This window comes from Sebastes fasciatus, chromosome 18, assembly GCF_043250625.1.
Source record: "Sebastes fasciatus isolate fSebFas1 chromosome 18, fSebFas1.pri, whole genome shotgun sequence".
Lineage (NCBI taxonomy): Eukaryota > Metazoa > Chordata > Actinopteri > Perciformes > Sebastidae > Sebastes > Sebastes fasciatus.
In genome coordinates, this window is record NC_133812.1 from 7,679,895 (window position 1) to 7,824,073 (window position 144,179).

At 40.6% G+C, this 144,179-nt stretch overlaps 1 protein-coding gene and 2 long non-coding RNA genes across 5 annotated transcripts; 1 reads left to right on the forward strand and 2 right to left on the reverse strand.

The window, feature by feature from the left end:
• The first annotated feature begins 14,356 nt into the window (after positions 1-14,356).
• flrt2 (fibronectin leucine rich transmembrane protein 2) lies at positions 14,357-70,470 on the forward strand. 3 transcript variants are annotated; one of them, XM_074614811.1, is made up of 2 exons: positions 14,357-14,915; positions 63,357-70,470. In XM_074614811.1, the coding sequence occupies exon 2, from the start codon at positions 63,814-63,816 to the stop codon at positions 65,794-65,796; it is 1,983 nt and encodes a 660-aa protein (XP_074470912.1). In that variant the 5' UTR covers positions 14,357-14,915; positions 63,357-63,813; the 3' UTR covers positions 65,797-70,470. The 3 variants fall into 3 exon arrangements, with proteins under 3 accessions (XP_074470912.1, XP_074470911.1, XP_074470910.1); XM_074614810.1 differs by lacking the exon at positions 14,357-14,915 and adding an exon at positions 60,409-60,553; XM_074614809.1 differs by lacking the exon at positions 14,357-14,915 and adding an exon at positions 60,418-61,085.
• LOC141755704 (uncharacterized) lies at positions 16,690-21,730 on the reverse strand. The gene is made up of 3 exons (XR_012591323.1): positions 21,340-21,730; positions 20,175-20,330; positions 16,690-18,039 (listed from the first exon to the last, which is right to left on the reverse strand). It is a non-coding gene; the product is annotated as an uncharacterized LOC141755704 (long non-coding RNA).
• Positions 31,000-121,015, reverse strand: LOC141755703 (uncharacterized). Its single transcript, XR_012591322.1, has 3 exons — positions 120,633-121,015; positions 31,286-32,060; positions 31,000-31,155 (listed from the first exon to the last, which is right to left on the reverse strand). It is a non-coding gene; the product is annotated as an uncharacterized LOC141755703 (long non-coding RNA).
• Positions 121,016-144,179: the final 23,164 nt, after the last annotated feature.

Here is a 144,179-nt window from a genome sequence, read left to right on the forward strand (position 1 = left end):
ACAAAGGGAACTGTATACTGTATACAAAATACATACATGGAAATAAGATTGATTGGATTATATTCACCAGAAGTATAAAACATTACATGTCCCTTATAAATAAAAAAGAAAATACCGCTAATTTGTGAGGGAAATGTCTTTATTCTTTGATTTTTGGTTTGCTTGAATAAATTATTTAGATATTTTCCAAATTAAAGTCCCTAGAATTGTATGATTCAACTTTTTCCCATGGTCTAGTGTTAAAAAAGTTTACAAAAATCGCAATATCGAATCGCAATACTTGTAGAATCGCAATACTTACAGTATCGCAATACTTACAATGCATATCGAATCGGCACCCAAGAATCATGACAGTTTTGAATTGGGACATAGGTGTACCGTCCGAGCCCTACAAATTATAGTTTGAAAATGTGAAAATTGGGATGATAAATGTATTTGCCTGTTTTGACTTTTTTTTCTATTCAAAATACCTGCCCACATAACATTAATAAGCCCCCCTGAGCTGGAGCGATCTAATAACTGTGGTAATGTTTCTGCAGGTAGTAGCGATAAATTTCATTCTGAGGAGTGACCTTGCCCTGTTTCAGCCCAGCAGCTGCTCAGTCTGTCAGGCTTTTCTCTGTGCGCCACAGCAGCAGCTGAGGAGCCATTTTGGGGCCTGATGCATTCAGCAGCTGGTGGTGCCAAGCCCAGGGTGGGCGTAGGAGGTGGAGAGAAGGGGGGCTGGGGGGGAGTTGGAGCGCGAGGTCGTCTGTCTATCGAGCCGTGGAAACATGGGACGCGAAGCATATCGGACGACGGGCGTGCAGCCAAATGGCAAAACAATGTTTGAGGGGAGGAACGGGGAACGGCACTTCACAGTGCTGACCTAAAAATCACATTTAAACTGCAGCTATAAGCGTCCCCATCACTCAGAACTACTGTGTAATGCATGCCATGAGAACACCGCATGTAAGTGGCCCATATGCTGCATGTTTTTAGGCAACGAGACGGCGGAGCTGGCTCCGGTTCACGGCACCGCTCCCACTATGCATGGGCCAGGTATGCATGTGTTGCGCACGGTAAGATAATGCACCGCTTGTGCATTTTTTGAGACCCGAGCTTCACTTTACAACAGTGTGTTCTTACGATCCAAGGATGCGTTTACATAAAACCAACCTTAGCGGTGTCAGGTAATGGAAAACTCTCTGCCGGTTTCAATGTTTACAGACACTAGAGGATGTGAGAGAGGGAGTCGGATGACCTTTGTCTTGAGATATCTCAAACCTCTAGCTGCACTTCACTGTACTGTTGATACTCATCCACAGCCAGATGTTCAAAGCCCTCCCCCCTCCCCTCTTTTCTGGTGCTGTTTGGAGTGTTGCGGTGTGCATATAGAGCATCAGTTTGGTTCAAATGTAAAGTAGAGAGTATGCCACATGAATGGGGATTTTCCTGTTAAGTTGTTTTTCTCACATGTAGCTTAAATCATCCCGCATCCCTGAACTGACACTCGGGGAAGAGTTTCTGCCGCGCCTTTATGTTTCGCTCAATCACACAACCTGCTGTGTGTGTTGTGTGTTTGAGATTCCCTATCTCCCTACACATTAAGCGCTCTGTGTACTCTTTGTGCTGTCTGTGTGTGTGTGTGTGTGTGTGTGTGTGTGTGTGTGTGTGTGTGTGTAAGGGGAGTCTGCAGAGATGACAAGACAGCTGAACAAATGAAGAAGGAGATAAACATTTGGACAGGACGCACCAGGTGGATGGTTGAGTAGTATCCAGACGGCACCGTGACAAATTCAGACGGGGAAACGTCGATACAGTTTGATGCGTTTCCCTCTTTGAACTGGAGTCTATGCAATTAACGATTTAGAGGAAAACTTCGACTGTAGGAATTTAAACTACTTTGAGATGTTTTGGTTTTAATAAGACCATGTATATTTCTCACCAAATCAAATGCATATGCAAGCCTTGGTTTTATCACAGCGTGATTATCTGGGAACAGGCCTTCCGATCAATAATCAAGCCCATGATGCCGCTTCGCAAACAAACCTCAAAAGAAAATGAAGCACAAATGGCCACTTTCATTAGTTTGAACCTAAATTTAAAATCTTAAATCAGCAACAGATTGCTGCGAATTAGCTTCTGCTAGGCACCTTATCATCTGTTGCATTACTTTTTCTTACATGTTCTTACATTGCAGTTGCCAAAGAAGGAGAGAGGGGGTATGGGGGGGGGGGCGGGTTTGGCCCTACAGTACCTGAGTACTACTATATAGCTGCAAAACTAAGACCATTGATTCTTTGGTGTAAGCCTGAATATGATGCAAGCTGGAAAAAAAACATTGCATTATTAATATCAGGTGGACCTGTACAATCTTTGTTGGGCTGCCCATCTATTAGCAAAGACTCGATATCCAGAGTCCATGGGTTTATTTTTCTTCTTAAGGTTAGGGTTAGACTTTGTGAAGAACTTTCATAACCAGAAAGTTTTTTTTTTTTTAAATTACAAATTTTAAAGCAGCATAATAAGATTTAAGATATAGATAATGGATAAGGAATGGCACACATTGTAATATTCCTTAGTAAAGGATGGATGAGGAATTCCAGTCTATCTCACAAAAATATAGTTTAGAGAGATGAGATCTTTATAGAAACAGTGGAAACCGCTTATAGTGATCACGGTTACAGTGATCAACCGCTTATATGGATCAAAAAGCTTGGGACAGAATCCTTCCATATACAAATGCTGTTTAAATAATTTGTTTACAGTAATCAAGTAGTCTGCTTACAGTGTTCATATTGGGTCTTGTTGGGTCATATTGGGCTGATGCCTCAGGTATATCCACATTGATATCATGACGAGAAAGAGAAAGTCATTTTCTCTGAATAAAAACAAATGCACACGGGGAGAGCAGCTGTGGTCGAAGGCGCCCTCATCAAGTACGAACCGGCTTTGCGGCACACATGAAGATCGGCGCCCGTCTCCTTCCTTTACACTATCGAGTGAGGGAATGAGCAGCCCTGGCAAAGGGGCGCCGTTCTGCATGCCTGCTCGCACTGCAGAGCCGACCAAAAATGGCAATGCCTCACCCTCGGTGAGGGAAAAGTCAGAAGAATTGACAGCGAGCCAGTAAAAAAATCAAAGCGGTCCGTTTCACTACTTTGTATTCATGTAATAAATATACAAATGTCAATTAAATGGTAATCTGCATGAGAAATGATGTACAACAACAAAAATGTGGTTATAAGAATCATCCGCTTATAGTGATAAATTTGACCCAGACAGACAATAAGCGGTTTCCACTGTACTTGCAAATGTGTCACTATTGTGTAAAAAGCGATGAAGGGACCGAGCGAGGAAGAACCCTCTGATGTTACACAGATGTTTATTAAAGCGTAGGCCTACAACTCCAAACCCACCAGACGGATCATTAGGGACCTGTATCCAAGTATATTATTCATGAAGAACAACTTGACAGACTACATGAAGCAAAAGTGTGAAAGAGAACTGGTTGTCTCTCTCTCTCTCATCATCCACACTCAGATGACTATAAACTCACAAAGTTGGAGAGACTTTTGATGGAAGACCCGTGTGAGTTTTTTTCATAACCCCAAAAATCAAATCAAAACAAACTGGACTTCAGAACCAACGCTGGAGGCAATGTGCGCACTTAAAAGGATAGTTCGGATGTTTTGAAGTGGCGTTGTTTGAGGTACTGATCCATCGTCAGTGCATACCTTCAGTGGATGACGGTCGGCAGCCCCCAACTTGGAGAAGCACGGGAGCAAAGTGATGTACTGCTGTGGACGGGGGCAGCAGCAAGACATATTTTAGACACTAACTATACGCTATGTTTAGAATATTTTTACAGCTTCATCTTGCCATCAGACAGCTCTTTCAGATGGGGAACTGAAGCCATTATCTATGCTTTCTACAAAGCCACCAGACTCCTTTGACAAAAACAGTAATTTCACCTCGCAGAACACGGGAGTTGCTGGTCTACCGCTGCCTCGTTCTGTTAGTTTGTTTGTGTTGTAGCATGGCAAAAAACACAGGACTCGTGTCCCATCTGAAACTTGCCTTATTTTAAGACAATGTTTAAGTTACTTTACGTCACGTAGCCTACTTAAACTTGCGTAGCCTGCTTAACAACGTAACAAACGTACTTATTTTAACCCAAACCACGATCTTGTCCTTAACCTAACCTAAGTATGGAGGATGGAACCTGCCAAAATAAAAAATAAATGAATAAATAAATAAGTGACTAGATAAGTAAATAAATATGTCATTAAATATTGCAAAAATAAAAAAGTAACATTAGAAATGTGTAAAGAAATGTATAAAGAAAAGAATACATGAATACATAAGTTTGGGGGAATAAATACGGGGTGAATGCAAAGGGAAAATCATGCAGAAATTAATAAAGAAAGGAAATGCATAAATACATAAATTTAAAAATAAATATAAAATAAATAAAAAATAAATACAAAAATAAAATAAATGCATTTAAAAAATTTATTAATATAAATACATAATTGGTCAAATTAAAGAGAAGAGTAAAAGAAAAAGGGAATTAATACAAAGATAAATAAATAAATAGGCAAATTAACAATTTGATAAATTAATTAATGGCTACATTTATTTTCAATATTATTTTAGCTATATTTAAGGACATCATTTCAGGAGTCATTTTTTTATCTTGGCAGGTTCCGTCCTCCGTAACCAAGTCGTTTTATTGCCTAAACCTAACCAAGTTGTTTCGTGTGAACGCGGAAGTTTATTTTGAAAAGACGTGTATGCATGTAACGAGCGGAGGGGGGTACGTAGAGTATCACAGATTGAAACGTAGGGCCACTGACCAAGCTGACGAGTTGAGAGTGAGAACATGTTGGCATATGAGAGGCAAACGTATGTGTCTCATGGTCGACTTGTAATACACTATAATTGTACTTTATTCCCTGCATGATATGTTAATATTCACCCATATATTATTGTACTTCGAGCAGGTTTTATTATAGCCTCTTTCAAATGTAGCTTGAATTAAAAAGATAAGATCCTTCAGTAGATAAGTGAAATATAATAAGTGCAGTAGACGCCAGTGGGAGTCGAGGTCTGCTCCCCATCTCTCTAATCAGTAATCGTGGCCTTATTGCAAATACAGTACCTATCTGCGTATGTGGTGTGTATTTGGATGAACCATCAACCTCGAAGCAATGTTTCCAAATATGCAGCTTGAACAAATTCCTCTCTGTTTTCTTCATTTGGACAGATAACCCAGTGGAGGCTCGGTTTTATGATGGTTCACTGCGATTAACCTGCATTTCCACGAACACTGCTGTCGTATCCTTATTTGACACACTATACACCTCCTCTGGTGCACCCGAGGTGTGCCAATGAATATTTCAGCGAGCCAAAATGGATATTACTCCTGAGTCAGACGTGCTGGCACAGAATGCGGTGCTACAGGTGGGGCATTAGTGCCAGGTATGCTCCGAGCACAGGGGTAATGTATCGAAACATTACGGGCTCGGGTCACTTCGGTCTCTTCTTCTGTTCTGATAAGAGAAGGCCGCATATGGAACATTTAGCTGCAGTTTAAAGAGGACTTCAGAAAGGATTATGACAGCTTTTGCTCAGCTACTGCGAGCATCTGTAGCTCTATAACGCCATCATTTTGTTTCCATCATTTGATGTTTGCCAAAGATTCCAGTGACTCCAGATCTGGACTTTCAGCTAAATTTAGTAGGGGTGGGGAAATTAATTGATTCACTTATGTATCGTGATTTCTTTACGACTTTGAAATTGATTTTCTAATGCCAGAATCGATATATTTGTTTCATTTGATTCCATGCGGAGGAAAAAGGAAGATACCGCTTTTATTGTTGTAGTCTGAGTAACGTGACGTCATATCCATTCCGTATCCGTCAAAGACCGAAACATACGACCTGAACCCTTATATATTCAATCCAAAGTGGTAAACACTACACAAACAGTAAAGTATGGAAACACTTCACACATTGCCAGGAAAAGCAGAGCTAGACATCACGGCTAAAGCTCCATGTTAACTCTGTCATTGACAGGAAATGTTATCGAATTGCAGTAACGTCCGGTCAAGCCGGCCGTCACTCTCATCTCCGTGGTCAAATCAGCCGACGCTTCAACTGCAGAACACCCATATACTGACATTTATGTTAAATACATTCAAACGGCCCCGATGGAGCTGACCATGGATGTATAAAGAGAACGGAGCTGACGGGAGAGTTAGAGACGGACTTGGTGAAGTTAGCGGAAGTATACACGTGTTACTACGTCTGATTTTCAAAATAAGATGTTAACAAAGGGAACTGTGTACACAAAATACATATATGGAAATAAGATTGACTGGATTATATTCGCCAGAAGTATACAACATTACATGTCCCTTATATATAACAAAAAAACTAATTTGTGAGGGAAATGTCTTTAGTCTTTGATTTTTGGGTTGCTGGGAAAAGAATGTAATAAATAAATGCCTGACAATAACTGATTTTTTTTTACTTCAGGACATCTCTGACTACATAAATGCTGAAAATCAAACATTTTTACTGTATTAATTTAGATATTTTCCAAAGTAAAAGTCCCTAGAAGTGTATAATACAACTTTTCCCCATGGTCTAGTGTTAAAAAAGTTAACAAAAATCGCAATAAATCGTAATACCGAATTGCAATACTTGCAGAATTGCAATACTTAAAAATCACAATTCATATCGAATCGGCACCCAAGTATCGTGATAGTATCGAATCAGGAAAAAAGTGTATTGTCCCAGCCCTAAAATGTAGCATAACGTCAGCACAGTATTCCTTTGAATTGACTAGCATGTATGCTCCCCTCTTAAGGATTGTGCAAACCTCAAATGCTTTATGTTAATATGGGCTATCCTCGTTTCCCTAAGCGCTCAAAATCCCACCTATTCGCTTATGTATGATTAAAATATGGTATAGTGTGCATGCTAACACTGACTTGAAGCTTAGACTGCAGGTTACTCATATCCTAGCTACAGCTGCTTGTGTGTCACCCAGAAGGTTTTAGGCAATAGAGTCCTCACATGGCTCATCAAAAGATAAGCTCCTCTTTCAGTTCCTGAATTCCAGCTGAGACCTCTCTTCCCACAATTATAAAGCCGAGCACAGGAATTGCCTTTAACCAGTTCACTGTACAAATACTTGTACGTAAACCACGCGTGGAAGAGCTTACTTCTTCCCCCAGCAGTATTTAATGAAAGAGGAAACGTGACACTGTGCGTCTATATAAATCCCTAAAATCAATGCGGGCTTAACAAGTGATAACATTGGACTTGTTAAACTGTGTAGCCAGGATCTTATAAGGATGTGCAAAGCACAGCAGCCACTATTTGGACATGAGAGGCACATTATCCTTGGCTGCCAGCTCTGCATTTGCAAGAGGCACTCTGACTGCAGCTACAAAGGGGGCTACGAGCCCTATTCAGGGTTTTACTCATCCCTTTCGAAATCATTCATAACAATGCGCCTTATCGTCGGGTATCCATCTCCTTTCATGCCTGTCCTCGGGGACCAAAACCAGTATCATGAGTAATGTGCCATGCATCGAGTGTGGTTTTGCCAATTTATTTTCCATAAGACTATGTCAGTCAGGCTCAAAAGTAATAAGCCGGCGCCGCTGGTAAAGACATTTGCAAAGTAAATAAGGCCTCCTTTCTGACACCGCAAATGTGTGCCTGCGACTGCTGTCGCCATGGTATCGCCTGTCAGCATCATTGTCACCGGTGTCGTCATGCCAGTGTGGGCTGATGGTAATCTTTTCTGCGGGTGTGACAGCTTGTGGTCGGGCAGAGTGGGGACTCCAGCAGGGGTGTGGTAAACGTGTCAGTCAGATACTGTTCAGGCAAAGGACCAGGACAAAGTCACCGGGCAGAGGATGGAGATTTGAAAAAAAAAATGTCTTTTATTAAACTTGTAGAATAAAACTTTGATTGACAAAATTGTAGTCCACTTATTTATTTTACTTTTTCTCGCTGTGTCTTTTCCTTTTTTAGCCTTGCTAGTGAAATGTATCTAGGGATGGCAATATCGGGATGTTGGGATACTGTATTGATTCTCAAAAACACTATAGATTTTCAATTAACCTCTTAAAAACTCAGAAGGCCCGCCATTGGACCCGGCCGCTATTCAATCTTCCAGAGGTTGTAGTGGGCTCAGTTTTAAAGCTACAGTGAAGATACTGGCATCATATGAGACTTGAAAAACGTAAAGAATCCAGTAAGATCAAGTGTCATACTAGCTTGCTGCGAAGGAGGCTAAATAACGCTCCAAAGTTACGCTAAGTTTCGGCAAGGAAAAACTGGCAGGGCCATTTTCAAAGGGGTCCTTTGACCTCTCACCTTTAGATATGTGAATAACATTCATGGTCTCCAGAGGATGAATCATAATGACTCTGGTGATCCTCTGACTTTTTTTCTAGCACCATCAACATTTTCAGCTATCCAGTATAATATCTCAACATCAACAAGATGGAGTGACACAAATCTTTGTACATTGGAGATAGACATTTATGGTTCCCAGCAGTATCATGTCTACATTTGTGTTTTTTGTTTTTTTTGTGAAATATCTCATCAACTATTGGATGGATTGCCATGACATTATGTACAGACATTCATGTTCCCCTCAGGATGAATTATATCCCTTAACTTTATATCTTGTGCCATCAATATGTCAAAATTTGGAGCACATGCACAAAACACAAAACCACAGCCAAAGTTTTTTGACTCGGTACTGATCTATGCACAAAAATCCCTTTTCCCTCCAGTTTAACTCAAATGACTTAATAAACATCACACTTTTTGTGGATATTATTTAGCATATTCTGAATTTTCTATTTGGCCCAGATGTCAAGCAAACATTGGACTTCTGCAGAAATCCAGGTCAGTCCTCTCCCACTCATGTTGCCCTGTTGTTTACCGGTGTCCATCTCAACAAATGCCCACGTAGGCAACCTGTAATTGGTTCACTCCCTGCCATTGGGTCGGATTATGTTCCCACTGCAATCAAACCGTACTAGAGTTCGCAAGTGGTCTCGAACCGGCTGTTTTGGCCCACACCAGAGTACGATTACTGCTTTTACAACTGCCCAAACGAAACCGCACCAGAGTTCAATTAAAACGGACTAAATATTGGCTTGTGAAAGCGCCCCTTACTCCTGTAGGAGCGCCTTGAACTAATGTTATTCATCCAGAGAGGTAACATGGTTATTATAAGACAAGAGTCCCTTGTAAACCATTGATAGTGATCAGTTGGTGTTCTGCAGGAGCGGTGTCAGAATATGAAAGAAATCTTTCTTTTCTCCACCTCTTTTCTGTTTGTTCAGTTTGCACCGTTTCTCTCTCCGAGGGGGAAACAGACCTGAGCATGGGACACATGTTGGACTGGGCAGCTATAGTAGGTCTGGCCTGGTCTAAACGTGTGTATGTGTGTGTTGGATGAGGGGTACCTTCTGTAGTTTAGACTGGGTGCTGGAGAGAATCATTACTGTTTTCTTTTTCAGTAGCGTGCCCTGAGCAGGTTTACATTTGTAGCCGTGCCATATGCTCTACAGAGGAAATGGGCTTTATTAATACATTTAAGAGCACGTCAGGCTCTGGTGACTTATGGGCTATGTAAGCCGATGTGAAGGTGCATTGTCGGCAACTTTTCACAAATAAAGTCTGGGTAAAAGGGGGGGTAAAAAAAAGACGGAAAGAAAAACATTCTCTAGGGGCCTCAGTGGAGCAGTGGGACCGACTGGTTTCAGGCCTGCCACGGGGGAAGAGGGCTGTTTCAGCTGAGCCTCTGCGTTCCAGGTGTTGCTTTTTAATTGGCAATTCCGCGAGCAATAAAGCATTTTGCGTACTTTCGCTTGTAAAGTGCTTTCATTCCATCTCCAAATGATGTAATTACCCCGCCGTCCCAGGCGAGAGGGCGGCGGGAGAGGAGAGGCGTTTGCTCTCCCGTGCAGGCTCGCTCTTCGCAGCGAGCAGCCTGGTGAAGGGTTTCCTGGAGTATGTTTTCATTCAGGAAGCCAAACACCATAAAAGTGAGCTAGTCGTTTGCACAATAAAACGTACACTTTAATTTCATTTCAAGCTCCCCCAGCTCTGTGTGTGTCTGATATTTATGAAAACAAAAATATATATATATGTGTTCTCTTTGATGTGTGAAGGACGGCGGGGGACGTTTGTTCTTTGTTCCTGGACACACAGATGGCGATTGATTTTTTTTTTTTTTTCGTCCGACATTAATTAACTTGGTTTTCATAAAAGTTGCAAGAGCATATTTTTTGATTTAATCACAGTTTGAGATTGACTTTTTAAAAGAACAAGTCAATGTTTTTATACATTTCTGCTTTCATTTGTGCTGCCACACATTGCTTGTTCACAACTTCATCAGCTGATCCAATGCCAATGTCAATAAGTTTCAAAACTTCACTGCTCTTCACCCTTGTAGAAGCGTTTTAGGCCTACACATATATAAATATATTTAAAAATGGATATTTTCCTCTACGTTTTGGCCTCTCATCCACACGCAAAAATGTGATTATTCAAATAATTCCCAGTGATTTTCGAATAGTATTTTTTCTTGTAATGTACATCCCTAGTGTGGACGTTTAAAACGGAGCGTTTGGGACACAATGATGTAATCTCCTCATTTGCGCATGCCCAATGTGGTTTTGTGTCATGAGCATGCGCCAGAAACGAAAAAACAAAGTTTTGTAAGCGCTGCTCGGACTAATCACTACTTTACATTTGAAAAATAGTTCCATTCACAGGAGACCAAAGCAGGGAACACATTAAACATGTCGAGGTCGAATGGTGATTGAATGAGCTTTTGGGTGATTTGGGTGATTGAAGGTCATGCAGTTCGACCATTTGGAGGTCGTTTGGAGTAGGGATGTTAATAATTAACCGTTTAACCGACATTAAGAATTTTAATTGATTAATGCTATTGGTTAAACCGTTAAAAGAAATGTTAAAAATTAATTAAAAACCTGAGCAAAACTCAGAGGAGCGGTTTGTCAAATTTAAGGAGAAAAGCTGGTCCACCTTAACAGCCCACCTTAAAAGAGTCTGAGCAGAGTCGCAAGATACAGAAAGTCGGCTCGGGTCTTGAGCTGAGGAGTTGTAGCATTTATTCACCGACAAATAATCTGTAAACACACTGCTACATTCACAGCTATAATGCCACTTACAACCCCACTGCGCACCGCTGCATGCAACGCACTAATCTTGTCGTTTAACGGTTAATAATCAGTTTACGAGGGACGGTTATCGGTTAAAAAAAAAATTCTAAATTAGCATCCCTAGTTTTGAGAGATATTTTGTAAATGAAGGTCGTGTGTTTGTTTGTTTTTTAAATGCAGGGGAAATTATCCATTTTTAAAAATACCTGTATACGTGTAGATAGGGCCTTAGTTAAGGACGAGAGGTTTACAATTACAAGTATGCTAATGAAGTCAGCTAACCCGTGGCGTGATGTTATCATTTGGAATTTTATGGGAAGGGGAGATTTTAAAAAACTTTATTTTCCTGTTTATCTAGTGTGGAAATTCCCTCTGAGACGCAAAAGAAGGTCAAAAGCAGAGCCAAGTGTCTGCCGGCCAAGCGTGTGGAGACGTGTAACACTAACCTGAAGTCATTTGACTAAAGCGGATCTCGTGATCCACCTGAGGATTGTGAACCCTCAAGAACAAGTTCAGCCTGTCAGCTCGTGGCACAAAGCGAGCTCCAGAAAACACAAACACCGTTCGATCAGCATCGCCCCACAGATAAGATGCATTCCACTGAATCTGCATGACCAAACAACTCGGCATGGATGAAACAACACGGGGGGGGGGGGGGGGGGGGAGAAAGTCAAAGAAACATTCTTTTCACATAAAGTCTACCTGGCTTCGTTTTTGCATATCAGACCTCCCCAGTGCCTGTCAGTATTCCAGCAGTGGCAACACTGCCAAAAAACACAAAAACAAGCTGTTCGCTATCACTGCCGTTCCCATGGGAACAGGCCCCGCGGAGGGTGTGCCCGCTCCGACACTCATCTGCACAAACAGTACGCAAGCCGACTCCCCAGCAGGCTACACAAACCAGGAGGTGGGGAAGAAGAGGAGGGGGTGTTCTGCACAGCCTCCGCCACCCCTTAGCCTCTTTTCTCCAAGAACCGGGGCCTCATGCAGAACCCTGCTATCAGTGTAAGCGATTAGCCGGCCCCGCTTGTGAAAAGTGCCACAAGGGGGAAAAAGGATCAAGATTCCTGAGATGTTGGGCCTGCAGTGCTCATTCGCACACTTCCTCCCCTTAATAAAGACCACACATTCCCAGCGGCTGGAGCAAAGCACCGAGCCAGCGAAGAGCGGCAGTTCAAAGCTAGCTGGAGATGGCAGAAGAGAAGTAAACAGCAGGAAGTCGACTGGCTAAACAATAAACAAATAAATGCCAGGCCGCTCGGATCAGCCAGTTGTTTTAGTTACGCTGCGGTAGAGGAGAGGGAAAGTCAGTTTGTCATCTTTTTTAAGGCATGACTTTGTTCTCTGCCTTTTTTTTCCAATTGGCTTAATCATCAAGTTAGCCATCAGTGGGAATTAGCACCCTCCTCACACCTCTGCTGCACCGCCACAGGTGGCACACACACCATGTAATTAGTCTAGACTCTAGAGTGTACCTGCATCACTTTATGGAAGACAAAAAAAAAACACAAAGCAGGTGCAAGTGACGGGTAGGGATGTCACGAGAACCGGTACTTCGGTACCAAGTCGATGCCAAAATTTAAAAAAAGTGACGGTACTCTTTTTTCTACAGTACCGACGGTACCGTACGATGCCTGTAATGTTCATTGGTAGGGATGTGACAGTGAGGAAAATTTTCAGGAGCTAGCTAACGTTAGCTACCTGGCAGTTGTGCACTGAAAGGTGAGGGGGGCAGGGATTAGTGACAACTACACTACCATGAAAAGTGACATTATAAAAGAAAAGCACACTTTTAAAAAATAAATGAAATCTGACAATTTGACGAAGTGGACAAACGGTGGAATTACAACTTCCGGGTCCGTCACATGACGTCTGTAAATCAGAGGATCGAAATCAACTTCCCAGTACGAACACTTAAAAGGAACAATGTGAAACATTTCAGAGAATCTATCAGCAGAAATGGAATATAATATTCATAACTTTGTTTTCATTAGTGTATAATCACCTGAAACTAAGAATGGTTGTGTTTTCGTTAGCTTAGAATCAAAAGTTAATGTCTACATATGGAGCGGGTCCTCTTCACCGAGTCGGCCATGTTGCTCCGCCATGTTTCTACAGTACCCCAGAACGGACAAACCAAACACTGGCTCTACGTTACCTGAAGGCCCCCGTAGTTCTCTGACACGCTTGTGAAACCGTGGTAACGTCAGTGCAAAACCGTGGTACCGCCAGCGCCGTCTGACTTCTGTTGTTCCTAAAGTAGTGTTATTATGGTAAGGATGAGCGAGGCGAACGGCGTTACCACTATCTTGGAAACAGAAGAGCGAGCAGAGGGGTACTCTGTTGGTTGCAATCTGCAACCACACCACTAGATGCCACCAAATCCTGCACACTGTACCTTTAAATAGCCCAATCATTAGGGTCCTAAAAGTTGAATCAAGAGTTCGCTCTTAAGAATTATCTCTCGGCATAATGAACTGCCATTCATATGAATGAGCCGAGACCAAGCGGCTGGGAGGTTGGGGTTAAAGGTTAAACGCTAACCACCTAGAAAATCTCTGTGTTCCTTCTTGTAGGTACTTTGTTGTCCGTGACACATTCTTGCTTTTAGTGAGAACCTATTTGTTCCTGGTTTTAATAATTGGATTTAATCTAATTATCTCCATTTTACTGCAGTTTTATCATGATTGTAAAGCACCTTGTAACACTAAATGTACTAAATGTGTGCTATGCAAATACAAGTATTATCATGCCTCTTTAGTTATGTACCCTTTTGACTGCTAAAATGTGAAAACTCCACAAAAAAAAAAAAAAAGGCTTTTCTCCCTGAGGAAAACACCCCGCTCTCTAAGTGAGCAATAAATCTGGCACTTAGGAAAGGTTGTCTGTGTGTGTGAGTGTGTGCGTGTCTTTGAGCGTGTAAATGTACTCCCATGTCTTCAAGTCCATAGCCTCCAGAGCTGTCAAATGTCGCCCGGCCCCTGCAACATCCGTAACCCATGACCTCTGTAACTCCTGTTTTGTTCTCGGCACTCCAGGCCCCTCAGATATCACTCCACTGGAACTCCCCCCAGATGACAGACATCCCTGTCCTCTCTGTTCCTCCACGCTGCCCCGGTAGCCTTTGACCTTCCCAGCACCTCTGCCTCTCTCTGCGCCGCTGCCCCTCGCATTCCAGTAAAAAAAAGGCGCTGAAACCTGAGCCCGCGGTGAGCTCATCGCCGGGGCCGCGGAATCAAGAGTTAAATGATACCAAAAAACAGAGAGAGGGGAGAGAAAACTGAGAGAGAGAGAAAAAGAGGGGGGGGAGAGAGGCAGCCGTTGGTGCAGGACAGGTCTGGAACTGGTTCTGTGTGTCTGCTTCGCCGGGTGCTCCTCGGGGGGTTAAGTTACACCAGAGCGAGCAAGGAGGAAGAGGAAGAAGAAACTGCTGGCGTCTTTGAATTCTCCCTTCTTTTGTCTGTCTCATCCACGGGGCCTGACTGACTGGTGCCTGCCAGTTTCCTCTTGACACACTCCGGCGAGCCCGCAGCCGCCGTCTCTCCATCCGCGCTTTCAAGTTAACGAGCCCCGTCGGTCTTGTCCTCGCCTCTGGGAAGCCGGGCTGGGGATGTGAGTGTAATGCAGTGAGGTCGCGCTCTCCACTCTCCGCTGTCTTCTGTTCTTCTCTGACCCTGCCGTGACCACCAAGTGTCCACAGACGGTGAGTGTCCACTCTTTAAATTGTCTGCCAGTGTGTGTGTGTGTGTGTAGTTTGTGGCTGTGTCTGTGTGTTAAAAAGTGCAAGTAAAACAAGAACTAAAAAAAAAAAAAGCTATTTTTCCAAAGCCCAAATGTCACATCTCCAAATCATTACGATTCACGTCTCATATTGTGAGGAGTACCATTAAGATGCTTAATCACTGCAAACATAATTAAACCAATCAGTGTCTCTCTCTCAAGCTGAGTTCGGAAGGACGACTGCAGGAAAAAAAAAGGGGGCTTTTTAGCCAAGAGCATCTCCTGAGCTGAAAGCAAAAGATCAACTTTTAAAAGTTTTAAGAGTGCCATTAGATAAACCTTTTAAACCATGCATTATTCATGGACGCCATGTTCCTTTCTAGTTCACTGCCTTGTTGTTCGCCGTGTCTCTCTCTTGACCTTGTGCACTTGTCTTGTCAACCTTTGGGGTGACAAATCCCTCTGAAGCAAAAGTTTTGAACACGGGTGAGGATTTTAATGGGTGGCCTACAGGAGACACCAAATAAAGGTTGAGTACACATTATGATTTAAAAAGAAAAAAAAAGGAATAATAATAATAAGAACAGCGTAAAGGGGCCGGTTTACATTCTGAAATCTGCCACACGCACTTTCTTTTCTAGCGGAAAGCAATTTAAAATAATTGTGCGCGTTTTCCAGCAATAACTTTGAAAGTGTCTTAGGTGAAACGGGAACAATTATCTTTTTGCAATGGTCTCATCATTTAAATGGGTGTGAAGTGCTCCATTGCTCCTCACAGGTAAACACGCCGTGCTTCTTTGGAATATAATGACATCTCTATGATCCAAAGCTTTGAGAAAAGACAAAAAATTGCCAGGGAACGCTGCCCCCTGAATGCACCCCTTCGATTTACAAAGTTGTTTTATTCACAGGTTCGACTTAACACACTGCCAGCGCCAAATCCCAGACCATGACTGCCAATGGACGTGATTAATGAGAACAAATAAATGCATAATTATTCAGTATTTTCTGGGGGTTTCAGTTGATGTTGTTTTTCCACAGCTACATGCAAAAACATGATTACAGAATTGATTTCTTATCCAAAATGTTGAGTACAAAGTGACTCGTACAAGCAAGGAAGTCATGGGTCAGAACTGAAAGTCTACACCAGTGGTTCCCATCAACTCCAACCATCATGTTCCAAATGTGTTCATTTCAATTGATTTAAAAGTGTATCCATTAGTTAAGCTAATTATCTCAACCATTTATCCATTACTTTTAGCTTTTTTAACTTCTCTTCTTGCTTGCTAACTAGTTTTCTGTATGGCAGGTGTCCCCTCACAGGGGAGAAACTTTTCCAAGGTCCCCATCTTAATCGTAACACTGATTAAGCTCACCCTAAATACTTTAGACCTGTTTCACAGTGATACACAGAAACACATTTCAATTTTGAATCATGTTAAAATAAGATAAGATGAGATAATCTAATTTATTAGTCCCACGGTGGGGGAAGTTTGCAATGTTATTGAATGTTAATACCACTTATGTACCTTTATAACGAAGGGTGATTTTATTCAAATTGCATTTTGGACTCAACTGGACAGCATTTAGAGCCTACATTTCAAATAATTGATCTTAAAGGCGTTCCGAAACTGAACAGTAGCAAGACTGGCATAGTCCTAACAAAAGCTGAGTTTCAGTAAGTGCTTCAACTTTAAAATAAGGAACTTATTGCCGTGTCACAATCAGAGTTTCTAACAAGGGTGGCAGTAACGGACACAATATGCTTTGTTTTATTGGTGCAAATCGTCCCCATCTGTAGATATGCACTTTTTAATGATACAGCACGATTTTATCATTTATAGCTAGTTATTTCACGGACCCCCCTGACAGAGTGCCACGGACCCCCACTTTGAGAATCACTGCTCTAAGGCAACATATGACTTTAATGCGTTACAACTGACTGCTTGGTGCTGTGTGTCCGGTGCAGTCAGACTATTGTTGCTGGTAGCTTCCTGGTTACTGTGACAGTACATTTACTAAAGAGCAGCATCAGTCCAAAATCAATCAGATCCTTTTGCTTACTTACGACATTGATTGACTAATTAAAAAAAGTGATTATCAGATTGATCAACAAGGCAAAAAAATAGTTGGTTGCAACTATAATTTATCACATCATCTCACATTTTGCATATATATAATCTTAAATCTTCAAAGCTAGTAGCCATACGTTTTTAAATAAATTTAAGTACAATATTTTTTCTAAGATTTAGTGGAGTAGAAGTGTAAATTATGAACCCACCAGAGGTGACATTTCCAAATCTTTTCATGCATCATTTATGAATCAATTCTGAAAATATGCCACTAATGTGTCAGTGAGGGTGACAGCTCAACAGGCAACTTTTTTAAGCGCTGAAAGTGAGCTCTTTCACCTATAATAATTGCTTTAGGGGACAGGCCGGTAGTCAGAAACGGTTTTATATAGAAGTACATGAACGAACACATTTGACAGCTGGAATGTGTTTTTGTACGGCGCGGAGGGGGGAAGAAAAAGAGGCACCGATTCAAGTCCCTGTTTCAGACTGTCCATTTTAAGACATTTATTAGCGAGAGGTAAAATCCTTATTTTGACAAGAGAATGACTCACTGAGTCTGAATGTATCGGAAATAAATTATAAAGACTATAAAGTAGGCTGTGATAGGAATGAAAATACTTATTTTGGCCTTGTACTTTTAATTATTAAACTGTTCTTATTTATGCACACTTACAGTACACTGGAATTGATTAGCGTCCTGGCAGGATGCTGAATCAAACCTCCAACAAGCCCAAACCTATAGTACTATAGAGTCAGCTGACCGCGGCAGCCAACTAAGGGCATGAATCAGACGTTGTCTGACGCTGGACATGGCCAGGGGGCACAGATCAGATATGTAGCGAGAGAGCAGGAGGAGAGAGCGTGAGGAGAGCATTGAGAAAGATCCGAGGGGTGAGGAAGGGGAGACGAAGAGAGAGAGAGTAGACCATAAACTGCTTCTCTAGCCAACTGGGAGCTCCAGCACAAGGAGAAGCTTGTTCTTGCGCTGCCTCGCTGTTCTCTGGGCATGTATAGCAGGAGGACACGGCCTCTCTCGGATGAAAGAAAAATAGAGTCAAATACCAGAGGATAATGTGATTACAGGCAAATAGGAGAATGAAGGTTAATTGGAGTTAAGTGTCTATAAAAAAACGTCCCTATATATATACATCTGCACGTCAGCCTACATTCTGCCAATAGGGCTTGGATTCTTCCTGCCTCCTTTAAAATAAACACAGTCGATAGTTCAGAAGGAATGCAGCCGGTGTATATTTTCGGAGGATAATACCTGGACATTTGGAGTGCAATCATTATCAGATTATAGTCAATGGCTTAGACGTGGGATTAGAATAACATGAAGACCGATGTGAAAAACATGGAGCTGCCACAGTGACCTCGCTAGTAGTAAGTATCTCACACGTGTCTGGAGGTCGAATGGAGCGATTCAAACGCCACCCGTGATAAATCGCACCAATGGTTGTTTTCATCAAACACTCGTAATCTCCCACTCGTGACCATTCGCACCTTGTTTATGTGTGACCTGTCATTCAGAGAGACAGCCGATACCCTCACAAAAAGGTAAACCTCAGTTACAACCTTGACCTCTACAAGACGACCAGAGAGAAACATAGGAGGAAAAAAAATGACTTTTGCCGTACGACAGCTTCCAGGCAGTAACATGTGGTGAAATAATTGCCTGGGTAGGCAGTGACCTATTAGTGTGGCATATGGATATATCTACAAAATATAGTTTAAAATATAGGCTAAATTATATATATTAGGGCTGTGCCGAATGTATTTTTTTTTTACATTCAAAGCTTCTATTGAGGTTTTCGAATGATGCTTCAAATGTCCGTCGTCATATTTTAGGACGTCAACACCCTAAACAAATGAGAAAAATATGATTTTGTGTTATTGTGGTTGTAATTTATGGTGCTGTTATATTGTGACTAGACCGCCCCTTTTATAGCAGAATATTTTGTTTGATAAAAACCACAACCATGACCTCTAAAAGACGACTAGAGCAAAACATGGGCGGAAAAAATGACTTTTGCCGTATTTCAGCTTCCAGGCAGTAAGATGTGGTGAAATAATTACCTGGGTAGGTAGTGACCTATTAATGTGGCATATGGATATGTCTACAAAATATAGTTTAAAATATAATCTACATTAGTTAGGGAGAGAGAGAAAGAGAGAGAGAGAGCAAGCGCTTGGTGACAGTGCACCAGTAGAAAACAGCTCCTACAAAATGCGTAAAAGCGCACGATAACCACACACAAAGAGCGTCTGGCGACGGCGCACCAGGATAAAGAAAAAACGAGACAGAAATCTTGGTGTCAGCGCAACAGTAGAAACCAGCTTATTCACTCCTACAAAATGCCCAAAAGGGCACCGATAACCACACACAATGAGCGTCTGGCGACAGCGCACCAGGATAGAGAAAAAAGAGAGAAATATTGGTGTTGGCGCACCAGTAGCATAACATCAGACAACATACACAAAGCCAATAACTAAATTATATATCTATCAGGGCTGTACCGAATGTCATTTTTTACATTCAAAACTTCTATTGAGGTTTTCGAATGAGGCTTTAAATGTCTGCTGTCATATTTTATGATGTCATCACCCTAAACAAATGTGAAAAACATGATTTTGTGTTACTGTGCTCATAAATGTAATTGACGGTGCTGTTACATTGCTGCTAGGCCGCTCCTTTGTGTGCGACAGGACGGAGAGCAAACCGTTTTGGGCTGCAATGAAAATGTTGTTTTTGAAAGGCTAAATGCCAAAAAATGTGGATAGAAGCATAATATTTCATTGGATAAAAGCATGTTGTGAATGTTGGAAGAGATTACATCTTTCTTTTTTACAATAAATTTGAAGACTTCAGACTATTGGACTGAGACACTACAGCGGCGAGGACTGAGCGTTGCTCACTGTGTGTGTGTGTGTGTGTGAGAGGGAGAGCGAGACAAGCTGGAAGGTGTAGGCTACCGTTGCACGCAATGTTTCTGTAAGTTAATAATAATTTGAATATCAACATTATGAATGAAGCTTCGAACTATTCGGGACAACCCTAATGAATGAATGGATGGATAGATAGATAGACGGATAGACAGATAGATAGACTGATAGGTGGACGGGTGGATAGATAGATTTGTTTGTTTGTTTTAAAAGGAGGCACTTACTTTATTTGTAGACGAACTCCATGCGCCTATCCCTCTGGACAAAGATGTCGATGGCCAAGGACGAATGCCTGTTCTGTTCCATTCTGTTACGGCTGTAGGTCTCTTCACAGACGTGGTGGTAGGAGGTAAAAGTTTTGTGGCCTGTTATACGGTCTCCTGCAACAACAACAACAAAAAAGTGAACAGCTGTACAGGCGTCATTCCTCGGGATTGTTTGTGAACATGATAATCCCACCAAATCAGACTTAATCTAATCAGATCAAAGAATTTTGCATATCTGGACATGGCTCTTCAATTTTTCTACAAATTTCTTACAGTCAGCTAAGCCAAAGAAATCGAGCTCCTCTACATTCTTTTCCTCTCATCTCTAACAGGTGTGTGGTGGCGGGTCTCCTTATTTATCTGTTTTAATTCATTACTTTTCTGTTCAAAACGATCATTTTAAAACTGTCAAAACCGCCTTGCTTTGAAGAAGACTAACAGCGCATCGGTCGGGTTAAAAATGCCATTGTATGCCATCTGGAGAAAACAGGTGGATGCTTTTGAGAGACAGAGATCACATTCTGAGGCCATAGTGAGGGTCTCGCCATCCCAGCCAATTTGGCGGAGATCCGGTAAGTGTTGGAAGATAATGTGCCTTCAAATGGGGTCGTGTTTACCGTGTTCATGAGAAGAGTCCATTTGAATGCTGCCCCCCCATGTGGTATTCACAACCTCGTAAGTGGAAAGTTTCTGAAAGCTAAGAATTCACAAGTTAAACATGTTTGTTGACGTTGTCAGAAATGGCAGAGGCAATAGAAGTTCATTTGTCGGTACATAATAAGTGAATATATTGTAATTTTAATCGGTTATTGTTTCTCTTTGTAAATATGTAATATGTCGGAGGAAAATGTTGATATTCCCGACGGCCTCATCTTTCTCCTCTGTCATTATGCCTTTGCATTTCCTGCATTATGTTACCCGCTTGCTAGCTTGCTAAATTGGATCGACTCTGTGGCTTCTAGATGCCGGGAGTAACGTTAATATTGCCGTTGCTTAGCAGCGGTGTTCTCACGACTTGACCACTTGAACGGCAAGTATATTTGTGTACACACGACTTTCCATGTTGTAAACACAAGCTCACGAGTTTCATTTGAAGGCTCCCATTAGTTTATAGCCTACCAACCTAGAACTGGAGTTCCATGAGACAGATGAGGCTCTCGGGATGCGGCATTTAAACAACTTCATCCAGTAAACGTGTGCGGTAGGTAGACTTGCAGTGAGCCCTTCAACAGTAGTACACTCTGGAATGCATTTTGCTGATTGTGAAAGCACCAAATTCCATTTATGCGCAAAGCAATGCCTTAATATGGCTTCAAGCACTTCCTCTTTGATTTTGGCCCACAGCCCCTTTAAGCTCTGAGGTCATCACTGCAGCTCCATCACGTGTTTGTGCTGTCAACTTCTCCAAACAATTAATTTTTGTAATACAAATAGTACATACTCTGATATATTCCCTGGCTGTGCACTTCTGTCATTACTCACCACGTCACAATTTACCTCTCTTGTTGACATCTGAACGCCGCTGATATTTGAGCCTTGTTTGAGTGGTCTCATCCACTTCCACTGCAACAAACGATGCTGCCTGTATGACATGTTTATATGACTTCCGGTAACCTCCTGTTAAAATGACAGCGCCCCTACAGCTAGCCGCTATAGGTCCTACTGCGACTGCGAAGGACGCCGAGTGGCGCTGGGCCGCAGCGAGAGGGAGTGGGTGCCACGTGACATGCAGGTTGGCTGCGGCCGAATAGTTAAAAATTACTTCCTAACGTATTTTCCTAACTACCTTTCCTTGACATCGATGGAAAGCTTTGTAAGGTCTAGGAAAGATGCGAAGGGGGATTCATAAGGAAAAGACAACTGCAGTGGCGGATGTTTTCTTTTTTTTTTAAAGCAACTTTATTTCTATAACACATAGGTCCTGTTCAGACCTGGTATTAACATGCGTCCTCAGTGATCGGATCACAAGTGGACAGCTTTAAGTATGTCTGTTCACACAGGTCTTCAGTGGCCCCACTCTATATGCAAATAAACACTTAGTAAACACACAGCTAATACAGCAGACGTTGTGACGTAATATTATATGAGTGTCAGTAGTAATATCCCACATATTCGTGAATTCTGGTACATTTTATTAACATAAAAATAAAAGGTAAGGTCCCCACAGGTCCCCGGGGACCTCCACACCGCTGCTTTTGCCAGACAACAGCGGGGTGAACAGCAGCGGAACAAAAACACCGACACATCTCCGACAGTATGATAAATAATGCACTTTTCGTGCCTAGTCTGATAGTCTGTAGATATGTAGCCTATAAACAAGTTATATTTTCATAAAATACAGTTGTACCGACAGGATACAGTAGAGCAAAGAGGCCGTTTCCATGCCGACAAGCGCCGTGTCTGCCTGATATGCACCTGAGGGGCACGGTGATCCCGGTCCTTAATGTGGCCAGGACGCATTCACACTGCTAAAAGAATGTGGCCATATGTGGCCCTGACCACCTCTGAATGTGGTCTGAAAGATCCAATCTCAATGCGTCTTGAGTGCGTTCACACCTTTTCTTAAAGCTGTCCACTTGTGATCCGATCACTGAGGACGCATGTTAATACCAGGTCCGAACAGGGCCTTAGAAAATGAGTACAATGACAAACTGGATGCTGTACCATTCAGTTAAAGCTTCCTGTCCAAAACAAAATCACACATCCTAAGAAGGATGTTTTCAGTTTATCCATAATGTACAATTAATCGCTTTAAATGTTGCTGCCGCAAGCATACTTGCTAACCTTGAGACCTCAAAAATAGGAAGGATTTTAAAACCACAGTGGGGGTCTGGGGGTCCTCCAGAAAACTTTGTTTCCTGCATTCTGGTGACTTTTAAAGAATGAAAATGACAAAATAATAAGAACACTGAAACAGCATTGTTAAGTAAAAATAGGTCTACTTTTAATTTTACTTTTAATTCTCAGGAAAGAAAACTGAATAATATGCCTCTCTGGCGTGAATTTGTTTGAATCTCTAGCATGAATTAATATTCAACAATTTTTATTCATTTATTCATTTTTTGCCCCTGCTTTAGTATTTCTTTCCGCCTATTTGCCTTTTTTGGCAAGTACATTGACATTCACAGCTCTATGGTAAATGCGTCTCAACATCAGAGGTGACAAATATTTTGTTGTTGTTTTTTTCAAACTAATCACTCGACATTTACCGGCACCTGGACTGTTCTTTACAGAGCAGTATAAAAGGAAAATGACTGATTTGATTGCTGCAGTAACAATATTCTGAAAAAGACCTGCAATTCAGAGCGCAAAGAAGCCCCATAAACATTCAAAACGGCCATTTAAATCTGGCTCGCCTGCCAAGAAATCAGACTGGTTATGACTGACAATGTGGGAACAGTCATTTGTCGGTACAATGTCTGTGTTGCCGGGCACTGATGACTTTTTTCATAATATCTCCTCAATTCAAATGGACACACAGGCAGTCAACCAGCTGGAGGGTGGGGGGGGGGGGGGGGGGGGGGGGGGGCAATGCTTTTAACCCTTGATTCATTCCATCTGTAATTTGAGCACACAATGTTGCCACTATCTCGCTAGAACTTTTAAGACCCCTTTATCAACTTTTCTTAATTCTTTTTTTTTTTTATGGAAAATTATACATCATATCCACAGTATCAGTGTAGTACCCCTTAAGCTAGAAGATACTGGTATCATATAAAACTAGAAATCCAAAAGAATCCATTGGTACCAACCATGTCATACTAGTTTGTCGGGAAGTTTGAAAATTAATGCCACTAATTTCCGCTAAATTTTGGCGAGGAAAAACTAGCATGGCAATTTTCAAAGGGGTCCCTTGACCTCTGACCTCAAGATATGTGAATGAAAATGGGTTCAAAGGGTACCCATGAGTCTCCCCTTTACAGACATTCACACTTTATGATAATCACATGCAATTTTTTGAATGCAGTACAAATGTGTTATTTCCGCCTATTCTAAAACGGTGTGTTTGAATATTTCTGCAGACTGGGGTCCCTAAACAGTCTTATAATTGTATAAATCGGGTATCACTGCAAAGCTCTTGTGGATCCAATGAGCCCAACTGTATTCATGTGTGATGACGTTAGTCCCCAAAGTAGACATTTATTTGCAGTGAGACCAATTTTTTTTTTACTTGACCTCAATGTATAAAATGACCTGACCATGACCATAAAACTTTACAGCCACAAACTAGAGACCTAGAGCATTCAGAGGGTGGATGGCTTTCCTACGTAGATTGACAATGAGGGGGTTTCTGAGCAGTTCCCAGAATAGAATTGCTCGCCAATGTAATCGCCAAAAAATGCAATTCTTGCAGAAATGTCAAAAGTTTTTGTTACCAAATCACAGCATAGCTTTTTCTATGATGTTCCTCAAGATCTTTGTGTCTTAATGTGGTATTTTTTAGGGATTTTTGATCATTTTTATCAATTCTCGAGTGGTAAAAAATGGTTAAATTTAGCACCAAATTTGTTGTAACAAATGGTATCTCCCACAATTTGCTACAACAACTTATGAGACATAATAGAGCATGTGAATGCCCATCATATACTTCCATCATAGTGTTCTAAACACTTGTACATGTTTACAATTTACTTTAATTAATTAATTCATGTTTATTTCTAAATCATGACTAGAACAACTTGACACACAGTGCTGAGCTGCATCTCAAAATGAATCTTCAGGTTCCCAGCTTTCAGATGATGTACACCACTTCTATGTGACATCTACTGTTGACCTGCCATCTCCCCCTAAACACCCCCTAAAAAATACAAAAACGAGTCTATTGAGGGTTAATATTTTACATTTAGCTTGATAAGGAAATGTAGAAATGTCCTGCCATTTTTGTGAAGCACGGCGCTGTGTATAGTATGATTGAGTGGGCTGACACACAAGTTTTACGGCCCGCAAGCACGGCCATTCCTGTTTGCTTTGGATCCTTCTGAAAGCAGCCAAAAAAGCAATGGCTAATGCCAGCCAGAGCGGCTGCCAGCAGGCGTATACAGTTCAGCACACAACACAGATTTTCTGCTCCAACCACACTGAACTTTAAAGAAGCTTGGACCCAACCAACCTTCACCTCTGCCCTCATCTTTCCCCCCTTATCTTACATTTTTATGTTCACACCTCATAAAAGCTCAATTTGTCTCTTCAGTCTGATCTTTAGGACGGAGCCTCTTTTTTTTGTCATTTACAAGCGATGTTGCAGTTTGTGTTCAGGCGTCGTAAAGCTATCGAGATTAGTTTTGCGGTAACAACACTGCCGCACGTATACTCTGTGACTCATGGAGCATTTTTCTAGAATGACAGCGACACAGCGAGCTGCAGATTGGATGAAGGATGGAGATGTGTGCGCTCACACTTAATAGTGGCGTGCAGGCAGCATCGGGGACGAGGAAGGTTAATGTGTGCAGCCATGTTTCATGTGGCAGCTGAGGTGGAAAGTAACTCCTGTTACTCATGTACGTAGGCCTGATGCACTGTAGGTACTTTCTACTTCTAGTCCACTACACTTCAGAGGGGAGTATTATATTATCTTTTACTATTTAATCCAGCACATTTATGAGACGGATAAAGTTGCTTTGCAGATTAAGATCCCAACCCTTTTTGGCCTGTGACCCGTCTAGATGGGGCTCCTTGCCATGTTTCAGATGTCCATGACTTATTTCAACAAAGAGTGATTTCTTCTTTAACTGTGCCAGATGGTTTCATTTAAATAACTCGCTCAGAGAGAGAAAACCATGAATACAAAAATCAGAATCAGATTTATTTTGCTAAGCACATACATACAAGAAATTTACAAATAACAGCTAAGAACAGGGACAACAAAGCTGGACAAATAAAGATAAGGAGTAGATAGGACTGTTATATAAACAATACAAATATTATCTAAATATATATAAAAAGCTCCAATGACACAATATGATAAGAATAAAATAATAAATTAAAATAAAACATCTATAAACAAGTCAAGTCTGTTCTGTAAATACATAAATACTAAATGGATATACGTGGACTGGATGAGTATGAGCTGTATCGACATGTAAAGATGACTGTGAGTACAGTGGGTAGGATTTATAATGGCAGTGACAAAATGAAAAAAATAAAATAACATAGTTTTGGTGCTATATCAATCGCAGAACCCATCGGTCTGATGACAATTTAGACTATGGGGTCCAGATGTAGCAAGCTGATATCCAGATAACGGATTATGGATATCCAAAGGCCAAGACTTCCTCTTCTGTGCGCCGGTCATTGTTTACAGGCCAATTAGCAACTTCCACGTCTAGGCGACGTCTTGACTAATCTCTATAAACAGATATCTGCATATGGATGAAGATAAATCATATTTTAATAAAGCTAATCATCGTTAGACGATAGCCGACGGGTTCAGAGATTACATTTCAGCCAATGCGTTCAGCCCATAGACTGTACAGTATATAAAGATGGACGACTCGTCTCCACTTCCTCCCACTGTACAAAAGTGAAGCCAAAATATCCCAGATACTGGATATCTTGACGCCTCTTGCTCTCCACACAGACTGTTGTAGCAGCATGCAACCAAAGGTTGCACGAACGTAATTTGTCAATACTACTTGGACTACAAACGGAAACAAGAACCCTTCCGATACAAAACTTTATTTTATTTTAATTAACCTTTATTTTTCCGGTATATTCCCATTGAGATTTAAAATCTCTTTTATAAAGGAGTCCTGGCCAGGACGGTAGCATAAAAGTTACACATAAAAGCACAAATAACAGGCTATTCTCAACTGGATGCAAATAGACACTTTTTTAACCAGTGATTTTTTTTCTCAGATGTATCTCCTGATCCTTGGGAAGGGGTGCGATCCTTAGGTTTGGAACCTCTGGAATAAACTACCTGACTCTATGTAAAGTAGTTGAAAGTATCTCCACGTCGACAAGCTGTACAGTAAACAGTAAAATGCCAGTATTAACAACTTTAAGTACATTTTGCTGATTAAACTTCCGTAATTCTACTTACTGTAAGTTTTGAATGCAACACTTGTAATGGAGCTGTTTTACATTGCTGTATACTGGCACTTTCACTTCGGATCTACTTTCCACCGCTGTGCAGCGGTCACAGCCAGATGTGATGTCACCGTCATATGTTCTGTGTTATGGTCCGCGAGTGACGTCTGAAATCTGATTGAGTGGCTAGGCTGAGTCGTTTAAAATTTGATTTGAGTCGGATTTCAAACCACCTACAGTATACGACTTGTCTCTTTGCCATCCACACTTGACAAAAAGCAATCTGATTCCAATGTGGATATGCCAGAAATCAGATTTAGGCTGTCAGTCTGAACACAACCATACTTTCTGTTTCTTTTCTTTTTTTGTATCTCCCCTCAGCATCTGTCTTCAACCCTTTTCTTCACTCGCTCTGTCTCTCACCAGACGCTGTGACATCACCCTTTAGTTTCATTGTTGCAAAATTGTGACTCGGGATGCGAGTTGGATCAAATGTCTGGTCTAGTCAACACAAAACACCGGCTACCACTTCCAAACCAAACACCACATAGACGTTATGCAACTCCCTGGACTTCCTGTTATTGCTCACCTTAAACTTTTCCTTTATTAAACCTTCTCACAGCCTGATATCATGAAATGAAAGAATCCTTTCATGTGGGAAAAAAATGTAACCATTCTGTTTATATGTACTGCTTTAATACCAGATCCACTCTGAATAAAACATGCGTATCCAGGCTGAGACTTAATTCCCTGCCTGCACGGCTGGCTTAAGGCATAGGGCGTCCGCCTATATACTGGCCTATTTAAAGGCCTGATAACAGTCCAATCGGGTGCCCTGACATGCTCTGTCGGTGGCTTTGACAGCACTCACAGGAGTCTGAATATGTGTTTGCATGTTCACCTCTTTGGATATGTCTTTTTTCTTTGTGTATGTGCCCTTCGCCTGTCTGCACGAATTGTTTTCTTTCCCCTACTTATGTGTTGCCTTCTTTTTCTTGTTTATTGTATGTCCCTGTGTTGTATGGATGATCTTCTCTTCTAGCACTCGACACCATTATTTTCCTATTTTGCATGTCGCTTGTTGAGTTGTTGTTGAGTTAGCTCCCGCTGTCAGCGTGCCTGCTGAGTGATCCATTCGCCTCCATCTAAAAAGCCTCTCAGTAATTGCTGGGTAATTGTTTGTCCAGTAATGCAGAGTGCAAAAAAGCCCGGTCTCTTATTATGACTGTTGAAATTTTTTTTTTTGTCGAAACAATAACGCCGTCAAAAAAAGAAAGGAGAGAGTTCTGCCTTGTGGCAAGATTTTGTCACATGTTTCCAAAGCCAATTATTCAAATAACCTGGACTGCTATTGAAACAGTGAGGAATAATCCCTCCCAGGTGGCATGCAGTTTTCACTTTGTTTTAAGAAAAATAAGCTTTCTCGACTCATAACAGCCTCTGGCGAGCGTCCCGCTCAGCCACATTTCCACTTTCACATGACCTTCTAGCAGACCTGGCCTGGAGCGGGGAGCCACATCGTCCGTCCCTGAACACACCTCTGTTTGACTGGCCCAGATAATTCAAGGCATGCTTATCTTTTTCTTCTGCATCCTCCTCCTCCTCCTCCTCCTCCTCTTCCTCTTTCTCCTCCTCTGTGTTTACAAGTTTGACTCAACTCCAGAGATGCAATTGGCTTGTAAATTTCATTTATGTGTATTTACAGTTTTGTTTTACGAGGACAGATACGTCCCCCGCTCAGACGCTGGAAGCCTTTGAAATTCATCACAGTGTCGGGGTCGTGTCAGGTGTTATTCAGTCTGTCTGCGGCGGGGCTGAACATATATTGATGCTGTGTTTAGACAGTTTTAATGCGAGCAATCAGTCAACTAGTGCTGGAAGAACTAGTGGATTTTTTCAAATTGATTAGTTGCTTAAAGGATTAGCTTGAAATACGCTCATTTGCTTTCTTGCTGAGAGTTAGGCGAGAAGATTGATACCACACTCAGACATGTCTGTCTTTTGAATATGAATCTACCACCAGCAGCTGGTTAGCTTAGCTTAGACAGCTGCTGGTGTATATACTGTAAATGTAAATAAAAAGTGGACGTATTCACAATGACGTCGCCCATTGAAGCCTTGAGTTCAGCATTTTGGCTGTTGCAATCTTGGTTTTATTGAAAAAGACTTGAAACTAGTGATTGAGACCATAAACTCATGTTTACAATGTTTAATGACTTAATAAATCAAAGTGAGATGTAGGCTCATTTTCTCATAGACTTCCATACAATCAGACTTCTATTTACAACCAGAGGAGTCGCCTAACCTGCATTCAATTAGATAGAATGCAGGTTTAAGGCACTTCCACATTGGTTTCACTTTTCAGAACCGGAGGTAGCCAACTGGTAACAAAATCTGCCTACCACCAACTTTAAAACTTGCTAATGGACATGTTATATCTTGTGGTTTTACACGGCATGACAGTGGGACAATGCCTCTGTGCTTCAGTTTAAGTATTAACAAAGGAGATATAACATGCTAATAAGTGAGCTTTAGAGGTGCTGCTGGTAGGCTGATTATTTTATCTTTGGGCCGAGCCAGGCTAGCTGTTTCCCACCTGTTTCCAGTCTTTCTGCTAAGCTAAGCTAACCAATTACTGGCTGTAGCTGTATATATATCCAGATATAGGGGTGGTATTCATCTTTTCATCTAACTCTCTTCGACAAAGCGAGTAAGCAACTTTCCAAAAATGTCGAACTAACTAAGGAAATGGAAAATGTCACCAAATGGCTCCTGTCTCACTGTAAATGTTGGAAAAACTGTAACTATGTACTTCTCTAACAGATACAAGCTTGTCCTGACATTTGCGACTTAATAATGTGGAAGATTATAAATACTTGTGTGTCAGTCTTGATCCATTTTGATTTCAAAATCAATATTAAAAAGCTCGGTAACACACTAAAATTTTACCTTTCAAATTTTTGACATAAGAAACTCCCTGACAGTTGAGGCATCAAATACATATTAAAATTCACATTTGTCATACTATTTGACAAGTTGGTCTTAGGCAGGTAAAACAACCATATGACCACTTGAATCATTCAATACAAATACTCTTAAAATTCATGATTAAAAAAAATATGTCAATATATGTGCTCTTTTACTATCAAATCTTCTTGTAATGTCTAATTTTTCTTACTATTTTTATTATTCTACCTATACTGCCTCGGGACTACGGGCAGAAAATAGCAATTTGCTAAAACCAGGTACATTATATCTCGACTTGTTTTATATGAGGTTAATGCTCTTTGTGCATTGTCCCTGTTCAAATAAAGAAACCTAACACTTTTAAGGAATTCATCAAGCAAACATGCATAATATTCACTGATTTCAGCTCCTCAAATAAGAGGACTTGCAGCTCTTCTCTCTTTTTAAATGAAATATCTGGTTGTTTTTTGATCTACCGTTGTCACCTTTCCCTCTGGGAACTTGACCTTTCACAGATTAAATAATTTAGTAATAAACACCACCAATAGATTGCTGTATAATGACCATGAAAAAGGATCATTATATTTGCAACCCCGCCACCAACTGCACCAGCAACCCCTCCGTCTGTTCTCGACTTCCCGGGCTGAGATTTTTATTTACTTTCCGGATAACAGGGGAGAGCTGTGAGAGCTAGCTTCTAAAACAGGAAATGGAATTGGCTTTTCGCAAATGTTGGTGTGTGTGTGTGTGTGTGTGTGTGTGTGTGTTTGCATTAAGGAGTCAGAGAGACAGAGCCACGCAGCACTTTAATATCCCCAATAACGTTGGAGAGACGGGGCATCTGTTTGAGAATCCCACATCAAACGAGACGGCGTGTCAGCGCAGGGTTATGCATATATTTCGCTTGTTCTTCCCATCCAACGGGAGCGGGCGGGTGCAGGAGCTGATGAGTGGAAGGAGATACTGTTTTGATCAAGACTATAGCAAGCGAGGATTGTAGAAACCAAACAGAGAGAGAATTCTCGAGTAAACACATAGACACAGTCAAAACAGCTATGAGAGAAATCAATTACGTTATCAAGGTTGGGTGTTCTGTTCTCGTTCTGCTGGCGGCGCTGGCGGGGGATGTTGTTTTCCTTCGAGGGCATCTGGAGGAGATTAGGGTCCGGCCTGACATTGCAGCCCCAGTGAAACATGACTCAGGGATGAATGGAGGCTTTTAGACCAGTGTCTGTCTTCCCACACGTTGTTCTGCTATTCTTTATTTGTCCGTCACCCAATAAAACACGCACGGCGTTATCTGATACCCGCACGCCCGGCGAGCAAACAAGCTTCTGCCAATCTCATTCTCTTCTTTAAAAACAAGGCGTTTTTTTTTATCGTGTAAGAAAGCAAAGCCTCGGAAAAACAAGACATCACCGTCGATATTATTGGTTTCAAATCAGCTGTCGGGGCGCAGACTGTACATCATTGTGAGAGAATGTAATTTGTAAGGTCAGCAAATGTCTGTTTTTTCTCTTGTAGCAGCCACAGAGCAGAGCGGGCGGCGTGAGGGAATGTAACAGAATAACACGAGTTTAGGCCCAGCTGAGACCAAATTACCTGCAAAGAGAAGTGCGTATTCAGAGCCCTTGTTTGGATACTACATCGCTGCGGGTTGGACCCTTATTAGATTCGGCCTGCGTTTCCACTTGTGGCTCAGACGAGGCCCTCTCCGACAGCCTTTATCCAGTTACGTCTGGGCCCACGGCGCTCCGGGGGGTGCTCGCATTTGCTCCTCCGTTATGGACTAATGCATGTCACCGAGGCCACCTGCAGTTAGAGTGAACAAGGCTTACCGCCACTCAGCTGGGCAGCAGAAAAAGAGGGGAAGTTAGAGCATTAAAGTGGGGAGTAGGCAGAAGGTTTTTGGCATTATTGAGCATAAATTTCATAATAATCTTTCAGCATATTGTAATTCAAGTGTTCTGAGAGAAAACTAGACTTCTGCATCTCGTAGGGCTGTCAAAGATAATAACGTGTTAACGCAAATTCGTTTTAAGGCCATTAATTTCTTTAACGCATTAATGCCATCTATCTTTCGGAGGTTATAGCTGGCTCAGAAACCAGAAAACCTAAGGAATTCATCGGTACCAACCATGTCATACTAGCTTGTTGAGAAGGAGGCTAAATAACGCTCCAAACTTACACAAAATGTTGGCCATTAATGGCCATTTTCAAAGGGGTCCCTTGACCTCTGACCTGCAGATATGTGAATGAAAATGGGTTCTATGGGTACCCCTCATAGTAAAGTCAGCACACTGACACACTGACAGCTGTTGTTGCCTGTTGGGCTTGAGTTTGCCATGTTATCATTTGTGCATATTTCTTATGCTAAATGCAGTAACTGTGAGGGTTTCTGGACAATATTTGTCATTGTTTTGTGTTGTTAAGCATATTTGCCCACTCCCATGTTGATAAGAGTACTAAATACTTGACAAATCACCCTTTAAGATACATTTTGAACGGATAAAAAATGTGCGATTAATTGCGAACACTCGTGCGACTAAACTTGATTAAATATTGTAATTGATTGACAGCCCAAGCATCTCCTCATGGCTCTGTTTTCAGACTTTAAAAAAGTCTAGCCCATAATGTGAGACTTTGGCCAATCACAGGTCATATTTGCTCCAATCTTGCCTACTGCAGCTTTAAGGCCGTCTTATTACATCGCCTAACGCAGGTCACTTAGCTGAAGGGTATAAACACGTATATATATATATATATTTCATACATTGTAAGGACTTCTTGTGGCCGTTTTATGCTGCAGTTAGACTTCCATATCTCTGTGAAAGCGGTTTTGTTGCCTCCATAATTGCCACACTAGATGCTGCCACTGCTGCTGTTGTCAATTGTATTTTTACATTTTATTGTGAGAGAATATGCGAGCCGAGGTAGCGACTTGACACGTTAACGTCGAGGCGTATCTGTCGGTATGCGTGCTCAGCCTCGCAAACACTTTTCTGTGGCCCTGAGAATGACTGTGTGAGAGAGAGAGACAGAGATTCAGGAATTGTTTCCATTTCTTTAGTCTATAGTCAAAGGCAACAAGACTACATGGCGCTGTTCTCTTTGAGCGCACGCCACCGTCCCGTTTCAATTTCAACCCCCTCAGCACATCGGCGACGCAATTGCTTCCTACTGCAATTTATTACGGCTGAAATTGAAAGATTCCAAGGTGTGAGTCAGTTTGTGTTGGCTGCGAACGCGCCGGCTGGTTGCTTTCACCGCTTTCCTCCGTCTCTTTACACGGCCAGAGCTGCGGATTGTCCCCCCGTCTAGGTTTGTGAGAGCTGTAGTTATTGTAACCAAAGGAAAGAGAAAGAGAAAGAGAGAGTGAGAGAGAGAGAGAGAAAAAAAAGGCTTTTCCAAAGCAAAGAGGGAGGATGGCAGTGGTCCCATTAGTTGACCCCCAGGCGAGCTCTCTGGAGGCATATAGGCTTACCAGCGTCAAAGCATAAGAATATGCACCGGGCAGCATCAAAGCGGCGGCGCCGGGGCAGCCGATAGCTTGTGGTGACATTGTGCTTTGGGGACGGAGAGCACTCTCCGACCGTCATTACCGTGGATCCCTCACATCGTCTATTTATAATCAATTTTCCATTCTCCCATATGGTGTCGGGGAAAGAAAAGAGACGAGGGACAAAGAGGGGCTGAACAGGGAGCCGGTGGAGAAATTACACAACGGGGACTGTTCACATAAATGGACCCAGACGTGTGAAAGCAACGGCGGTTTAGCGAGGCCATTTCTTTTAAAAAACAGAGCTAAGGCGAGGAATAAAAAACATTCGATTCCTACAGTGGCTGCTGTGGCTCAGAGGGTAGAGCAGGTTGTCCACCAATCGGAAGGTCGGTGGTTCGATCCCCGGCTGCTCCGGGTCACATGTCGATGTGTCCTTGAGCAAGACACTTAACCCCAAATTGCTCCCGGAGGCATAGCCATCGGTGTGTGAATGAGTATTTAGATTAAATCCTGATGGGCAAAGTTGGCACCTTAGTAGCCTCTGCCATCAGTGTATGAATGTGTGTGTGAATGGGTGAATACTGACATGTAGTGTAAAGCGCTTTGAGTGGTCGGAAGACTAGAAAAGCGCTATATAAGTCCAAGTCCATTTACAGTGCAGAATGGTCCCCATTTAAATTAGCCAATAAAGTGTTTAAATCATTATTAGCAACAAAATGGCCTCATTTACAGGCACAAATTGAAGCAGTGAATGAGTATTGTTCCGCTGCTTCTATTCGTCCCCGATGCGTTTTATTATCAGGGGGCTTTTTACACTCTGATTACTCAGAGTGGTGTATTTTTACAGTTTTTTTTTTGTGTGTGTGTGTGTGTGTGTATTGAAAATGCACTCATGAGTGGAATTTGTTTTGATTTGGTTAAATGTCAAAGGAGCCACACTGTCAAAGGAAGAACGCCGCACATCTTTGTATGCCCAGATGAGAAATGTAGCCGTGTGGGAGTGTGTGTGTGTTCATTCCCCTTCCTGAAAGCATTCTTGATGGAGGTGATGAACCCACATCGCAATGACATTCTGCCTAAGTGTGTGTTTCTGCGTGCCTGCGGTGTTATGTTTTGTCTTTGACACACTAAAGGAAGTGGAATTCAGCTCGGTCTCGAGGCTGCGACAGGGAAATATGACCAAACGGAGACAATAGGGGTCAAGTATTCTTCTTCTTCTTTTTTTTCTCCCCTTGCATCCTTAATACCCAACGCTCATTCAGGGACACACGGATGAGGTCCTTGGCCTTGCCGTACCACTTTACACCCACTTCCCCCCGCGGCGACGGTAATAAGTCTGGAAGTGTAACCAGTTTCAGAATTGATGCGGGTTAAAGAAAAGCAACGGCGGGACTGACCTTTTCGTTAATCCCTCTCATTTTTCTGCTGCTTCGGGTCCACCGACACCATCAGACACACGGTCCAAAGTGGCATTACGGCGCCCTCCGAGTCTTGCAGCGTTTTATTAATGATAAAGTAATAATCTGTGACATTTGCTGGTAATTTGCTGCTCTGTTTTGAAGAGAGCTTTTGCTGCGTTCTCTGATGTAAACACGGTGTGACAAGAGGACCCAGTTCTGGGGAACAAGAAGTGATGCAAGCTAATTCCAAAGAACGTATGTTGCCAAGAAGTGAAAGTCAATTGTTCGTTCCTTCAGCGCCCAGCAGGAAAGCTGCAGCACTGCAGCACTTCCACCATTTTGGACTTAAAGCGACTACCGGACGCCAGTAAAACAAAATTACTTCTATTCTATTGTCATATTCTACCGAAATGACCTGTGTTGAAGAGTAAAATATTATAGATATAATACGCGTTTTCAGTCCAAAATGGAGGCAGCGGCTGTTGTCAAAAAAACACCGGAGTTTCGTCTTAATTCTACTGTTAATTCTACAACCTATTACATTTGTTACAGTTACACTTACAACTGTCTCTCAGTAAACAACAGCAGGTAGGAAGTAAAGTTACGCGGTCAAATGAACAATAATGGAAAAACAATTGCTCGTCAAGTGACAAGTGATAAAAACGATAAAGAATGATATAAACGATAAAAAACAATAAACTGATAAAAAACAATAAAAAACTATAAATTGATACAAAAAAAACAATAAAAAAACGATAAAAAATATAAAAACGATAAAAGAATGATAAAAGGATTAAAAAACTATAAAAAACTATAAAAACAATAAAAGCAATTAAAAAAATAGAAAATACAAGAAATGATAAAACTGCTTAAAAAACAATAAAAGTGATAAAAAATAAATGAATAAGATGACTAAACATAAGATGAGCATAAACCCAATATGTAGTGAATACATTAATAACACATTCCAGGAGGAGGAACAGCAGTTTATCACAAAGAGAAGAACTGTGTAGCCACCAAGAGTAATGTCAACATCTATGATTGATCAGACAAAATAATAGAACTCATATTATATATAAAAAAAAACTCAAAAATCAGGGACATAAAATCCAAGGCACAAAGCCATCAGAGTATTGGACACATTTGATTGATTGACAGATGATCTCAGGGGTATCGCAGGGTAAAAACAGAAAGCTCGTCTTCAAAGCTATTACTAAAATAAAAACACAACAATAAATATAAGGATTATTATTTTTTAAAAATCAATCAAAGTCCCATCAAACGTCTCGCTGACGTGCAGCGTCGTCAATGTAAAACCGTCATTTAAAACGGAGCATGATCGCTGTTATAAATATGGAGACTAAACCAAACTCAAGTCAAAGTAAACTTTAAAAAACAATGTGCAAAATGAGTCACGGAATAGTTCTGCTCTGTTGACCTCGCTGGTAATTTAAAGAACAGATGAGTTTAAAGAAAAGAGAAAAAAAACACAATAGCGTTCTAAAAAAGTGTGGAAATGATTCAATTTATAAACAGAAAATGACTCCAATTTACAGTAAATGTTTAAATGGTTAAGAGGTATTATTATGGGTGCAAAATACAGGGAAACATTTGGAGAAAATAACCTGAATGCTGATGATTTCTACACAGACAGAACTAAGACATCCACCTTGCTTTGCCAAAAACAATTAGAAAGCTTTTGAGGTGACTTAACACCGCCGGACAGCTTCACCACGGATTACTCAGTTATAGGAGATCATTAATATTTTTGACACGGCACTTATTATTCATGGATTAAATTTGCATTAACGAAGTAAAAAAATTTTCAAAGGATATTTCCTTCGGATCTCTCCCCTCAGGACGTGACAGGATTTAGTTCAAAATGTTCCAATAATAATGATAATCAGTAATAATAAATATACTATAACTCAAGACTTTTTCAGAGAGATGAGTTGAGTGTAAGAGGAGAGAAAAATCAGCATGGACTCCATCTGCTAACACTCGTCGTAGCCGCGCTTCCTGGACTCGGAGGCCCCCCCTCACACGCTCTGCCTATATAGTCTGGAATTATGTGACCGGTTGATGAGTAGTTGTGTCGAGTTGGAAGGTCCTTGGCGAGAGGCCTTGGGCACCACTGGAAGACTATCAGAGTGCAGAGTCATTAGAAATCCCTCATTCTCACTCCGCTGTGTAAACGGCCCGGCGGCCTCCATCCGAACGGGCCCCGAGGAAGGATCACCTCCGTCGGGCTGAAATTGGATCGTGCACAGAGGAGAGGGGAGCTGCGGGAGCTGGGCGGGGAGGGGGGAAAAAGTTATGTGTTCCTATTTATTGACTCGGCTGCAGAGATCACTAAACTGTTTCAAGGGAGAATGAAGTTTGGGGAGTTTTTCCCATAAGCACTGCGGGCATTAGGGGAGTGAAAAGTTGCTTTCATAAAAGCTTTAAATGACTATGGAGAAGAGAACTCCATTGGAAATGTACTTAAACCCGCACAAGGGTCGAGTATTTTAGTGTTGTTTTTTTTTGCCTTACATAGTTGTATTTAATCCCAGCACAGCGTGACCACGAACACAACTGTAATGGAACCATACTGTTGGAATAATGTTTGCTTAAGTGTATTAAAAAAAAATACATGACCCTAAAGAAACAAGACAGGGCACCACCTGCAACATCTGCAGAATAAATTCTACTTAATATCCGAGCGGAAGCAAATGCACTATACTCTCTATATTCACAATAATAGTTGAGGGAATGAAAACATATTTTCTACACAGATATTAAACCACATTGAACACGGTTATTTGAGCCCCTGTGTTTCCTCGAATCAATCCTCTTCAGTCTTTAAATATCCCCCAAGTGATTAGAAATATGAATGTCATATTCCTTGAGCCAACTCTATATTACTTCAGAGGAAGGTGGCAGGAAGAAGAAATCCTTAATTCACAGTAAATAGCTAAATAAAAAAGACAGAAAGAAACTAACCTGACTGGAACTGATTCTAGTATGTTTGCCATAAAAGAAAGAACTGAGAAATGTTCTGTATCTCTGCAAAATAATGTTATTATTATAATCTTTACTCAAATTCAGTAGCTTGACACTTCAATAAATTATACATTTTGACCAGTGTTGGGCAAGTTACTTGAAAAATGTTACTTATTAACGTTACTGAATAACATATTTGGCTACTCACTGAGTAAAAGTAATTAGTTTACAAATTAAACAGCAAATTTGTAACATTACTCGTTATATGACTTTCGTTTATTTGTCAGAGGTGCCTTTAAACAACTCCGAAGCCTGCCCTCGAGAAATAGAATTCCTAAATGTAGGCTTACAGGTGGCAAACGTTAGCAAACCAGCTGAAAGTGGCCAATGGCTTACGTTGGCAGACACTGACATTGGCCAGCGGCTAACTTTAGCAAACCAGCTTAAAGACCCAACATATTGTTTACAGAAGACAACTTATGTCACATGGCAAAATTGTCACTGAGGATGTATTATGCTTATTTCAGGTGCATACTTGTGTTTTGGATTTGTACTAGATTTAATGTTAAAAAAAATGCTTTATTTGTCTCATACTGGCTGTTCTGCAGCACCTCTCTTCACCCTCTGTCCTCAGTTTTTAGCCCACCCCCATCCGAAAAAAGCTCACTCTGCTCTGATTGGTCAGCTGGCCCTCTGTTGTGATTGGTCAGCTGAATCTAACTTTTCGGACTCCGTTCCAGCTCTGCTCTAACTAGCTTTGATTGAGGGCGTGCCAAACAAGCTGCTAGGCGTGTAAGTGTGTTACTTGGTGACATCACCACGTTACGGAAGAAAAGGCGGGACTTCAAGCAAGGCGTTTCAGGCAGTTCAGGAGCAGTAATTCTGTGGGGGAGAGTAACTCCCTTTGGCGTGGACTTTAGGCTTTGTAACTTTGCAAACCTTTTGTATGCACAAAAAGCTATAGAACACACTAAAGGAAAGGGAAAAAGCAAAGCATAATAGGTCACCTTTATATTCTTATTCTCCCACAGTGTGATGAGATAGTTTGTTGCCATGGTAAAACTTGACTTAAACATAGCAGGCAATATAAGTAATATTGTCACCTGAATGACTCGTCCACATAGATATGAAACTGTACATTTGATTTCTACTTATTTCTATGCTTTTCCATAATTGAAACCAGCCACCTTGTCAGAAGTGGAGAAGTGTCCATTTAATTCATCTGCTTTTCAATTTACTGTCGCCGAGGGATAAAATGTGGACATTGGTATGACAAATATCATCTTTTGTCTAGACTGACAAGCGCCCAACAGAAGCCATTTAGCACAGTGAAAAACCACAATGTTCGGTTCTATACCCCCCAGAAACCAGGCTCCTGCTCCAAAACTGATATTGTTGCAATGAATGTGTAATTTAATCCATCATTTACAGTAACACATGTACTTTATAATACCACAATTACTGCGCTTACAATCCTTAAAAAACCCACATCCATTGCTGCAACAAAAGAACTTGAACTGGAATATGCAGACATTGCGTGTAATTGCCTCCCACTTTATGTTGCATTTTACCTCTCCACTCGAAGTACTGAAACTAGGAGTATCGTAAAAAGTGCTCGGTAATGGCAGAAGTGAAAATAGCCCTCGTTAAACACGATAATGAGCTGCGTGATTAAGTCACATGAGGGAAAAAAAGAAACGCAATACATGTGTTGTTAAAAAATGATGGATTGTATTAGTCAAGGCAGCTGTATGCTTTATGTTCCCGCAAGCTGTTTTTAATGGATTCTCTGAAAAACAACAGGATCCTGTGACTTCCGGGATTGAAAGGCGAAAAGCAGGAGTGGAACAGACAGCGAAAAAGCTTCTGACAGTTGCAAACACATGGCACAGCTTTCAGACCTTTTCCAGCAATAACAGCGCATTGGAATAAAAAAGTATTAACACCATTTCTCCACACAGACCTGTAGCCTACTCTTTGTTTAGTTACGTGACACAGAGGGTGAGTAATGCAGCCTTGAGAGTGGGAGCTGTATTTTACACATACTGTATATTATGTTTGAGCTGCAGTGTACGTGTGCAGCAGTCCGAGCTAGAAACAAAACCGAGGCTTTTTTGTTGGCATGGGTGAAGGAGGCTAATTGCAGTGGAAGAGGAAGTGTGAGGTCTGCAGTGGAGAAAGCAATAGAGGAAGACAGAAAGAGAAGAGAGAGAGAGAGAGAGAGAGAGAGAGAGAGAGAGAGAGAGAGAGAGAGAGAGAGAGAGAGAGAGAGAGTCAAGTACCTAACGCTGTTTGTAATTAAATTCGGCCAAAAAGCCTTTTCATTCAGGTAGGCCATGTTGAGAGATTAGCAGTTCAGTGGAAGGCTGTGCATTATACTGTGGTTGCTCTGCTTTACTCCCATGGTAGCCACAGAGCTTTCCTCTCCTTGCACTCCTTTTACTCCTATTACTCCTTTATCAACCGTTACGATCAGTGATCTCAAACTTTCTGTTTTTTCAACCTCTTTTCTTTCCTCCTGCATTTCCCTCTCTCATCACCTTGTATACACTGTATACATCTGGGATTTACTGTATATCTACCAAAAAAAACCCACAAGATATATGTATCAGTGTCCATCTTGCACAATAAGCCTGCGGCCCATCATGCTGAAATAGTGATTCAAAAAAGTAAAGTTGTGAGATGTAAAATCAAAAAAAACAATAAGCAGAAAGACGCTCTGCAAAGCTCAGGGGAATTGCAAAGTTGGGTGATTATTATCTGTTGGGTTAGTCACTGTGAGCGACCCCTTTCACAGTACACATAATCAGTTGTTAATATAAAAAATCACGCCAAAAAAAAACGCAAATAGCCTTCTCTTGAGCCAGTTGTAGCAGAGCCAGTGCATAGAGTGGTGTGTAGTGGGAAGTGAGTGGTGAAGCAAGAGAGAGAGAGCGGCAACGGGAGCGAGTAGCGTTATCAACTCCGGCCAAAGCGTTTAAAGTTAACAGAGTTTGGTTTGTCCGTTCTGGAAACATGGCGGAGCAACATGTTGGACTCTGTGAAGAGGAACCGCTCCGTACGTAGATATAAACGGCTCATACTAAGGTAACGAAAACACAGCGATTCTTATTATCAGGTGATTATACACTGAAAAAAACATACATATTATATTCCATTTCTGCTAATAGATCCCCACAATTGTCGACAGTCACAAGCTAGATGGAGAAGCACATCTAAAAGGAGACGATTACAGAGCGAGACGTTAGCTGGTCGAGGCGGAGGTTCACTGGTGCTGTTGATCAATGTCACTCAGAGCACTGTTTATCTCAACAGGTGCTGAGATTCAAGCTCTTCTAACAAGCAAGTCCATTCTCTTGTGTTTTACCAGGGGTGGGCAGATCGATCCCTAAAGTATCAATACCACCAAAGTGTCGCTTTAGTGTCGATAACAGCACTTGGATCCCAAAGCAAAAAAATGGATCCGTCTAATGTTTGATTGTGTTCTGTGTGCACATTGACCCTTAAGTGCATGTACTATTTGCCTTCTTTGTGCCATTGTGTGCTTGCAGCGATCACCTCGTTAGTTCAGAGAAGATACGCCATATAAGCATTCTATTTACTATTACACAGTATACCCACCTAACAAGACACCATTATACCTCTGGATCACTCCTATACCTACACACACACAACCACGCACACACACACGCACACACACACACATCTCTCTCTCCTGTCCTATCTTTCTTTGCGTAATTCCTCCAGGTTGACAGATTCAGTTTCCTCTTACTAGAAATAATAACAAGCGGGTAATGTGTGTGTGTGTGTGGTGCAGCGATGAGGATCTGGAGGGGCATTCCTGATGTCAGCACTGCTTTTGTACCCGTAGGCTGTATGTGTGTGTGTGTGTGTGTGTGTGTGTGTGTGTGTGTGTGAGAGTCTGTGAGACTGGTTTATTTGCTCATTTGTCTGTTTGTCTATTTTGTGTCAACCTGTGTCTGTCTGTCTGTCTGTCTTTCTGTGAGTTTATTAAAATCTTTGATGTTTGCATTTCTGGTTGTTTAGTCTGTTGATGCTTCTCTCTGTGTGTGTGTTGGTGTGTGTGTGTGTGTGCGTGTGTGTGTGTGTACAGCAGGAATAAAGCACCCCATTGATAAGAACAAGTTCTTCTTGTTAACGTATCAGCAGAGTTGGACGCGAGCCAGCGCTCAAGTCCCAGGGGCGTATTTCTACACAACCCCCGCTATGACACGGCAGTTACTATTCTGCACCCCCGCCCCCCCCACCACCACACACACACACACACACACACACACACATACAGAGGGGCCAGATAGCCCGGGAACATAACATGTGTTAACACTCTCTATCCAAGAGATACATTGAAGAGGACATTGAGCAATGTTTCGTCTTACATCTCTCCAGCTCTGCAGTCGACTAAAATGCTTCCATGTGCAGTCTCTGCATTCCAACTACCTTTCTGAGGCATTTCAAGACTCTCCCCAAAGATACCCGATACCCAGGGGGAAAGCAGATAGTCATGAGAAATACCTGCAAGCTCTTAACAGTTTTAAATAACAGGAGGGGGGATTTTTTTTCTCTTTGCCATCCCCTTGGTCTTCTGCTTTTTGCACATGTGCCAGGTATTGTTTTCCTCCTCTTATACACCAGGGAGACGGGAGCCAAGGCTGTTTTTATGACGGTCATAATCACCATCCCTGGCGGCTGCATATAGGGACATCAGCTCCAATCGGCTGTCGCGGAGGGTACACCTCGTTGTCAAATAAAAGTGTCTGCATGAAGGTCGGCGGGAGAGAACAAAGAGGTGCAGTGTGCACCTACAAAACCGCACCGTTACAGCACGTGCACGCTCTAGCCTCTCGTCTATTTGTTTAACCATCAGAGAGCAACGCCGTTTGGGTGTTGCAGAGCACAGTCCGCACACTCCGTCTTTGACAGCAGGGGACTATCGCAGTACATCTGTGCAGAACCACACAATTAATCACGACGGAGGGTCGAACAAGTGGTTCAGCTGGTGGGCAGTGCATGCTGGGAGCCCAAACACAGCATTTAGTGTGAGAGTTACATACATCAAGATTGTACTTAAAGCAGCTGTAGGAGGAATATGTTTGGCATCATTGGGCAAAAAAATCCATAACAGCCTTTCAGCATATTGTAATTCAAGTGTTCTGAGAGAAAACTAGACTTCTGCACCTCCTCATGGCTCTGTTTTCAGGCTTTAGAAAATATAGCCTGTGACGGGAGACTTTGGCCAATCACAGGTCATATTAGAGAGAGAGAATGTTCCTATTGGCTGTTCATTCAACGGAGGCAGCTGTCAATCACAAAACAGTCAAACTAGGCAGCGCTGATCAAATATGAATCAATATTCTGTTACTGTAATGCCTATTTCTCACATAAAATGTCTTCAGAAACATCTTGTAGTTTACTGTTTAGCTGTAAAATGATAAAGTTTGTGACCCGGCAGCCATATTGAGATAAGTTGAGGAAATACCAAGCACCGCCCACCAGCCGGAGCAAACTCTCTCATTTTACAGCTAAACACTACACTACAAGATATTTCTGAAAATATCTGAGGTGAGAAATAGACATTATATTGATTCATATCTGATCAATGCTGCCCAGTTTGACTGTTTGATCGGAGTTTGCGAGTGATTGACAGCTGCCTCCATTGAATGAACAGCCAATAGGAACGCTCTCTCTCTGAAATGACCTGTGATTGTCCAAAGGCTCCCGTCACGGGCTGCATTTTCTAAAGCCTGAAATCAGAGCCATGAGGAGGTAGTCTGAGTGCCTAGTTTGACCGTTTGATTGGAGTTCACGAGTGATTGACAGCTGCTCAGAGACAGCAAGGCTCCAGGCTTGGCTGTGATTAGATGTTTTACTCCGGTCTGTGAAATCTTGCAAATGCCATTAGGAGCACCGGAGGACACCGGTTAACCGTCTCATGCACTACTGTCAGGATATAGTGACCGTTTTATTAAAAATAACTTTTCTTTTAGTCATATTTGCTCCAACTTGCCTACTGCTGCTTTTATAATGATAAAAAAAACGCTGCATTAAAGGCTCATAAAGAACCGTGTTGTTAACATCTGTTTTTGTAGATAGATCAGGAAATGCGAGGGCGTTTGGGGGATGAACACAACCACAATGATAGACAAGGGTTTAGTTTGCTGCTTCTAAATTTAACGCCACCGTCCTCAAATGGTTTGAAGTGCAATCGCATTTGCATGAAGTGATTCACTAACTCAACACAGGATGGAAATTCAAGAAAACGGGATTTTAAAGAGCAGCGAATGCGCTTTTTAAAGACAAATCTGGGACCTTTATTTTCCAGATGGCTTTGATATAGATCACAGCGGTGTCACCACCGAAGCATGCTTTCCATTATTACGATTGTTTAAAGCTTTAGCTCCTAAAGTAAATGCAAAGTGACAAATCCAAAAGGGTTCAGACAAAGAAGGGGGGGGCGGTCTTTCAAATGGAATTGTCCCCATGGGCAAACCACATAATATTCATATCAAACCTGATACATCTAGCACTTGAGTTTCTAACCATGCAATCAGCGGCTCTGCCAAGTTAGTGAATACGCCCCGATCAGTCTGATGATAAGACCAACGGGGTACTGTGGCTTTGTGAAGGGCCGTGTTCTTGTAAGCTATCAGACATCTTGAGTCACTTCAGATATTAGTTCAAAGCCTGTAAACGCCTCATGTGTTGCACAGCTCCGAAATCTCATTTGACAGGAGCAAAATAATCCCACGAGTGGTACAAAGTCCACTCTGGTGTTGATTTAATGGTCTCCTCAGCTGTTTGGAGGAGCACATTTTTCAGTTGTGAAATCTTGTGTAAAAATGACCTTTACAGGTGGCTTACTTTAAGGATGTTAGTGGCAGAAAGTGTGCTCATAGCTTAGGTCTGATACTTTGTGTTTAGTGCAAATAAGCAAATGTTAGTATGGTAACACATGCTACACTATTATGGTGTCCATTGGTAAACATTAGAACTGCTTAACATAAGTATGTTGGTATTGTCACTGTGAGCATATTAGCAGGCTTACGTCAGCATTTAGTTCAAAGCATTGCTGTTTAAAGGTTCAAAGAATTTGATAAACAGAATTGTGTAAATTGTAATTCTTCTATTTATTATTATCATTATTATTATAATTATTTTTACCAAAATTACATTTTGGCCTTTAATACAAGTATTATATTAGTATGACTTTTCTGATTTTAAATACAATACAGTGACTAATCAGGTAAACCCAACATGACGCACAGTAATATTTAAAGGTGCTGAATGCGAGATTGGGAGCATTTCTGTTGCCTCAGCACGGCTCTCAACATGGCGACAGCTGAGCCGGCCGCTTGCAGCTAACGGTGCTAACAGCGCTAAGTGTGAAAACAATGGCAACACTGCTGACAGAGCTAACAGTGTGTTAACCTGGGGGGGTAGCCGGAGGGTGGGTGTTACTCTTCCGCAACAACGCTGCCGGTCGGGACGGCGTTATCAGCCGGCCTGGCGATCTAAACAAAGAACAAAGAAGCTCTGATTACAACACGCGGGAGAGCGACTTCATTTTCTGCTCAGGTAGACATTACTCCTTTATATCTTTACGTAGCAAATAGTTGTTTGCTGCTGTATCAATGCTCTGGATATCGTAAAGAGCACCTTTAAGCACAGTAACAGTTGTGGACATTGACCACCTCAGCGTCATTAGGGGCGGTGTAACCTCCCCTCAAAGCCAGTGTCTAAGTTGAAGTGAACAGGAAGTACCCTAGTTTTACTGTGTTTTTAGTCAGCAGTGGTTGTAGAAAAATATCTAGTTCTCTATCTGACTTTGGAATATTTTTATATGACTATTAGTAATTTTATTTATACATAAAAAACTCATGTTTTTATATAAAATGTTTTATTGCCTTACACATTTCCCTTGTCCATAGAAATAGATTAGCAATATCACTAAATATATATATATATATATATATATATATATATACACACGTGCATGAAAAATGTATGCAGGTTGTTGAAAGTGTAATTTTACTCTAAAATGTTTGTAGGAGGCTCATAATTACACCACCAGTGTGTGGTCAGTTGAAAGAACAGTAATTGATTTTCCGGTGTTGGCCCCTGGAGGAACTAAGAAATGCAGAAACATAATTTTTCCATGGCTTTTTTCTCTCCTCTTCTCTCCTCCTCCTGCATGCTGCTCACATTGCTTCAACTACAGTATGCACAATGTTAACATGTGACAACCCCGCTGTGTCGACACGACAACCCGATCGAACCGCCACGGTGGAACATTGTTGTTAATGTCACTTCGGTCAACATTTATCACTCTTTCTTTCGCATTACTTCCTCGTGCCAAAAACGCTGTTAGCGGCTGTTCACTCTGTCCCCTTTCTTTTAGTGCTGTTATTCTGGGCAGTGGGTCTTATAAATAACTAATAAAGACCAAAGCTATGACGCATTCGTCTTAATGCTAGGTGGCATCGGGGACAGGTGCGCTGGCTTATTCCTACCTTTTGGTACGACAGCGCAATTAATCTGCTTTGTGCCAAGTTGAGAGCAAAGAGTGGACCGTGGAAAAGAGACAAATGAAAAACCAAAAGGGGAAGTCATGAATTTTACAGTGAACTCAAAGCGATGAGCACCTGACCTTGGCTACCTTTACACTTTCTTCTCCTTCTTCCTCTCTCTCTCTCTCTCTCTCTCTTTTTTGTGTTGAGCAGTACTTCCTTGAAAAATAAGCGGAAAGAGTGAAGTCGTCTGTTCCCGAAATAGAACACAAACGAGGATAGGTGATGCTAGCGTGTGCAGGAGAGGGGGTAGAGCGGGGGGAGATATTAGCCATATGTGATCCATTTACAACAGCATGCTTCAATTAATCTGGGCAGGGTGGCAGGCGCCGGGGTTGGGCCCCATGCCACCTGAGCGAGAGAGAGGACGAGTGATCCGCCGCTCTGTGAAGGGATGAGCAATGAAAACAGATCCCTCTCAATCGATAGACCTTACATTATCGCTCACACCAAACTCATCCCCTCCACTTCCCTCCTGTCTTCCTCCCCTGGCTGGCTGTCTTCCTCTGAGCCCCTTTGTTCTCCTCCTTCGCGGGATTTAAAGCGGCAGTAGGCAGAATATTTTTGGCATCATTGGGCAAAAATTCCACATTAACCTTTCAGCATATTGCAATGCAAGTGTTCTGAGAGAAAACTAGACTTCTGCACCTCCTCGTGGCTCTGTTTTCAGGCTTTAGAAAGTGACTTTGGCCAATCACAGGTCATTTCAGAGAGAGAGAGAGAGAAAGAGAGAGATAGAGAGCGTTCCTATTGGCTGTTCATTCAACGGAGGCAGCTGTCAATCACTCGCAAACTCGCGTAAAATCTTGTAGTGTACTGTTTAGCTGTAAAATTAGAAAGTTTGCTACGGGTGTTGGAAGGTGCTTGGTATCGAGAGGCGAAGTCCCGCCCCTTCCGGTGGACCACCATGAGACCTTATTTCAGGAAAACATGCAACGGCAAGAGAGAAATCTTTTTTTTGATCCTATTTGAATTACGCCATAAATCACACATATGATGTTTGTCAATTTAAAATATAATTTAGCAAGTCAAGAAAGTCGCAGTTTGTCATAGTATCATTTAGTTTTGTGTGAAACCGCTCAGTGAACTACATCTCTCGTCTCGCACAATAAACGTCACCAACACTAGCTAGCTAGCTAACTTAGCTATGTTCCACGCACAAATGAAACATAATCTTAACTGATGTGTTTTATCCGGCGACTCCTGGTCTTTTTTATCAGGAGGGAAGTGAAAGAATGAGCGAGACCCGTTGCTGGTGTGAGTTCATCCCAGTACGAAACACACAGGCATCATAGCTTCAGCGAGAGAGACATCACTTACGTGATTTTTGGGTGTGTAATCTTTCTAATTACGTATTTTCACATTCTTATACTTAAACAGTTTTACAACAAACTGCGACTTTCCTGACTTACGAAATTTTGTTTTAAATGGACAAACATCATATGTGTGATTTATGGCGCAATTCAAACGGGATCAAAAAAATATGTGTCTTTCGACGTTGACTACCGTTCATATTTTTTCCGAAATAAGGTCCCATGGTGGTCCACCGGAAGGGGCGGGACTTTGCCTCTCTATCTTGCAGATGCCATTAGGAGCACCGGAGGACACAGAGGCACATGATTTTTTTTCAGATTACCTCTCTCATGCACTACTGTCAGGATATAGTGACCCTATTATAAAGTAACTTTTTTTTAATCAATTTGCGTACTGCAGCTTTAAAGACGAGGCCAATGGAGTCTGAACAAGGCGCTCTGATTCACCAGGCGTCCCAGAAGCACTCCAAGAAGAGCGGTAATTCTCGCGTAGGCGTCCACCTAGAGACACCCTCGGGATGTTTTGTGAAACTGTTCTCAAACTGGGGCGGCGTGCTGCGGCAGTAAGTGAAAGCAAAGGGTGGCGGGGGGCGGGAGGGAGGGGGACAAACCGACGAGGGGCAAAAACCACAGTGACCAGATGGAACCGCAGATTGTTTAAACGGGGGCTACTGCCTCAGCAAAAAACCACATGGGGCAAAAATGCCATTTAGCGAAATCTCATTTATGTTTTTCACGACATGGTGAGCGGCACTGGAGGATCTTGTAAACAAAAGATAAAGTAACTAACGCTGTCAACATGTGATGAGGGGGAAGAGAAAAAAAAGAAACAGCCTCATCTGCATCTGTGTATCCCCGGGGCATGTTAGTGAGAGGAGTTTTATTTCAACTTGTGAGCAATATTCCAAAAATAAGAGCAAAATGAACACTTGCCAGGCTTTAATAGCATTAGGTTACAGTGAAGCTTGCCAAGGATAACACTGTGATTGTTACTAGGATAAATAATTTAAAAAAAAGATTGTTGATGACGAATTAACCAGAGGAAAGAAACGTATATTAAGACACAGGATATTAAATTACGACGCTTGATAGGAAAAGACAAGCGATGGCGTCGGCATGGCAAAGGATTAAACAGTGTGCCTGACAGTGTCATTATATTTTTAGCTGTCTGTTTTGTAAGCTGTTTCACCTGCCTACTGATGTAATCTGGATTTATCCAAATTCCTGCCTCATGTATCAGGGGGATTTTTCACACTAGAAGACAAGAGGAGGGCTGAAATAGATAGTACAACCCTTTCAAACAGCCAATGCAATGTATGCTTCCGGCCGTACCGCGAGCTGAAATGTCTCTTTGCTTCCCAGGCAATTAAAACTTTCCACGAGGGATAAAGCTCGGCGTAGTATTTAATCTGAAAGTAAAGACACAGGAGTATAGAAGTAGAGCAGAAAACTCCCCGCCTCATCCTCAGAGTCTGTTTTGGATAAACTAACTCGCTAAATTAAAGATAATATTAACGATAACAATAATTATCTCCTCTTTATTGCACTAAGTAAATAAGCAAGACTTACACGTGTCTTATGAAACCACATTCTATGCGCTATATCGTAATTACCTCTAATTAGAATATAGTAATTAATATGTGTCTCAGGTCATGTGAGTGTAAATTGTTGTGAGACATTCTCCACTCAGCACTAATTTGAAATCGGGCAATAATAAATCAGCTGCGGGGAGGAGCTGTCAGAGAGGAAGAGGTTCAGGGGACCGTGGTGTTTTGGTGTTTCAGGGCTTAGTTAATTAGTTGGAGGGGGGAAAGCCGAAGATAAACACAGATTGTCATCCAAGCACGGGCTGAGCCTTTAAACAGCTGCCCACAGCTGCAAGGGCCTGATCAAACCAAGGTGGCAGTGACACAGGACTGTGACAGGGCAGGACATACTTTAGTTCTTTGAAAATAATTGTATTTTTATTACTTTCTTTTGAATGCTATATTATATTACCCATGTATCTGTTGTATTTTTTTTTAACAACTTAGTGCTTTTCAATTGTTTGTTTAAAGTCATCTGTTCTCTCTTATGTGTCTTCAGATGTTTTTGTAATATAATAAGAAATACTAGACTAATACTATGAGAAATAAATAAAAATCTACACCAAAACTTTAGTTTAATGTTCTAAGAAAGAAAACAAACAGAAAAAAACAATGAGGAATATTTGATATTCTCTAAATCCACTAGGCATGTAGCAATATAAACAGTTTGTACAGTGTCATTTAATTAAATATAAATATAAATAAAAATAATAAATTGGCAAAATTATCTTAAAGCTATAGTGGCCCTGAGAGGCCAACGCACTGCAAAATTTTAAAAAATGCATGCAAATAGACACAACACAAGCAAATGAAGAGAAATCTTCACAAACTTGACTAGCATTTAGAAAAAATGCTGCAAGAAGCTCACAACACAACGGAAACTGTTTCCAGGGGACACTAAAATGCAATGCGCGCAGCTGGGACATGCAGCACTTGTTGTTGCTGTTTGTGGATTATGAAGTTATTGAAGTCAGCTATACATAAATAATTTTGGAAAATGACCTCAAATTTAAGTTGTTTTGGCTTATTTTAAAATATTGATGGCGGGATTCTGATATTATTGCAGATATCTGCTGTTAGCATTAGCTAGCGTTAGCCTTTTGCTTATTATTATAATATCTGATTCATGCGATCACAATGACGGATAGCTGTAACTCCATAAGCGATAAACCTTGGCAACAACAAGCGTCTTCCAGCCGTGTGCATCACTTTTTCGTGTCCCCTGGAAACAGTTTCCGTTGTGTCGTGAGCTTCTTGCAGCGCTTTTGCTAAATGTTGTGTTTATTTGCATGGGATTTCTTAATTTGCAGTGAGTTGAGCTCTCAGGGCCATCGTATAAAAAAACATTTTCCACAATATACAATCTTAATAAACATTGTTCAATGTTTTTATCCAGGGGCATATTGGCGGTCACCTAGGGTGCCACCTTCTGGAGGGCGCTAGTCCAAATCTGAATTTTGCCTAGGGCACCAAAAGGGCTAGAGCAGGCCCTGTTTTTATCTTTATTGTTAAACATTTATATTAATGTGTTTGGGCAATTCTGATAAAAACAAAAAAAAGAATCATGGGTTTTAACCAAATTGCCGGGAGGAGTGGTTCTCCACCTTATTTTTTCTTCTTCTTGTGAACCCCTAATACAAAGCAGTGTCTCTTTTTAACCCCCAAGTGTATGCCTATGAGTTTTTGTTTCAGACTGTTTCACTGGAAGAACTTTCAGGCCTGAGGAGGTAAAACTAGTAAAAGAAAAAAGAAGGAGGAAAAATAAACTTAATTTTGTTTGGCAAAATTGGATTTTCATTCTTATTTCCTTCCCCTTTAATCCTCTCGGGGGTGGGGGGGGGGGGGGGTCCCGACCTCCAGGTATGGAACCTCTGGACTACTCAGAAGTAAATGGTAACATTTTTGCCTGTTCAGCAGAATAATGTGCAGTTTAAGACAACACAGCTGTTCTGGACTACAAATAAACCATCATAACCTTGATGTATCAATGCACAGTGTTGCCTGAGGTGCTGTTTTAACTCTTAATGTTTTAACTTTAGATATATAATAGTGTTATTCTATCCCTCGCAACCGCATTTGACCGAGTCTGTGTCATCCCGGTAGTCATCACGGATCCACCGTGATGAGCACTGAATCAGGGGTCTGGATGTAGGTGTGCTCAGTCCCTGGTTAAGTGACTCATGGACCTACAGTAATTGTACAGTGTAGCCTGGGAGGCAGGAGCGGCCCTGAGCCCCCTTTCCACCCACCCACAAGACTTCCTCTTTGCTCCAGTCAGAAGGGGAAATTTAGCCCAGATGTGACTTCAAACAAAAGAAAAGCTGCGGGGATTGGAGGTGGGATCAGGCCCATCTTTCGAGTGACCCCGAGACCTGCTCCTTCCTGGCATCTGTCTATTTTTCTCCTCTTCTGATCTTTCTTCGGCAATCTCTTGTAAGTTGCCGTCTCGCGGGTCCTTTTACTCCTAACAGCTCGGCTGTTTTTCACGAGTCAGTGCTGCGTCATTCTTACTTTGGCTGTGCAGTTTTCCCAATATCATGTATAAAATGATAAGGAAGGAATAAGCCTGTGTAGCAGCACATTTTCACCAAATAAGGTGAAATTCAGGGGTTTGTAAAGTTCTCAGAACACACACGTAAGGCTTTTAGTGCTAAAAACAACCACATATGAAGTACTTCACATTTATTTGTGTTATTTCTTTTTCTCATAAATATCTGAAAATAGGACACCTCTGTTTCTAGGAACAACTCCAGTGAAGATTAAGCTGAAAAACTGTTAAGCTATAAAACATCGGTGGTAATTAAACAGCAGGTTTTGGAGATAATGCAGCAAAATGAAAAGAAATAAAATCAAAGGCTTCTTTCTAGTCTAATGAAGAAACATATTTGCATTTTTGTATTTGATCTTGAGGACCTTTTTTTTCTCGTGAACAAGCAGGCATGTCATGACATTGTTCTCTCGCCACTTTTTTTTTTTCTCGACTTCATTAACCCGTATAGGCACACAGCACAAAGATCTATTCCCCAAAGAAGCTGTCTGAAGTCCCCCACGGGAAATGGAGGAAATGACTTAAATGAAGTGGAAGTACAGACGTTGATTGAAAGCATAAATGATAGCACTTGAGCTAGCCCCTGTTTGTGCCTCTAATGCCCTGCCATTACATTCGAGTCACAGCATCCAGTGCTGCAAAAACATATAGGCTACCTGGCAGTCTCTGAACAACACTATGAGGCTTACAGCCGTGCTAGCAGCTCTGTGAGCTGAGGTGCTTTGAGCAAAATGCTGACATGCTGGTGTTTTAGCAGGTGTAGTGTTTATTATTTATTCTTAACTTACCTTATCTTATTATCTTATTCAACATCTTACTTTCGCAGGGCTGTCAAAGTGAACGGGATAATAACGCGTTAACGCAAATTCGTTTTAACACCACTTACTTCTTTAACGCATTCATGCAACTTGCGATTTTTAAGTTGTAGCGGGCTCAATTTTAAAGTTAGAGTGAAGAAACTGGCACCATATTACACTATAAAACCAAAAGAATCCAAAGGAGGCTAAATAACACTCCAAACTTGCGCTACATTTTGGCGAGGACAAAATGGCCATCTTCAAAGCGGTCTCTTGACCTCTGACCTCCAGATATGTGAATGAAAATGGGTTCTCTGGGTACCCACGAGTCTCCCCTTTACAGACATGCCCACTTTATGATAATCACATGCAGTTTTGGGGCAAGTCATAGTCAAGTCAGCACACTGACACACTGACAGCTGTTGTTGCCTGTTGGGGCTGCAGTTTGCCATGTTATGATTTGTGTATATCTAACATCTTCAGTTTGTAATGTTCACTGCATGCGTAGCAGTATATCATGGCGGAGTGTAGCCCCAGTTTGTGTGACTGTCGTTCTCTCTGCAACCTGTCTTGTAATTTAATTTTGTATTATCACAAAAAATTGCCAGACAGATGGACTTATGTCAGCTGGCTTTAAAAATCCCTGATGTGGGTAGATTTGTATAGGCGTGTCAAAAAGTTGTTTTTAAAATACGTGTTTTGTAAAATTACACATTTACGCCTATTTGCTCTCGTGGTTATGTCTCGCATACAATAATTTCCCTCAAAATACGATAATTTTAAGCCCTTTAAGTACGATAGTTTAAAATTTTTCATCTGGCAACGCTGTTGTTAGACAATCCCATGTTTTTTTCATCGTTGAGTATTTCATTTCCCTAAAATCTGGTGTAATGGTAATATATAAACTGGAGATGTAAAATAAAGTAAGACCTTCCGAGGGTGGATTGCCCCTTTAAGCTCTATTATTTTTCATAGCAGAGAACAGCACACGTCAGAACAAAATGGCCTCCACTTATCTTAACAATTATATGCTGCCAAGCAGTTGTCTGAGGTATTAAATCAGAGATGACATGTCAGAAACAGCAGTAATCCTCAATCCTCTCTTCCTGTCCTCTTTTAAACGGTTTTAAACCTCACCACCCCTTTCCTTCTCTCGTCTCATTCCCCCCCTTCTACCTCCCCCTCTCTCCCTCTCTCCCTCTTCCCCCCTTCTTCTCTCCTCTCTCTCTCTCTCTCTCCCTCCATCCCTCCCTCAGCAGAACTACAGGGGCTTGCTTGTTGTCAAGTCAGTGTTTTTACAGCCTGGCATTAGCACAGGGCAGCATTCAGTCAGGACACTGCATTCACTTTGCCTCTCCTATAATTCACATGCTCATGTGCTGCCTTCGCTCCTACTCATGAAATGACCCTGATTGAGCATCGCCCGGCCTTTTGAAAACCCAACACTACATTTTACTCTGCTTCTAAAAGCAACTTTAAAAAGGAACAGTGTGTAACATTTCGGGGATCTATTAGCAGAAATATGATATAATATTCATAAATATGTTTTCATTAGTGTATAATCACCTGAAACTAAGAATCATTGTGTTTTTGTTAGCTTAGAATGAGCCCTTCATGTCTACATAGGGAGCGGGCAAAGAGTATCGAAGCAAAGAGACGGAACACTGGTGTTTTTTTGTCAACAGCCACTGCTGCCATTTTGATTTACTTTTGTACGCCACTTTTTAGGCGTTTTTTTTACTGGCGTCCGGTAGTCGCTTTCAGTCCAAAATGGCAGAAGCATAGCTTTGCCGCTGAACGCTGATGTTGCAATGGAATGAACAATTGACTTTCACTTCTTGGCAATATACATTCTTTGGAGCGGGTCCTCTACACTGAGTCCGCCGTGTTGCTCCGCCATGTTTCTACAGTAGCCCAGAATGGACAAACCAAACATTGGCTCTAGAGAGAGCCTTTCATGTTTTTTCGTTACCTGAAGGCCACCGTAGTTCTCCGATGCGCTTGTGAAACTGCGGTAATGTGAGCCACGGAGTGCAAAATCGTGGTACCGCCAGTCGCCATCTGACTTCCGTTGCTCCTAAAGTAGTATTATTGTGGTGTGGATGGCCTCTGAGCGAGGTGAACGGCGTTACCACCGTTACCACCGTTACCACCGTTACCACCGTTACCACCGTTACCACCGTTTTGCACTGCAGTCTTGGAAAGGGAGGAGTGAGCTGAGGGGTAATCAGTTGGTTGCAATCTACAACCACACCACTCTGTTTTCCATGACTAAGACGAGACAATGGTGAGACGGCACTGATGTCATTAAACACTAACAGTGACCTTTTACATGTTTGTTGGGCGGATTGGCTCTCATAGCGGATTGGTGGGTGCGACTGAACCGAGCATCATTAATGAGCGCAGTCAGGAGGACTCAAACTAAGGGCAAAGCTGCATTCTTAATCATTCAACCTGTGTGATTCATCAGATAATGATAAGATCGAATGTAAGTGAAATAAATTTGACTAAAATGACAATAATATAATCTGATGACTAAACAAGACTAAGATTACATTTAAAAATAGCTGACAAAATTAAGAGAGAAAACATTTTGACTAAAATCGAATTACTTTTCAGTGACTAAAAACATTTAGATTTGTCGTCAGCTAAAACTATGAAGGATAAAAATTACTAAAATGTGACTGAAACTAATAAGCATTTTCGTTTTAAGACTAAGACTAAATCTAAAACAGCTGCCAAAATTAACAAAGCCACTACTAGATGCCGCCAAATCCTACACACTGCACCTTTAAGCTTTACAAATAAATCTTGTATAGATTTTAAAAGCACATGAGACATCCTCATGTACTGTATTGAGTTTTCTTACATGACGGTCGGTCGATTTGTTTGTAAGTGTTGTTTAATCTAACTCTGCCATCTAATTAGAGGGCCACATTTCATCATTTGGGAGATACTATGTCCTCTTACAAAATGTTGTTGTGTGTACTGTATGTGCTGTATATTGCATTTGTCAGTGTCTGTCAATCATGACATGTTTGCACAGAAACAGAACAATAAAATCCGAAAGTTGAAGAAAAAAAATGAATTTTGGTGTAGAGGGGCTCAGCAGTTGGTTCAATCGTCTGACTCCCTCACCTCCTCGCGACTCCCTCCTTGAGTAAAATATACAGTATGTTGTTGGCTGACTAGTTTCCTCTGCTGTGAAAACGCGCCGCTCTCTTCTGGGAGCCATGCTGTGACATTGGTTGCATGTAGATTGATAATCGAGGGGGTGGGGGGGGGGGGTAAACATAATTACATCGCCTTAGAAATTAATGAACGCATTGATCGCCCACTCTAAACATTATCAGCATATTTTTCTTTAAGCCACTGAGATCTTGGAGGGGTGGGGGGAGGGCCTGATTATATCTGCGATTTGCAATATTACTGTGGTTTGCCACAGTTAGTTCTCTCACAGATCCTGCCAATACTTGTGGGGAGGATTTTAAACACTGATGTTGCTAGCGCCGTTTGAAGTGCCTTTCAGTGTCCAGATGTAAATTCATGCAGGGAGAAATGTGATAAGCTAATGATGTCTCCGGGGACTAGAATGAATATAACCAAGGGATAAACATTTCTTCATATCTGAGTGGACTTTTTTTTCCCTCCTTTAAAAGTGTTTGGGGGCCTGAACAGGAGCAGATGGACAGAGCGGGCTTTGATGTGCTCGGGGGTCATGTGTATCTGCACTTTTATCAAGGTACACAAGCGTGTAGAGTAAATACGCCACGCCAAAACTCTGGGAAGGTCTCTGGGCAAGGCAGAAAAGGGGAATTTCCACTTTGAGATTCCGCAGAGGGTGTACACTGCAATATTTCTCTGTTATTGTGCAATACAGACCTTAAATATATACATTATATCCTTACCACACTTGGGAGCAAGGCTACCAAAAGAAATACAGACCTTTTCAGCTTAAGATGAATTCAGTGAAGCTATATTCAAATGTGTAAAGTCAAATGTAATCAGGCTATTTTACATTTACTCCCGCTAAGTTATTTTGCTTGACAATAATAGAACAAAATCAAACTAGCATGCTGGATAATGGCTTGAGCATACAGTATTTGCCTATAGGCACTTCTTTAGCCCATTTAAATGTCTGTCATGTTATCCCCCGTTTGCGTGCCAGAGAGAGAGACGTGCCATAATGCCTGCACCGACCAAGAACAGAGCGCACTACTGCAAAACATGTCCATCAAGGAGAAAATAAAAATAGGGGCTGTTTCCTCTAAATTCACTCAATCAATAATTCATGACGCGCACAGAAGCTTGATTTATGAAGGAATTAAATGTTCTGGACTGGGCCTCGCAACGGCCGTCCATCTCGGGGACGTGCCAGGCGAAATTAAACATGAAAGGCAAACACTGAGAACAAGCACATCATCTCACCGAGAGCGGACGTATTGGGAGACTTCAATGGCACGCGCGCTGGCCGGCCCTGATTGGACAAAGTGACATTGGCGATTTGAGTGGGAGCCACGTTAATTTGTTCGGAAAACTTTCCGTGACTTATCTGTGTTGAAGTGGGTCACCGGGAGTCAAAGAGCTACATTAATACTTTTTGGCAACCGGGGGAGGAGATCAAAGGCAAACGTGCACCTGCTGACCCGTGGGGATCATGTGACTGCCGTGTGCCTTTCTGACCCCTGGCTTTGGCTATAAACATGGAAAACACAGAACATGACAGCTTTGGTATTTTTAAAAGGCAAGCTGAAATTTGAATCCTCCTTTCTTTTGTAGGTAATTTATATTTCCTTTCCTGTATAAGGGAATATAAATGATATTGATACTGTGGCTATTGTACATATTTTTTCTATTTCAAGAGGCTAAAACTGTATAGGACATATTTTTGGAAACAGCGTTGAAGCTACAAGCCTCTGGGAGGGCATTTGCCGTGGCTAACAATGATTGATATTCCATAGCCAGCATTGCTAGGGAGACATGCACACATAATGTTGACTATCAGCTGTCTGTCCATTCACAGCATTCAACATTTGGGAGGAACTGCATAGCTGTAATGTTTCTATTTCACTGTTTGCTAGTGGCAACTATCAAACTGATGGAGGCTAGTTAGTTTAGCTTCGTAACGTTAGCCACTTGACATTGTAAGTTGGTACCACAAATTCACGTCCTTGGAGAATACTAAAGGCACTATCACTACAATAAATAAATAGAATAAAAATTAAAATGTATTTTTTGGGTAATTTTGTACAAAGTAAATACACAAGTCAAAAACAAACACCAAAAATAATACAGATTTCTACGGAGCCTGGGAGTGGCCACAAGATGTAATTCGTTAATTTAATAAAAATCGTTTAGATAAATTTGTGCGTACAAGTTATAATTAGTGGCCTGAATTTACTTAAATAACTCCCACTGGCAAGTCATTCATTCCAGCCACTACCTGCTTAAGGCACTCGTCCTTGGTTGTAGATGGCTACGGATAGACTATTTAAGCTTTACATGCTGACAACACTTGCTTTGCGTGGGATTATTGTTAATGAAAAGCAATTAACAAGGATTTTGAGAGCTTGTGGTTTATATATGACGACTCGGAGATGCCGATACTCTCTGTTTATTCACTTATCTCATGTGTACAAATGAACCAAAACGTGGGAACGATTTAATTAAATTGAGGCCACTCAATATGGTCACTCCGAGTGATTTTTGGAGCAAAAAGTGAATCTTAAAGTGAGACTTCTTTTACTGGTCAGGATACAGGATACAATGCTCAAACATAGTCTAACAGTAGCACAAGTAATACAACAGTCATAAAGTCCACAAATTGATTTGATAATATCAGTTATATGGCAATATATATTCTAAGTTTACTAACATTAGCCACCCTAAGCTAATGGTAAAAAACTAAAAAAAAGAGTGTGTTTTATTGCTTATGAATTCAGCCATTCATTTGTAAAAAGGTTCTTCTTTCTGTAAATTATAAATTAGTAGGCTCACTTTAATTTCAGTTCAACTTTAAAAGTTAATCTTCTAATTGTGTGCGTGTGTATTACTGATGTTGTGGGGACATAAATCTGTTTACACAGTCACATTGTGGAGACTCGCCATCCTTTTGGGGACAAAATGCAAGTCCCCACAATGTAAATCTTTATGTTTTTGGTGTAAGGTTAGGGTAAGGGTTAGGATTAGGCAAGTGGCGGTTATGTTTAGGGTTAGGGTAAATCTGCAGGAAATTATTGTAAGTCAATGTAATGTCCACTAAAATGATTAAAACACCACTGTATGTGTGTGTGCACGTGTGATGATTATTTTCATAATATTTGTATCACAGAGAAATGTTTGAATATTCATAACATTAAAGTTAAATTATCAATTTTTGAAAGAAACAAAGAAAGTCTTTGTGGTACACAAACACTCATTAGGTGAAAGAAGGAGTACAGACAGTTCCACTGCAGTATATGGAAGTCCTCACTTTGGTAGGTTCGTTCAAGGATGCAAGTCCCCTCTTGGTAATTTCTTTAAATAATTTAAAAAGCACATTTTCAGCAATATTCTGGGAAAAGACCTTAAAACTAAATTCTTACTTTGTTAGTTTTAAAATGACCAGAAACAGAAGTCCTTACTTGGTCATGAGTAGCATGAGTGATAGTCCCCTCTTGGTAATGTAGGAAAGAATGTGTGTGTTTAAATATGTTAATGACAATCTACAGGGATGCTTGTGTATATAGGCTAGATGTGTGATTTTTTTTTAGATGTGTAAAAGGATGGGTATATTGTGATAGTAACAAGTGCTACTAGATGCAGGAAAATGCATTGTGTGTGAGTGTGAGTGTGCGCGCGGGTGTGCGTGCGCGTGAGCGACTTAAAAATAAGTGTGGGCAGAGCAGCAGTGCACTGCTGAATCAGTATCACATGGTGAAATCACTTTGGCTGTGTCTAAATGCTTCAAATCACTGGGAGAGAACGTATACGGGAAGTAAAGATGAGACTGTGCTTTTCACTCGGGGATAATTATCCCAGCTGTAATTAAAAAAAAAAAAAAGAACCCGGGGGTTAGTGGTCCTTAAAATAAAAATCTTACAGCAGGGCTACAAATAATTCCAACAAAAGTAATAGCCTACGACCCTTCAGGGACACAGTGACCCCTCCAAGGATGTAGTCACACACACAGTAAATAATAGGGAACATTATTAAAAAGGACTCCTGTAGTGATTTTTCAATGAGATTCGAATTCGAATCATCGAATTGTGATTTAAAAATGCAAATGACAGCTCAGGACGTGGTTGCTGGGGGTTAAAGGTATAGGCCAGGGCAAAATAGCATGTAGGGGATAAAAATGTGTTGAGTGACAAACTATTTTCTGCAGTGTGAGGGCAGTAAGGGAGGATCTGTGGCTTAAAGCCATCCGCCGAGCTGCTGCTGCTGCTGCTGGAGGAGACATTCTTTATTCTGAGGAAGGGAGGGAGGGAGGAGGGACAGGAGAGAGAGAGAGAGAGACAGACAGAGAGAGAGAGAGAGAGAGAGAGAGAGAGAGAGGAGGTGAGCAGAGCGCACACGTCGCACTATCAGCTGAATCCATCTAAGAAAACAAGTCGCAGGGAGTCCGGGGTCCGAGCTGCGTAAAGGCAAGTTTTGACGCTCCGCACTAAAAAAGACAAGACAAGCGCACCGGACGGAGACGCAGCTGGCCGTCATGGCCCGTGGTGGTGGTGGTGGTGGAGAACAGTTCGGAGAGTGCGTCCTCACCGAGTGTGGAAGGGGAAAAAGGTGGTGTGCTTCGATCAGCACCACTCTGCCGCCGCCGCTTCTTCTTCTTCCTGGGCTCCTCAGACGGTGTTGAGTTAAAAAAAAAGGAGCTCCGTTGTTGTTTTTAGAAGCTTTGGTGCTGGAAAACAAAAAACTAAAAAAGTGTGGATGGACGCGCAACCACCACAACCGAAAGGGGGGACCCACACATGCAAAGGCAAATATGCTGTTCCGTAGACTCGGAACCGACTCGCAGCAGCGTTACCGAGCGGAGCTTTACGCGCGGTCACACAGCAGCAGCAGCAGCAGCAGCAGGACCGCATGAAGGACACGGAGGCGCACAGAGAGAAAAAGAGGGGAAAAGTTGAACGCGGTAGCAGGGGGTTTGTAATGGAGAACGGCACGCCAAAGGTACAGTGGATGTTTCTCAAATAACCCCGAGAGAGAAATAGAGGGGGAAAATGTTTTCAAATTAAATTCTGAATGGTATTTAGAATATATGAACCAAGCTCCTATAAAAAAAAAAAAAGAATATGTTTCCACCTATAGTGCCAAGCATCCTGCAATCAAACAGTCATAATGATACCTTTTTTTAAGATGAATTAAAATAGTTAGCCCATGTATTTTGTAGGTTAATTAGATGTTCCATGGAGTTACTGCTCTATAAAAGCGCACCGCTCAACCAGAGAGAAAACCTGACTTTTCTTTTTTCTTTTTTTTTTTTGGAAAGGGAGGCTTTCACTCTCAATGCACTGCACGGTTTTCAATTCCTTCCCTTTTGATATAATTCATTCAAATGAACACCACCCACTGTGGCCAAGGCTTTGAAGTCTACCTGATCCGCCTCTTATCGCCTCTTAAATACCCCCCTATCCATTTTAAACTTTTAATTGCGTTTTTCTGTCGCTAAATCCCAGTTTCTAATCGGATTGTTCATGGCCAACATATCACACAGCGTTCATCTTGGACGGTGAGAAACTGTGAGCTCTCTCAGCTGGAAATTAAATCAAAATGAAAGAAAAGAAAAAAGGAAAAGAAAAAAAAAAGTCGGTGTATCACTCTATCCACTCTTTGATCCATCCATGTTCACACCGTTTATCAGGTTTTTTGGTGTTGCGCCTTTTCAAAAAGGTTATTATTTTGGATTCCTTTGGTGACATTTTTTATTTATGGAGCCATAATCATCTTGATGCTGCTGCCTTCTGCTGTTGATTCTGCTGCTGTGGCAGCACATTTTATCGCCTCATGTGGTTGCTTATACCCCCCCCCCCCTGAAGCTTATTTGATTAAATTTAGCTCTTTCAATTTAGAAAAGTAGATCACAGATGTGTGTCAAAAGAATAATTTCTCCATCTCTGCCACAAAGAGGCTCCATCTCATCGACAAACATTTTACCATTTCCCCCCTCTTTCTTTACAAAATATAGTTCCCCCATCATGGCTGCCACGTATAACAAATCTCACATTTTTGTTTAAGAATTCAAGTTATTTTCTGAACAATGTGGCTAACTGGTCACTCCTGTACCTACAAAAGCCCCGCAGGACATCTTAATCCACGCTCATGGCCGTTCCCTGTGCTTAACATTCACCCCATCGTTCCCATTATTGTGTGACATCCGACATTGACACACAGAGGTGGAGCTTCAGGTGAGCTGAGGAGCCACCGATGACAACCAGTATCTTTCAATCATGTGTGGGGGAAAAAAAAAAATGTTTGATGGGTCGTAAAACTTGGAATAATGGATCTGGGGGTCTACTGTAAACCAACGGCCTTGTGCTTTACTACAAGCCATCTCCATGCTGAAAAATAGCTTGTATCGATCATTTATTGCAGGTGGAGGAGGGACTAAATTATTTTCCAATCCCATTTCATGTGACAGCTCGTGTTTGTCACTCACGGCGAGACGAGGAGCTGATACACAGGGTCTCTCCCTTCCTCGATTGCCTTCCTCCTTTGTTTTGCAATTCTGCCCTTCACAGCCTTAAATCTTGAGCCCTGGTGACGGTGTGTTCAGGCCTGCACGTAATAACGAGCTCCTCCTCAGGCCACCGGCGAAACAATCGCCTCTGTTTACTGTAAGCACTTGTGTGTTTACTCGTGTACCTCTGCTGCACACAACGTCTGTCTCAAGCAGACAGGAAAAAAAGAAAGGACAGTCGTCACTTGTGTTCTGTCCCCTTTTCTTTCTTTTTTTCCCCAGCAAATATCTTGTGCATCCATGTTGGCACACAAAGACGTGACGTCTTCATTAGCCTTATCTCTTTTTAGCATGTTTCCATTAAGCGTCGCTCAGAAAACCTCTGTGAATCTGCGAGTGTGTGTCCTTGCTGTGCTCTATTCCCTCCTTTGATAGAGCGGAAGGGATAAAAGCCTTCTTTATGTCTGTGAAACCGGATGTGCAAGAGCTGTTCTGAATATTTATCAGATGGTTTGACTCTTTTTTTTTTGGAATAGCCAGTGCATAATTTGACATTGGTGGTGAACGATATGTTTTGTGACTCTGTCTTACTGTTTTGGGGGAGAGGAATGGAAAGACAGTTGGTATGTGTGTGTGTGTGTGTGTGTGTGTGTGTGTGCATGTTTGTATGTCAAATAAAGAGACGGAAGAAGAGAGGCCTCTTTTTTTCCAAGAACAGGCCACCCCTAAATATACTAATCTGGCATTTCTTTGTTTTCCCACAGGTCTCTGGATCCAAATGTCACCCCCCTTGGACTCTGCCCTGGTCGGGGACCAGCAGTGTGTGACGGACAGGCGAGTGGAGCCTGCGGTGGCCCTCTACTGCGTGGCTTCAAATTGGCCCTGGCTGAGCTCTGCATGGAGCAACGAGTGAAGAGTCCTGCTATGGTCTGATGTCTCAGCATGGATGGAGTCAGTCAGAGGACTGGCCACCACTAATGAGACCATCGCTCTTCAGCTGAGGACTAGCATTTACAGGATTACTCCCACGGTTTCCTGCTCTTTCCCCAGCTAACTGCATCATTACCAAACTCTCCTAATTGGACTTTTCCTGGGTCTTGGTTTTTGGTGGATATATACGTCATTGCCTTTTTTGATTTTCATATTTGTTCAATTCCCTCCCAGTTAATTTTTTTTTTTTTTATATAGTTGGTTTTCCTTTTCCTGTTTTGTTTTTTCACTATGGAGTTTCTGGTTGGACCCTGGAATAAAGATTGGGCTTCATTCTTGCAATTTTGGTTGACTGTCATCCTAAGCCTCCAAATGCAATTCAGCCCGGGCGCCTGTTGCCCGGACGAGTGTCGTTGTGACAAGCCGTTTGTGTACTGCAACGAGCGCAGCCTGACATCAGTGCCTCTGGGGATACAGGAGGGCTTCAAGGTCCTCTTCCTACACAACAACCAGATAAACAATGCTGGCTTCCCATTGGAACTTCACAATGTGGCCACCGTGGAGACTGTGTATCTCTTCGGCAACCAGCTGGATGAGTTTCCCATCAATCTGCCCAAAAACACCAGGGTCCTGCACCTCCAGGAGAACAATATTCAAACGATCTCCAAGGCGGCCCTGGCCCAGCTGACTCGACTAGAGGAGCTGCACCTTGATGATAACTCCATCTCCACGGTGGGGGTGGAAGAAGGAGCCTTTAGGGAGGCGATAAGCCTCAAACTCCTCTTCCTCACCAAGAACCACTTAAGCAGTGTTCCCATTGGCCTTCCCGAGGACCTGAAAGAACTGCGGTTGGACGAGAACCGTATTGCTCACATCGCAGAGGAGGCCTTTCAGAATGTGACACGTCTGCAGCGCCTCCTGCTGGACGGGAACCTGCTGACGGACGAGGGCATTGCGCCAGGGACCTTCCAGGACCTGGCCACCCTCCGTGAGCTGGCACTGGCCCGCAACTCCCTCACTTTCCCCCCTCCCCTCCTACCGAGCCAGTCACTGGTCAAACTCAGCCTGCAGGAGAACCAGATTGACCAGATCCCTGTGGCAGCCTTCGCTGAGCTAAACAGGCTGGAAAAACTGGATATCTCCAGCAACCAGCTTCAGACTCTTACACAGGGTGTGTTCGATGGCCTGTCGAGCCTGAGGCACCTCATGGTGCGGAATAACCCCTGGCGTTGTGACTGCGCTGTGAAATGGGTGGTGGTGTGGCTCAAGTCTTTGCCCTCCTCCATCAACGCACGGGGGTTCGTGTGCCTGAGTCCGGACAAGGTGCGCGGCATGGCAATCAGAGAGCTCACGCTGGATATTATAGAGTGCCCGGTCGATGCCGACCTGCCGCCCTGGCCCACCCTCCGTTCCACACCCCCTCCCCCACCCACAACCACCCCTATCCCCACCATGATCTCCACCCTCATCACCACATCCATCCCTTACTACTTTGACTCACCCTCCCCTCCCTTACCCCCGATCCATAACAACCCTCCCGGTCCCCTGCCTCCTTACGAGGACCCCCTTCAGATCTCCTTCCATGTGGTCAACTCCACCAGTATCGAGGTGAGCTGGGCTTCCTATTTCACCGTCACAGCCTACAAGGTCACTTGGGTCAAAAGGGGCCAAAGCCAAATAAACGAAGGGTTGCGGGAGAGGACGGTGAGCGGGGACCGGCGGCATATTAGCCTCACCAACCTGGAGCCCCGATCGGTGTACCGGATCTGCGTGCACGTGCTGGACACCCTTAACTCCTACAGGCCCGGAGAGGATACTATATGCTCCGAGGCCAGGACCAAGGCTGTTGCGTCTACCAAGCCTCCGGGTAGAGAGCAAGCTCCTCAGGAGAGCATCAACTCCACGCTGCTAATGGCTGGGATCATAGGTGGGGCGGTGCTCGTCATCCTGGTAACACTGCTCAGCCTGTTCTGCTGGCACATGCACAGGAAGAGCCGGTCGTCTTCGACCAAGTGGAAATACAACCGGGGCAGGAGAAAAGACGACTACGGCGAGGCCGGGACCAAGAAGGATAACTCCATTCTGGAGATGACTGAGACCAGTTTCCAGATAGTGGCGCTGAACAATGAGCAGCTGCTCAAGGGAGATTTCCGCATTCAGCCCATCTACACGCCCAACGGGGGCATTGGATTTAGAGACTGTCACCTCAGCAACAACAGCATAGCCTACTGCAAGAGCAGCAACGTGCCCAGTACAGAGTTCTGCCACACGTGATGCAGCGGCAAATAGTACAGCAAGCATTCACACATACATACCAGAAAACACTTATTACACGCATAAATACACACACATTTGTGAAGACGACAAAAAAGCATACAAATTCTAGTGAAATATAACTGTACTATATATATTTCCAAGTTCTGTCTACGATGTAATTTATACTGTGGATAATAATGTGGGATTCTCTGCTATCTTTTTTATCCTTAGAAAAAGAGATACGAGTGTTTCTTTTTTTTATAACCAGCAGGGTTTTGAACGTTGTTTTAATGGTCAGTACTGTACATGAACATGGATTTGTACAATCACGGCACCCTGGGTGTAGCTTCTGACTGTCCGCCTCGTGAAACGTCGGGGCGCTTAGAGGGCTGGGGTCCTTTGCTAACCACAGAAGCAAAATATGGCCTTTTTTTTTGCTCTTTGAAACACTGCAAACCCCTAACCCCCCCGGTACAACAGAACAGTAGTAAAGACAACACAGCGCAGGGGGAAAAATCTAAACACTGCTGATTTGAACGCTGTGGAAATACGGCACTGGTTTCGTTGGTGGTGGTGTGTTTGTAAAAAAAGAGCTGAAGTGCACTTTCTTATGAATGGAAGCGGGGCAGGAAATGAGCAGAGGTGGTGATCACATGGTTGTGTCGACGGTTGTGTAGGGAGAATGTCATCGGTGCTGGACTGAGATTTCCCAAAAGTGTCTGAACACTAAAAGCGTCTTTGTTCTTACTGGTTTTCCAGTGGAACAAAAGGTGGTGCTTAGTCAGGAGACACCTTTTTTGGGAGAACTCTGAACAAGGATGTGTGATTTTCAGCATGTTTTTTAGTGAGGAGGTGCAATTATTAAATTTAAAATGGAACAAAGGGGTTATTGTCCCTAATGAGGCGCATGGATGTGCTGAGACACGCAGATCCATTTTGAAGAAATTCCCTAATTTGTTCTGCTTCTTTCTCCCCCAACCACCCCCCCCTGTTTTGGCAAATGAGGCCACAAGGGGGCAGTTTCCCTCAGCGTCGTGTGTGGCACAGAGGGCAAGACAGACAGAAGGGGGAAAAAAAGCTGCATAGATCACTTTACCTCCACCATTCCCCTGGAGTCCATTACCCAGACGACATTACTCATGCTCAAACAGCATTGTTTGGAGTATTATTGCTCATCGAGCTACTTAATGATGTGGAATCATTTAAAACTAACAGTGTTTTCTGTGTTTGGTGGCTAAATGATATGGATTTTCACCACTGTGGTTTATCAAAAGGGGGAAGGCCTCTTGTTCATGCCTGTGTGTGTGTTTATGTGTGTGTGGGGAGAGCGTGATGAATTTTAAGAAAGCACACACATAATGATAATTATACACCCACTTTATTTCAACCGTGTCCCAGCGTTCATTAGGAGTTTTGATGAATTAGGAAATTACGACAATAAGATGGCGCTCCGCCCGCGAGCCTCACAATGCGGCGCACTTGTGTGACTGAGCAGCTCATCTAGCGTCCCATCATTTACCCCTTTGTGTACATTTACGAGGCTGTCGACTTCATTTATGGTTTCGCTCACCTGAACAATGCACCTTGGCTCACTTTCGCGCCATTAAGTTCCTGCGATGATGATGATTCTCACCCTATCTACCCTCGTTTTCCTGTCTCCCCCCCCTCCCTCCCTCCCTCCCTGTCTGTCTCTGCACTTCTGATCCCCCGCATGGACTCAATTAAAACACTTTCCCTGCCCTTCATCTCGAGGGGCTGGTGGTGGCAGCTCCTTGCATACGAGGTGCCAGTGAGAGGCCTTCATTATGCACTTCTTAAGCAGACTTTATTTGATTTGACAAGATTTTTTTTTTGAGGGGCCAAGCTTAAAGAATTCCCACCGTCGCCCCCTTTCCACTCCCGTTTCCCCCCTCTCTCCTCATAATCCTCGACCAAAAAAGGGAGAAAAATATGTAGACCTTATTTTCACTTGGCTGCATGGAGCTCACGCTGGGAGACAGAGTGTGTGTGTTAACTCTTTGTGGGACGCACAGATTCAGCTGCAACAACAGTAGAGAATCGACACAAACTAGGCCGAACATTTGAAGAAAAATCTTTTTTAAGGGCTTGTACTCGAGGTTATTCCAGAGTGTCGAGATTATGAGGGTTTATACCTCGGCAGTCGGGATGTCTCAAAAGTAGCTGCAGTTACTGTAGGTCCAAGCAAAAGCTCCGATCACGATCACGTGGACTTTTCATTTGAGGTGGTGCGCAGACTTCCACGGCCTCAGTGTTGAAAACCTGTTCAACCAAGACTACATTTACGAAATCTGTCTTAACATGTAATTTAGTGTTATATTAGGTCTTAAAATCTTATTTTCAATAAGACAACTGACATATTTTTGACCTATTTGGGGATTTCCTTTTTTTGAAGCAAATTGCAATATGTTGAAAGGACAAAATGTCTGTTATCAAAAAACATTTCTGTTTAAGGAAATACTCATATTCACTTTCTTGCCATGAGTTATCTGAGACGATTGACACCACTCTGATGTCTGTACGCTAAATATGAAGCTACTGCTAGCAGCTGGTTAGGTTAGCTTAGCATAAAGACTGGAAACAGGGGGAAACAGTTAGCCTGGCTCCGTTCAAAGCTATGAAAAACTGCCGTAAAATCACAGTGTTACTTTTACACGTTTTCTTTTTATTGTGTTAATTCTAGGGCTTTCAATCGATTCAAATATTTAATCGGGATTAATCACGCGATTGTCCATAGTTAATCACGATTAATCGCAAATTAATCACATTTTTTTATCTGTTCAAAATGTACCTTAAAAGGGGATTTATCAAATATTTTATACTCTTATCAACATGGGAGTGGGCAAATATGTTTGCTAGCTAGTATGACCTGGTTGGTACCAATGGATTCCTTAGGTTTTTTTTATTTCATATGATACCAGTATCTTAACTCTAGCTTTAGAACTACGCCCGCTGCAGCCTCCGAGAAATCTATTGGGTTAATGCATTAAAGAAATTAGTGGTGTTAAAATGAATTTGCGTTAACGCGTTATTATCAGGTTAACTTTGACAGCCCTTGTTAATTAGTGAGCTGTAGAGGTGCTGGTCATGGGTTTTGTTTTGGACAGAGCTAGGCTAGCTGTTTCCCCGGTTCAAGTCTTTATGCTAAGCTAAGCTAACTGGCTGCTGGTTGCAGCTTTATAATTAGCGTACAGACATGTGGGGTATCAATCTTCTCGTCTAAGTCTTGGCAAGAAATAAATAATAATATTAAAATGTTAATATTTCACCAAATGTCAAACTATTCTTTTAAGAGAAAAATTAGTAATAATGTAAAATAAGTTTGTAATGATCTCTGGCAGATGACTTGTTTTAAGCAAAATAAGATTTTAAGACTTCAATACATGATGTGTTAAGATGGACATTTTTTTATTTTATTTTGGGTTTATCAATATTAAGATCTTCTGTGGTTATCAAAGCATCTCCACTTTTTATTTTAACCTTTTTTTCTACTAATATCCACAGCTGACCATAACCCCACGCAGAAACACTTGACATTTACATCGAATATTGTTTATTATTCTTTTGTTATAGATGGAAGCCCTATTTTAAGTCACATGCTGATCAAGCACGGGGGGGTGGGGTCAAACTGTTACAACATATAGTATCTTGCCTGTCTGTGAATGTGTAACGGAGACAGATATTTGCCTTACCTTTTATGCAGGACTGAATGATTAACTAGAGAGAGAGAGATAAGTGGGAGGAAGAAAAGATGAGACGTAAAGAGACGGCAACGAGAAAAGAGCTGAAAAAGAAAGCACATCTCTGCAAAATTTTGCAGCAACGGCGACGGCAACAATAACAGTATTAACAGGAAGAACAACACTAAGCATGACACACAGTAGCTAACAAGTGACTGTTCATCCATAGACCTTAAGCGGCTCATGGCTAGTGATTCAATCAGACAGGGCAGGATCTGTTTGTGGTTGTTTTGCAGGCGTGCATTACTCTTAATTTTCTATTTGCTTGATGAAAGCACGCGGCTGCAGTGCCGTGACCGATGGAATTACACCAAACAGACTGCTAGCGTCAGATTATTACTGTTTCAGGGTGCCGAAGAGAAGTAATTTCTCTTAAAGCTCATTGAATCATGTTGAAATAATTATGCTCAATCTCCGAGAGGTCAATTCAAACAAAACACACGAGTGGCTGAAAAAAAGTCATCTTTTCTTCCTGACGGCGAAAACTTCACTGCAAATATCTATTAGCCAGTAACATTCATTCAAGGATTTTTGCATGTACTGTATTTAGCTTCATAGCCTTTCATTTTTTTTATCATACCGGGGTGTTTTTTTTTTCAGGCAATCACCCAGTGGTGGTTGAGGTACAGTATGAGCAACCATATGGAAAGGTCTAGCAAAAGAAGGCTGGAAACTTACAGTGCATGTAAAACGGCTGTGTCGGGATAATTGTCATCGAGACGCTGCAGTGTTACGTTAGCCATCCACAACCGAGTTTTCTTAGGAACCAAAGTTAAATTTTCTGTTTCTCATGATGAAATATTGATGTTGTTCCATGTATGTGCCTTGAGGTTGAACTTACAATGTAAAGTCCTTGAAAACCTTTAAATGTTTTTGCACAAACTGTAAATACTTAAGTGAAGCTTTTTGAAAATAAAAGAGCCATTGGATTTGAGCCATCACTCCCTTTTTTATTTTAAATGAAAGTTTATATATTCTGTTGTGCTTTAATCCTCTGAGCCCACAAATCCCGACCGACTTTACTGTCTTTCAGAGGCTGTAGCAGGTTCAGTTTTAGAGCTAGAGTGAAGCTATACAGATATCACATGAAACTATATAACATAACGAATCCATTGGTACCAACCATGCCTAACTTGTCGGGAATATTGCTAAATAACTCTCCAGAATTACGCTAAATTTTGGCGAGGTAAAACTGGAATGGCCATTTTCAAAAGGGTCCCTTGACCTCTGACCTCAAGATATGTGAATGAAATTGGATTCTATGGGTACCCAAGAGTCTCCCCTTTACAGACATGCCAACTTTATGATAATCACATGCAGTTTGGGGCAAAAACCAGGCAGTTTTTTAATGCAGTATAAATGTGTTTTTTTTGTGCCTATTCTAAAATGGTGTATTTGAATATTTCTGCATACTGGGGTCCCTAAACAGTCTTGGAATTAAATAAAATTGGTTATCACCGTAAAGCTGACACTCTTGTGGATCCAATGAGCCCAATTGTATTCATGTGTGATGTTAGTCCCCATAGTAGCCATTTCATTGTATTGAGACAATTTTTTTGAAACTTGATCTCACTGTATAAAATGACCTGTGGTAGGATAATCACAGCTTCATGAAACTTTACAGCCACAAACTAGAGACCTAGAGCATTCAGAGGATGGATGGCTTTCCTAGCTAGATTAACAATATAATTATATTCCTGGGCAGTTTCCAGAACAAAAGTGCTCGCCGTCCAATCGCTGGAAAAATGCAATTCTTGCAGAAATCTCCAAATGTCAAAAGATTTTGAAACCAATGTGGTATTTGGGAGGAATAATTGATATGAAAAAAGAATGGTTAAATTTAGCACCAAATCTGTGTAACAAATGGTATCGACCCAATAGAGCAAGGGAATGGCCATCATATACTTCTATCATAATGTTCTAAACCCTTTTACACTTTTACAATTTATTTTAAATAAATAAATAATTAATTCACGTTTATTTCTGATTAATGAGTACAACAACTGGACACAAATTAATCTTCAGGTTCCCAGCTTTCAGATGATGTACACCACTTTTATGTGACATCTGCTGTTGACCTGCTATCTCCCCCTAAAGACCCCCTGTACCTCCCTAAAAAAAGACAAAAACGGGTTTATTGTGGGTCTCAGAGGGTTACTTCGTGATCGTACATTCTTTGTCTATCAATTTTGCGTACTGGCAAGCCGTCAAGCAGTCTGAGGAGAGTTTGTACACGAACACGGTCCTAGCTAAATCTATTTTGGGTCAGACGCTAGTAATTCGGGATCAAGGATTTGTGCCGTACCATACCATGCCAAGTTATCCTCTTAGTTCTTTACGGGAAGCTCGAGACATCTTAGTGTAGCCACCGCAGCTTAGCGTTCAGCTGGGGAAAATCCAGGGTACTCTCTCATTCTACTTGTATGGCACGACTAAGTCCCAGAACGGGCTCTTTCTCCAAATCCCTGCGTTCTACCAAAAGTCCAACTTTTTTTCCTCCCCATGACCACATCCCAATGTTGCCTTTGCAACCTCCAGCCCGCTAAAAAACCCACAGTAGCCCAATCTTAATTCACTATGACAATTAACCACATGTATTCAGCTGAGACACAAGAGGGTGTGCCACCCTGGTATTTTGAGCGGGAAATTGGTGTTTTTCTCAAAACCCCGCATGTCAAAATGTGATTTGTTGTTGCACAATTGTAGGCTCTTTGAGGGAGGCTTTGGCACTAAAATCATCCATTTTGCCGTTCTCCCCTCCTTGCGCGTTGCGTAACGAGCACCATGAAAGATTCTGAGTGTGTGATCTCACCCCTGTGCATTCATCAGGACTGGGTTGTGATCACTAAGTTACTATTGCACCATTAAAACTTAAAGGGGACATATCATGCTCACTTTCAGGTTCAGGTTCATACTTGTATTCATGGTTTCAATTAAAACATGTTTACATGATTTAATGTTAAAAAAAAACATTATTTTTCTCATACTGTCTGTCTGAATATACCTGTATTCACCCTCTGTCTGAAACGCTTCGTTGTAGCGCCTGTCTCTTTAAGACCCCTTCCTTAAAAAGCTCAGTCTGCTCTGATTGGCTTGCGGGAAAAATATGGTACACCTTGGTTATCAAGCTGTTTGTGGGTTGGTAGGCACATGTGCTAGAGATGTCAATCGATTAAAGTATTTAATCGCGTTTAATCGCGTGATTGTCCATGATTAATCGCAAATTAATCACACATTTTGTATCTGTTCAAAATGTACCTTAAAGGGAGATTTGTCAAGTATTTAACACTCTTATCAACATAGGAGTGGACAAATATGCTTGCTTTATGTAAATGTATGTATATATTTATTTTTGGAAATCAATTAAACAACACAAAACAATGACAAATATTGTCCAGAAACCCCCATAAGTTCTGCATTTAGCATAGAAAATATGCTCAAGTCAAAATATGACAAACTCAAGCCCAACAGGGTTATTTAACCTCCTTCGCGCCAAGATAGCATGGGTGGTGCATGGTTGGGACAAATGGATTGCTTAGGTTGTTTAGTTTAATATGACACCAGTATTTCCACTCTAGCTTTAAAACTGAGCCCGCTACAACCTCCGAAAGATCGATTGCATTAAAGAAACTAGTGGCGTTAAAACGAATTTGCATTAACGTGTTATTATCGCGTTAACTGCGACAGCCCTAGTATGTGCACAAGCACTGAAAAAGTGAGTTTTTCATGATATGTTCCCTTTAAGAAATGTTTTATCTAATGAAGATTTTAGTAATGTGAAAATCAGCTGCAAGTAAACATCTATAAGCAATCAACTATTTAAACAGGAAGTGACTGTAGCATCACAAACTGTAGCAGAACTTCCAAAACAGTAAAATATATGAACCTGTCCTGTAAATCTTATAGCATACATGAAGAAATATATGTTTCCCAGTCACTATTCATGCAGTTAATGCGTGGGAAATATCAAATTATGCTAACCTTTTTTACATTCATTTTACATAATTTTACATTAATAGGTTGGTGTTGGGTGTTTTGTTGTTTACATGCAATTTAAAATATTCCCAGTTTACATCATAATTAAACAGCATTTTATGAAGTGTCTATCATACCATTTATCTATCATATTTTATATAACCTCTTTTATTCTTCAATGCAAATGTGTCATAATAGTTCACTAAGGTTAACTTTGTCCGTTTATTCAGTTCAGCAGCTCAACAGCCGTAGGTGTAAATATATAGTCACAACCAGTTGTGGGAAGTAATTAAGTACATTCAGTATTGTACTATACTTGAGTACAAATCGGAGAAACTTGTACTTTACAAGTTTTTATGCTACTTTACACTTCTACTCCACTTGTGATTTTACGAATTAAAAATGAGTGGTGCAACAGCTCAACAAGCCCACGATTCAGTTTGTATTGCAGCTTTTTGGTCACGGTTTCAGTTTCAGTTTGGTTTGCACATAAGGGAGAAGAAAATGTGTTTGAACTCAAATAAGAACTAAACTAAAATATATAAATACATAGATTGATAGTAATGAATGATATTTCTACATTATATGAAGCAATAACCCATGTTTTATACATGGCAATAAATAAGGCAGGCTACTTAATGGTCAAGTAAGCCTATGTTCAGATAATTGTCTCTTTTATGTTTCTAGAACATCATCAAATAATAAGCAGGCCTGTATTTAATAGTGGTGCGATGGTTCGGTTTGTATTGCATTTTCTTGGGTAATGGTTTAGGTTTGGTTTCTTTTGCACATTAAGGGGAAGAAAAATATAACCATTTCCTATGTGTTTGAACTCCAAAATTTCTAAATAGATTAATAGTGATGAATGATATGTCTATATTAGCCTATAGTAATGAATGATATTTCTATATTGAAACCATAATACTGATTTTATGCATGAAATAAGGCAGGCTACTGGTTGTCAAGTAGGCCTATGTTCAGATAATTGTCTCTTCTATGTTTCTGGCACATCATCAAATAATTAGCAGGCCTGTAATTAAAAGTGGTGCAACGTATCAACAAGCCCGCGGTTCGGTTTGTACGTCATTTAACTGTTTGGTTTTGCCTCCCTGTTAAATTGCACATACAAATTGTGGAATGACCTTATAAAATATGATGCACTGGGACAGATTAAACAACCCAGCAGTAAGAAACTGTTAAAACTAGCTACGCCTGAATCAACTACAACTGTAAGTAATAATAATACATTAAATACAGTTAGCTCCTAATACCCACGTACTTGTGTTAAAACTAGGCTGAACTTGGAGCTGGTGCAGTCTACGTCATAATTGAAAACCAGTATCGTAGCAGTGTTTTTCAGCACAATTTTGCGTCCTAACATTTGTGAATGTTATATGCTCCATTTAAAGGGAAATGGTTGTGTTTGTCATATACTCCATATGGCTGAAACTAATGAAATGTGGATTTTTGCCTTTGAATTTTTCGCCGAACAGGTGTTCGCTCTGAGTGGCTGTGTTTTTAATCTCTCCCCGCCAAAAGAACATTCAATTTTCTGCTTAGCGCAATCTCCCGAACAGCCTCACTTTGTGATCCTCGTTTAAGCGTCTTCTAATCAGCCTCAATATGGAGGAAGAGTCATGAAAAGGATGCAATTTAAAGCACTCTTATTTCAGGTGTTACAAACATCGACATCTGGCAGACTTAACATTGAACTGGCTGGTTTAAAGCGGTGCTCTGTTGTTATTCCCCGTCTTTCATTGCCCTCAGTAGCCTTTAATTAAAGGCTGAATGCAGGTGAGGCCTCTGCCTCTCTCACAGTACTTCAGGCTAATGCGTGTCAGGATGGGTCACTGGATTTCAGCCCGTTCGCTGCCAACAGTGAATGCCATTAACATTAAAGAAAAACACAAAATCAATTTAGGATCCGCTTGCTGTACTTTGAAATTACATGAAAAGAAAAAAAACAAATTAATGGAATATTGGTCAAAACAGGCAGCACAGTTTGCATTTAGACCTTCGTGTTGCTGAAAGACAAAGTAGCCTTACAAGTTCTGTTTTCTCTTTTCTTGAGCGATGCTGTTTCCTGAAAGTGCTTGCTCCATTTCAGCCGTTATCAGGCTATTAAAGTGGCAGTAGGCAGTATATTTTTTGGCATCATTGAGCAAAATTCAGTAATAACCTTTCAGTAAATTGTAATTCAAGTGTTCTGAGAGAAAACTAGACCTCTGCACCTCATCATGGCTCTGTTTTCAGGCTTTAAAAAAATCTAGCCCGTGACCGAAGACTTTGACCAATCACAGGTCATTTCAGAGAGAGATTGTTCCTATTGGCTGTGCTCCGGTCATGTGACCGGTACTTGGCGTTCCTTCAAGAGATCTCATCACAGCTGCCACGTCACAAACGTTCTCATTTTACAGCTAAACCGTGCACTTCAAGATGTTTCGGAAAACATTTGAGGAGAGAAATAGGCATTAACGTAACATAATATTGATTCGTATTTGATCAGCGCTGCCTAGTTTAACCATTGGGATGGAGTTCGCGAGTGATTGACAGCCGACTCTCATAGACAGCAGATTGACAGCAGACCGTAGTACCACAGAGCTTATTTTCTGTAATAATAAATAATAATCCTTCTTGTCAAGGGAACCATGGCGATGCTAACTTCCTGGTTGGCCTTCAAAAATACTTCATCCCTGGAGCGCACTATAGGAGTTCCTCTGGCAGCATTTAAAACATTGAACACGGGATATTTTAAGAAATCATCAAGTAGGGGACTGTATGAAAATGCTAATTAAATTTGTCCTCCCAATTCTAGATTACTGAAGCTAAAGATTACCATGTGAGGGGAACAGAATTCTTGCCTGTTTTTCTGTTTCAGCAGCAAAGAAAATGTGTTTTGTGCCACTGAGATAGCCAAGATACTTTCTGTACAAAAATTGAATACTGCCTGACAAGTATTTAGTGTCTGCAGGGAGACTTGCTCTCAAAACAAGAAAACCACAGCACTTTCTTAAAAAAAAAAAAAAAAATTGTACACAATATACACTCTTCTCTTTTACGACTTATGGAAAGTGACTTGCCAGCTCTACGGAGTCCTAATTGGTGATAAAATGGGTTTTTACACTGAAAACTGCTGTCAAACTGCCTGAAATCCTCTTAGGCCTGGGAGACACGTATAGGTGTCGACACAGTGAAAGCAACCCCTGCTGTATACAGTGTGATGCAACGTGCTAACTGGGCCCTGCAACAAATACTACCATTGTTGAAGCTTGAGATGGTCAGTTCATGTTGACACTACGTCCTAGAGGCATTGATCCAACTGTTTGGGCCTTTTCGAGGCTGTAGTTATAGTATTAGATTCCATTATATTATGAGGTGAACCCAAAATTTGGGGTTATGGTTAAAAAGAGTTGACTATGAATGGGACCTCAAAAATTACCACACAATTGAATTGACACCTCCCTGGTTTCACAATGGTCTCACATAGCCATTGCCTTTGGATCACCCCGATCTCATCATGGCGTATGAATGACAGTAATTTGTAAGCGATTTTGTGTGCAATAACAACCTTTGTTGCTTTTGGTCTGTACTGAACAAACACAGGACTTTCAACCAGGAGACCGGTGTTCAAGACCGGCGGTGTTTGTGTCCAAAAGGGTTGTTGAGTTATTTTGAAGTTACGCTTGTTTTATTTGACTTAGTTTACGTACCAGTAGTTATTTTATAGTATTACACGGCTTTGTTGAATACTCGATTCTGATTGGTCAATCATGGTGTTCTACGTTTTTTTATTTCTTTATAGCACACTTTTGCTACATGTATGTATAACAGACCGTTGCTAGGGACGCAGTTCTGATGTCGGACTCTGGCGGACCGCTTTTGATGACATGCAAAAAGTGGTTTCACAACGTTGAGCCCGTGGCGTATAAATGACCAGAAAAGCCTAAAATGCGTTATTATGATGCGGATCGTCCTTAAAATATTGTTCTATTTATACGTCTTCCATGAGATCGGGTTGCGTGGATTGCACTAGATTGTAGTTTATCAACCCTGTGTACTACAAAATTACGTTCCCATACAACTAAACTGCATTCTCAATTCCGTTTCGAGGGAAGCATATTTTCTCCCGAATCACGATCTCAGTTTTTAAACACATGATTAACGGTGGAAATTGAAACAAAACAAAGATGCAACAAAACTACTTGGTTAGGTTTAGAAACACCATAAAATAAGTTGGCCTACATTTGTTACGTTATTTAAGTTACGGATGTTAATTAAAATAAGTGAATGTTGACTTTTGGTTTCACACAGGACACGAGCAGCAGTTTCCTGGATGAAAGTCCTGTGTTTGTTTGTTTGACCCACCCATCTACCCTCACCTCCCTATGCAGACTTCCACCGACTACGATTAGAAACGTATTTGTGATACTTCAAAAACAAACGTTATCCGAGAGAAAACATGCTTCCCTTGAAACGGAATTGACAATGCAGTTTTGTTGTATGGGAACATAACTTTTAGGAGACCAGGCTGATTTTTATTGTGTCCGCTAACCTGTATTTTAATTGATTGGCAAACTACATTGTGCCATTGTTTTGAGACTGTGAAGGTGCATACATGTATCACTCTGCCAACATGTGCTTAGGATTAGTGTTTTCAGAAGTGAACGTGTGAGTTGAGGTTGCAGAAATAGTGTTACCATCACACCCCAGTGTCTGCAGTGCACGGCAGGATGAGTAACAGACTGTGGGGATTTGACATAGTAGCGACGGTAGCAGTGGTGGAAGAAGTATTCGGATCTTTTGCTTAACAATAAAGAGTAATATCACAAAAAAATAATGCATTATGTATATTCCTCATCATTCATTTTACCTAGTGCATGACATGCTTGGTGCTATGAGCTCAGTCGGAGATACTAGAGAGATCACATATTTTTCCATATGATATTGCATGATTTCCTTAATCTGTTCTTTAAAAGCTGCCGAGATAGGTCTTAATTATCCGCATCCATAACTGAGTGGCACTGTGACTGAGCAGTTCATTAGTTGCATAAAATATTGAGTTGTCCGAGCACGTTCACTTATTTTCCGAGCTAACAATGTCTCTTTTGCTGTCTACGACACATTTTTCTTTGGTATAAAAATCCATCTTTAGTTGTTTATGCGCGAAGCTACACAGAAGTGAAACTTGTGCATATTTTGTATGCTAATTGGTGATTTCTCCGTCTAGCATATATTGCAGTGCTGAGTGCTGAGAGAGGACAGAGAGGCTGTTACCATGGGAAAGGTGATTTCTCCAATCAGTATAGAGGAGTAATTGGGACGGATCTAAAGAACACTTGTCTTTCTGTCTGGTTTCCTTGATTGAAAGTAATTTTGCTTTCACCAACAGCTCCTTGAATTTTCAAAAATAAACAATATTAATGTTGTCGAAGGGCGAGCTGGAGATGTTTATGCATTAGCAACACTTAACGGCGGAAACATCACTTCACATTTGCAATACATTTTTTTTTTTTTTTTTTTCCTTGATGAAAAAGTAATTCGAAACTAAATATGAACTGAGCATTTTTTCAATAATTAAAACGCCACCTGTGAGGGAAATTTAGAGCGAGTTCCCCAAGTATCTGGCCATGATTAAAGCTTAACTTTCTCCCCTGGACCACATTGAGCATGATAGGGCCTCCATATGTTGGGCCAGTTGGGTCAGCGGAGTCACAATTCCAGGTGGGACAGAGCAGCTGTGACCTAGAGCGAGGCTCGCCGTCTGGTAAGGCCCGTAATGAATGAAGACGGTGATGAATAGTGAAGGCGAAAGGCTCAAGGCTTTCTGGAGGTGACCAGGAGGAAACTCGAAAAATGGTTTCTCTTTGTTATTTTCATGTTACATACAAGTTCAGGCTATGCAAGGCCTCAGCCCGGGGAGATTTATTGACATTGCTAAAGCTCTGCGGGGACTCAAAATAGAAAAAAGGTGGATTACTCATAGGGCTAATCAGGTACCTGCTCCTTTTTTTAGAGAAAAAAAGAACATTTCCAGTGTTAATATGCTTGTTTTTGTGCTTTTTTTTCTCCTGATCATATAAAAAATGACTGGAAAATGAGAGGATGAATAGTAGATGGCAACAAAAGACTAAGATAGAAAAAAGACCGAAATAATCCTACATTTTGAGAACAAAACTCTGACCTGTAATGACACGATGGAGATGCAACACGAACCATTCGGGAAGTCACTCGAAACGAATTACTCCCACAACAAGGCCTCAGAGTGTATTTATGACACCGACAATGACTTGTCAGTCAGACTGAATGACTTGCTCATTGAGGGTCAAATTCTCCAAACATGAGTTATGAGCAACCTTGATAACAATGGAGTCTGCACACTGAAAAATGGCAGCTTATATTCCTTGGCATAAATGAGTATTGCAGGCGGTTACGACTTAGAAATGAACATGTTCAACATTTAACCCCTTAAAACTCTGACTTTGTCTTTCAGAGGTTGATGTGGGCTGAGTTTTCCAGCTAGAGTGAAGATACTGGTATCATATGAAACTAAAAGACTTCCGTTTCTACAGTACATTTCGGGTGATGTATGTTCAGGTGCGCTGTCGGCTCAAGTATCAATATTGTGCCATTGTTTCAGAATCTCTTCTACCATTGCGTCATCAGAAATCCTGCAACCGTAATATATAAGAACAGAGTGAGCACTGTGAAGTAGGCTACCCTTGAGTCATGGAGTCCTTGTTCACAGCTGCATTCTTTGGGCTGAAGTCATAAATACCCTCCTTAAAAGTAAAGTCTGTGGTGGTGCGGGCTCAGAGCGGAGCTTTTATGAGCCAAACATATTCGCCCATTTGTGATGGAAAGACTGTTGAGTGTTTGCTTGTTGCCTGGTAAACATCTGCAGCTGATGTAAAGCCTGGAAAATAGCTTTTGATGTGGTCTCGTTTATAGTCAGGTGGAAATTACAATTCATTTTTGGGTACGAAATCAGCATATATATATCCTTGGTAAATGTTTTGTGTGTTGTGTTATTTGCTGCAAATTGTACCAAAAGAAGAAATTTAAGTCTAATTTATTTTTCTGCCCTTTATCGCGCCCCGAACGTTTGTGGGAGCTGCCAATGATGCAATCATTTAATTGGTGCAGTCAAGGGGCATTCAAAATTGGTTTGTTATATCATTACCACATAGGTAGTTAACCGGCTGGGGCCAGATGTTGTCAGCCACCGCTGTGTCTAATCTCTGATTTGAGCACTCTGCCACGCTATGATATTCCATACGTTAGCTACGTCATGATGTGAATGTACAAAATGCTGCGTTAACGGGATTCTACTCATTCGTGTGAGTTTTGACCGTCTGCTCATTTGCCATAATTGGATCCATGAAAGAGACTCAGCTAACGCTAGTAAGAAAAGTAACGTAGAGTGGGAATCATTCTTAACATTAGCAGGCTAGGCTAACTACCTACCACTTTTTGAGTGGAAGCTAATTAGCTTCAATTTATATGATAATACTAATTTAGTAAATTACACTGCCCCTCTGAACTTACTGATACTTTATATCACATGATGCGATTGTTTCGCATCCCATTTGCATCCAACTCGCCACTTCAGGCTGCGGCCGACAATACACATGGCCTCTCATTTGTTCGTCAAACTTCTGATATTGATTTTGGGGACAATGACATGGCTAGATAGTACATGTCTTGTTGTTAGACATACTGTCACATTATATTTACTGTTTCAACCATACGCAATTTTATTGATTTTGAATTTTGCTAGCATAACGTTAGCTTTCTGGCTCGTAAATAAATATCTCCCGTTGCCAAGTCGTAGCTAAGGTTTGTCCTATTTACTGAAGCAGTGAACAACATTTCCATTGCTTAAGAACCTCATGGGATGGTAATATTTTAAATATTGGTTATATTAGCAAACCCTCAGGGTTACCAGGGAAACGGAGTGAATGGATTGTGAAAAACTTAAGATTTTGGTTGCAAAATGCATGAAAATAAAAATGTATGGTCTGGGGGGCAAGTGACCACGGTATAAGTGATAATGCCCTTCAATGTTTCCATTATCAGGAATTAATGGCCTCCACGTTGTCCATTCATTTCTGACATTGGACACCTCGTCGGGCTCGTTAGCCTAGCTTGCTAATTTGCACTTTCTGAGTGGAATATAAACTTAGCAGCATGATGGGTCCTCCAAAGTGTTGAATGTTATAAAGGTACCGATAACTTAAATTGATAACAGTACATAACCAACACTATGTGAACAAAATGGGCTATGACGTGCTCTAGTTGCAAGCTTAGCCTACCACTGAAGTTACAGCACGTCTCCTAGCATGAAGTATTGATACCATTTCCACAAATATGTCCAAAAATGGTTTAACCCTCTTTATGAAAAAAAATTTCACTGTACAACAAGTAAAGAGAATTCAGTTATAATTAAAAGTATGAAAAAAAGTTTAGAAACAAAATGTCTTATCTGACTTGTGCTCAAATTTGTTTAATTTTAAGCACAACGCCTATGATTATAAACATGAAAGTTTTGCCCAAATTTGGTTAAGTTGTTAGCCCAACGCCCATGTTCATAATTATGTTAGTTAATACTGCACTGTGTGGCATATTGTACTGCAGAAGTAGTATTATTTCTGCATGTTAAAGATTAGCTTTGTTCATTTACTCTCATGTAATTGTTTGCTTTCTTGCTCCTGGAGTTTGCATTAATGAGCTCTAAACTCTTCACATGATTTTAATAGAATCCAGGCAAGCAGGAATATGTCTGTGTGTGTGTGTGTGCGGTAGCTACAGTAAGTGTTGTTCTCACAGGGAAATACATCATTTTAATCTTTTAGTTTTGTCCTTTGCTGCAAGAAATAAACAGGAAATGTTCTGTTGTTTCCAATGCTCTCCAACTACCTGCTAACAATGTAAAATTTGTTGTCGAGACTATTTTTTGACTTGTTGAAAATCCGAGTGGCTGTCTCGTTCTCTTGAACTCTCGTTTCCAGTTTCATGTCTTCTCGCTGAACCTGTACTACTTCCTCTTAGAAGGAAACAAATTCTCGCAGTCCCGAACAAACATTTCAGTCTAAATCGGGCGCTCATTAGTCTCGCTCATCCAACGAGAGCGCGGAAAAGCGAGGCATTATGAATTGATTCCTCTATATCTGGACCGTTAAAAGCAGAGTGCATTAGCATTAGAGGAGATGAATGTTGCATTTGAGATCAGCAGAAGGGGCGAGGGTGGTGTTGAATTAAACCGACATGTTTAACAAGCTGTTAACAACTCTCACTATCCCACTCTCCCACTCTTTTTTTCTTCTTCTCTCGCTGTAAGTATAGCGGAGACAAAAAACAGCCGTGGCGGCTTGAACGGGGGGAGCGAGATCCCACGAGAAAGCGCAGTGCCGCGGAGAGGTGGTGACAGTTCACACAGCCGAGACCGGAGAGGAGTCCACCCGAGACAAAAAGCAGAAGCCCTTTTGTCTCACAGCTGGGGAAAGTGTGGCTCAAAGCTGTTTAAATGTTATGGCGGCTAGGAATGGTTCTTGTGGGCCCCGGGTCCGGAGTGCACATTACATGTTAATGACTTGGAACACAGACAGCAGAGCAGAGGCTCAAACTGCCAATTAAGCATATGCTGCAGACGCCACTGGTGTTCAGACACAACCATCTGATAGCGCTCAAGCTTGGCCTGCAGATCCGAATCTCTCCATGGGACGTGGAGGCACTCCAATGGTGAGTCATTAGCCACAGACATCCCTGAAAACCACAGAGGAATAGAAGCAGCGGCTGATTGGATATCACTCATTCAGCTCCATCCTCCGTCGACGCTTTATTCTTTTGTCGGGGGCCCACCGCTGTCTCGCTGTTTCTCACTTATCTGTTTAGTCTAACACTTGGTGATGATGTTGTTTATCTGTGAATAAGTAAACAAAACTGTACTCCGGTGCTTTAGCACTTCAATTATTCCGTGAAAGTGCCGAGCCGCTGTGGAATGGCTTGTTATTAAAGTGACATTAGGGTGGGACAAAGTGTTTTTACTGAAGTGCAATGAATCCCACAGTTATTAAAATGTCATATTCTTTATAAGCGCTGTACCCAGGGTTGGACTGGGATAACAAAAATCGTCCGTGGCATTTTTGTCCCAGACCGGCCCACAGATCTTTGCTCCCTTATGCATAGACGCAGTTTGAACTTTAAAAGCAAGAGAAGGCAGTATATTTTTGGCATCATTGGGCAAAAATTCCATAATAACCTTTCTGCATATTGTAATTCAAGTGTTCTGAGAGATAATTTCTGCACCTCTTCGTGACTCTATTTTCAGGCTTCAAAAAATCTAGCCTGTGACGGGAGAATTTGGCCAATAACAGGTCATTTCAGAGAGAGAGAGCGTTCCTATTGGCAAATCACATTTGCCCCATTTCTAACCACTGCTGTTTTAATTATATTTGTTCACAGATAAAACAAGTTATGGCAAACAGTTAAGTAATTATTTTACGAAAAATACGTGAAAATTGCATTGTGAATTACAGTACCTTCACTTTATGCCAGATGGCCACTCCAGCCCTGACTGTACCATACTGTATATACAGAAGGGCCAATCAGCATCCAGGGAGAGGCCCGTGCCACTCTTGACCATCCCTCGTCTCTGGCTGTTTCCAATATTGACTCACAGTGTAATAAAGCTTTTTATGACAAATGCAAAAACTCAAAGTGAAAAGAAATCTCTACATATTGATCTACATTAAAACACAAAACAATTGATTGCATAATTCCCCCTCCTCTGGTCAATATTTAGTAGAGGCCCCTTTTTGGCAGTGTGTCTGTCTCAGTTTGCATGTCTGCAGGTTTTCCCCATTTTCTTTGCCAAAACTGTTCAAGCTCTGTGAAGTCTCATGATGCACACGAGTGTGTCTCATGTCCAGCCACAAATTTCTGGATTTGATTGAGGTCTGGACTTGCCACTTTTAGGACAGCAACTTTTGTTGTTTCCAGACTGTTTCTGTGTGGCTTGGGCCTTTTTTCGTTTATCCCCTCAGAAGTTCTCATGCACACTCGCAGTCCATGATGTCTGTGTTTTGCTCTGTTCCATTGATCTTTTCTTTCACAGACCGTCAAGGGCCTGCTGCAGTATCCCTGCAGCGCGGTGCTGCCACCGCCATGCCGGGGATGGTGTTTACGCAGTGAAAGAGAGTTCATAAGAGCAGTTCAGAAGTGCAATCGCTTTTGAGATCATTAAGCTCAGAAGGGAAATCATAACATTGTGAAATATTTACTTGCACCTTAGAAAAAGTGTTGCTATTACTCAAAATATTACTCATAAAATTAGAATATAATAGTTAGCATATATCTAAATATTAATACATTAAGTGTATAGGGCTGTCAATCGATTAAACTATTTAATCACGATTAATCACATGATTGTCCATAGTTTATCGCGATTAATCGCAAATTAATCACATATTTTTTTATCTGTTCAAAATGTAACTTAAACCGAGATTTCTCAAATATTTAATACTCTTATCAACATGGGAGTGGAAAAATGTGCTTGCTTTTTGTAAATGTATGTATATATGCATTACTGGAAATCTATTAACAACACAATACAAAAGACAAATATTGTCCAGTAACCCTCATAGATACTTCATGTAGCATTAAAAATATATAATCAAATCATAACATGGCAAACTGCAGCCCAACAGGCAACAACAGCTGTCAGTGTGTCAGTGTGCTGACTTGACTGTATATGATTATCATAAAGTGGGCGTGTCTGTAAAGGGGAGACTCCTGGGTACACATTGAACTCGTTTGTATTCACATATCTTGAGGTCAGAGGTTAAGGGACCCCTTTGAAAATGGCCGTGGTAGTTTTTCCTCGCCAAAATTTAGTGCAACTTAGAAGCATTATTTCTTCTCAACAAGCTATTATGAAATAGTTGGTACCAATAGATTCCTTAGGTTTTCTAGTTTCATATGATGCCAGTATCGTCACTCTAGTTTGCTACAACGTCCAAAAGATCGACTGCGTTAATGCGTTAAAGAAATTAGTGGCGTTAAAATGATTTTGCAATAATGCCCTAGTTTGTAATAATCAGGCTTTAGTTATTTAAGCCTATAGTCGGTGGTGTAATGTAACAAATTGATAATACTCGTTACAGTACCTAAGTATTTTTTGTGAGTATCTGTACAGTACTTTACTTTACTTGAATTTTATAGTTCTGTCAACTTCCACTCTTACTCCACCACATTCCCTAAATAAAATGTGTACTTTTACACTGATACATTTGCCCCTAAGGATCTTAGTTGCTTGTTACTATTGCAAACAAGCAGGTTTGGTATATCAGTGGTCCGAGCTTGCAAGTTACATCATTCACATGATGGGCAAGTGCAAAAAAAATGCTCTCAAAGCCGTATTAAGTTTCGATTTCCGCTCAAGTCCAGGCAGGCAGCATATCAGATCATGCTACATGCTACTTGTGACTTTGATGGAAGGAAAAACTGGATTTTGTCCTTTAAATCCTTTAAGTTGTGAAGACCTCGTTTATAATGTAATGTAGCCTCCATTTTTAAGGTGTTGTATACGCTAATAGGAATAAACTTTTTAATAAATCTCAAAATTCTGACTTGCTTGCTTTTTTATTTACAGCATTTACTTGTACTTTTACTTTCAATACTTAAGTTCATTTAATATCAGAAAATTTCTTTCGATACTTAAGTACAGTAATTATCAGACACTTTAAGACTTTTACTCAAGTAATATTCTCATACTTTTCTGGTTAGACATCTCTACTCAGAGTACTTCATCCAGCACTGCCGATATTAAATGCATGTTTATTTCCGCCGCTGCAACCTCGTAAATCCCATCTGCACTGTGTTTATGCCTCCTCCTCTTCAGAGACAGGATAATTTCCCCCGCAAAACTGACAGTTGCAAATAGCGTGACCTCTCAGTAAATCCAGCGGAATACATAATTATCCTCTGTAAACATCTCCTATTATTTGCGCGACCCTCCCTCTGATAAACACAGCACGTCTTGGGGGGGCAGAATGTGTCACACGTGCGTCTGAAGAAACAGGCGTAAAAGCCTTAGTAAATCTGGCCTTCAGTATGCTATCATCCACGGAACCATAAAACTTCCTGTCATATAGACGGTGCTTGTATGCACGCAACAGTTGTTACATGCACAGTCTCTCCCATCACACCACGGAACCATGTAGCTCCTTCAAGGATGCTTCAGACCTTTTGGGTGGCCTACCTTACTGATGCCCTTCTCCAACAGACACTTAATCTGAGAGGATGGCCTCCTTCAGGCAGATTTACCGCTGTGCCGTGTTATTTCCATTTTTCTGATTGACCTTTCTGTTCTCTGAAAGATATTCATCGTCTTGGAAATTTTCTTGCATTCTTTCCCTGTGCCTGGTGGGTGTGTATATATATATATATACACATTTAAGATACATTTTGAACAGATACAAAATGTGTGATTAATTTGTGATTAATCACGATTAACTATGGACAATCATGCGATTAATCGTCATTAAATATTTTAATCGATTGACAGCCCTAATACATATACATATTTACTACTTCTCTGTACATACTACATTCCTGTTACACTTCTGTATATAAATATTTAGTACTTCTCATTATTACACATTACATTCCTGTTTACACATCTGTGCACATGTATTACTTCTCATCATGCATATACTGTACATACCACATCCTGTTTACATTCCCATCTGAAATACTGTCTTCAACAAAATTACAAATTTACATTTACATTACTATTTCATATTTACTTATGATTATATTTATTTTAACCGCACTAGTTTATGCCTTGAATTATCATTTTGCTTTTACATTTACGTGTGTGATTTCCCCTTTTTGTATATACATAATTTAGGAGCATCGTTGAAGGAGACCAAAAATGTTCATTGCCAGTGACTGCTTCGCTGGAATTGACAAATGACAAATAAAGAACCTTGAACTACTACATAGAGAGGTAATAAATAAATTAAAATACATTGAATGGCTAATGCTGAAATAATGCCATATATATAATGTATTAAAAAAATTGAGTTTCATTTAATCAAAATAGTATGGATTAAAACTGTGATTAATTAATAATTCAATAAAATATAATAATATGATTAATAATATAATTTTTTTTTCTGTCAAAAAATCCTAAATACATCCAAATGGTCTCTGAAACTCTGCTGAAGTGATAAACATCATTCTTCCGAAAGAATGTGTGCAATTTGGTTTGTTAGAGAGCGCTGTCTGGCCCTTTGCTCTCACATAGGTGTTTATTTAGGTTGAGCTCTTGTGACTGATTATTCTATACTCATTAAACCATCCAGTAACCACCCGTTGTGCCCTGTATGGAAGCATCTGCATTCATTAAATATAGTAAATGATATGGTAGCTGAGATGCAAATCAAAAGAATTTTTGCTCACCTGAAAAAAAACAACAACATACGTGACAGACACAAGCAGGCAGCGACCCCATTCTCCCAGGCTGCTTGGGATCTTTTGTCGTACATGGCCGAGACCAGCACCTCATATTGTGCTATATTGTCGAAAGTTCATTTTCCCCCTGATATGCAAGGAGCAAAATCAACAGTGACAATTCAATTTTCCACGTTCCACGACTGTTCAGCCACTCCTGAGCCTAAACCACACACATCTGCTGATAAGCGTCTCCACACACCGAGGAAAGTTGGTGCCAAAAGCAGTTTGCACAGCATCTCTTTGACCTTGGCGTGATTGCCTGTGAGGCACTTTAATTTAATCAGCTTCCCCAAGCTTGAAGCTGTGCTCATTGTTAAGAGGAGCAGGACCGGGGAGCGCTGTATCCACACACGTACACACACACACACGCACACACACACACAGGCACATGAAGGCATACTCCTCCTCGTGCTGAGGCAAGGTTAGCGACGGACCAAAGCTCCAGGGACCTGGGCCTCACATCCACACAAAGGCCAACAGACAGAGGAGTTTGCCAGCCATCTCCATCAAACAAGCCTGTCTCTAATTATGTCATCAATCAGGGACGAGATGACGGGCAGGTACTCAATTAATGGCCATTGGAATGCAGCGCAGGGTCTTCGGGCGCTGTGCCATCTCTGTCATCTTAGGCAGGCAACAGGACATACACATCACTGCACTTGGAAAATGCATGAGGACTGGGACTAGGACAAACACATGCAGCCATTGTACGAGCACCCGAAGAATGTTAAGGCTGCATTCTTGCTGCACCGCTGCTGAATTAATCTCCTATACTTCTGAGAGAATTTGTAAATGCATGTCCCTGAAAACATTATTATGCCATAATGGCTAGTTAGTGCCGCGGTGCCCTTCTTCTTTTGTTGTTCTGGTTGCAATGAAAATCATTTTAATTGACGTAGTTATGTAATTTAAAATTGGCATAATGTGGTATATAATATGCTATAATTAAAAAATAAAAATGGTTCAATTTTTGACTAAGGGAGAGGTAACTAGACTATGTTTTGGCATTCACACAATATACCAATTAGCCTGATGGGGGTGCAACAATTAAACTATCAAATTGTACCTTTTAAAAGGTACCCTGTGGATTTCTTGACAACTACTATTTTGATGATGTAAGTCCCTGTTTTGTTTACACTGATTACTCTAATAGCACTAGCATGAAGACACCATGGATGTATCGGGAGAACTGGATACCGTTTTTCAAGATAACACCCAATTCATTCAAATCTAAGTTGCCAATGTCGTCACATATGCTGAAAACATTTTTTCAGCGCTCCAATGACGCGGTGAAGCGTCAACCAATTATATGTTTTTGTTTCACCCTGCTCTGTTCCATCAACCCGTTTTCATCCCCTCATACTGCCTCTTGGCGTCACTTTATTTTTTACGTCAAAATCACCATAGTTCCCTTGGCATCACTCTAGGATTAGGCATCAAATCCACTATAGTTAGGTTTAGGAAAGAACTACGTGGTTGGGCTTAAAATTGCTACGTTTGCACAGTGAAAATGACACTGAACGTTGTGAATGCGGGACTCTAACGAGCAGCCGAATGTATCGTGACACACAAGACATCAACAGCGGTCTCCTTGATGAAATCCTTGTGTTTGTTGGACCCATCCGCCTCCATTCTCTACGCTTTACACTACGTCACCACACTCCTGGCGCACTTTCTCCGCAGATGGGTTTATATTGTAGTTAACAGAACGCCCAGTGCGTTTCATACCAGCGCTAAAGGGTGCCTTGTTTGGCAGTACCAAACACCGATGGCAATGACAAAGCCTCAGTATTTAACACCCTGGGAATGAGAACGGGCTGGTTCTATCTAAAAAAATTGGCATTAGCCAGTTCCCAGTGTTATCTAACGACACAAATATGTCAAAGAGCGCTTGAGCAAGACTTCAAAAGCGACTCGCTGACAATGTAGCTGACCACGCTTGGCCGTTTTGTTGCTTTTGTCTCCCGTAGTGTGAACATAGCATTAAAGTCGTCTCTGGCTGAACTGGTTGACTTCATTCCGGCTCAATGAAATTAATAACTGACACAACTGTCCAAGACTTTTAAAATGACAGATTGCCTCAAATGCCGATGATACATTTAAGGTCGTTTGCAATGTCAGTGTGCGTCACAGGACCGGGAATACCAACCATGACAAGCATGTGAGGGATGCGACACACATTCCTGCCAACTGCAGGAGGGCGGCGATGCAAATGTGTAGCGTATCTCACAGTTTGACGGTTGGTGACAATAATGCACCAAGAAAGATAGATATGTTAGATAGAAAAAAGGGCTGGGAAGAAGATTGCTTGCAAACAAATACGGATATAAACAATGCGAGTTCTAAAATATTCAAACAAATCTTCTATGGAGGTTTGAAATGCATTCAACTCAATGCATTTTGATGAGTGTGAACATAGCTGTGTACAAGAATAACCCCACGAGATATACCCTAACTGTTTAGCTGTAACTGCTAGTACATCACAGGCACAATGAGCCCACAGTGGGTGCAATATATGATACATGTGATTTCCATAAAATTTGCATCTTTTATATTGATTTCTGCATTCAATCAGTTGTTGTTTTTTAGCAATACCTGGTGTGCAATATGGGGAAACCTGAGTACAATACTTTGGCATGCCCGTGTGTGCATCGGAAGACGTGAAGCCATTACATTCAGTTACAGTTTTTTAAACCAATTATAGAATGAGAGTAATCATTTCATTCCCAAATTGGAATATAATATTGGACCTTACATATAATCATTGCATTTAATCAAGGATGCAGACACATATGGAATCAACATCATTTGTTTACTGAGATGCAGAGGCCCGTCATCAGGGCATCTATTTCTCCCCGTCAGACCTATTAGAACCAGCTCAAATGGACTTTGATCAGTGATTTGCTTACAAAATGAATCGCGCTGGATCTAATGATGTTCGATTACTGCGCAAGCCCACTTGTGAGATGCTAACTGCACTCATTAGCCCCTGAACTGGGCAGGCGTGAAATGGGGCGCCCACGGTGTGTCAATGCTAGCCTCGGCCTCAATGTGCACCGCACAGCATTATCAGCGGCTGTTTGGACAGAGCCGGCTGATAAATAGGAGGGCAGAAATGCACTTAAACTGATTCATTTGATTAGTATTGGATGTGTTTTGTTTTTTTCCTCGGTTGGAGACAGCCTGTGCCTCTCTGCGAGGGGGTTGAGTCTGTGTGTCTGGTTGTGTGTTTATGTGTGTGTGTGTGTGTTGGCTGACAGATGTTCGTTCGGTCAAACCATAAAAATACCTCCCCCCCCCAACAAGTCAACTGGGGTAAAGCCAATACTTGTGCCCACACCAACAGATTCTTTATACCGGCCGGATCGATAGTTTTCTGCAGTGGAGAAACACCATGCAGGCTGGACATTCCTTTTAGTTTGTGCAGTTTTTATACATAATCTAGCATAATTCAAATGAATGCATTATTGATGCTACAGAGTTGCTACAAAGAGGAGAGTGGAAATCAGGACAATTTTTCATTCGCTAAGCCAGTATAGTTCCCAAACTTTTTCACTTCATGGTCCCCTAAACTTACACAAATTAGACCACAAATCCCCATTTGATAACTTTTTGTCCCAGGTTCCCCCATCTAATCATTGCTTTTAGATGTTTTATTACAGAAAATGTAACCCCCATGACCAAAATACGTCATACATTCTGTCATTGTGTTACTTATGGATGGAATATTTGCGAAAATAAAGTATCCCCCCCCATTCTGGAACCCCTGGAAAGGGCTGTGTTGTGACTTTTTGCCTGACAAAAGTGAGAGTGAAATACAACTATTTATTATGTGTGATGAACGCCAATGATTCGTTGACACTGCACCTCAGTAAAGATAACCGCATGCCACGTTCAGATGTGCATGCACAAAATGAAACTCCAGTATCAGCCTCTGTTGGGATAGTCCTTACAACATATGGGCGCGATGGCTCTCCTCATAGGCGCTCGTCATTTTAAAACAAGCCAATGATCATCTAGTCTCTCAGTCAAGGTTAAATTACAACTCTAGAGTAATGCGAAATGGAAATCAATAGATTGAAATTAACTATTGATTAAATATTGAATTTAAAATATTGATTAGCTGGGCACTGCTTGGCAATATGGATGCACATATCTCAGTAAATAATAACCATCAAGTACTCAGCCAAGCCAAAGTATAAATAGTATTTCATATTTGAAAACGTATGAAATAAAATCTGGGGGAGTCAGTTTGAATGGACCTGATAAAATTAATAATAGTATTGTTAACCATAATTTACAGGCGCTTCAGTTTGTCAGGAAAAGCTGGATCATCAGCCAGTAAAAGCACAGACTATGCACAATAGCTATTTGTAATAAATGTATGTTCTTCACCATAATATGGTTGCCTTTATGGTTGCATCATATCCTTTCCACATTTGGACATGTTACACATGAAGATAGGTGAGATTCAGCCCTGCCTCTTTCCAATGAGGACATAACACCACAATATGCATCAAACTTAGATCAAGCAAAAGGCCCTGAGAAGGACCATTCATAGGGTTAGGAGGTAATAGACAAATACTGTGTTCACTGTAGTCTAATTAATGATAGTGTTGCTTATAGGTCTCACTTTAGTCGCTTATTTGTACATTATGTGTGAAAATAAAATGGGAAATAATAACTGAAAACTGGAAACAAATAAAACATAGCTTAGACATAGGACCAGGATGTACCGCTGACGTTAGCAGACAAACACATTGTTTAATCCATTCATAACACTTTTACTCTTGAAAAGTTAAAAAAAGACACCAGCCTCCAGCTCTTACTACAACCCCATGCTACAGCATGCTGAGAAATCCAAAGCATGACAGGCCTGCTGTGCCTTTCTGCTACGCTACGATTGGACAATCGCTGTCGGTGGTGGGTTTGGTGAATGGCCAATTACAATATTACAAAGGAATAAACCTTGCCTTTAAACTAGGGCTGTCAATCGGCTAAAAGATTTAATCACAATTATTCACATGATTGTCCATAGTTAATCGCGATTAATTGCAAATGAATCAAATTTTTTATCAGTTCAAAATGTACCTTAAAGGGAGATTTGTCAAGTATTTAGAGCGGCAGTAGGCAGAATGTTTTTGACATCATTGGGCAAAGATTCCATAATAACCTTTCAACATCTTGTAATTCAAGTGTTCTGAGTGACAACTAGACTTCTGCTGAAAGCTGCTCAGAGACGGTAAGCCTCCAGCTCGGCTCTGATTGGTCGTTTTCATCCGGTCTGTGAAATCCTGCAGATGCCATTAGGAGCACCGGAGGACACAGAGGCACATGATTTTTTTTCAGATTACCTGTCTCATGCACTACTGTCAGGATATCGTGACCATTTTATAAAAATAACTTTTTTTAATCATTGTTGCTACAATTCTTCCTACCGCTGCTTTAATACTCTTATCAACCTGGGAGTGAGCAAATATGCTGCTTTATGCAAATGTATGTATATATTTAAAATTGGAAATCAATTAACAACACAAAAGCTCATGTCCCTCAATCACCAGGTTACTGAGGACACAGTAAGCAGTGCCATGTCAGGTCGCTGTAGAGACATTTTCACATATGATATAGCACATTTTATTCAAGACTGCATCTCAAGCTGGGAAATAAAGAGCAGCAACAACAACACCCGATTGTGGAATCAGTATGAAACCCTTTTATCTTCAGCCCTCTCGAAATCCTGTCGACAGATAATAACATACTCCAGTTTCAAGGGTTGAACGAGTGGAAGCGTCGTTCTTTCCGCTACTCCTTTCCTATACTGATAATGGTGAAAAAAACGATGTAAAACAAAAAAAAGCTTGCAAGTGAAAAATTCAAGTCATGCAGAGTGTTTTTCATCTCCAAAGCTGATCAGCTCCAGCATTCCCTGCTTTCCTCTCAGGGCTTTTAATTCATCCTCTCATACACTATATCTGTTACCTCAAAACTAGCTGACAATGTGATCGTCTTCATTTTTCATTTTAGCCCTGTGTCACTCAACATTAGACCACTTTGACTGCTGAGGATGACATGTAGACGGTTCAGTTAACCTTTAATTACGGCCTCATAGTACAAAGTGTTGAAAGGCAGCCATTCATAGACTTTAATAACGTCTGCATTAAAGGATAGCGGGAGATTCATGACACACACTGACAGGGACATGACCTGATTGTCTCTGTATGCAGGCTGGCCCGCAGCACCGATGACTTCTGGTAAATCAAAATGTTGTCTTGTGTTTGTACTCCACAGCTGAGGTCCGTCTGCAGCCCTGCCTCCTAAAAAACTAAACTGCATTTTTATTTGGATTACGTTTGGAGGGAGATGTATTTTGAAGGTACAGATATCATATGAAATTACAAATAAGAATCCATCGGTACCAAACATGTCATGTATCTTGTCGGTAAGAAGGCAAAGTAACGCTCCAAAGTTAGGCTAAATGTTGGCGAGGAAAAACTGACATGGCCATTTTCAAAGGGGTCCCTTGACCTCTGACCTCCAGATATGTGAATGAAAATGGGTTCTATGGGTACCCACAAGTCTCCCCTTTACAGACATGCCCACTTTATGATAATCACATGCAGTTTTGGGCAAAAACCATGCCGTTTTTTTAATGCAGTATACAGTAAATGTGTTATTTTCATCTATACTAAAATGGTGTATTTGAATATTTCTGCATTTACTGGGGTCCCCAAACAGTCTTGGAATTACACAAATGGGGTGTCACTGTAAAGCTGAGACTCTTGTGGATCCAAAGAGCCCAACTGTATTCATGTGTGATGATGTTAGTCCCCATGGTAGCCATTTCATTGTAGCAAGACCATTTTTTTAAACTTGACCTCACTGTATAAAATGACCTGTGATGACCTCTAGGATAATCACAGCTAGGTGACAATAAGGGGGTCTGTGAGCATTTTCCAGAGCAGTAGTGCTCGCCATCCAATCGCTGAAAAATGCAATTCTTGCAGAAATTTCAAAATGTCAAAAGCTTTTGACACCAAATCACAGCATGGCTGACCAAAATCTGTGCAACAAATGGTGTCAACCCAAAAAATTGCTGCGACAACTTATGAGACATAATAGTGCATGGGAATGGCCATCATATACCACTATCATAATGTTCTAAACCCCTTATACACTTACAATACAATTTATTTTAATTAATTAATCAATTAATTAATGTTTATTTCAGATTTATGACTAGAAGAACTTGTCACACAGTACTGAGCTTCATCTCAAATTAATCTTTAGGTGATGTACTGCTGACCTGCTATCTCCCCCTAAAGACCCCCTGTACCCCCCTAAAGACCCCCTGTACCCCCCTAAAATAAAAAAAAAACGTGTCTAACTAAGCAGTTTTGGTTGCATTTTCGTTTTGTTTTGTTTCCATTTACAATGTTAATCACATGTTCAAAACTGTAAAGCTGTTTAGGTTATGTAGTTTAGTTGTATGGGAACATAATTTTGTGGGAGACTGGGTTGCTGCCTGATAACATCACAGTGTAGTGAGAGCTCAGTTTCATCGGCTGACTTGGCCAGCGCAGATTGAATTTAAGGTTCAGAGGTCCTCTCCTATCGGTATGACTGATCACCTGCATCTTTGCTGAACTAGCACAAACTATTGATGCGTCACATTGACCGGCATTGATCTACTTCAGGCATCTCACTTCAGGCGTACAACATCTCTGGGAATAATTGTAATGTTAAATGACATTAAGTGTACTTTCAGTTTTTGATTACAGGTATCATTACGGGTATGATTACAACTAAAAGATAGTTGAAAGATATAAATTGCCTCAGGGCATCATTTTAAATTCCATTAATGATTAGAAGTAATTTTGAAAGAAAGTAGGCGGGGGTGGTTTAGCAGTAAATGTGTCTGTGGCTTTTTTATATTTTGTTGGAAGGGTTCTAGATCGTAACCATTCTTGACATCAGAATTTATGGCCTTTATGCCCTCATTTACCTCTTATGATTTTTCATTTTTCAAGACCTAAATCTTTGCATTTAAGGATCTATCCATTGGCAAAGCCTCAGATCATAATTCTGCAGCACTTAATTTGTGCTTTATTAAAGGAAGATACACTGAAAAGGTCAAGCACATAAGTCTATGTTTATGTTAAAACATGCAGAGAGTGCTAGTGCACTCTTTTGCCAAAGAAAAAGTGGTAATATTAGACGATCATGCAAACTCCCCTTACTTCTTTTGTTATTAGCATATTAGACGTAACAAAAACTTATACTTATATACCTACAGTACGTGCAATCACACATCCCCCGTTCCCCACAGTCTAGTTTCTGACAATTCAGCTGCAGCATGACATTCTGGAATGATGGCCTCGGGGCGCCAGCGCCACTCCAACACATGGTAATTCATCAGTTACTCTAAACAGCTGTCATTGTTAGTTATACTTTGATTCGGGGAACCATAAGTTATATAAATGAGACACTGAACCTTTAACGTGACATAAATTTATTTTCTGAGATGTGGTTACTCTTAATGCCGCTGTTAAAATGTCGCTGGTATGTTACAGTTTGATGAAATAAATTTTTTCTGAGCTGTCATTATTACAAAAGATCTAATTTTGGTTTGAATGAAAGGCGTATAATTGTTACAGTACCTGCTAGATATGAGTTGAAAAATAGTGGCCAGCTACATAATGAATTCTGAATAAGTAGCAGATAATCCATAACCAGTTATTACTTACTTATGTTATAGATTAGTTACAATTTTTGTGTTCCCTCAAGTATAACAGAGCATTATGCTTACTTCACTGAGTCTGTCCGGGTCAAATTTATCACTATAATGGATGATTATTCTTTTGTTTTTCTTTATTTCGCAATTAGATTACCATCTAATTGAGATATTGACATTGTATATTTATTACATGAATATTTAGTAATGAAACCGACAGCTTTGCTAATTACTGGCTTGCTGCTAATTCTTCTGCCTTTTGGGGCCAAGTCATAGTCAAGTCAGCACACTGACACACTGACAGCTGTTGTTGCCTGTTGGGCTGCAGTTTGCCATGTTATGATTTGAGCATATTTTTTATGCAAATCGCAGTACCTGTGAGGGTTTCTGGACAATATTTGTCATTGTTCTGTGTTGTTAATTGATTTCCAATAATAAATATTTACATACATTTGCATAAAGCAAGCCTATTTTCCCACTCTCATGTTGATAAGTGTATTAAAACCTTGATAAATCTCCCCTTAAAGTACATTTTGAACAGATAAAAAATATTTGAATTGACTGACAGCCCTAATATATATACTGTGTGTATATATATATATATATACACACAGTATATATATATATTTGTCCATATGTTGTCAAGTATGAAAAGACCCAAACCGGGCTACTTGATTACTATAAGTGAGTTATTTAAACAGCATTAGGAATGAATCTGTCCCAAGCTTTTTGATCCATAGAAGCGGTTGACCACTATAACCGTGATCACTATAAGCGGTTTCCCCACTAAACTGTTTTTTGTGAACTACTCAGGGATTTATTGTAGTGTGACTGCGTTGTATCAGTCCATCAAGAATTGTGGATCTCCAGCAAAAGGAATGTTACGGTGGAGTCTAATGAAGGCTGACTGGGTGAAAGAGCAGAATGGCGCCAGGGAGCCCGCCTGGCCTCAGCCCCTCCAGGGAATCACAAAAGACCTGCAAGTAGAGGAGATCATGGCCCTGCCAATCCCTGATACCCTTTGAAAAGGACAGACATTGTCTGGCCTGCGCTCTGATGCCTGAAAATAAGCATTCCTCTGGGCAATTTGAGCAGTTGTGGGTGCCAGGGAGGAAAAAAAAAAGGAGCTGGTGATGCAAGGTAACTTTGGCAGATCAAGAAAACGCTTTCGCAGCTGGTTTTGTTTGTGTACGTGAATTCAAGCATTAGGGCACGCTCTGTTTCAAATATTAATATGTATTCAACAAAGCTGGGCAAGTTACCTTGGGGTAAGAGTGAGACAATGTAAAATAATGGATAAACCTGGTAGAGAATTAATTTCTTAGGACAGTGTTTTGAGTTATTGTATTATTTTGTGTTTCTGCTGCTAAGAAAGCCATTTACAACGGCCCAAATAACAGAATCAAAAGCAATTTTCTGACATCCTATCAGATACAAACTGCACAAAGTCACATTTATTCTGATAGGAAGTGTTATTTATTGGGATGAATATTTATTTTTATTTTTATTGCAATGTTATTGTTGTTATTCATGTAATATATCATTTTAAAGCTGCATTTGTGCTCTTTATGCTGGAACTATCCATGGGCACATCAGATCAACATGAAGCTAGTTATAAGGACATTTGCAATGGCATTCAGAATTTTCCTCATTGCAGCATTAGAGGTAAAAGGTCAAATTCTCTTGACCTCAGTGTCATGACAATATGACTGATGGATAGATTATAGTCTAAGCTTTACAACGATATATGACTTCTTGATATTCTGTAATGGTCACCCTCTTTTATACCACTTACGTACGTTACGTAAATTAGGACTTAGAAGCTATTTGTGATGCTATTGAGACACAAAAAAATAGTATATAATACGTACATAATATGGAATTAATCATTGGTTAGTGATTTTCTTCCATTTAGTAAGAAGGAAAAAAGTGTCAAACACTCTGGCTCCATATTTATTTATTTTCTTCTGATGACGTTTTCGTCTCTCAGGCCTACTTCGAGATCAACATATCTGGCATTTAGCACTTGATATTTACTCTATCAAATGGGTGGTTATTTAATGTTTTCTGCTCTAATCATTGGTCAAAGTTCAAAGTTTTTTGTCTGATAGTCTAATATTCAAAAATAGAGGCCTTTGAAAGTGAAGAAGGGTCTCAAGGAGATGATTAAAAAGAAGATCCTTGATGTATTCGCTATACTGTTATTCAAAAGAAGAAATGAAAAAGGTAAAACTATTCTAGTACGGAATAATTTGTGTTGAATGTCAGATCTGACAGTTTTTCAGCAATAACATGACATTTCACATAATATTTGTAGGCAGAGCTTTTTAGTCCCGGCCCATTGTTGCAATTCCACAGCAACGGTGGAATGTTACCAAAACGGGCCAGCTGGAGGTAGCAAGAGTGGTTTGATGATTGCCATAATCACAGAGAACGTGTTTCAATCAGTGAGAGCAGCTTACTCAGAAGCTTGACCAGACCGGTTAGCAGGTTAGAACAGCTGGCGCATCACCGAATGCAGCAGCTGAAAGTATTTGCATAGAGAAGATAAAAACCACTGCGAACGCCACCCATATATCAATCACCCACTGAGTGCTTTCGCGTGCAATCATGAGCCGTGGATGAGCCGAGATGTCAGAGGAAATTGTCCAGGCCAAAAGGGAAATGGAAACACTCATCACAGACATCAAATTGTGGAATGATTTTATCGAGCATGTCGGGAATATATTTAACACAATGTCTCCTGTTTGCGTGTTATCTCTCTTGCCTACTTTGTAAAGAGACAATGAGCGCCATTAATCAGAATAAAGAAATAGGTTTATGAGTTTACCGCTCCTTCTTTCTCCCCTTTTTCCTCTACCCTGCCATATTGGGCCATAGATCTACACGGCCTGACACTTCGATGAGCCCATTCCAAGGGAGTGATATTGCACCATAGATTTTAACAACGTGACAGAAACACCAATACAGTGCTGAACAAAGAGGCATTAAGGCAAAGATAAACCTCTGTGAAAAGCACATAAATCTGCAAGGGCCTGGTTTAAGATGGAGCCCAGAGGGGTGATGGCCACCCTTAATCAATATGAACCTCATCAAGAAAGGTTTCCGTCACACCAATGAAACTTCCGTGACTGGAAGGGGGATCTGCTTTAGGAGTACATTTAACTTCGCTGGCCCTAATTAGTTACCAATTGTGCTGTTAATAATTTGCAGTATGCCTAGATCCTAGCTGGCCAAAATTACCAGTTTTAGAGGGTTTTTGAAACTTCATGAAGTAGGTAATTTTATACTCTGATACGACTGTGCAATGCGATGGATTTCTGGGAAAACTGGAAAAACAACAACAAAAATACAATATATGGCCAAAAGCAAATAACTGCAACTGTTTCTGTTTGTCTTTTGCTGACTTCCTACAATATGTCAGTGGGCTGTCAACAAGATTCCACTCAATAGATAGGTGACAAGTATTCAGCTAACCACTTGAACACTAGAAAGGTCATCTCAAGTGCTAATCCCCAAGACTCCATTAGTTAAGTGGACAGTGGCTGGCCAATGAGCTGACAGTTCACTATGAGTTCACTGTGGAGAGACCCAAGATAAGCTTCTGCTCTCCCCCTTTTCACTTAATGTAAAGTCTAAAGTGTGATTGGCATTAGTCGAACCAATTTGTCACCTTATGCATTGGGGTGCAGTTGGCGTTTTTCTAATCTTCCAACAAAGTCTTGGTATAAATAAGAGAAGTAGTAGAGAAACCCTGCACGCTGACAATCACTTACTTTATTTAATTGCAATGTTTCGGTTTGTGGACCTTCATCAACCAAAACTGGAATGGTTGTCACAACATTGGTTGGCGTGATCTGATTGTTTAAGTCTGGAATGCTGCTGATCGATAATGTTCAGAACTCGTTGACTCGTTTCAGTTTACACAGTCACCTTTCATTAAGACTTTAACTAAACTTTTCAGCCTCGCTGGCAGCATGGCTCTAGAGATGGCAATTTTGGTTGGTCAGGTACGCCACTTTGCTCCAGACTGAAATGTCTCGACAATTATTGGATGGATTTTCATGAAATTTGGGTACAGATAGTCATGGTGCCCCAGAGATGACATTGGGGAACCCCTGACTTTTCGTCTAGCGCCACCATGAGGTTGACATTTTTGGGATTTTAGTGAAATGTGTTGACAACTATTGGACGGATTTTTATGGAATTTGGGTGAAGATATTCCTGGTGCCCAGTGGATGAGTCTGAGTGACTTTGGTGATCCCCTGACTTTCCATTTAGCGCCACCACCTGGTCAAAGTTTATTGTATTAAGTTTATTCTATTGGATGAATTGGCAGCAAATGTTGTACAGTTCCCTGACATTGAGGATCCCTTGTCTTTTCCTCTAGCACCACCATGAGGTTGACATTTGTGGATTTTAGTGAAATTTCTTAAGAAATATTGGATGAATTGCCATTCATGTTCCCCAGAGGATGAATCCCAATTTGGTGCTTCCCTGACTTTTCTTTTAGTTCTACAACAAGGTTGACATTTAGAGGTTTTAGTGAAATGTCTCAACATCTATTGGATGGATTTTTATTAAATTTGCGTACAGATATTCATAGTGAGATTCCGAGTGACTTTGGCGATCCTCTGACTTTCCACCTAGCGCCACCAGCTGGTCAAACTTTGCACTTATCATATCTCAACATCTATTGGATGGATTGGCACCAAATCTTGTACAGTTCCCTGACAATTAAATTCTGGTGACATTGGGGATACCCTGACTTTCCATAAAGTGCCACCATGAGGTTGATATTTATGGATTTTAGTGAAATGTCTGGACAACTGCTGGATGAAGTTTTATGAAATTGAATGTGAACATTAATGGACATTTAATGTCCAATTCTTTGTGTTTAGTTCTGATTAGCAATTGCTAGCATGCTAAACTAAGATGGTGACAATGGTAAACACTGTATGCTAAACATCAGCACGTTAGAAGCCGGGTTATAAAATGCATGGGACAGCCTAAACACAAATGTGAATATGACTGGAGACAGGAGCATCTCACCTGAAACTTTGCTGTATAAGGTTTAGATAACAGTGTTGTCTTTTACTTCAAAAAGATGGGATGAGCAATGACGCTGTGCTCTTCTTATCTTGTATTGTATTCAGGTTGTTCTAAATATCTCTCTCTGTTTTGCAAGTTTGCTACAGTCATTACCAAAATAAATAAGTAAGTAAATGGGATTCATTCATTTGGAACAGGATTGTTTGTGTATGCATATTTTTATGGAAAGTTTCTGTGTTCAAATCAACAGAAAATTACGAGGAAAACAACAAGTGAGTAAGTATTACCACTGATCTCTGCAGGAGTCTGCATTCGCTTGCTCCTGTTTACAGGGAGTACAGAACTACACAGACTTTCTCTTGGAGTGTTTTAGGCGTGTTTGCCTTGTGGTCAATTGGCATGTTATATTAATCATGTGAAAGAAGTATCATGTGAAAGGATCATCTGAGTGGAGGCCTTTGAAGACTCCTGCAGATAACGCCTTTGAAGGCACATTGATCTGGAAAGGCAAGTAAAGGCAAGGAGGTTTGTAATCATCTTCTGTAAGCTTGGAAATAAATATATAAGCCATGTAATTATCCATTACGGTAATCATGCGGTAATTGCACACCTCCTTTTAGTAGCACTTTATAGTGATGTTGTCTCAGCTTGCTAGGGTCTACGGTATGTATTCTAGGATATAGATTAAGGTATTTTTATGACTAATGTGTTCTCTTCGAAAATGTGTCTCTGTACTTACCAAAAGTAGGCTAATTAAGCTGGACGAGAACAAATTGACCAGCAAACATTCTTGAATCCTTCCATTGGCATAAATGCTGATACAAAGTAAAGGCATCAGTGTCGGTGCTTGCCAACACACTGTTATAGGTTTTTCTTTTCTTTTATTCTTTAGTTTTGAATGCTTGTGACAACTGTCTATACTAATACAGGAACTTGGGCTAAATGTCAATCGATGCATAAACAACAGTTGACTTAAAATTTGACTCAGCATGCCTTTACATATAACCTATTTGGTGTGGTTCAAACAAAGTCTCTTTGCGTTTGGTTTGGTTGATATAGGCTGGCGTGAAAGCTGCCAATTGAATTCTGTTTGTGTGAACACGAAATGGATTCAAACTAAAAGGCAACAACGTCTCTTTTTCCTTGGTCTGGACCAAACGAACTGAACTACAGATATGAAGGCAGCCAGAGGCAATAATCAATCAATTCTTTACCAAACCAATTTTGTTCATCACAAAGCTTTCTGTAATCTATCATTATTAAATTTGCTTTTGTTAAAAAATCAAATACATGCAACATCACTCAACCCGTTCGCAGGAAAAAGCGTATGAATGCCACGATGATGTGCAAGATTTTCACGCCTTTCTTGCTTTTCACATGTTATTTGTACACCATGGAATCTGTACAGACTGCAATGTTAACGCATCCGCGTAAATATTCTTTATTCAGGGCAAGTGATGGAGATGCTTAACATAACGCAGGCATATTTGTCCACTCCCATGTTGACAAGAGTATTACATACTAGACAAATCTCCCTTTAAGGTATATTTACATTTTTAAGGTACATGCAATTAATTTGCATTTAATCACGATTAACTGTTTTAATTGATTGACAGCCCTAATTTTAGCCCGACGATGTAATTTTTCCTAAACCTAAGTGGTTTTGTTGCCTAAACAAAACTGCGGACATTACCGTAGTTTTGTTGCGTGGCGTACAAATGACACGCGAAAAGGCTAAAATGAGTCCTCATGACACACAGAATGTATTTGTAATGTTGTGCTATTTATACGCCTTCTCGTGAGAACGGGTTGCTAGATTATGGTGATGAAACCTTTTACATGGACTACTAGACCACTGAGGAACATTGCTGACCAAATTACAATCCATATCTAATTATTACTGTTTGGATTCTTAATTAACTTCCGTAATGGAGTTACTGAGAAATGTAGCACTTTCATTCAGATGGGCTTAAAAAAATATCTTGGAATTAACTTTCACATAAAAGCAAAATTCTACTGAGAGTTCCTCCCATTCAATTCAAGCGCAGTTTGGTTTTCCACTCTAGTGTTTGAAGAAGTATATACTGTACATGCAGAGGGTCTAGGTCAGAGAAATATATCTGACAGACACGCTGAGGTTTTCTCAGTTTTTCAACGCGCTAGTTTTGACAGCTGAGGGACCCCGTATATCCTCAGTATTTCATGTAACCCCACAGGGTTAGCACAGCCCTCACAAGCCTCCTGAGCCCACTACGCACAGACTGCAAACACCTCGTTGCTGAGGTGACCTTATCCCCTGGATTCAAACAAGAAGGGGGGGCTTCATGAAAGGCCAAGAACCGCAGATAAATCAGAGATGCTGGACGCCTGTTGACAAGCCTCGTGGTGCTTTGACAAGAACGATGAGGATAAAAATACGTTTGTGTAATCTCTCCAATCGGAATAAGTTTCACCTTTCCCGCAGTGGAGTGATGCCGGCATTGTGTATCATGGCTGAAAGCTTTCATAATGAATGTTTCAGCATCTCCGTGATAAAAAAAACATAGTGTCATCTCCCATCTTTGTCTCGGTTTCTCATCTTCAGTTGTTAAATTCCACTATGTCACAATGCTTATTGTCTCAGAAAGCTGCCTGGCACACATCTAATACCAAGCGAGTGATGCGAACACAAAAGGAGAGAGATCCTTGTGACACACGATCAAAGATCTCTGACAGCAGCAGCAGGTGGCTCTGCTGTAAACTCCCACAATTCAACTAATGGTTATATAGAGTCCAATATCAACCCTAAAGTTACTGACAGGATTTCACAAGAGAAAAACAGGACATTAGAATTCCCTTTCGGATTTATTGTTGCGCCATTTTGCATAAAACTACATTTCTAATTTATGAAGCTTTGCATAAAAAGATAATGGGAGCAATCTTTGATGAACACTCGGTGTTATTGTGATACAAATGAGAAAAGAAGTGGTTGGTATTTACCAGTGGAACAAGAGGGAGATAGTCATTCAGCACAAATCTGATGGACTGCAATTATCAGTATGCAAATATTACCCATCTGCGCTTTAATATGGCCTTCAGTCCCCCCCCCCAAAGGGTAACATTTCTAAAAAGACAGTAATTACTTTGTATTCAGCTGAGAACGTGGCTGCCATTAATTTTTGCTTTGGCACAAATACTGCAAGTACAGTACATCCTATAGCCTCTCAGTGCTGCAGCTGAGATTTATTAAAGTTCAGCTGGTGCTGTTCCATGATGATTACTGCATTAGGCTGCATGCACAGTTCCTTTTGAGGAATAATCATCAGATATATTGGTATAGAGTTTCAAAACATATGGTTAGTCAATTTCAGCACATATGGCCTCCATAACGGAGATGCTTGAGAATTATCTAGTGTAAATGTTCGTTCAGTGAGAAGTAAAAGTGGTGTTTTATTGTGAGTCATAAACACCAGGGTGTTGTGCAATACACCTTACATCTTTCAAGGCGCAATACACTTTACATCTTTCTCTTAACTCCAATAGACCTTTTTCAACGCAGATGTTTTGCTTTAATAGTAGGAAAAGCACAGTTGTAGTTGATGACATTATAAATGGCAGCATTCCAACTAGGGGAGCTAGTTCTTGGGGTGCTGGTATTGTGCACGCAGGCCCATTGGCTTACGGGGACACTTAATGGAACTGACATCTCTGCGGAACATTCATGCGTGGTAGAAAATATTCGGACGAACCTCGATTTAAGTGGATTTCCACCTGCGCCGAAATATGTTTGACCAATGAAATCCTTTGTTTGAACTGGTCGCTGTCATTCTGAATAATAATTAGCCATGTGCTTCTGTATGTTGCACTGAGAGTGTGTATTAGAACGATGTCCGTTTGTTTTTGGGGTTTTGGGCTTTTTTCGGTCCAATGGGACATTTTTGGACTATTGGTGTTTCGGAATAACAATGGGCCGTCCCCTTCTCAACACCCAATAACGTACGACAAACGTACTACACCAACAACCAGGACAAAAGGTTATAGGCCTATGGCTTGAGATCGCCCAGCAGCTGGGATATGATGAAGATGGTAATGTAGCTGATATGCACTAAATGTTATATGTTGGTCATGGAATGGGGCTAGCCACCACAGCTAATGTTAGCGTCAGCATCACATTTGGGTCCAAAGTTTACTGTATGTATTGTGTAGTTAATGTTAGCCCCTTAAGGCTGGCCCAGTCTAAGACATTTTTCAAATCTTAACAGATGTTCAAAATGTGAGAGACCCCACATATAAAGACATGTTATGATATATTTAACAAGGTTTTTTCCAATAATGTGTGGTGAGCAACAATTTGGCAAAAACAGCACACCACACACTAACAGATTCCATTCATGAACAACAATCCCCACTAAAGAAACATGGAAATCTTGCAAAATCTCTCGTGATCAAATGTGACATTAGTGTAAAAAAACATGGCAGACAATGGGCAGGAAGAATTGGCGATGCATTTCACTACTTTGTAAAGAAAATTGACGAAGGATGAAGTCATGAAGACATGTTAAATAAACACTTGCGTTGTCACCACAAATTAACAAGTTGGTCCTCCATTTCTGAAGTCCAATCTTACTACTACTCGATGCTTCACGTTTTGCATAAGCTCATTCCCATGTGACTGCGTCATCGGCTGTCCTCGGGGTTCACCCCACACAACAGGATATCCGATCGTAAATACTGAACATGTTTAATATTTACCATTTGAAATCGGTGCGGCCAGGTTGGACTTCTGAGCTGATTGGGGGATGAAAAAAATCACTCTTAACATACCTCACACCACAGGAATATCTGGAAAGATAATCTTTAGAACCATCAAAAAAATGGGGCTTTGCTGACGATTGTCGAGAGGGGGGAATCGGGCCCAAAATCGTCTTGATTCCTGTGTAGTACCTGGCATCAGACATTCTGTCTGTATAAGGTTTTTGTACTGTGGAGTGGGCACTTCACTATTTAGGAATAATACTGACGAATATGGAACACGGCAACGCAGATAATTAGCGTCAGACCCGGTGTGCATATTCATCAATGTGGAAAATTCGAATGCAGTTTTTCCGCATTACCACACCGCAATTTTCGCTCGTCACATTGGTGAAAAACGGCTTTAAACACGTTCCTTACACTTTTTGGTCTTGGAAACCACTTCCCAAACTCTTGAATGCTGTCTATTGCTTTTACAACAGCCACCATTACTGAACACAGTTCTGGCATCAGAGCATGGGTTGATCCACAGTGAAGTAAACCAGCAGTTATTGTTTGTGTGCTTGTCATCTGTTTTGTGTACTTCAGCATGTTAGGTACATATCCCTGCATGTGCACAATCTGGTTACATGCTGTTGCCCCTCAAAATACGTACATGTACGTGTCAAATGGATAAGACCTAATCTAAGGACATACAACACAATTGCCCACTCATTTCCAACTGTCTGTCAAGCAACATCTAGCTTTTGGTGCAATAAATCACTCACTGACACACAATGTAATTGGCCATGTGATGCAATGAAGCGTGCTTGAGTATCTGATGGCCAGAGGGTCAGTTCTTAAGACAGCTCTCACTTTGCTTCCCAGCACATCATAATTACTCTGTTTCCCTGCTGGCTTGCAATCCGTCTCCATAGTGATCCATCTCTTGCATTCAGGCAGTGCAGGATCGCGCGCGGTTGGTATGCACGCACACTCCTCCCTTTCGCATTCCTCTAAGCCCCCAATTAATCTCTGTAGCAGACCTTTCACATTCATTTTTCACATGTGTTCGCATTCATACGTTTATTACATCAGTAAATGAGTATCAACATCATGCCCTGCTCGTGTAAATGAAACATGGGAGGGGGAATGGAAGTGGCAATAATTGAAGGTAATTCATTATGAAAGGTTTTCAGACTATCAGGTTGGATCTGAACTTTAATAGCAACCTCATGAATCCTCCTGGCAACCTTGGGACGAGTGAATGCTGCAGTCTTTTAATCCATAATGCATGGTATATGTCCAGGTCCCAGTGATCACATTAGATCCAATCATTTCAACTTGACACATTTTGAATATTCAAAGGATAGAAATGGCGCAATCATAACCTCATGAATAAAATAGTGCACCATTACAACCTTATGAAGACTGTAATTTACATTCCATGGTGAGATAGTTTAAATGATAGCCCAGGGACAAGCTTAGTACTCGTAGTCGTCATTTAAAAGACTATATAGACTTATAAGGGAAACTTTTTGGGGGGTAATTTTGAAAAATGATTCCTTCAGGCTTTTCCCATTACATGCTTTCATTGTCACGGTTTTGGGATAGGCCTTTTTTAATGATAGGTCATTTACTGGTGATATCCGGAGGTTGTGGTTGCCAAGAGGACTAGCAGTCATTTCAGTGACAGTCACAGTGAGCCTTGTGCAATTACTGCCAGTTAAATAGTAAAAAAGAGAGTATTAACAAAAGCAGCAAAAGACATGGGAAGGTTAGTTGAGGTGTGTGTTCATATAAATGATTAAGCTTTTCATGTAACCTAGTTTATTTTAAAGCAGCAGTAGGCAGAATGTTTTTGGCATCATTGGGCAAAAATTCCATAATAACCTTTCAGCATATTGTAATTCAAGTGTTCTGAGAGATAACTAGACTTCTGCACCTCAACATGGCTCGGTTTTCAGGCTTTAAAAAATCTAGCCTGTGACAGAAGACTTTGGCCAATCACAGGTCATTTCAGAGAGAGAGAGCGTTCTTATTGGTTGTTTATTCACTTATATCACTCGTGAACTCCGATCAAACTAGGCAGCGCTGATCCAACCGATTCGACTGTTATCAGGTCATTAAATAGGCGTTATCGGTCGCTATAAGCACCATAGATGTGGGTCATTAGGGCCCTACTACACCTACTACGATGTAAAAGTGAAAGTGAAACTTAAAAGTAACACGTTTAGGCAACAAAACTACAACTTCTTTAGATTTAGGCAACAAAACTACAACTTCTTAAGGTTTAGGCAAAAAAAAGAAAAACACTAAACATTGTGTTTTGGGTCAAAATAACTACTAACAGAAAGACAACAACAGATTGTTGGTTTCATATGGGATGTGAGCTCCGGTCTGTTTTGTGCCATAATCATAATCATCAAAATCATAATCCTGTCATAATTACTACGGTTGCTGTTGTGCTTTTTATATCTTCTTTGGATGATCTACTATGTGAATAGATGATAAAACCTACAAGTGGGTGTAGTAGGCTCCTATTGACTCACATCTATGGGGGATATAGATATTTATACTGCCTATTCAATAGCCTGATAACAGTCTAATCGGCGTGGTTGATCAAATATGAATTAATATTCTGTTTCTGTAATGCCTATTTCTCGCATAAGATGTTTTCAGAAACATCTTTTAGTGTACTGTTTAGCTGTAAAATGGGTAAGTTTGCTCCAGCTTTTTTTTTTAATCATATTTGCTCCAACTCTACTGCTGCTTTAATACAGCAAGTGTACAAACTGTTAATCTTAAAATGATTAGAAAATGCTCATTCATCCCCAGCTCCTCACCCTCAGCCAATGCATTAAGTGCATCCTTGGTGTAATAAAAGAAAAGAGATACTTATAGGAAAACATCCAAATTGAAAAGCTGAAAAGTGACTCAGCGTGGAAGTCTGCGCCGGTTAGTAATACCAAAAAGATTAAAAGAAAAAAGAAGAGATTAAAAACAAAAGTAAAAGTATTTGCATCACCAAATTAAGTCACACACTTAAATTTGTATTAGGGCTTCTGGTTTAGAGAGGCATAACATTTAATTCACAGGATATTTGGGAGAAAAGAGTATATGAAAAGCCTTGAATGATGCAAAATGGGTGCAAAATATCAGATGCTGCTCTATACTCTGTTAGGCAACATATCCAGCGATAGCACTGCTGTGCCTTTCCTCTTTGTTTTCTCACAGCTGCCGCGACTTAAGTCCTGAGATAGAGGTCATGAAAAAAAAAGAAAAGAAATCGCTGAAAGAGAAATTGAAATAGAAACTGAAGAAGAGAAGGATGTGTGTGTTTTTTTGTGGCAAACATCAACAAATTCATTCTCCTTGTGAGGCCTTCGAGATGTGACAGTTTGACAAGTGGAAACCTCTGGAGAAATGCTTCCCATAACCCTGCATGAAATGAAATATGGATTATCAGGAGCTATCCGTGAAGGACACCTTTGGCCATGACGTGAACTGCACAGTCACTGTGTGTGCAAGTGTATGTGCGCGCATAAAAATAATGATGTTATCAGACAGTATTCTATGCCTAATTACTCATTTTTCCAACATGCATGCAGTCACATTTTGCATATCTCAGCCAGTCAGACCTATTCATTTGTACAGCCACAGTTACATGGCAGTGCTGAACACATTACTCATTCACTACGGCCTCGTTCACATTACAAGCAAATGTGGCCCAAATCAGATTTTTTTGCTCTCAAATCCATTACATATTCGACCACTGGAAATGCGACCGCTGTGAGAATGGTCATATCGGAATTCATGTGTGTTTTTCCATGTTTACTGCACTGCGGAGGCGCAGATCAACCCAGTCTCAGAAGAACTCTGATTTAATAAAGCAGTTATAAAAATGTGTAAACTGCGTTGTTAGGGCAAACAAGCTTTATCTATAGGAAACATCACGTATATTTTAGGCCTGTCAGTTGATTAAAATATTGAATCGCGATTAATCACACATTTTGAATCTGTTCAAAATGTACCTTAAAAGGGAGATTTGTCAAATAATTGATACTCTAAACAACAGGGGATTGGACATATACATGCTTTATGCAAATGCATGTATGAATTTATTATTGGAAATTAATTAACAACACAAAACAATGAGAAGTATTGTCCAGAAACCCTCACAAACTCATGTGTCAGTGTGCTGACTTAACTATGACTTGCTCCGAACTGCATGTTATTATATATAGTTGGCATGTCTGTAAAGGGGAGACTCGTGGGTACCCATAGAACCCATTTTTTTTTGCGTTAAAACAAATTTGCGTTAACACGTTATTATTGCGTTAACTTTTTACAGCCCCAGTTTATTTACTTTACATGGAGCTAAAACAAATTCAGTTCCCAGCTGGAGTTACAAAAAGTAACCACTCTTTACATCACATATCGGCTTTGCTCCCTCACAGCTCTTTATAGGTTATAGCCGTACCCACTTGCCATGACACTGACACTATCATTTTTGTCTCAACTAGTCCCACCGCCACTCCAGAGTCAATCACAGTACTCTCCGAGAAGGTGATCGGGTGAATAGCAGCCCGCTCTGAGTCATAAGCCTGCATGAGCGAGCAGTAAGTCAACTCCCACTCATCAGTGAAGTGAGAAGACCGGGACGCCGCGGTTCTAATCACAAGTCCCAAGATGAATCATAAGTTCAGTACTGAAACATCATGTACTTTGCTTTAATTCCAGGGGGAGTCAGAATGTCAGAACAAGCATCGCTGTGTTAAAATGATGTGTCATTGCTAACACTCAGTTAACACAGAAGTTAGTTTACTGTAAAAGCTTGTATCCCCGAAAGTTCAGAAAAAGGTCTCAGGTTTGATGCCATGACATTTTTAACTACAGTGTTTTTTGCTTGGGTTTAATCCGTCCTACGGTTATTAAACATGCACAGCCACATTAGGAATTAAAAGATATTCTTGCAAAATCCACAATCTATTGTTGTAGTCTTCTGTTGTGGTTCTTATCCAGGTCAAGAAAGTCAAGAAATATGAAGTTATTTTATGATACTTTATCTTTTATCACTTGATACTTGTATGAGTTCAAAGTACAATTTTAAGACAGTAGACAGTATATGCCCTCCACCATGAAACATGGCATGTCTTGCAGAAATATGAAGCATCTTAGCTTGAGGGGGCAAATTTAGCTATAACATGGCTCACTATACAGTATCAAACTTATTTACTCAGCCCGTAATAAAAGTATTTAAAGTTATAATCCTGAAAAGGTGCACTGTGTAAGATCTGGCCAGAATTTTAGTTTAAAACATTCAAAAGAATGTAAACCGTTTTGACATTATACCAAATACGTCAATGTATTGTGCTGCAGATATATCCAACCAGCAAGGTCCGCACTTTATGATAGCACTTGTTCCTGGAGAGGCGATAGTAAGTCATTGCAGCGTCCAGCCTGCCCTCAGTCCAACATGAGAGGACGTAGTGTTAGCTCTAGCTCTAACTCTAACTAGCTTTGTTTGAGGGCGTGCCAAACTAGTCGCTCGGCAAAGTTTGTTACTTAGTGACATCACCATGTTACAGAAGAAAAAGCGGGACTTAAAACAAGGCGTTTCAGTCAGTTCAGGAGCAGTGTTTCTATGGGGGAGAGTAACTCCCTTTGACGTGGACTTTGGGCTTTGTAACCTTGCAGACCTTTTACATTCACAAAAAAACTATATAACACACTAAAGGAAAGGGGAGATAGCACAAAATCATAATAGAATAGACGTATAAATTTAACCAACTTGTTCATATATCCTATCCTATCATATTTGGCTTTTTAAAATGTTGCCAGTTTGTCTCTTTCTTCTTTATATTGGAGCGAAATGTCACGGCTCACTCCAATGCCCTCTGGCTGAGTATTACTGGTCTGCTGTAGTGAACGTCCCACTGCTCCTCTCTGCATCAGTGGACAAACATCTGGCTCGGTGACCTCTGAGACAGAGCTCACTGGACGTTCAGCAGCACCTTCTGCTGCTGTATAGAGAGTGTACGAAACTCTCTCTCTCTACTCTCACCCATATATGTGCCCGTCTTGTCATGCATGCATGCAGTAGCCTGGTAAAACACCCAAAACGAGATCTCACGTATACACTCATCTTCACAGTCTCCCCCCATCCCTCCCTTCAGGCCTGAACGTCCCAACCTCCAGAAACCTGCAGATGAAACAGAATATTAACTCCATGTAAATTGGCATTTCTCCCCCGTCTCCTTCCTGCATTCCTGACCGTACATGCCTGCATTTCCCTTCGGTCTCAGATATCGAGTGTGTCGTAAAGGCGCAGCAACACGGGAGGATGGATCGGAGGAGGAAATGTGCATGAGGAATGTCTAATGCTGTGCAGCGGTTAGTGAGATAAGTGGCATTTGTGTTTCCTCCCGTGGCTAATTATGCTATTTATACCACGGCAACGGAGGAGACGCTCTGAGCTAGTACACCAAGATTAGTATTCTCACTAACATTGTTTATCCTCCTGAAAGTGATAACAGCACACACCTCTCGCTTTAGGGGTGATAGCTGTGTTTGGGTCTGTGTGTATATTTGGGTGCATGGTTATGTGTATGTCTGTCTGGATGAATTTTTTTTTCCATGTACAGTCAAATAATATCAGCTAGATGACTGGCAGATTTTTTAAAATCATAATAAACATTTATTTTATTTAATATGGTTGTTGTCAGAGTCTAAAATCACTTATTCATTATTGTAAACGGGTAATATATGATGATTTTCTTACTAGATTTTAAGAGAATTTATATGCAACAATTGCAACAGACGGCTGATCCTTCTTGGAAAAGGTACCAAACACCAGCACCAGGCACTTTGATGCAACCTCACCATGCAGACATGACAGCCAGAAATAGCCCACTTCTTAGGGAGATATGTGTGTGAAGCCCAGCCTCAGTGGAGCAGAGAAATATGACTTTTTTCCTGGTGAATTCAACATACGTTATTGCAAGTCTAAAGCCAGAAAAAGCACAAAAACATATTTACATTAGGGCTGTCAATTGACTAAAATATTTAATCGTGATTAATCACATGATTGTCCATAGTTAATTGTGATTAATCACAAATTAATTGCAAATTTTTTATCTGTTCAAAAGTAGTATTTAATACATTAATTATCAACATAGGAGTGGGCAAATATGCTTGTTTTAGGCAAATGTATGTATATATTCATTGCTGGAAATTAATTAACAACTGAAAAACAATGAAAAATATTGTCCAGAAACCCTCACAGGTACTGCATTTTCATAAAAAATATGCTCAAATCATAACATGGCAAACTGCAGCCCAACAGGCAACAACAGCTGTCAGTGTATCAGTGTGCTGACTTGACTATGACTTGCCCCAAGCTGCATGTGATTATCATAAAGTGGGCATGTCTGTAAAGGGGAGACTCGTGGGTACCCATAAAACCCATTTGCATTTGCATATCTTGAGGTCAAAGGTCAAGATACTCCTTTGAAAATGGCTACGACAGTTTTTCCTCGCCAAATTGTAGTTAGTTTAGTTGCCGGCCGTAAAATCAAAACAATGAGCTGAAAGATGCTAAAATGTTTTGTAGAACTGAGGGGAACTGCAGAGTTGGGTGACAATTATCTGTGTGTTCAAGTGACCCATTTCACATTACACATAGTCATAGTCTGTTGTAGTAATTGCAGTAGAATAGCTGCAAGAACCGGATGGAGTGTGAGAAAACTGGCTTCAGGCTGTTCAGAATAAATATCACGCTGCATCTACAGTATATATTATGGACATCTGTATTTAATGCATACTTTGCCAGACTGCTGCTGCAGCGTCCCTCCGTTCACCACAAGGACAAATTGGAAAATTCATATTTTGTCCCTTCCCTTTTCACGCAGTATGCTAAAAAGCCGGTGAAGTGACTTGACAGCTCCAGATAAAGTCTGCCTTGCTGCAACACCGAGTGTTCATATTTTTCAGTGGTTATATTGCACTAGATGCAGGAAAAAACAAGGCACACAATGACATGAGCGATATTCCCAAAGCTAACTATTATCTTACTTACAATTCAGTCAATATGCAGGGTCAGTGGAAAATGAAGCCAAGGCAGCTCTCTCCCTGATGGGCCATCTGAAACACTTTTTCAGTTTTGACAGGAATGTATATTCTAATCACTACTGTGGGTTGCAGGCTAGCTAACTTTATGCAAAGACTGTCAAGAGCCAGGGATGGATTAACATATTGTTACTCGTCTCCTATATTCAGTTCAATTCCAACCAAGACAAAATCTCCCATGAGGAAAGACTTGTTGCTGCTTAGAATATACAGTACTTTGTTAGATAGATAGAAAAACAGATGAAAAGACCGTCTTGCGATGAAATCCCACCAGCCTCGACACTAAATCAGGCCAGGGGCGTAAACTTGGGGGGAGGGGGGTTATGGCCCTTTCCCTACTTCCATCCCCCCGTACTTCCAGTGCCCTTGCTCATACCACACCCATCTTTAAACTCAACCTTTATTCTGATCTCCCACACCTGTAAAGTTTCATGACATGCATTGAAAATGCCTCGTCGTGTAATGCCCCCAAAGTAAAACTCTACCGATCCTCAACCGACTCTGCGGCAGCTCACGCCAACCGGCGCCTGTCTCCCTCCATGCCGGTACTGGGGTGAGAGAACGAGGAGCCCCGGCAAAGGGATGCTCACACTGCAGAGACGGCCAAAAACAGCAATGCCTCACCCTCGGTGAGGGAAAAAGGCAGAAGAATTGACAGCGAGCCAGTAAATGTAATAAATATACAAATGTCTATTAGATGGTAATTTGCATGAGAAATGACACACAACAACAAAAAATGTGGTTATAATAATCATCTGCTTATAGTGATCAATTTGACCTGGAGAGACGTGATCACTACAAGCGGTTTCCACTGTAGTGGAACTGTAGTTGCAATAGGAAACCGATAAACTTCACAACATCTCACAGCTGGAGACCTGAGACATGCAGCCACAGTGGAGGACAGTTTAGGAGACTTTCCATCAAAATCACTCCCACTGTCCGTCCTCTCAGCCCCTCAGCCTCTTCTCACTTCAGCTTCTCATTCAGTCATAGATGGTGTGGTAGAAGGTAGATAATGGATTTTGTAGTGGCTCACTGTGATACACTGGCGTGTTCAGGGAGTGGCCTAGGGTGGCACGGGCCACCCCTGAAATCTGATTGGCCACCCCAAGTGCCACCCCAATATCTTAAAATATGATTGGCTATATGCCCAGTCAGAGGCGGGCCACGGCACTGAATGTAAACTGCACTCTTGTTTAGAGTTGCAGTTCCTTCTCAAACCTGAGAGGCAGAGATGCGCTAAAGTAGTATGTATCCTGCAAAAAAAAAGGCGCGAAGAAGAAGAAGTTTGAGGCGGTGAACCTACAGGTGAAACAAACTCAGTCTATCGAAGCAACACGTCTCTGGAGCGTCGTCGTGAAAGATGTGAGTAGCCTACATTTTACTACACTTACTGTGCCTGTAGTTAAACGCTGTAACGGTAATAAGCTAAACATTTACCCTGTCTTTTTTTATTGTAATTGGCACAAGGCTGTCATCATCTCATCTCATTAGCAAACACTGTTTTGACTGTCAACGATGCTAAATCTAACATTGAGCTATTCTGTACTGCGTAACATTGTTATGTTAGACCCGTGTTGCTGCATGTGAGCGGAGTTTTTCAGCTCTAAAGCTCATTAAAACTCATTTGAGGACAACCATGCTAGACAACAGACTAAGCCATTTAGGTTTGCTAAGTATTGAGTCAAGAAGAGCGAGGGCACTCAACATGGATGATTTTATCAAAGTGTTTGCAAGCAAACACAAGAACAGGCGAATTGCACTGTTTTAACCCTCCTGTTTTCCTCAGGTCAAGGAAGGAAGAAGGGAGGGAGGAAGGACGGAATGAAGAACAGAGGAAGGACAGAGGGAGGAAAGAAAGAGAGAAGGACAGGAAGAAGGGAGGGAGGAAGGAAGCAAGGAAGGAAGGAACTGTCAAAACAGATTGGGTCTCTTGAATGGTAATACTAGGTAATACTATCCAACACTGTAACACATGTAAAGTTTATAATTTGTTTGGTTAAATAATTTGTTCAGAGGCGTATGTATTTTAAATATGTTTGCACTTTATAGGCGGAGAGTGACTGTGTTTTTTAATGTGCATTGTTTTCTTATGTTGGCTTTTGGAGTCACAGGTTATTTTGTAGCATTATTACTGTAACAAATCAGTGTTGAAACAAGATTTGTTACAAGTGATGTAAGCTTTTTTTATGCACACGTAAGCTCTGGTAAGGTCAGCTATCTCTGTTGATAAAATATTCTACACGGTCTGTACCTCCAACCATTTACATTGTTGCACATGTAAAGTTTTGCACAGTTTTGTCAAGTAAATATTTTGCCCAAAGAGTCTTATTTATTTTAATTTTGTTGGCACTTTATAAAGTGACTGTTTTAGAATGAGGATTTTCTTTTGTATGTAACCTACTTTGGGAATTTACAAATTATTTTGGCATTATTTAACAGTTCACTTTACAATGTTAAAACAGGATTTACTGGTATGTGAGGAGGGATGTGACTTTTGTTTATACCTGGGAGTTCAGGTTTCTCTGTTGCTGAGAATACTACAGTAACTTACTACACTGTGGCACATGTGACAAGTTTTGTCAAGTAAATGTTTTGCCCCAAACAGGCTTATTTATTGTAATTTTGTTGGCACTTTATACAGTGCACTTTATACAGAAAGTGCATTGTCTTTTTTGTATGTACTGTATATCATACCTTGGAAGGTTGTTTTGAGGTTAGAATAAAGTATGGTAGTTTTCAATCACATTTGTATGTTGCCTTTTCCTGAATGTTGTGACTAGTAGGTCTATTCTTGCTTGCAGTGTTAGTAAATGAAGTAGATATGGGTTGTGGAGACAAAAATGGTAAATTAATGCTATGCCGACACCTGGGTGTGGGTGTGTATTTTCTTGTGTGTGTGTGTGTGTGTGCGTGCGTGCATACGTGAGTGTATATGTCTGTGCGCAGGCGCTCCTGCTCACACTTCATGCCACCCCTGCATAAGTCAGTGCCCCACTGGTGCCACCCCTATCAAAAATGTCTGGACACGCCCCTGCTGTGATAAAAGGCGACACAGCTGAGTCATGTGGTCTTATCGGCTCTTTGTGTTCAACGGGCAGGACAGATCATCTCACAGCAACAAGAGAACCCCATTGTCTCTTTTTCCCCTACCTCTCTGAAAATGAATTACCGAGCAAGATTTCAAACCATTCCTCCACAAATTCTGGTACCGACGAATCATGCAGTTTTCAGTTTTCCTTTTATATTTGAATGTTACGGAACAGCTAAGCTTGAATGCGTTTTTAAAAAGGAAAACATTACAAGGTCTGGCTCAGGCGAATGAGAATTACAGCAAATCGTTCGTAAAATTAAACTGTAACAATGTAGCAAACACAATTTAATTTTGTGTCAGGGCCGTAAATTGTGTCTACCCTATGAGCTGGTTTGCTTTCATGTCGTTTGGGCTTGTTTCAGGTTCTAAGCACAATTTAATCAACCATTGCCGGTGCATAATACAAAGACGACTGTGGCTTGCGAGACAATAGCAAAAACACAAATTGGATTTTCCATTTGCTTCTACAATTAAACAGTTGAGCTGCTGATTAACACTTTTCAATTTCCTCCTTCCCTGGCTGCAGCTGCTCTCTATCCCTCCCTCCCTCTGTGCCTATCTATCTATCTATCTATCTCAACAGAACATATTATTACCATTATTTTACACCAAAAGCCTTCATTGAAAATAATAAAATCTAATGTGAAAGGATTGCAGCCACCTGTGCTCACTTTTGAATAAGCCTCATTCAAATTTCCATAAACTAGAGTTGTTCCTCTCACCAAATCCAATCATTACAGTATCACCACTGGCCCCGCATGGCTGATTTGTGTGACATAGGACAATTTTGTTGCAACTATTGCTTGTGATTGATGTGAGTAACAAAAAATCCATTTTGTTATTTTTCACAGACAATATGAAAACGCAGGAGGCGTTGGTATCGACTGCTGGCCAATAGATAATGTTATTGGAAGTCCAATAATTCTTAGTTGGCATGTGTATAAGTGATTAAATTAGTTTTCTGTCAGTTGTTGCTTTCTCATTCGGGTCTCCCGCTGCTCCAAAGCAATGCAACTTATTATTGTTTAATAAAAAACAAATCAATTTGGCTAATCTCTGTGTTTTGGTGTTATTGTGTCTTCAAATCCAAAAGCTTTCCTTTGGTAAGGCAGTGGAAACACTGTCTAATAATTGCTTTGAGTGAACACACTATTGATATACGGAATATGACTTGCATTTGAATGAATCAAGAATCTAGTATGATGGTTTTATGAAAGCAACGTGACCTCATGGGGAGGCATATTCACCACATTGTTAAGATGAAACGGTCATGTTTAGGCAACAAAACTGTTGTAATGGTTGAAACTTAAGTTTTGGAAAAATATCGTGGTTGGACTTATTATAAATACGTAAACTAAGTAAAATTTGTACGTAAACAACGTAACATAAGTACGTAAAAAACGTCACTAACGTCACTGACGTAGCTAACTTAGCTAACGTAACTAATGTACCTAATGTAACTTCAAATGACTCGACCTTCCGCGTGTCATTAAACGCCAAGTCATCAATGAGAAACCTATCACTTTAATGTTTAGGCAACAAAACTACGGTAATGTTCGCATTTAGGTTTAGGCAACAAAACCACTTCGTTAGGTTTAGGGAAAAGATGATGGTTGGACTTGAAATAAATATGATAACTATAAAAGCTATAGATAAACAACGTAACATAAGAATGGAAAAAAAGTCACATACGTCCCTAAAAGAACTAACATCCCTACCGTGACTAACATCACTCATGTAACTAACGTAACTAACATTACCAACGTCACCAATGTAACTAACATAACAAATGTAACTAACATTACCAACGTCACCAACGTAACTAACATAACAAATGTAACTAACGTAACTAATGTAACTAACGTAACAAACGTAACAAACATAACTAACAAAATGTCAAAATAACTCAACTGCGTGTCATTTAACGCCACATCGTCAATGTGAAATGCGTTGTGGTTACGTTATTTTTAGGCAACAAAACTACGATAATGGTCACAGTTAGGTTTAGGCAACAAAACCACTTAGTTAGGTTTAGGAAAAGCATCATGGTTGGACTTGAAATAAATACATAAACTAGGTAAAATACATATATGCAAACAATGTAAGATAAGTACGAAAAACACATCACAAACGTCACTAATGCAAGTTCAAAACAACACACCGGCCTCCTAGGTGCCAGTAAGTGGCGTAGGCAGAAATCAAAGTGTGGGTGGGCACAGAGAAATTCAGGTAGGCCGATCCTGTCCAAGACCTAACATCTATTTAATAGATTCTGAAACACGTATGTTAACCAAAATAGGCCATTACAGCTATACGTGCCTGAATGCACCACAGTTTAATCATACAAGCCTTATACATCATCATCATCATCAGAGGTAATGCTACAGGCACCTGACATGTATAAATACAGCACATACAGCATGTACCTGTTACATTAATCATTCTATATTTATTCCAGCATATTTGCACTCTGCACCGTTGCACTACTGTATTGTTAATTGCAATTTACAGAAACTGCCTGACACATTCACACGCATCTTCTTTCTTTACTCTTGTTTAGCTTTGTTGACCTTTTCTATTTTCTATTTCCGTATGCACAATGAGCTCTAAATAACCAGAGTCAAATTCCTGGTAGCCTATAGGCCTACTCATACCTGCCAATCAAGCTGATTCTGATCCAACAAGAAAAACATTAACAGCATGGCATAGCCTGGCACGGCGGCCACATAATCACAGAGCATCATTAACCTAGCATATGGATAGAGCAGCTGTATTAACGCTAGAAAACACACTTTACCATAGCCTGGCATCAACATCAGCATAAAATCCAACTGTTCATTGAACAAAAACTATACCCAATACTCAATAGTATTTAAAATGAGCTTACTTTTGATGATTCCAGCAGGAGACAACGGGGCTTGGTGTTGAACACTGACATGAGAGTCTTTCAAAGGAGAGCAGGGTCTTGGTTGAGAATGATGGCTGAACTTGAGTGGAGATCTCTTCCTCCTGCTCCTCAGGCTCCTCTTCTTACCTGCACAGGTGTTTCAGTTTAACAAGTGACTGTGACTTTCAGCTGAATGCATCCATGTACTCGTAGTAACTTTTATGTAAACTGGTCGATGTAGATAATAAAAACAGAGGACTATTTATTTGAAAGTGATAGAGTAAAATTCAAGGCTTTCTGTTTGTGTTTTTCAACAGCTGCCGTCACTACGAGCAATCAGACACACCAGCTGGACACTGATTGAAAGAGGAGGAGCTGCTCGCAATCTGCCATTTGTGAAATGCACTGCCACTCAAAAAATCTGACCCATCACGTCCCCTAAACAGGTAGCAATTGTTTTATGATCGTAATCAGATAATTGAAACAGTGCTGACTGCTATTCACTGGATGATCAGGCAAAAAAGGAAGCCTTCTGATTGGGTGGGACTGAGTGCCAAATGGGTGGAAATACACATTTTCACGAGTTAAATGAATAGATCGATACCACTGTCATGTCTGAATGCTATTTATTAAGCTAGACCAGTGGGTGCATTAGACTTTCTCATTAAAATTCAGTCATAATCTATTATTACTGGTCATTTTAATTTTAATAATGCCAAATTCAGCTGCCCACTCTGTGTGTGTAAAAACAATCCGGTATTCCTACACAGCTCTGGCTTTGTGGGAAACTGCCGTTTTGAAGCCTCAACTTTGGCATTTTGGCTGCCTTCATCTTGATTTTTGGCTGTCGCCATCTTGGTTATTTGCAACCAGAAGTGACATGAGAGGATGGAGCTAAGTACAACCGAACACTGAATAAAACATTTTTTAGGTGACCAAAAAGGTTAAAATGAACTTTGATGAACTGAAAACACACTGTGAAAGGGTTAAAGTTCTAAGATGAAAACACGGACAACTCCCAGACCGGACAACGCTGTGGTAGCGACCTGTCAATCACAAAGTAGCCACGCCCTAAAGCTGCTTTATGGTCTACTTGACTCTAAATGGGACCATAATTTACTAAATAAACATCATGCTGTATTGAAGAAGACTTGAAACTAGCGATTGAGACCATAAACTCATGTTTACAATGTTTACTGAGGTAATAAATCAAGTGAGAAGTAGGGTCTCCCCCTGCTGGCTTATTAGAAAGAATGCAAGTTTAAGGCACTTCTACATTGGCTTCACTTTCCAGAGTTGCCCATTGCTCTGATGGGCCTGCAATCGCTCTTGTGGTGATAGAAATGAGGCAATTAAAGTGTAGAGGGCAAATACAGTAATGGAACGGTACTATATAGGCTCCCCAACACACACATTCTTACATAGCCCACTCAAAAGCCTTTCCTATCAATCTCAACAGTTGACACACAACCCCAACTTTTTACATTCACTGACTCACACACTGCAGCTGCCAATCCACACCCTCCAACACACACTCAGTGTTTTGTCCGAGCCTGATAAGGATCTGGTGAAGGTCGTGAGAGGGATCTCATTCTCAGCAGAGATGAGCCTGCCGATAGCGTCAGTCCTGCGGGCAGATTAGCCCAGTCTGATTCCACCGCCGCCCCAGTCGTCCCAGTGGTGTCATAGCCGCAGCGCTGATACTATCGCGTCCAGCCAGCCACCGATGACCCTTAAAGCATATTAAAGATTCAATTTAACTCAGTGTCATGCACAGGAAGAGTGTGAAGAGGACGCCGCTGTGTGTGTATATGTGTGTGTGTATGCGTGCAGATGTCTGAGTGTGAGTCAGTGGTTTTGTGTTTGGATATTTTTTTTTTTAAAGGATGAATCAAATCTGAACCTGCTTCACATTTACTCAACTGGGAGCTGCCAAGTACAACCAAAGTTTTCTGCAGCAGCTCAAGTGGAGTAATTCTGGGATTGCGTCTCGCTCGGGGCACATCAAAGCCGGTTGCGGAGGGGGGGGGGGGAGTATTTCCCAGCCAGCCTGGAACTCAAGAATAATAATCTGGAGGTCAGACAAATGGTTACGCCGACAGCCTGAAGGTGAAAAGACAGACATATAAAATGGAAGAAACATTGTCTTGTCTGCGGTTATCGTGGCTTTTAAAATGTGGAACTTGGTTTTGAAAGAGAGGCTGTTTTTCTTTTGTTGTCATTTCGGAGATTTGACAAGCCGGTCTATTTTAATCAGGGAGATCTTAGGACACGCAGTGCATCTTGTTACTTTGAATATCACATTATTCACCGCGTACAGCTGGTTGTTGTTTCTTTTTTTGCACACCACAAAATGTGTTTTTTTGTGCGAGACGGACAAAAAGCCAAGTTTAAAAATAAAATAGTGGCTAGAAGGAGCTCATTAGAGATGTTACCAAAGAAAAGATTTGTTAAAATCAAAACCCCACCTTCATTCTTTGTGGATAATTAGACTGCTTTTATTACGCTGACACGAATATTTACAACCATCTTTTGGATATAAATACTTGCTTTGGCTAAGGACGAATCACAGCCAGTGTCACATATTTGTGCGTCGTAATTAAGAAGGGATATTATGAGGGATATCATCCTTTGAGTATGAAAGACCTTTAGTAATGGATTACACAGGTTTATAGAGTGTATTATTAAAAGGTTTTTTCTGGTATTTATGAATTGGCGCAGGATTAAACTGGAAGTATTCACATTTATATTTCCATTTTGCAGGACTGCAGTGTCGTATTGTGATAATCTCTTTGGTTCTGGTCATGCTTGTTGTGCTTTTTTCCTCATTTTCACATTCGTGCGGCTCGATTCTTGTTAAAAAAAAACAGTGTTTCTAATGGTATCAGATGAATTTATTATTTATCTATTATTAAAAGCATTTGAGACAAAATCCAAGACACCCTTTTTACATGCATGAAGAGAAACCTTAAATTGCTGCAGTATAACTACAGGAGTCAAATACAACTATTTACACTCACAAACAAACTTAATCAAGCTTTATTGGACAGCATACAGTATAAAATTCAGAAATTCAACAAGTGACATGTCAATGTTTTTGCCGACTTTTTTTTAAAACGCATGCGTGAGGAATTCCAGCCAAGTTGATGGCCGTTACTTTGACAGTACACTACCATAAAGACAAAGCATTACAATGTGTGAGAATGCTTCCTTACTACAGTCCAAGTACTGCCAGACATTATTGTACTGCCCACATACTGTCTACTGTCTCTTGTTCACCCCTTTTCTCAAGGTAATTCCAAAGTAAATATTGGGTATGTGGGCTGAACTATGTAGCATTACTTAACCCAGTGTATTTACAAATATAAAACCTGGATTAAAAATTTATGATAGAGTAAAAATCAACCTTGTTTGCAAGGTTGTTCAAGGTGTCAACAGTTATACAGATGCCTCTTTTATAACGGTGGTCAATGGGGAAAATTAATTTTCAAAACATTCTCATACCAACTCGTCACATACTACAGCTTTGTCACACCTTGGCGTCACTTCATTTTTGGCATTAAAACCACCATAGTTACCCTTGGCGTCACTTTAGGTTTAGGCAACAAAACTACTTAGTTAGGTTAAGGAAAAAAAAACTACTACGTTTGCAAAGTGAAAATGAAACTGAACGTTGTGAACACGGGACAGAAACGAACAGGTGATTGTAATTTGAAAGTGAAACTTAACGCACGGTAGGGCTGCACGATTAATCGAATATTAATTGCGATCAAGATTTTGGCTTCCCACAATTTTTATGAACATGATCGACTGCGATATTGACGTTTAAAATGTGGGGTTCACTAATAGAAAACTCTGAGGCGATTGAGATGTTTTGCCATCACTTTTGGGGAGCAGTCACACCCTTCAGCGTCAGCCTGTGATAAACTTTCCTGAATGTTGCGGCTGCAGTCCAGAGTAGAAGAGTAATATGCAACACACAGCAGACCGGGGAAAATGAACTGAATTCAGGTGAGGAAGAACCTCATTTAAAGTCTTATTTTGATACAAAGATTTGTTGTGCAGGGAGCGGGAACGGGAAAGTGACAGCAGTGCTCTGATTATTCAATTTTGGGTAAATGGTTCTGGTACAATTTTTTACATAGTTTGCTTATGGGAGATGCACTGTGAATAAGAACCAGTCTTAATTTAATGCAAAGATTTGTAAATTAGCAGGAATGTAGCATAACATGGATGTAAAAGCAGAGCTCTGTTACTGGTGCTAAAGGGTGCCTTGTGCATTGGTATCACACACCAACGGGCGTGATAAAGCCTCAGTATTTGATGCCCTGGGAATGAGAACGGGGTGGATTTTTCTATTGCAAGTGGCCACTGGAACAAATTGGCAGCAGGGGTGAGTGGTACAGCTCTCTTCAAACATGTCAAGTCAGGTCAAGTCAATTGTATTTGTATATTCCAATGAGAGAGCGACAGAGAGACAGAGCAAGAGAGAGAGACACTTACACTTAAATTATATATACTGTACATTCAGACTGAGACCGACCCACCAGCCGTTTGATAAAAGAAAAACGAACCAATTGAAAGTTCGGGCAAAAAGATGGGTTTTAAGATTGGATTTAAAGACCTCCACATAATCAGACTGTCTGATGTCCATAGGGAGGTTATTCTAGAGGAAAGGGGCTCGATAAGAAAAGGCCCTTTAGCCTCCTGACTTCTTTTTCACTCTGGGGACAGACAGGAGCCCTGTATTCTGTGAGTCTTGATTGGAGTATACGGTTTAAGGAGGTCAGACAGAGATACATCCATGGGCAATTTTGGTTTTGTGGCCACACTCTGTATTGCAACTTCCAGCAGCATCACATGATGCCCAACTGGCAACCAAAGAATATTTTTCCCATATACAATCATTGGAAAAGGGGCAGCAGTAAAACTGAAAATGTATTTTTTCGAGCATCACAAACACTCCGAAATTACTCTCGGTAATCCGATAACATTTGGGAAGACTAGGAGAGACATATGCTTAACTCATTTCATTTTTTTATTTTATCCCACTGTGTATGGAGAGATAACAGGAAGTCAGCCAGCTCGGCATGCTTTCAACTGCTGCAGAAGGAGTCTATAGTGGGCATGCTCTATAGGCCCAAAAACGCTTTTTCGGCATATGTGCCCAGTGAGCACATTTCATAGAAATTAATGGGGAGTCATCTTTGAATGGGGTATCAGTTTTTTTTACACAACCATTAACATAGGTAGCATTCTCTTGCGGCTCTGTAATGTATGAGCTGTGATCTAAAGCTTTACTGTTTGTGGTTTTCATTGTTGTGTTTCACTATTTGATGCCCTATGAGACTGTAATGGACTACTACAGATACCGAGTGTGTATTACAAGAGGGAAAATATGTAGTTTAAATCCAAGACACATTGTATTGTTCGTCCTGTGCAAACAGAATCTAGCGCCTGGGTCCTCACACAATCCAGATTTGACAGTTATTAATTCAATGTATGAAAAAAAAAAAAACTAAAATGAAATATGAACACATTACAAAGTCTGACAGCACAGCAGCAGCCGATCCTGTGAATAGCTAAAAGCTTTTTTTGACTTGAAGTCTATGCGAGGTTTTGTATTTTTCCACAACTGTGTAGTCTGAATGATCAGGGCAAAAGGTCCGATGTGATATTAAAAATGCATCAATGCTGAATACATTTTCATTTAAAACCTTTCTTGATTCATTTTAGTGAAAGTTGAAAGATACTGTACTGAAAGACCTTGTCACCTTGAAGGACTCGTGTTTGATAGCAGAGTGTCAACAGCAAAGAAAAGGCCATTTTGTTGAGAATTGGATATATTCTCTGACCTCTGTAGTTTTTTCATTCACCCAAACTTTTTTGATTTCAAAACGAAACATCATGTTGGGCCTGACTGTATCAAATACCAACTCGTATTCACAAAGCGTCTGGCCTTCACCGAGAAAACATTCTCAAATAATGCATTCTGTTATTAAACCCCCTCCGTTCATGCACACACACACTAGTCTATATGACTGTATATTTTCAACCTCCAATGGTAACGGTGGAGGGAAAAAAACATCCCAACTGTCATTTCTGAAGGTTGAAAATAGACAGGCAACATATAATTGTCTGTTGTCCATTGCTGCCTCTAAATATTACTCATTTATATACACAACGTCTTATTGTCCTGATACTGCAGATCCCACTGTTGGAAGAAAACAACCATTCTTGAGTCATTACTAATTGGTTTCGAGCGATGGAAAACCCACTGCCAAACAATGCCCACTGAGCATTATTAACAGGTAATCACCTAATGCGCCAAAAATGTAATTTACGTCAGCTGTAGAGTTGACTGACAAGGAAATCTTTCCCCTGCTGTTTTATTGAGGTAATTTGCTGGTAAAACAAAATCATCTCAGACGTGCAGAGCTACGTTGTTCAGCTGTAAATACTCTGATTTAACTTTTTTTCCAGTGCTGATGATGTAACCCTACCAGCGAGCAACCTGTGAAATGGTAATTAAAACATTGTGTCAGTGATCAGTTTCCCAGTGTTTCCAGTTGTTAGTTGGTGTTTCCAGAATACCGTACGCTTTATTAAATGTCTGGGATTTAATGACTTTTATATGCCAACACAGCACAGGTCCCCTAAAAAGCGAAAACATTTTTACAAAACACACACGCACACACACACACACACACTAGCTTTTACAGTGCCTCCCAAGAACTGTATGAAAAATCAGAATAACTATATGTTCTACCTCACGTGTTTTTACCAAACCCCCAGGAAGAGCGCCGGACTTTGAAACCAATTTGACATTGTGGCCAAACCAATTTCTGGGTCTGTCACGTGATGCCAGTATCTTTTAGCTAGACTACGGGAATGTAGCTTATTAGCAAACTAAACATGTGCAGTGCAGCTACAAGCCTTGACAGCAATGCTCTGGGCAGGGAACTAGCTCGCTAGCTATTGTCCTGCAAGAATTCAATTAACTGAGATGAAGTGCAAATTGATTGAGGAAAAATAATACATTTGTATCTCTACTACAATTTAAAATTAAATTCTGCAGATTTATTGAGAAAGAATCAGGAAACTTTAACACTTTAAAACTGAATTGTTAAATGTTTACCGTGTTTTAATCATATTGTATAGGGATACATTGATGGACTGTATATTAAGGTATTTGTAGTGGATGATCTGCAGAGTATAAGGGCTGTTTTAAATTTAATCAAATAACATGAAAGTCATCCCTTAATTAAAACATTTCTCTCTTAAACCAAGATTAATTTAAGTTCAGTAACACCTTAAACAAATCATAAATGGATTGTCAAATTTTTTCAAATGAATGTGTAAATCAAGGTGAAAATAAATCTACTTAATTTCAAAAGCACAGTTTTTTTAAGGGGTTTAATTTCTCAAATTAAGGATATCAGGCGTACATTTTTAGATGAAGGTGTTTTAAGGGGTAAATTAAGGGTTGATTAATGTGATTATTTTTTATTTATCGCATCGGTCTTTTTCAAACGTCGTGAGGAATTTAAACTTTAAATTTAAGACTTTGTGCTGTGATGTGCCTTTAACCCGACAAACCATTTTATGTCATACCTGTCGGTCTGTTGTGAGCCCTTCCTGCAATCTCATTGGTCTAGACAGTCATTTTGAGAGCGGTTCTTCAGGTTAGTCTAGCGAGAACAAAATGGAAGGATGGATGGATAGATTTATTCATTCTTAATTGGGAAACTGGGAAAATTCGGCCACTATGTAAAATTTGCTTTAAAGCTCGGAGCTCTTCCTTGGGGCTTGATTATATCAGCTGTCATCATTAATTATTTTGAGTAACTTTGGCAGTTGTCTGGTTTTTAATTTTAAATTTCTTTTTAATTTAAGGGCAGAAGCACAAGATGCCTTGTTAAACAAGGGCTACACTGTACACTGAGCTACACTGGCTGTCGATGATTTTGCCCATGGAGGGAATGACCAGGAGATGCTGGGTGTGAATACAGCAGCACTAGCACCAAAAAATGTCCTGGACAGCACTGCGTGCTGCAAAGCTTTACTATTGGCCAGGTTTGAATATAAAAGTGTCAAAAAAAAAGCATTGCAGTAGAATGCAAAAGTATTGCAAGGTGATACAAAAACTATTGTGAGGGATCAAAAAAGTGTTTCAAAGAACATTTCCACAGGGGCCCTCAAGGGTATATGTGATACTCGCAGCAGGAGAATCTTAGATCCTGTATCTTAGGGGGAATAAATCCCAAGAATAAAGGTAAAAATTCTTCTGTAATGAAATAAGAAATTCATGAGTAAGTTTAGGAAACTTCTTTGTAATTACAAACTTTTAAAATACCATCACTGCAAGAAATGACTGGATTTCAAACTGCAGAGTTTTATATGGATAACTAAAATGTTTGTAGATATAAGTGATGAAGCGACAAGAGGGGGAATTGTCATGTAATTATGTTGACAGAAAAACGCTCTAAAATCTTCCATGCATAAAGCATACTCATATTCTTACTCACATTAATCATCCTGTCAGAGTTTGGATCAAGTACATTTATCATTAATAAATGAGTCAGTGATGGTGATGGGGTGGAGGAGGGCGGTGTGTGGTTTTAGGATTTAGTGCTAATTAGATCTTGAAGAACATGAAGGCTGAGATGTCAAATTGTAATAGGTGTCACGGAGCAAATTTCCAGTGGTCAGCTGGCCAAGAGGTAGTTTGAGGCCAGTTTATGTGAAAAGGTGAACTCGTCAGACAGGTTTTATCTTACGTGTCCGTGTCCAATGTCCATATCCAACTGGTGCTATTGGCAGAACATCTTTTTTTGTTGTTGTTTTGGCTGAACATCTTGTTGTGCAGAAGGAATGCAAAGTTCACGGTTATGTGTTTTGTGCTTTTTTTCTTGCAATTTAATGAGACTGTTTGGTTTCTTGGCTTGGGCCAAGACCACCTCTGTTGAGTCCAATTCAATCTTTAGAACAGATCCAGTCCTGTTTGAGTCTCGGCCGTGACCAGAGGAAATTCTTGAGGCTTATCATTTTACAGTTTTTTTTATATTGCTGAGTGGAACGGGTTGAAGAAAACATAACTTTGGAAATATAAAACAGGCGTCATATTAAGAAGTTTTTCTAATGTTTTGCTCGCCCATATTTACATACTGAAACACCTCAATAAAATCAAATGACCATAATGTTTAATCAACACACCTACACATGTGCTCCTAATTAACTGGTTACTCTGCATCTATCTTTGCTATGACAACTGTCAAACTGCCAAAGCCCTGCTCTGTAACAAAAATGATTTTTACGGATAAAGAAATTGCAAGTGTAGAATGAAATGCAGAACAAATATCAATATCACTATAGCGTGTCTATTTGTATTTTTCCATTTCCCCTGAGAGGTTTTTCTTTTGATGAGAGATTGAGATGCGTGAACATCACACACTGGAATATTTATTCTCAGACACTCACCATATGTATATGTGTATAGACAATCCTCTCAAAAGTGTGTGTATTCAACGACAGCTGAATGAAAGACAACAGAGGATCGAGGGGTTGTCCTTGAATGACATCCCAGGGCAACATCACAGCCAACTGACTCCCATTCGACTTCTCTCAAGAAATACTAAGTCAATACATTTTTACCACATGTCTTTATGGACTCAGTCACAAATTCAGTTTGTCTATTGAGTGTGCAGGTGGTTATTCATTGTGGAAATGAATAATTTATTAACTAGAATTACTGCCTCGCGGTTGTTTGCCACCGCCAACCAGTCAAGTTGCATTTTACATCCATGTCTGTCCAAAATATCATCACTTCATCATTTTGTCTTATCAGAGATTTGTGTGAAAAAGTGAGGTCACAGTGACCTTGACCTTTGAACACCAAATTTGAATCAGTTCATCATGAGTCCAAGTGGATATATGTGCCAAACTTGAAAAAAAAATGTTCAAGGCATTCCTGAGATACCGCGTTCACGAGAATTGGACGAACGTGAGGTCACAGTGACCTTGACCTTTGACCCCCCAAATCTAATCAGTTCATTCTTGAGTCCAGGTGGACGTTTGTGCCAAATTGAAGAAATTCCCTCCGGGCATTCCTGAGGTATTGCATTCACAAAAATGGTCGGTACGTACAGACATATGTTTTATTATTCCTCCTGCCATGGCTGTCGCCTGTGCGGAGGCATAATAATACATTAGCCTTCAGTCGGTAAAACGCAACTCGTCCGCCTTTACAGCCTCTTTGTTAGACTCGTGCTCATGCAAACGTGGGGTAGTTCACTTATAGCCTAACATTAGCTTTTAACTTCTGGTGATTGCATTCACACTCTTTAAAAGTGGTGTTCATTTGTGAAGATTATCTTGCTGAACAAGAGCCACAGAGCTTATTATCTGCAATAATCCAAAACCCAATGGAAAAATCCCATTAGTTTTTCGTTGAGGGAACCAGGGCGAAGCTAACTTCCTGGCTGGCCTAAAAAAATATGTCATACCTGTAGCACTCTATACCAGGTCTATTGCTCTCTAATATTGCTCCGGATGGGTTTACATTGGAGTTAGTTGAAAGCCTGGCTCGTCTCATACAGACTCATCGTGCGTCGGTATCAGGGTATTTGACACCCTGGGAGCTCCCAGAGTGTGAACAGCAAAACCCTGCACAACTTTGGTAGCATGACGCACTCCATAAGTCGCAACTCTGGGCTTCAAACTGGCAATATACATTCTATGGTCTATCCCATCATCATATATGGCGACAGCTTTTCATTTCCATTTGATCTATAATTCTCAAGATCAGATTTTATGAGATCAGATAAAATCTTGTCCTGGAAATTGCAGTTTTGTGCCATCAACTTGCATGTACTTTGGATGCATCTGCTGATGAAAGGCTATAAAAACTGACACATGAAAGTTGGCTGTGAGTCAGAATACATGAGCTGTAGAAAAATCTAATCCAGAAGACAACATGTATGAATTTGGTTAAAGTTGTGATGTGGAATTGACAGCTTCTTTTGACTAATACTGGTGCTGTTCAGCAGCAGCTGTTGTATGCTGGTTATAGAATCAGATGATTTACAACATCGGTATCCAAATAATAGTATTTGGAAGTATTACCTTGTATTACCTTGGAAGTATTTTTGTGTATTCTTTTTATACTCCTCCTGCCACTTTTTACATTTGTAACCTAACAATTTGGGCTCTCAGAAATCCCAAGCCTTTGTTTCAGCAAATAAACTTTTTCTAGTTTCACAGCAATGTCTGAAAAATGAATTGAGTTATAACAGAAATAAAGTATATACCCAGGTAATGGATCTACTTTCGAAGGTACTTTCTGCAGCAAAGTGGCTTTTAGGATGTTGCTAGGGAACAACAATAAACTAGACTCTGTGTCATAAAGCTACTGCCAGAGTTACTCATGTAATGGTTAATACCGTATGTACCTGTATGATTAAATTAAGCAGTCAGTGTGCTGAAGGTTAGATCCGGCTACCACTCATCTCACACGTCACTACACTTGTAAAGGCAAGCAACCAAAAGAGTTATTTAGTCTGAAAAGCTTTGCAAATATTTTGAGGTATTAAAGTTTTCTGTTATAAAGTTGTAATCTTCAAATTTTCTCATTTTCTCATTCTATACTTCTGTACAATCAGACTTCTTTTTGCAACCAGAGGATTTGCCCCATTCTGGCTTATTAGAAAGAATGCAAGTTTAAGGCACTTCTACATTGGCTTCACTTTTTAGACCCGGAGTTGCCCACTGGTGTTGAGAAAGCTCCTCCAGAGCCAAAGAAGACATATTACAAGTGTTTTCACAGGCCAAGCAGTAATCCCCGTAGCTAGTTAACAGCACTTTATATGTATGAGTTCGTTTGACGCCCACGTAATGTGACCACCCACACACACAAAGGACATTATCTCACAAATGGTACTTAAATTAACCAACGCTATGACATGAACTAATGATGATGTGAGTGTATGGAGAAATAATATTCACTCTAATAACACAGTATTCCAATTCAATTCAAATGGCTTTAATGGCGTGATGTAACACTGTACATATTGTCAAAGCATATTCAAATGATGAACATTTACAATAGTTACATTTCATTAACATCAGTATGATAAAATAAAAAATGATTGATGAAATTTGTTGGAACAAGGATATCAACAGGAAAAAAAATATGTATGTCCCACAAATGGAAATAAAGAGGGAAGATCCAGAGCTGCGTACGACAGCGTTTTGACAGAAGACGCTCGCTTCGTTCCAGGGAGAGAGTCATTATTTATGCCTTACTGATGTGAAACTAATTGTATTCATCTCAACCTCACATGGGCCCACAGAGCTGACATGTAATTTGGATTTAATATACAGAGACATTTACATATACCTGCCAAGTGCCCACGAAAAAAAACGGACGAGTGGTGCTCGTTCATGCATCGGCACTCTGATTGAAAATTTAAAAAACTGACCGCTGTTCTCTGTTATTTTCCGCTCATGTAGAGCTTATTGGTTTCTTACAGTTCGAATTTAGAGCACGCCGGTGGCGACTTGCCCTGGACGCTCGTGATTTGCATAAAGTAGCCTAGACCTCAACTTTATGCAAATGAGGAGCGGCCAACGTCGCGTCCCGTCTCTCAAAATGAGCCGTCACGCTACCAGAATGCATTGCACAGCTGCTTACATAGATAGTGAATGGGAAGCGTGGAAAGGACGGAGGCTGTGGACATGTACCATGATTCATTGACTTTATGTGTAACAATCATATCAGAGTTTCTATTGGCCCAAAGCTAACACGGGTGGTAATGGACACAACATGCTTGTTTTATTGGCGCAAATGTTACCTATCTGGATGTACTTATTAATGATACAGCACAATTTTATAAATTGTAGCAAATCATTTTGGGGACCCCCTGACGGAGTGCCATGGACCCCCTGGGGTCCCCGGACCCCACTTTGAAAATCCCTGACATAGTGAACAAAGGGAAATAACCCTACGACTTCCGTCTCTTATATTTTGGCTGCTCTCTTGGCCTGCGCAACTTCGAAATATTAATGCGGTGGAACCTTCCAAAGTGGAAGTCACTGCCCTTGTTTGCTCAAAACAAAATTAAACCAGGAAAATAATACAGTGGCAATTTTTGGCAAAACCGGTATCACAAACTTGGCAGGCGAGTGTGTGCGGTAGCGTCATATCTTCTCCAAACTACTGGCCCAAAGCTTCATCTGGGCAATGGACTGTGACTGGCAAGGCTCACTGAAACGAGGGAGGTGGGGGGGAGACAATAGAATGAAATGTTCTGGCACCAGAAGGGAGAAAGTTTGGCTCTGTGTTTCCTCCCCTCTGTTCCGCTCTCAGCTCCAACCTCCCCACCACCACCTCCACCTCCACCCTCTGTCAACCCACTTGTATCTCTCTCTTTGTCTCTTCCTCCCTCTTGATGCTACACCTCCATTCTTCCCCTCCTGCAGCACAATCTAATCCAAGCAGCTTCACTCCCCTTTGAACCACCTCACAATTAGGCAAAGAGGAGCGATGCCCTTGATGCATTGTGGTTAGAACCACTCTGCTCTGCTGGAGTTTGACTTTGATCTCTTAAAGGATGGAGCAAAAAAAAAAAAAACGCCTTCCGGTGGCGGCTACAGTACAGCTGGCCCTCGCTTCATCGGGCACCGCCGCGCAGATGCGCTCGGTCTGACAGAATTCCCCGCCCCTGAGGCCCGGTGTCAAGCGGATATGGAGAGGAAATCACTGTATCACTACCACTCCCACCCTTTAAAAAAATAAAGAAAATATGGTAAAAACTGTTCAGGTGTTCAGGCAACAAAACAAATGGCGGCATCAATATTTTAAGCGCTGTCGTTTTGGGGGTAGTTCTCTTGACACAGGCTGTAATCTAGCACTTTACCTGACACACTCTGGCAGGATGGGCCGGATAAACTCTGTGCGGATAGAGAGCGATGTAAGCGCTTGCAATAACAGCATCCTTTGAAGATTAGAGTGACTGGTGAGCGTAGTAAATTGCTCTCCCTGTGTTCCTTGGTGGCAGAGACAGTTGTGGAACATTTCGTCGCTGATCTCTTTGACAGAGAAATGTTTGACTTTCTTTAGAGATCGGGGGGACAAGCTTTCCTTTCCAAAAATAGCATGCTGAAAAAGTCTGATAGGAATGCATTTTCTAGTCCTACAGATAGTCAGAAAACATGTGTAGCACCTAATTCAAGATACAAAATAGAAATGATGTTTATTTGGATGGCGGACCCATTGCCAGGGTCTACTGTTGGAGCAGAATGGATGATTATTGAGACAACACATTAGGTTTAGTGTGATTACCATATATTGGAAAGTAAATATCTAATAAAGTAAATCAAAGACAATTACAACAAATTAGAGAAAACAAGAAACAAAATATGCTGCTTTAAAAGTTAAAATCACAGTAACTTGTCTCCCTTACAGAGACTACTGTTAAGGCAGAATCAGCAGAATTCAGTCCATCCAAGGAGGATGGGTATTTTGTTCCTTGTTTTCTCTAATGTGGGTTCATTAGAGAAAACAAGAAATAAAATATGCACCATTAGAGAAAACAAGAATCAAAATATGCACCATTAGAGAAAACAAGAATCAAAATATGCACCATTAAAGAAAACAAGAAACAAAGTAGAGAAAACAAGGAACAAAATATGAACCATTAAAGAAAACAAGAAACAAAATAGAGAAAACAAGGAACAAAATATGCACCATTAGAGAAAACAAGAAACAAAATACACACCATTAAAAGGTAAAATCTCAGTAACTTGTCATCCTTGCAAAATTCACAGAAGAAATGCAGAAAATTCAAGAAAAAAGTAAAAATACCACAAAAACTTTTTACACTTGGTGTAATGACAAAAAACATAATGTGACAAAAACAGACTTAGATAATAAATCATGACGTACATGAGGTGCGCGACCTAAACATCCACTGAAGGAACTCACTCTTCCAAACGTAGAAAATGGGAGGCCTTTCTTAAACACCTCTGATGCTAACTTATCAGCACAACGACTCAGGTTATTAAGTTATTAATATGATTTAAAGCTGGGACGATTAACTGATTAGTTGTCAACTATTAAATTAATTGACAACTATTTTGATACCCGATTCATCGGTTTGAGTATTCTTTTGAGTAAAAAAAGTCAAAAATCTCTGATTGTAGCTTCTTAAATGTGAATATTTTCTGGTTTCTTAATCCTCCATGTCAGTAAACTGAATATATTTGAGTTGGGGACAAAACAAGACATTAGAGGATGTGAATTACCAGAAAAGATGCTATATCGTGATATATATATATATATCTTTATTGAGATATGAAATGACCTAAATTGTGATAGAAGATTTTGGCCATATCGCCCAAATTTTGAATAATCAGCTTGTTACACAATAATGAGACCATGTCATGGAAAAACTGGACTGTGCAGTGTAATAGTGTGACTAAATAAATTAGTCTCCTCTGTGCATGTATATATATATATATGTATATATATATACATATATATATATGTATGTATCTGTATCTGATCTCAGCACAGAGCTGATTCTTTTTGATAGCACTCCACATGTGAAGAAATAAACATCCTCACAAGCTCTTTATACTGATAGAGTTTCACGTGGCTTTGATTTCATGAGTGTACTCTGGAAAACTGTATTTTCAGAAACGTTCCTGTTCAGATTTTACGCAGTAATGAAAAAGTCATGCAGCGTTAGGACAAAACAGACGATTCAGTAAAACTGGGAGTTTCACGATGCCTTCTGTTCCAGTCGAGCCTCATTAACTCAAAAGCATGTCACATCTTTTAAATGTCAGGACATGCTGTTATCCTACGGTAAAACGGGGAAAGAAGTTTTCTAAAAGGACTCTGACCTCATCCAACAAATTCAAATAAAAGCCAACAAGTTCACTTTTACACTGATGCAACATTCTTTACTGATTAGATGCTAATAAAGCTGTCTGAGCCAAGCTTGACATTCGTTTATGTATTATGCTGGCCTGTATTATGAGGTTAAATAACACATGTCACATGGTTTTAAAACATCTTCAGAACTTAATTTATTACCTCGATGTTTATCTCAGAAAAAAAAAGCATTAAAAAATACCCTAATCGTTTTTAAAAAATTACTTTTGGATGTGCTAATTTGTTGCATCTTCAGTTCACATGAGCATTCAATAATCCTTGCTTCAGCCATAAATTAACTGAGAGCAGAGGCAAAACTGATTGAAGCCTCGGTTGAATCAATAAATCTCCAAGGCTGAATCCAACATGGCCAGCCTGCAAAAAGAGCAACATGTTTGCATGATTAAAAGACCTGGAGCTGAGAAGCAGTTTGCTGAATTCATAAATTTTCTTTGTTTACGCCTTCAAAAAAACCTGCCTAATTACAAATAATTAGCCTCACAAGGCATTTTGAGGCTGTAGAGATGATGCAACAACAGCTATATTAACCATTCCGTTTGATTCTGGCACAGTTTTAAGACAACCCGTTACAAGATGCGTGGTGCTCAGTGACTTATTACTAATAGATGAGCAATTTTTTGACCCCTGAAATATTTACATAAAAAAAAAAAAAAAAAAAAACTCATCCTTTGTCACTTTCATCATATATCAAACTCACAAAATTGAGGTAGAAAGATGTAAAGATATGACATGATTTCATTCTTGGAATAAAACAGAATGTTTAAATACAAATCAAAAAGCTCTATAGGATCAAATGTTTTGTTCCTCGCAACTCGTAAACCCAATATGTGCATGAATTGAGGACAGAATATAGAGCTATTCATCCTGGCTCAAAGCATGTTGTTAACCTCAGTGGAAAATGCGGCTTACAGGAGTAAGCTGTAATAATACAGCGGTGGCACAGCAGCAATATGTCTGCTATAAAGGGATTTCACAAATCCAGAATTCTATCACTGGAGCAGGAATCTACACTACTGAAGGTGTGAAAGAAAAAAACAAAACAACAACTGTGACTTCCTGAAAGCTTTTTTTTCTGGGAAACATAGCTCACTCATGAAACTGTCAGTAAATCAAAATTTTTGAGGAAACTAAAGTTTGTGTATAGTACAAGCCTAGCCTGCAGGTTTATTGTTTAACATTACAGCTCACACAGTCTATGTCTGGATGTTACATTTCATCCAGCACCTTTCAGTTGAGCAATCTAGTTTTATCTATGGAGTCCCAAAGGGTTCAATATTGCAAAAAAAAAAAAAAAAAATACATATGAATAAATAAAGTTGAGTAATTATCCCAGCTCAAAGGAAAGCGAAAGGAATGAGTCAGTAGTTGGCTGATTCAGGATAACTTCAGCATTGTCGTTGCTCTCGCTAATAGAGGCTAGTTTGGAAAATGTGTTAGCAGATGTTGAGCCCTGCTAAGAAAGGCTGTCATGAAGAGTGACATATTACAATGTCACTTTGTTCTTTGTGATATTGGGAAAAATAGGATTATTGATGTCCCTGATTGCCTAGTGCAGGGCTGCCCAAAGTGAGGCCAGATGTTAGTATTTTTTATTTAAAAGGCCTGCAGGATCACTGACGATCCCAGGCAACTTTTCTGTCTTTCAGAGGCTGTAGCAGGCTCGGTTTTAGAGTTTGAAAGTACTGGTACCATATGAAACTATAGAAAACCTAAGGAATCCATTGGTATGAACCATGTCACGTTAGCCTGTTGGGAAGGAGGCTAAATAACGCTGCAAAGTTAGGCTACATTTTGGCGAAGAAAAACTGGCATTGCCATTTTTACAGGGGTTCTTTGGCCTCTGACCCCAAGATATGTGAATGAAAATAGGTTCTATGGGTACCCACGAGTCTCCCTTTTACAGACATGCCCACTTTATGCTACTCCCATGCAGTTTTTTGAATGCAGTATAAATGTGTTATTTTCACCTATTCCAAAAATGGTGTATTTGAACATTTCTTCATACTTGGCTCTTGGAAATGCATTACTTCGTTATGACAGGAAATTGTATTGTATTCAGCAGGCGTGTTTTAAGGGGTCAACTATGTAAAAGCTAAAATAATATTCAATTAAGGGAACTTGGGATGCTACTCTCTTTTGCAACAGCAATAAAATACAATAGGTGTTTACTTTTGGCCCGTGGCCCACTGCTGAGTTCCAGTTCTGGCCCTCCAAAGGAAAAAGTTTGGGTACCCCTGGTCTAGTGGTTAGGATTTGCCATTATCATAGCCACGGACCAGGTTCGATTCCCTGTCAGGAAATTAGTTTCATAGCCTACTTACAGTGTTTTTTTTCTTTAGAGATACTTAACTTTCTCATTGGGGCTCTTCAACACCTTGCTTCCCCTAAAATTGGAGAATTCTTTATCTTTATTCTTTACTTATCCTATTTCTCACACTTTAACACTTGCTCTCATTTCATTAAAGCGATGTGAATGTGCTTGATGGGGCGGAGACATCGAGGGTAATTGATCATCTCCATGTCCGAGGTACAGTCACACGTTTGACAAGTTAAAAGAGAGGAACCGCAGCGCTTCATTGTCAGATAGAGAGAAGAGAAAAGGCAATAGAGCTGGTGAGAGATTGTCTGTCCTAATTTCCCTCGCCAGATCAATTGTAGGAAGCTCCGTGCGTCGGTCTGTGGCACACGGGGGAGCTCAGTGGTGACTGAAGGAGGTCTGGATCCTTATCTGCTAAAGAGACGGGAAGTGTAGAGTTTCAACCCCGTCAGCAGGTTTTTGCAGCAGACGGCGAAGCGATGCAGCGCGGCTGTCGTGGGCTTTAAGAAGCCTGACAGGCTCATGTCTTGTCGTAATGTGCGATAAATAGTTAACAAGCTCCGTCTTCACCCCGAGCTAGTTTGAGCCAGGCCAGAGTTCAGCCGTCATTATGAATAAATCATGGCAAGGATTATTTGCCCAAGGAGATAACTAATGTGATCTCCAATGTCCAGACACACGCGTTTTCATAGTGGGAACAATTGACAAATGACAGTCAATTGGTTATAGTTTTACTCCCCGGCATTGGCTTTCGTTGAAATATGGGGAAATTTGTCTCAAAGGGTAATGTGCCTTTCAATTTAAATGCTAGCCATTGAAAAATAGACATCTTCTTCAGTGCTTTTTTGATTTATTCTGCGGAAAGAGCTGCTGGATAAAAAGAAATGTCAGTGATCCCAAAAATGCACCTTAGTAATGACATCTAGAATTTCTAACTTTGGAAGTATAAAAAAAAGAGGAATGACTGTGTGCATGTGTGCCTCTTTTGTGTCGCAAGCACCCAACAGGGAGGGTAATGGAATAGAAAGATGTAGGTTTATTGACATATTGATTTCAAAGCCTCGCGGTGATGGAAATGCCGTGCATTCTCTAAATTGTATGGACTAAAGAGTAATCTTCCAATTTAAACTGCTGCAGGGTGCTGTAAATAGATTCTGGCAGAGAAAGAAACTGATAATGACTTCAGGCCGACTATTGAATTTTGGGTGTTATTGGGGCTGAGAAGCGCAGCGAGCACGGTCAGTGCCCACACGGATAATTTCTAAAGTGGAAAGCACAGAGTGCACATCATTTTCAGCTAATTCTTCTTGTGTGCGTCTGAACTCTATTGTAGCCGAGCTACAGAATCAAGCAACTGTTGCCAAATCAAAAAAAAAGAAAGTCTGGCATCTCCCGCAATCTTTTGCCCGAGGTGGAGGACGTACACTAAATCTTTATTTTATGACTTTAAAATATTGCATTTGCATCACACTGAGCTGGGTGCTCATGAAATGTTCTATGCAGTCAATATAACCTCACACCACATAAGACTCTTTATTGGATTGTTCACTGACCTTGCAAATAATGATCCCGACTGTGGCACTGATGATATACAAAATAAGACTTTAATTACAAAACCAAAGCCCTTGATACATGAGTTAAATGTTTTACTAATTTTTGTTAATCTAGTGAGTAACGTTTTATATTGTTGATGGAAAATAACATTATCACCAATCGGATGATTAGTGCAGCGCTCATTCACTCAGCCGTTCATCCATTTTAAACAGTAGGTCAGATGCCACTAATCTTCACTTAACATTCATTTACTTCACAGAAGGAAGCCTCTCATTTTGTCTTAGCAACGCCGATAAGCTGAAAATAACACATTACAGTGTTGTCTGTTTTGTATTAAGAACATAGTACCCTTTGGATATACACTGTACCTTCCAGTTTGGTTTCATTTTGTTATTCGGGTTTTGTTTTTCTTACTCCCCAACATGTATGATATCTTACAAAGAAGTTATTTCTTCTTTTTTGTTAGTTTTCATACTAATGTTCAGCAACACGTGTAAATTTGGGTTCTTTACATGAATACACTCTTTTCAAAATAAACTTTAGGAAAAGATCGACTTGGTTAGGTTTAGGCAACAAAATGACTTAGTTAGGTTAAAGCAACAAATCTAATTAGTTAGGCTTAGGAAAAGGTCAACTTGGTTAGATTTAGGCAACAAAACTACTTAGGTTTAGGAAAAGATCGTCTTGGTTAGGTTTAGGCCACAAAACTACTTAGTTAGGTTTAGGCAACACCAGAAGTGGTGTTACTTAAGTATGTAAGTTACGTGACAAGTAAATTAATGTTGACATTGGTATTCACATGGGACATGAATGCCGGTCTCCTGGGTGAAAGTCTGGTGTTTTTTGACCTACCCATCCACCCAGACCTCCTTCCTATGCGTTGTTTGTTGCTCTTTACACTTCCTGGTTCTTTTGGGATGAATGTGTGTGTGTGTGTGTGTGTGTTGGTCACAAATTTGTTAACATCCGTGTTAGTGAGCACTTCTCCTTTGCCAAGATAATCAATCCACCTGACAGGTGTGGCCTATCAAGATGCTGATTAAACAGCATGATTGTTACGGAGGTGTGCCTTGGGCTGGTCCCAGTAAAAGGCAACTTTAAAATTGGAATTTTTATCTCACAACACAATGCCACAGATGTCTCAAGTTTTGAGTGAGCGTGCCACTAGCATGCTGACTGCGGGAAATGTCCACCAGAGCTGTTGAATTGAATGTTAATTTCAATGCCATAAGCAGACTCCAGTGTTGCTTCTGAGAGTTTGGCAGTGCATCCGACCAGCCTCACATCCACAGACCATGTGGCCAGGAGGACCTCCACATCCGGCTTCTTTATCTTCTTCATTCAAGATCGTCTGAGATCAGCCACCAGGACAGCTGATGCACCAGTTGGTTTGCACAACCAAAGAATTTCTGCACAAACTGTCCTCACCAGGGTCTTGACCTGACAGCAGTACGTTGTCGTAACCGACTTGAGTGGGCAAATGCTCACCTTCGATGGCGTCTGGCTCTGTGAAGAAGTGTTCTCTTCACAGATGAATCCCTTTTTTCACTGTACTGGGCAGATGGCAGACAGCATGTATGGCATCTTGTGGGCGAGCGGTTTGCTAATGTCAACGTTGTGAATATAGAGTGCCCCATGTTGGCATTGGGATTATGGTATGGGCTGGTATAAGCTACAATCAACGAAACACAGGTGCATTTTATTGATGGCAATTTGAATGCAAAAGAGATCCCATGACGAGATCCGTAGACTGTCATGATGCCATTCATCTGCTGCCATCACCTCATGTTGCAGCATGATAAATCCTGGTCCCATGTTGCAAGGATCTGTACACAATTACTGGAAGCTGAAAACATCCCAGTTCTTACATGGCCTGCAACCTCACCAGTGGAAATGCACCGATACTGGATCGGATATCAAAGGTTTACACTTAAATTGTAATTCCTGTTAATTTTGAAGATTTTTTACCAAGTTGCTGGTGTACAGTTTATTATCTAAATAATAAATAACAATTCAGTAAATGTATATCTATGTATTTATTTGATACATTTTGATTTTCAAAGTTAGGAAAGCAATATTTAAGTCAGGCCTGATGTTTCCTTACACAAAAAGGAATGATCCCAGTCACTTCCACACATTGAGGCATACAGCTTATTAATTGATAATAAATAAATAAATAAATGAATAATAAACACTGGTATCAGATTGGTACTCGGTATCAGCTACTCAAAGCCCAAGTATCGCTATCGGTATTGGGACTGAAAAAGTTGGATCGGTGCATCCCTACTCACCAGACATGTCACCCGTCGAGCATGTTTGGGATGCTCTGGATCAGCATGTACGTCAGCGTGTTCCAATTCCTGCTTCCTACTCCAGTTGATGATGTCCATAAGGAACAGTTCATTATTTTTTTATAGGGGGAGAATGATTTGTGTAACGGATCGAGGGGTTACTGAGGCAGTTACCGTCAATCTCAGCCATTTATCCATTTTTTCCACACTAACTGACGACCAACAGACACCACGTGATACCTACGTCGTTTTACTATTGGCTCACAAGCCCACCGAACGTCAGCATCTTCCACAGAGATAATCAAAACATTCCTGCCAATTTTTTTAAAATGATTAATTCACAATCCTAATAATTTTTTCCAGGAAAAGTTATACTTTTATTCAGCATCTTTCTTAAAGCTCTGTAGATTTTTTTTTTTTTTTTTTTAAATGTGTCTACATAAAATTATATATCAATCATAATCATAATATCAATAAGACCTTTAATGAATAATCATTAATTTATTTAGAAAAACAAAAAAAATAAAATTACTGCAAAAAAAGCACTGATAGATCTTTATGGGAATTGCTGTATGGACCTTTTTCTAATTTTATTGGTCATATCCCAAGTACACTTTCATCGAAGGCCATGATGACAAAATACGAGGTGTTAACTGAGAAAACAAATTCTGATATAAAAATAAAATGTATATAATATTTTTACACTTTATTAAATGTGACATGACAATTGACATTTAAAAAGCTTTTAAAAAATAGATTTTGCTGACCCAACAGATAAAATACCGTTAAAAAGGTCAGAGGGACTCAAATCGTCTCGCTTTCATGGTATAACTCAGTTGAAATTGAGGCAATCAGCAAACTTAAGAGATAAGACATCCAAGAGGAAATATGGTGAGCATATATGAGTTGTTATCAACCATCTGCACACCTCTCACCCACTGTGCCTCCACTCCCGCTGAGCGCCGAGGCTGCCGTGTGATGCTTCGCCAGCTCCATCTGATTGCCGAGATCAGATCCAGGCGCAGCCAGATGCGACCCCGACCCTGCGTGTGGGGGTGTCATCACCAAAGACGATTCCCCCAAGGAGGCCTCGCCTGGGGAGGAGAGAGGGCTGGACTGGACTTTCAGATCATCTTCAGACATTTTGGAATACTGAATGGGATGTTTAGGGTGTCTCTGTGATGCCGCATTTTAATCAGTGATAAAACAACAACAAAAAATAGATTCCAGTCACAACAAATAATGGAGGGATCCCCTGGGTTTATCTGTAACAAGATGATTCATCCATCGGAGTTCCATCAAAACCAGACTGTTGGCCTTTTAAGTTTTGAAATTCTGACCTTTAATAAGTGTCCCCATGAGGAACATCTGTCTCATGTTTGAATGCTGGAGCAAAGATCCATCAGCCCTCCAGTTTCTTTCAGAAT

Excerpts from the sequence above, each read along its gene's own strand:
- flrt2 (XM_074614811.1), top strand. The coding sequence starts at position 63,814 with ATGGAGTTTCTGGTTGGACCCTGGAATAAAGATTGGGCTTCATTCTTG.